The sequence below is a fragment of the Calonectris borealis genome, chromosome 2 (assembly GCF_964195595.1).
Source record: "Calonectris borealis chromosome 2, bCalBor7.hap1.2, whole genome shotgun sequence".
In the NCBI taxonomy this organism is placed as follows: domain Eukaryota; kingdom Metazoa; phylum Chordata; class Aves; order Procellariiformes; family Procellariidae; genus Calonectris; species Calonectris borealis.
This window is the reverse complement of record NC_134313.1, coordinates 153,267,150-153,379,068: the sequence shown is the minus strand read 5'-3', so window position 1 is coordinate 153,379,068 and position 111,919 is coordinate 153,267,150. Positions and strand designations below refer to the sequence as shown.

The 111,919-nt window shown below is 44.5% G+C and overlaps 1 protein-coding gene and 1 long non-coding RNA gene across 5 annotated transcripts; one reads left to right on the top strand and one right to left on the bottom strand.

Moving 5' to 3' along the window:
- Nucleotides 1–8,881: 8,881 nt before the first annotated feature.
- MKX (mohawk homeobox) lies at nt 8,882–57,432 on the top strand. Of its 3 annotated transcripts, none has more exons than XM_075143978.1 (7): nt 8,882–8,968; nt 9,488–9,734; nt 11,951–12,110; nt 18,869–19,022; nt 20,243–20,578; nt 54,655–54,688; nt 54,798–57,432. In XM_075143978.1, the coding sequence occupies exons 2-7, from the start codon at nt 9,553–9,555 to the stop codon at nt 54,982–54,984; spliced, it is 1,053 nt and encodes a 350-aa protein (XP_075000079.1). In that variant the 5' UTR covers nt 8,882–8,968; nt 9,488–9,552; the 3' UTR covers nt 54,985–57,432. The 3 variants fall into 3 exon arrangements, with proteins under 3 accessions (XP_075000079.1, XP_075000081.1, XP_075000080.1); XM_075143980.1 differs by having other exon boundaries at nt 8,904–8,968; nt 54,803–57,432; XM_075143979.1 differs by lacking the exon at nt 8,882–8,968 and adding an exon at nt 9,114–9,229 and having other exon boundaries at nt 9,493–9,734.
- A 20,861-nt stretch (nt 57,433–78,293) lies between these two features.
- LOC142079571 (uncharacterized) lies at nt 78,294–89,588 on the bottom strand. 2 transcript variants are annotated; one of them, XR_012672716.1, is made up of 5 exons: nt 89,141–89,588; nt 83,415–88,655; nt 81,802–81,911; nt 80,963–81,717; nt 78,294–80,863 (listed from the first exon to the last, which is right to left on the bottom strand). It is a non-coding gene; the product is annotated as an uncharacterized LOC142079571 (long non-coding RNA). The 2 variants fall into 2 exon arrangements; XR_012672715.1 differs by having other exon boundaries at nt 78,294–81,717.
- Between the last annotated feature and the right edge of the window lie 22,331 nt (nt 89,589–111,919).

Sequence of the window (111,919 nt, the reverse complement as noted above, 5' to 3'; positions counted from 1 at the left end):
TGATATTCAAGATTTTCAGTCTATTTTTCAGACAAAAAAGTCTGAATATATATCTAAACTTCTGGGTTTAGTCATGGGTAGATCTCAAAGCAACAAGAAAAGTATCCCTGAGGTCACAAGTCAGATAGTCACAATACAGAAGAAAAGATAATAGTTATATTCAAATAACTTGGAGAAAAAAAACCCTGCAAAGCCAATATTCACTTGACATGCTAAGGTGGATAGCTCCTCGTTCTCAAAATAACCCTTAATGCCATTGGGGAATTTCTGAAGCTTATTCATAGGGTGGATGGGGGTTATGATTAAACCTAAAGTGCTTGAAGACACCAGCAAGTGTCGTAGGACTGGTACCATGTATGTGTGTGGCTCCAATCTGTCTAAAAATCATTTTTGGTAAACACCTTCAGGATTCAAAGAAACATGGGCTCTATGAACTATATGGTTTCTGGTGCCCCTGCCAACTCCGAATAAATACGCTGTGTGTGTAGCCAAGGTCTTGGAGAATTATTTCCTGAAAACTACTTTAGAACCAGAAGGAATTAATGAAGATGTGCCAGCTATTTCCTTCGCTGGCTCGCATGCCTCAGACTCACCAATAATAAATAGTAACGGTTTGTACATGAGTTATGCTGCTACACCTCATGTTTTGCACCCTGCAGAACCATCTATTCTGTACACAAGGAGGAAAACACAGACAGAGTATGAGTTTGTTGCCTTTCCTTGGGTATTAACATTCGAGGCTGGCAATAGCTATGAAAGCCAAACTGCATTTTGAGTCTTTGGCTTTAGCCTCTGCTGAAGTAGCACTTGTGTATTTTAAAGCTATTTACAGAGCTTTAACTTCAGTTCTACCAAAAAGGAGATAACAGAGCTATCAGCAGCGGTTAAACAGATTAATATGATCTGACTTTTTAATCTGCTTGAATAAACATTTATATTTTTTATTATTATTGGAAAACTTTAAGAAATCTTCTAAGTCATTAGAGATTTGTAAATTATCAATTATGTAAAAGCTAGTGTAACTAGGGAGATGTTTTTATATGACTGCAAGCAATAAGAAAGGAGATTTTCAAACTCAGGCCAAAAACATTAATCGCAAGTCATCTTTAGAAAATCTTTCTGCAACCTTATTTTATCCTCAGACTTTCTCAGGCTTTCTCTGCGGGAAACCAACCCGCTACTGGGTGACTCTTGAGCAGAGCTGGAGATAGCGGGATCCCATGTCCCAGAGGGAGCTCTCCCCAGGAGGCTCCGGGTGCTGGTATAGCTTTTATAGAAACTGGCATTAACTTTGGGGTTTTCCTTCAAGACACAAAATCCCTTCAATTACATCCGTGTTGCCGAGGCAACATGCTCCGACACTGCCTGTCCTGTCCAGGACCCGACTTGTACTGGGGGAGCTTCTAGACATAAAATGATCGAAACCCTGACTCAACCGCACAAGGTTTTACGCCGTGCAAGCAGCCAAGAGGCTGAGGATATTTCGGAGTCTTTTTTATGCAATAACTGGAGGGCCATCAAACTGAAGCATGTTATGACTACTTCTCCCTGTTTAAAATCCTAAAAGTCAGTCTGAATCTTGTATCCTCTCTGTCTTGTCTCCAGAAAACGCCTCAGATTTGGGGTTGAAAGTGAATACGCTCTGGGCTGACGTGCTGGGAGCTGCTACCCCGTGCAGAGCTTTGTCAGTGCAAAGGAAAGAGGAAACGTTTCTGCTGGTATTATTAACATGTCAGTAGCACTGATAGATTCCAACTGAGATCAAGCCCTCTTGCATTAGCCGTGTGCCAAAAAGAGTAGGAAGCAGAGAAAGGGGAGGAAGCGTTATTATTGCCGTCTTACAGCTGCAGAAGAGAGGCACGGGGACTGTGAAATCCTTGAGGTCACACAAAACCGCATGCGGCTCAAGCGGGGTATGGAGTCAGCCCCTCGGAGCTGCCCCTTCCGTCCCCTCAGCCCACGCGCGTCTCTCCACCTTGCTGGTTTAGTTCACATTTTCGGGTGTTTGGGGATGTTCGAGAGTTGGGGCTGGTAGAGTAATTCCCAGGGGACAGGTCACAGGCAGACACCACGTGAATCACTTACACACATCCTCCTCTCTCCCTGCCCAGAAAAGGCAGACTTGAGCAAATATTCCTCATGGTTTGAACCATTCTGCAGATAATTATTTAAAATGATGGTTTGACCTCTATATCTGTAATACTGAAGAATATTGGTGGTAAAAATACCTGACTTTATGCCTTCCAGTGGTGCTAGATGGAAAAACAGGGATAAATAGTAGGGAATTCAATAACACACCGTGCAGTGTTTATTTTTGCACAGGTGGCTGACAAAAAATTAGAATTATCATTATTATTGTTATCAACTGTTCAACATTTATCCTTAACTTTTCAAAGCAGTGATTTCTGCAATGTGACCTGTAACAGTTAAGGTTAAATCCAAACAAATCCAAATTTATTTTTCAAATGTAGAGCAGACATCAGCCATCTGAGATACTACATTAAATGGAACTGAATTGTTCCCTGGCCAGTAAAGGCACTGAAGATGTGAATTTCCTGCGATAATATTAAATACAGATTTTAAAACTCAGTTAAAAGAAATATGGTTATGAAAAGAATAAAATATATATAACAGCAAAATTATCGATGTTGATTATATTGATACATTACCATATAATTAGGAGAATCAGCCTCTTCTGGGATGTTTCACCTCCTGTTTGTACAGAAAGAAGGGTTCATGTACATATGTAAGGCTTGAGTCTCTGGCTTTGCATTCCTTGGGGTTAAGCGAAACTGAGCAGCAGAGGAGAGATGGTGCAGACTGAAGCAACCCACGCAGCTTGACTCGAAGGAGAGCAGAGAACTGGAAAAACCAGGTGGGCCATAAGAGCCGTGAGTGGGGTCTTCAGTGAGGGACACACAGGAGATCCCACCTGAGTCCTAAGAGCACAAAGTGGAGAACAGCTCACGTATGCGGATGAAGCTGAATAACCAAAAGGCCTGGTCTTGAGCCACTGACTCTGTCCCAGACCAAACTGCACAGCTTCTCCTGCTAACCATGTTTCCCCCTAATTAACACCGCGTTCACACTGTTGTCATTCCCAGGAAAAGCATCCGGCCCCTCTCTGGAGCCCTTTTGCCCTCGTGGCTGGTCACAGAGCCCCGACAGAGCTTGAGTTAAGGGGCGCTGGGAAAATACGGCTCCTGCAAACACCACGGCCCTCCTCCTCCTCCCCGAGTCCACTGCACGTAGCAGCTGAAGCGCAGCAGAGGCCCTACGGAAGGTGCTTTGTTTTACATGGCCCAGGGGATGGAAATCTAAAACATGCAATAAAAAATGGGGGTGGAACAGAGCGGCAAGAAAAAATAAAGCCCCTGAGCACCAGTCAGGAGCTTGTTTTACTGACTCTTTGAGGGGGGGGGCGGCACATGGAAGTAGAAAGAACTGAGATCTAGTCCTTGGTTGCAGATCTTGTTATCGTTTTGTTTATTAATTCTTAGGACAAAACACATCAAGAAGATGCAGAACAGAACTGGGTCCTCCATCCTCCTAGATGAAGCAACAGATAGGGGGTGGGGGTTTTTTTGGTCTCTGGTTTGTCTGGGGCTTTTACTGCCATTAACCCCACTGCTTTTTCCAGAGTTTGAGGGTGTCACAAGGGACACCACCATACAGGGCCCCCTGCTTCTTAGCAGAAACAGGGGACAGCACTGCCTGCTGCAGCTCCCAAAGAGGAGCCCCTTCCCCCTGTTTGCTAGAGTGGCCTCGGTCCCCCCACGCCTGACAGCCATGTGTAAGGCCGGCTTCAAGGCACAGCTTCATGGTTAACCTCCTCCTGCAGCTGAAGCCCCCTGGCCACTTCCCCTTGCCATGCCATAACCCAGGCTCTGGGTTTCATCGCTGAGCTGAGCTAGAAGCCAGATGACAAAGTGTCACAGCACATGAGTCCGCTCTACAACCCAGCCCGTGCCCTCAGCCTACTCTTTCTAAACACAAAATAGCATTCAATCCTTCCTGTTTTGTAGAAGACAAGAACTGGACCTTTACACAAGGTTGTCTCCTGCATTTGTACAGAGTCTGGTGCAGTTCTTGTTTTCAGCTTTCTCATCAGGCGAAGTCTGGTCCACCTTTCTGCAGCATTCAGCAGCCTGCAGGCAGCAGACCAGCTCCCTTAATCAACACCTTTCCTGGACATAAATGGTAAGGAAATATCTGAGTCACGCTGAGTGCTACACTGGACCTACAGTCTATAATTTTGCCTCAGTCTAGTCTTGCTGGACCTGAAAGTGAAACCAGGGTTTGGTTAACGGTCACATCTGCCAGGGTTCAGGATGTCCTGTTGACAACCTCCCATTTCACCTTCTTGCTGTTGTTGCCCTCCTTGCTCCCCACAGTCTTTGGCCCTGCGGTTTGAAGGTATTACCTGCCGCAGCACCACCAGCATCACCAGCCACAGCACCACCAGCAAAGCTGCTTTAGCGATGGTCACACATGATGTTGGTGTCTTTGCTTCTTGCATACGTGTTTCCATTTCAGCACACCCTCTTACCAATTCCTCCAAACCAAATACCCATAAAGAAGAGAAATAAGCACACATTTTATCTTTCAGGTGCTGCTTCACTGCTGTTGAGAAATCTTCCAAAGCTCATTTCTCCACAGCTCTTTGCATGCAAAAAGGCCTGTAATTAGGTGGCAACTTCAGAGCCTATCTTTGCTTTCTAGTAGACCAACATAATTATCTCCCCCCTTAGATGTTGTATGCCCAGTATGATGACGCTGCTGCTCCCAAGGATGGAGCACTGAGCCCCCCTTGCTCTAAGCCAGGGGCTATTCTAGGCACTGGTCCTGCAAAATGTTCAAAGGGGACAGTTCTTCTTCCTTCCTTAGGATTGTATTTAACAGAACTCCATGTTACAAAATTTAACTTCACCCCTACTTTATTTCACCCCAATGCTTTGGGGGCTGCGAGGCTGAGCAGGAAAAGCCCCTGCTAAGGCTGCGGCTCTGCCAGCTCTAGCTGCCCGCAGAAGCAGAGCAAACCCCTTGAGGCACCATTTCAGCCAACTTGGTTAAGCAGGTTCATCCTTGTCTACATGTTCCTCAGGACTTTGCCCAGCGCTGTCCCAGCTGCTGCCATGGATGGCAACAGGTCTCTTCAGCCGCTCTCCCTATGAGTGTGGCTATTTTGCAGTGTAGATAACACCTCATTTTGCACAATCATAAACAATTTCTCACCTACCCAACTTCTCAGGTCCTTCGACATACATGGCTGCAGTTATTTAGCCACCCAGCATGCCATAGTGCAGAGTGTACCAGGGACGTGAGGAAATTCTTTGAATTTCAAACATACATGTTTACTGTGAAGGAATCTGCAGCTGGAGGAGGGAGCTGTGAGAATGCAACGCCAAGGAAATGTTTGCTGAAAGCATTTAAAAAATAACCAGAGCACGAAGCAAGGGACAAACGCAACATTTTGCTGGGAGTGCAAACCAGAAACGAGGACTGTATTTTGGACTGTAGACAGGGCTCTACCAAACTGGTTTTGGATTGCCCCCTGATCCTGGCAAAGGAAGGGGGAGCGGGCAGAGCGGTGCTCCAGCCTGCCCCGGCGGTGCCAGCCGGGCTCTGCGAGGCAGCTGCCCACCACAGACAGCCGGGCTGGGGCTGCAGTCCCTTGGCTGGCTGGAGCGGGGCTGGCACTGGGGAGCTCCATCGCTCGCAGCCTCGGAAGCAAATTCTCCTCTCAGCCTGACAGGGCAGTTGATTTTTTCCTGGCTCCTCCAGTGAGACAGATTAGGCCCCAGAGTACCACTTTTAGGCTCTTTCTGCACGATATCCCTTGGAAAGGTGCCTTGCTGCCACTTTCCGGCATGCCAACCCGGCCTGCTGGCTGTCTGAGGCAAGGGCTGGGAGAGGGGTGTTGCAAGGACCAGCCAGGAGCTTCTTGCAGCACCAGCCCCAGGTGCCCCAAGCCCCCTGCACTCCGGGCTCCTGCCCTGCTGTGGGATGCATGGGAGCCTTGGTGCTCCCATCAGCCGGCGCTGCACCATCCTCAGGGGAGCCGGCTGCGGGCCGCGGTATGCGGCCAGCAGCTATTGACTTACTTTTCCGTGCATGGCCGGGTACGTAACCTTAATTAAAAACATGAAGCCCACAGTTTGTATCACATTTGCGATGTTAAACAAGCTCTGGAAATAGAAACCCTGTTTTCATTTAAGCTTTTCAACTGTGATCTAAGTAATAAAATATGGAGTGGGCGGGCGTGTGTGAGATTTACATGTGATGATTTGGGAGATCTTGCTGCTTTAGAGGCTTGTAAGGCGCCGTGGTGCCAACTGCTCCTGCCGCTGCTTCGCCGCGCTTGGCAGCGCCTGCCCCGCGCAGACTTTTGGTTTTTTCCAGAGCCGCTTTCCAAATGCTGATTTCTGCCCTCAGCTCTTGTTGCTGTGATTTATTCTTGGTGCGGGTGTGGGATCTATCAGTCCCTCAGCAACCTGCTGCCCTGGCTGCCCGTGCCCTGCCCGGCCCTGGGCAGGCAGGCAGGCGGGCAGCGCGCACTCGCACCGCTCCTGGGGACCACGGATGTCCTTGAGGACAGCCACGTACCGTGCAAGTGCAGACAATCATCCCCTGAGCCAAAGTCCCAGTGGCACCGTCATCATAAGACCCGGGGGAGGATTATCTTTGCCTTCCCAGTTTCTCCTGAACCACCACGCAGGGAATGAGCGTCCATCCCACCACGGCGGGCAGGCAGGAGGGGAGGCTCTTCTGAGGGCACCTGCTCTGTACCCTGCTGGTGCATGGGCTGACCCTGCTCCAGAGACTGACTGAGCCTGCAAGGTCCACAGAAACCTGCCGTGTCCCATCTGTGCCCCCCCTCAGGAGTTGGGGGCCAGAGCCTGCGCCTGCCCTGCAGGAGGGGATCACCCCGGCCATGCCAGAGGGGCTGGGAGAGGGGAATGGGAAGACAACAGGGCAAATGCTTGCATGAGGCTGCGAACGGTTGAGATCACCTTCCCATTTCGCTGGAGTGAGCAGGAGCCCTCAGGAGCTTGTTTTTGATCAAGCCTATCACTTTCTCAGTCTCCTTTTGCTGTAATATAATTATAACAATACTTCCCAGGTCATAAACAGTTCAGCTGGGCATGGCAATGATTGGAGCCGCGTGTTTTGCAGCAAGCCCCTAATAAGCACTCACATTAGCACAGACTAACAGGAGGCATTCGTCCCACGGTGTCACCGTATGCCCCTCTCCCCCCCCTCCCCAGGCTGTTTCCGAGTGCTCTGGCCAGGGCGTGTACTGTGGGGGAGCCTCGAACAGGGCTCTGCCCAAAGGCCTGTGGAAGCGTGGGGTGCATGGGCTGTGCAGAAGTGCTCCCGCGGTCATTTACGTCCGTTTCTATCCTTTCTTTTCTCGGCCGGGGACTGGCAGCAAGTTGTTTGTGCGGTTTTTTCCCCACCCTGGGGATAGAGATTTTTCTCCCTGAACAATGGGGCATCTTCAGCGCATTGCCCTTCCCCAACCTCCCTCCTGGTTCCCTTCAGCAACCGGAGAAATTACAATCGGGTCGGTGATCCCCGACGCCACGGTGCCCCTCTTCCAGGGACCCCCTTCCCCAACGCGTGTGGCTGTGTGACGTCGCAGAGAGCGGCCGTGACGTCACGTGCCCGTGACGAAGGTGTGCAGGGAGGGGGGTAGGTCGCAGAAAGCACCCCAGGGCCGGGCAGAAACGGTGCGGCAGAGCCTGGGAGGGCGGACGCGGCGGGCGAACGGGCGGATGCCCGGGGGCAGGAGCCGCCGCCGCCGCCGTGCCCCGCCGCGGGCCGGAGCGGCCGCGCCCGCAGCAGGTACCTGCCCCCGCCGCGGCTCCGGGGCCGGGAAGGCGGCAGCCCCCAGCCCGCCTGTTCCGGCCGCTCCAGCGCCGAGGGCTGCGGAGAACCGCGCAACCCCTCCGCGGTGGCCTCTCGGGCCCGGGAGGACGGGAGAGGAGGTGGCCAGGGTGGTGGAGACGGGAAGGGATAAAGCCGGTAGCGGCTATGCAGACTCAGGTCCTTCGGGGTCACGCTTGCGGGGACAAGGTCCGGGACAGGGAGCCCACCGGGAAGCGAGGCTTGGAGGGCGTGGGGGCGCGGGGGGTGCGCGCACGGGGCGTCCGCGCCCCGCACGTCCCGCCGGGCCCGCGGGCGCAGACGGCTGCTCCCCGTTCACCCGCGGCGGTCAAATAACGTCTGAATTACATCCTTGTAAATATTGACTGTGGCCATCTTCTTCGTTTCTGCGCACAGTAACCGAAATGTTAAGCGCGGCAGGGCCGGGGCCGGGCTGGCTGCGCCGCAAGGCGGCGGGGGGTGCGGGAGGTGTGGAGCAGCGGGGCCGGGGGAGCCGGGGAGGCCGGGACACATCCGTGGGAGCGGGCGGGGGGCTCCCGCAGACTTCGCCAGCGACCGAGCATCGCTTCTCCGCGGGAGCGCGCCGACCGCGCCGAGGATGCTGAAGGGAGCGGGCTGTCTCCCGGCTTGGGCTGCGGTCTAATTTATAAGCCTCGTAAGGTGGGGGGACGACGACAAGAGGAGACGGGGAAGGGAGGTGGGGGGGATGTTTCCTGGTCCGGCTTCATTAAACGCCGGCGTTTATGAGCGGCGCAGGGCTGCGACTGCCAGCACGGTCGCCGCCGCGCCGGCTGTGCCCCGCGCCCCCGACGGGGGTCTCCCTCGCGGGCAGCGTGACGCCAGCCGGTGTCCTCAGCCGTCTTTCACGGGGGACCCCCGCCGTGCACACCGGGGACTGCCCAGCTGTGCACCGCCGTCCCCTCGGCTGCCCCTCGCCGGGCTCCTACCGCCCCTCCACGCACCGCCCCCGGACGCCGCGCTGCCCGGGCGGGGCCCGTGCCCTTGCCGGGGCTGCCGGGGTCCCCTCGCCGGCGGTGCCCCCTCCCCCCCGGGGATGGGGAGCGGCGGTCCCGACAGTGTGAGTGGCTGCGCGGCGGCTGTGCCTCCGGGCGCTGGCTCTGCGCATTTGGTGGTCGTTAAAAACAATTTGTTTCCCTCCCCGTTTGGGGAGGGGGAAGGGGAAAATCATTCCGGGGGAGGGGAGGGGAAGGGAAAGGGGAAAAAAAAGGAGAGAGAGAGAGAGCGCGCAAGCAAGAGCGAAACACCAAACCCAACAGAAAACCCGCGCTCCGAACTATTGCGACACGGAGCGAGGAGCGCGGCGGAGGCTGGCGGCGAGGTGCGAGTGGGAGCGGGCCGGGCCATGGGAGCGGGCCGGGCCGAAGGGGCCGTGGGAGCGGGCCGGGCCGCGGGAGCGGACCGGACTCGGGTGGGGGGGCCGTGGGAGCGGGCCGGGCCGTGGGAGGGGCGGGTTCCCCCCCCCCCGTGGGTGGGCAGGCGGCGCCCGGTGCCTCCGCGCTGCCCCCCCGCCGGTCGCGCCGGGCGGGTCTCGGCGGTTCGGCGCGGCTGCCCGGTGACCGCTGCCGCCTCCCCGCAGCGCAGAGCGAGCCCCCGCACCTCGGAGCCGGCGGCCAGCCCGACGGCGGCCCCCAGCCCCCCACCATGAACACCATCGTCTTCAGCAAGCTCAGCGGCCAGGTGCTTTTCGAGGAGGACGCCAAGGAGCGGGAGCGGAGCGGCCGGCCCTACGTGGGGGTGGTGGAGGGGCCGCACCACGCCGAGGTGCTGCTCCCCGACAGCCCGTCCATCAAGGAGAGCCTCAGCCTGCGCAACCGGCGGACGGGGTATGCCGTGCGCTCGTTTCCGCGCCGCGCACCGGCTCCGCGGGGCGGCCCTGCGCGCCGCTGCCGGCGCTCCCAGCGCCGCGTACCCGGTTTGGGGTTGCGAGATAGGTTTCTAGATGGGTCCTCGCCCACGGCCCCGGGTCCATACTCTCTGGGACTCTCGTTCCACAGCTACGGTGGGAAATTCCGGTAATAGGTGATGCAGGGGCGTCCGACTGGGCTGGAATGTGCCAGACAGAGCGCTCCTGTCCTGCAGTGTTTGACCTCCCCCTCTCTGCTTCCAAACAAAAACAAACCGGGGCTCGTCCTATTTCGTCGGGCGCTTCATGTAATTAAAGCCCCCAAAAGAGAGGCGCAAGGCGGAACGTGTGAAACCTTCGGGACGGGGCGGCCGCGGGGCCGACTCCCGCCGGCGGTGCCGGGGCGGCCGGTTTGCGGCCGGGGCTGAGGCGAGCGGGCACTGCGCGGCCCCCACCACTTGTTCCGCCGTCCCGGCTGGTTTGCAGCGCGCTGAGCGAGCGGACGGGAAGGAGCGCTGTGGGCGCATTCCCTGGGATGGGATTTAAAACGGACTAGGTCTCTGCCAGTCAAGGACTGGGCAGGGTGATGTTAGGATCGGTTTTGCTAAAAAGGCAGCTGAGGCTGAGCCGTCTGCGGCTGGTTTTTTTTTGTGCCGGAACAGGTGAAATAGGAGGTGATGAGAGGACGTGTTAGCTCCGGCGGGTTGTCAGCCTAACTCGAAGTGTTGAACTCGCGAGCGCGGACCAGACATTTCGGGTCAGCTTTACAAAGTAAAGACTAAGGAGCACAGTCAGGCGGCACCGAAACCGAAAAATCCCGAGGAGCTGTTTTTACTGCCGAATTTCCACCTTAACGATTGCATCAGCTCGTACTGTTTAACGGCGGTGCTGGTTGGTAGGACGTAGGTTGTGTTTCATCGAAACGTTATTAGCAGCCGATCGCGGCGGAGCTGGGTTGCCGAGGGAGCCCTGGACGAGGCAGCGCCCGCGGCCCGGCATGGCTCGGCTCGGCCCGGCGCGGCGCGGCACGGCTTGGCATGGCTCGGCTCGGCACGGAACGGAACGGCCCGGCCCGGCGCGGCACAGCTCGGCCCGGCGCGGCCCGGCACGGCACGGCCCCGTGGCGCCCCCTGCCGCCGCCGCCGTGAGCGGCCGCACCGCCCGCGCAGCGCTGTCCGCCGGGCGCGCCACCGGCCCCAGCCCGCCTCGGGGTTTTCCTTCTGATTCCCCCGGTTTTTCACTCGCTTTTTGTTTTCGACCGTTTTTTACAAACAAACACCTTTTTCTTTTTTTTTTTTTCTTTTTTTTCCGAACGGGAGCTGCGTTTGATTCCCCCCGGTTTCACCTTTTTCCCCGGCAGGCGCGGGGCTTTGGGGCTGTTTCGCGTCGCTGACGGCGGCGTTGGGGGGCGGCACGCCCGCTGCCCGAGAGCACTTCTCGCCGCCGGCTCCGAGCAGGGAAATGACCCGGGAGATTTGCGGGTATCTCTGAATATAACCGGCAAATAAATTCGGGCGGGGGGCAGGCTCGGTTGGCCCGGGGGCAGCCCGCACGCCAGCGCTGTTCCCCCGGCTGCGCCGCGCTGGGATGCGCGGCTGGGGCCGTGCGGGGCGGCTCGGGCCCCGCTGGAAAGCCCCTCTTTAAACAGGCCAAGCAGACGCCTGGCAGATGCTGAGCGTCGGGACACTCACAGCCCGCACCGGCGGAGCCCTGACCCCGCTGAAATCCCCGCGGTGGAGCCGCCCGGGCCGCAGCATCATCACGGCCAGCGCCCGGGGCGGGCGAAGCCGGCCCCGAGCCCTCCCCTCTTGGTCCGCTCCCCAGACCCTCGACCGCGGAGTTTGGGGGAGCTGCGCGCATCGCGTCTCCTGAGCAGCCGGCCCGGGGCGACCGTGGAAAGTCCCCGAGCACCCCGCGGGGACGGGGCTCGGCTCCCCGCGGGCAGGGCGCTCCCCTCCGGGCAGGGACAGACCCTGGCAGGGCGCACCCCGGGGTGGGGGCCGCCCCCCCGAGCAGGCTCCCTTCGGGCAGGGCGTCCCGCGGGCGGGTGCGCATCCCTGCGCGCCTCCCGCACCCGCAGCGGCGGCCGCGCAAGGGAGCTCGGCGCCGGGGCCGGGGCCGGGGCCGGGGGGGAGGGGGTCCGGGCAGGTGCCCACTGACCCGGCCGCGGTCCTGAGCGCCCCTTCTCCGCGGCAGGGCGCGGCAGAGCGGCGGGAAGGTGCGGCACAAGCGGCAGGCGCTGCAGGACATGGCGCGGCCGCTCAAGCAGTGGCTCTACAAGCACCGCGACAACCCCTACCCCACCAAGACCGAGAAGATCCTGCTGGCCCTCGGCTCCCAGATGACCCTGGTGCAGGTAAGGGACCCCCCTGCCCCCACCTCCGGCGGCTGCTCTGGGGCGTTTCGTGGACGGGACGGACAGGGACAGCATCAGCTAAAGACCCCTGTGTGAGCTGAGCAAGAGGCAGCACCGGGCATCAGGGGAGGCATCAGTGCAGCCAGCAAGGCCAGGGGTCCTGTGCTTATCCTTCCCTCCACCCGCCCCAGGGCTCCCCTCCAGCAGGACTCTATCCCCCAAACAGGAATTCCCACATCTGGGCTGTCCTGACTGGGGAGGTGCTAAAGGCAATCGGCAAAAGGTGTGTGCTTTCCCTTCCAGGAAAAGATGCCCCCATCCTTTAATCTCATTCATAAATACAGTGGAAATATTTTTGCTTAGTCTTTAAAAATCTTCAGGTAAAAAAAAATCAGTAATGGGAGATTTCAGCACAGAATATGAATTGTTGAGGAAGTTGTAGGGAGCTACTCTTTTCCCTTTTGAAAATGGGCTAGAAGGGAAACAGTTATATTGTTCTGATAATAATCATCACCCGTTGCACAGACATGAGTGTTACCATACACACTGTGAGCAGCGGCTCAGCATGGAGTGACTGTGCTTCACAGTCTTGCAGGAATTATCATTATAGTGTAATTAGACATGGGGAGTAATTGTTTTGCTCTCAGGTAAAACTCTCCTGAAATGACTGGCAGTTGTGTTGCACTAAGACGTATAAAGTTGGCTGTGAATGTTTATAAATCTTACTTCTTTGTTCTCTTTGCCATCTGGCACTCTATTGAAATATGTGGTTAAATGTTATCGGTTGCTGAGTGATGCTATCTCAGGTCTGGATTCTGCAAAGATTTATGCATTGTGAATAATCTAATTTCCTTACTGGGAGCTACTGCTAGGTGCATAAAATGAAACACATGTGTTTGCAGGATCGGGTCCTCAGCACTCTGCCTAACACATTATGTGTCACTTTGCAAAGGACATGAAGATATCAAAATAACCTGAAGTATTAGAAAAAGGAGGTGGTAATTCAGCATTATTATTTTGAGTACTCCTTCAAAAAAACCAGTGCTATGAACTTCAATCCTAGTAACAGCAAAATGGGAAACTTTTACACTTTAGTACCTCACTGTGAAACTATTGCACTAGAAAAAACACTATAGCTTTGACAAAAATAATATTAATGTCTTAGAAAATGCCAGTTATAACTGGAAGATATAGTTAAAACAACTTCTCTTGCTTTTAAAAAATATACATGAAAGGTTTGCTCAGACTTTTAATAATATGATTGCATAAACACTATCCATTCAATGCGGCAATTCATTAGGAGTAGTTTATTGGCCTTTTAGAATATTCCTGTATTTTTACATGAGATTTAAAACATACATCCAGAATACATGTTGGGAGACTTTCACGTTAATGACATCTTGAGGAGTTCTTCTCCTGTTCTTTTATAAATGCCTCGGAACAAACAGACAAGGCAAAAAAATCGTGGGTTTTTGCAGTATTTCTCTCATGGCAGCTTTGATAAATCCTGATGGGGATATGCTGTGTTAGCCTTTATAAAAGCATCAAGTGAGCCATGGCTACTACTCCATAGAGTTTTACGATCTACGTAAGGTGTAGAATAAAATTAAAAAGGATCTTGGAGGGCTACGTTTATCTCTGTTAGACCCCTGTGACTCTAGTGGATTTACGCTGAAGCTGAATTTGACCAGCCTTATTTCTATGAACTGTAATATTTGAAAGAGCTGTGCAAACCAGACCATCTATCTTCATTTACAGAAGCGCACCATCAAAAAGAAACCCCAGATGTTTCTTCCATCATTTGGGTGCAATGCTCTTTTAATCCAGGAATACGATAGCATCTGTATGAGAGGTAAATACGTATGTCTGGCACTAGCAGTAATTCCTGAGCCTGGAAGAAAAAACACACCCCCCACATCTACTTTTCGGATGCCCAGAAAGAACGAGACTGTAATCCAGATCAAAATTCTTGTTCTCTGAGAGTGAGAGAGAAAGCGCCAGGCTGTGATCTCAGTCACACTGGGTACATCTGAAATAGCTTCGCCGAAGGGTGTGCTCTTTCAGCTGAGTAGTATAGCCAAAAGCGGGTTCGGGACTGGGCTTTGGTATCTGCTGGAAAGCTTTGCTTCTCTCCCAGGAGGGGCACTTTGCAAAAATATCAACCAGGTCTCTTGTGATTGCTTTTCTAATCTAGTGAGACCAGACATCGTTAGAGAACCAGGAATCAGTGTGTGATGTTTTCTCCTGGTTACACGCCTTCACGTTTGCTGACCTGTCTCATATTTCCTACTCTTCTTCCATTTCTCGGTGCTGTCCCGCGGTGTTTGTTCTTGGTGGGACCGTACGCTTGCCCCCACAGCTTTCCACTCCTGTGGAGGCTGTTGTCTGCTGACAGCTGTTACCTCGTCCCAGCATCCCTCGTGTGCTGACACCTTGTCATTGGAAGCCCTAGGGAAGACAAAAGATACTGTTGAAAACCCCTTTGAGTTTCTGCCAACATGCCGTTTAGGGAATGAATGGTTGGGGATTTTTGTTTTTCACCTGACTGCTGACCTTGGAAAAGCTTTTCAGCAGCTGCCTGGAAGATGATGTTGGTCACAGTACTACTGATAATATGGCTGTAACTCTTCTCCATGTGCTTTTCTTTCATATAACGAACCTTATTCCGGTATGTACCATCTATCCAAAGGAGCTCATGGAGGGCTGTGGCATATAACCGATCCTTCTGTGAGACAAGGAGGTGAACATGCAGCCCTGTTTTCTACTGTTATTATTAGGACAGTATCTGCATGTCAAATCTTCCATTATTTTATTTTCATGTTTTGCTATCACCCCGTTGGCTGATTTTAAATTCATTTATTCTACCTCACTAGTACTTTGGCTTAATCCCCTGTTCCTGGGTGCAGTGGGACAGCAAGGGGGCTGTTCCAGCTGCGTGTCCGACAGCACTGCAGAAGGAAAGTCAAACTGTTTCAAGGAGGTAGGATTTCGCAGGAATCATAAATCATCTTGTTTCTTAATAAGTAGTAGCAAAACCTGGGGCAAATTCTGGGCTGACTGATTCCTGAGCAGGCCAACAAGGTCTTCGAGAGTCCTCAAGGCAAATGTTATTGCAGCTTTCAGTCCAACAGTCCAAAGTTTTTTACTTCCCCAACTGCCAAAGCAGGAAACCAAAAAAGCAATATAGTTTGAAAAGGCATTTTATGTTTTACTCCAATTAGATTCCAATTCAGAATCCAATAATTTGTCCTATTAATATGCTATTAATATGCTACATTTTCATTTGTATTATTACCACAGTGTGCTTGATTTATTTTATTTTAAATTTTGGTTTAGACGTTCTTGTGAAATAAAAAAGAAAAACGGCTGTATATGCCTTCCAGAAAGAAATATGAATGGCCGTATTGTTGAAGAGAAGTTTTTTGCAATACTAGGATTAATATATTGGTCATGTGCTGCTATGGATTTAATAGTATTCAGATTCATAAAGGCATATCTGGAGGAGGAGAATCGCTTGATTTCTGTTCCCTTTCCGAAACTTTGGCCACTCTTAAGCTGTGAAGCAGAACAGATTACAATAAAATTGAAGAGTCTCTTCAGAAGCAAAGCCAGAGGGTCAGTATTTCATGCAGCCGATATAAGTACCTGATGCTCTTTGGGAATGACTGAGCTGCTGTAAAATATGAATGCTGGAAAGCACATCTATTATCATTCTCCTTGGGTTTTGTCTTTTTACTTCTTGAAGAACTACATGATTGTTACTTTCCAAGAATAGTGAGTTTCATCATGTGTTCTTTCAAAATACTTAGTTCTTCAGAGGTTTCTGAGACAAAGATTTTCCCACTGGCTTGTATGTAAATCATTGGTTTGGGTTTTTTTATTATTTTTGGAGGTCACAGTAGTGTAACTTGGGGGCATCCTAAAGGATGGCTGGCTTTTGGCAGCTTTGGTTGTTTCTTTTTGTAACAGGTTAAGTAGGTGTGGTGCAAACGGGCACTTGTAGTGAGTGGGACCTACAGCAGTAGGCGTGCAACTTTTTAAAGACCGCATGGGTACACAAGGTAACATTTGAGGCTGGTTGAAATTAGTGACAAAACTGTCCTTGGCTTTAGAGGAGCCAGGAACAGCCTGCAATAACCCAGCCCGTGGCTGGAGTTCAGGGTGAGCGTGCCGTCTGGTACAGCCTGTGGCCATGCAGACTCTTCCAGTCCACACACCTGGAGGTTGTCCAGGACTGAAGAGTGGGAGAGATGTTGAATCTCTTGCTGTCTTAAAGATCAAGCTTTTCTAGCAACATACACCAGTGCCTGAGAGCAGGAAAGCACCCCGAGATACCACACTGTAGATCTAAGCTAAAAATCTCTTAAGTGGATTTGCCTTCAGCTTTAACGGGCCTTGTTGTAATTGCATTTGGGAGAAGAATTTCTGGAGTGAGAGTTTGCTGTTTTGTGCTTTAGCAGAAAGCTCCTCTTGTAAATGCTGACTTAAGGTTCTTTCATAATGATCAAATACTACTATTTCCTCCTCTCATAGCGGAAGACTTAAAATATGACTCATCTTTTCATATTGATATGCAGAAAGCAAAGCTTTGGCATGGGAAGAATGAGCCCAAAATAAACCAAGAGTACCATGCAAAAATCACTCCTGCTAAATTTAATTGCTTTTATGTATGAGTCACACTAATACTACCCTATCTTTCTTTTCTGTACGTGGCACTTCACTGATGAAATATTTCAATATGTAATGAAATGGAGCATAATTAACCTCTTTCTAGTGAGACGTTGGAAAGCTGTCAGTTTTGTAAGATGCTGCAGTAACTGCTATAATATTCAGTGGGACCCTGGCCTGATCCATCCCTATCATTACATACTGGATTTCAGAGTTATACTAAATCCTGCAGCAGCCAGGTGACTGCTGCTTCAGCTGAGCAGTCTGGAGTGAGTTTGTTAACAGCGTTAGAAAGTGGATGGATTCCAGCCCACCCTTTCTGGTTTACTATAATGATTGCTGTGTCAATATGACGACTATAAACAAGTAGCCTTGGAAGAGAATGAAAATTACTTACTTTTCTCTGCCAGCTACAGTTTCGGTCTTCTAACCTGTCATAGCAAACTACATGGTTTGTAAAGTTACGTGTTTGGTATCTGAGCGCTGATCCAGGGCTCACTGTATTTTCAGTGGAACCCTGTTTCATGTAAATGTGATTTTAAGTAAAATCAAAGCGACAGGCTTAGGGTGCCGCTGACTTCTGGTGGGACTCGGAACCAAAGTTTTGGTTTTGCTTTAGGCAGATAGTGTTTATTTTGCTCGTAATTCCCCTAGAAGAGAGTACGAATCCAGAATAATTAGCCAAATACTTTTGTGCAATTTATATAACCTTAGCTACAATAGACAGATGACAAAACTAGGGCCAAAATCCAACACTGAGGTCTACAGTTTGGCTCCTAAGTAGGTGGGGTAGCATGTATTGATAAAAGATGTGTTAACTTGCATTGCAGGTTAACATAAATTAAATGGTATGATTGTTCCCAGGTCAGAACATGGCTGCAGTAGTCTCAGCTTCCTCACAACACAAAGATGTGAGCGGGGCTGTAGACTCTCCCGACATGCTTTACATTCTCCTTTGCAAGTAATGCTACTCTGCCTCCTTCTTGCAGAGGTCGTGTCAAAATACAAGTATTCCTGCAAGGAGTAAATAGCATTTTTAAGACCTGATTTATCATTAAACAAATATTGTTAGAGTGTAGATAGCTTGCCTCTGCTCTTGCTCGTAGTAAGGTTATGGTAAGGTCGCTCTGTCAGTATCAGTATTTCCTATTTTATGTATTTTTAAGTTACAGTAGAATCAAGGCCAGCATTTTCTCAGGTACGCTTTCATGCAAAGTCACTGCAAGTACACGCATCCCATTTGGTGGTTTGATTAGCACTGCTGGCACAGAAGACTGTACTGTGCCCTTTTGCCCCCTTGGTAGCTAAAGCACCGTGAAATCCTTGCGTTTGAGCCTGACTTTGTGGTGACCCTGTATGCTAGAAGGATACTAACGTGCATCCGTTGTGCAATGTCAAACTGGAAAATGCTCTGCAGCTGAGAAGAACAAAGACAAGCCAGTCTCTTGTTCAGTAGTCCCTGTGTGAGAAATCTGCATCTTCTCTGCTTTTTAGCGTTTCCATAACAAAGAGTTCATAAAAGCTGCTGCTCTGTAGAGCAAATAGTTGATTTCTGCAGTGACTCAAAGCAGGTTATATTCTGTGTAAGACTTTCCTGATACCCACTAGCTGTCAGAGTACTGATAAGGCACGAGGGAGCATTTGGGCTTTTATATAACCAAATTCAGACTGGGTTCTTCTGTTCAACAGCCTTATTGTAGCCTACATAAATGTCAAAGGCAAATTACCTAACATTAGCTATTAGTTTTCATTTAGGGTGTTGGTAACACGGCGAAGATTCGTATTGAAAATTCAGGGCATTATCTTTAATAAAAAAGAAAGATGGATATAAAATTAATATTTTGGGACACCTTAATTAAAACCTTGTTAATAATGAGGGTTTGCTAACACTCGGGAAGGGTGGAAAGCCTGAACCTGCCTTCTTGGCTGAGGTTCCTGCTCTGCTCACTGATAGTTTCATGGGCTCCTGTTCATGTTTCCTTTGTTTGCCATTTTATTAGGGTATACATAAACCTCATCAGAACTATACAGGTTAGATTTGTTTATTTGCACCATTTTCAAGGGAAACTAATACATTCATTTGTATGCAGGTATCAAACTGGTTTGCCAATGCAAGACGTCGCCTGAAGAATACTGTCAGGCAACCAGATCTTAGCTGGGCTTTACGAATAAAACTGTACAACAAATATGTTCAAGGAAATGCTGAACGACTCAGCGTGAGCAGTGATGACTCATGCTCTGAAGGTTTGTTGGTGCTCTTTTTATCAATTTTAAACCGATTAAAATATATTTATAAAGTATCAAATACCCAAAGTTAGCTCTGATTTCTCACAGAACGCCCTCAGTGGATCCGCCTTTACTTTTTGTGAATTAGGTGCCAGTTTTGGCTCCCAACTACTATGCAGCCTTGCAAAGCAGGATTGTGTAGGTTAATCGGGGTGACAGCCTGGTGGCATGGTATTTGCCCGTTTCGTATAGCATTATTAATAGAAAGATAATTGTTAGTTCATTACATTCTACAAGCCTATTGCTTCAATCTGCATTAAAGGAAAAAATCTATTACATTTGTTGATTTAAGGAAATGAGAAATCTCTTGACTGGTACTTCCCTTGATGGAAGGGCTATAGGAATATCACATCATTAACAAGAGAATCTGATTAACTTCAGTGGGGCTTATTATATGGTAAACTGAATATTACTGTTATTTATTTCATGTATTTTACCAGCAAACATTTTCCTTAAAAGGTGCACTGAAATTCTCTTTCTTATCCAAATTAACAAATGTAGGAATTTTTTAAATAGCACCCTATATTTTTTAGTAGAACATTTGTATTAATTATGTCTGTGGGTGCTTTTTTTAGTCGGTTGTGTCATGGAGAAACATTGACAGGAACAAATGCTGCGGAACATTGTCAGAAATGTGTATGTGAATTTTTAGAAGAATATGTTTCAGTTTGTACTCAGTTTCAATTCTCTTTGTTCTAATCTCAGTTTGTACTCATATTTCTTTGGTTTGCACTTTCCTTTAAAAGATTGGTTGCAGGACAATTAAAGGAGTACAGTTGAAGCAAATACACTTAAATATGTCATATTACCCAGGAGAAGCAAATTTCAAGTTATGATAGTAAGAATTCAGCTTATTCACCCAGATTCTGAAATGTTTATGATTGATTTAGGGTACTTTTTAGTTTTTTTTCTACCTGCCTTGTGTGGCTCTTGAACAAATTAGACCCAGACACTGTTTTCTACAGTTAATTAATTTGGAATAGCTGGAACATCTGAGAACCCTGGGAACTACTGTGAGGAACATGCGAACAGAAGAAAATGAAAATCATTGTCTAAAGCTGAAGTCTAAAATTATTTGTCTAGGTTTAGTTATATTTATAGCAATTTAAAACATGTAGAAAAAGCGTCTTATTAAATATTAGGTATTCGATGCTGTATCTTTCTTCCTTTGTTTTCAGATGGAGAAAATCCTCCAAGAAACCATATGAATGAAGGGGGATATAACAAACCAGTTCATCACACTGTGATTAAAACTGAAAGTTCAGTAATAAAAACAGGAGTGAGACCAGAAACAAGTGCCAATGAGGATTACGTGTCACCCCCCAAATACAAAAGCAGCTTATTGAATCGTTACCTAAATGACTCATTGCGACATGTCATGGCTACTAATGCAGCTATGATGGAAAAAACAAGACAAAGGAATCACTCTGGTTCATTTAGTTCCAATGAATTTGAGGAGGAATTGGTGTCTCCATCATCATCAGAGACAGAAGGCAATTTTGTCTACCGGACAGGTAAGGGATTCTTTCTGCATCGTTTCTAATACAGCTGGCTTTGGTGGATGGTGTCACCTGGAATGAGTGTCACCTGATTGTGCCTTTTATGAGAGTAGATCACTCCTATCCATCCTCTCGTATGAGAGTGGATAACTCCTGTCCACCCTCTCATTCACTGGAGAAGTGCTATCAGCAGTATTGAAATGAAATGCTGTTCTTGACATCTTGAATGCTTGATGAAGCTGGTTTGCTTTTTGAATGGAGCTATGGAACTGATTTTTGAAATGACAATTACAGGCTGTTTTTGTCAGCGCTAAGACAAGCCTAAAGAAGGAGAAAACTCTTGAGCGTTCTGTTACAATAAAGGAGGACTAGAGGAGGACTAAAGTGACTCCATGGCACCAGCTGGAAGGAAGAGGAGGGATTTGAAATTTCAAGGTGGCTGTTTGTGGCTCTTACATGAGCCATATGCCCCCCAACAGAGTGCTGGTGAACACCTTCCCCTGTTGTACAGCATCTTTTCTGTCCTCGGAGTGCCTTCTCTGGTGCGCGGCCCTTTGGTGCTCATGCATCTCTTAGGAACGCATGGATTAGTTTAGACCAATTTCTGCATCACTCTCCAGACACCGTGCACTGAGCTAAGGGGCCACAGACTTGGCCATTAAATATCTTGGCTTAGTGTTTTTTGAAGGGTTACACATAATTTATTATTTTAATCTTATCTATAAAAACCTAAAAGCATGATTTATATCATCCGTTGTGTTACCAGTCAGAGGAAGGCACATGGGTCTGCCTGGTTCATGCCAGTAAATTGCTGTAAATCAGGGCAAGATCGGGACCTGCTCAGGTCCCTGTGGGGCAGGGAGTTCTGGAAGGCTCCTCTTGTGAAGCTTGTTCTGTATTTCTTCAGGGACGTAAGGCAAAGGCTGTCCCTTTATCTTTGAAAAAAATGCAGTCTTGCATCCCAAGCACTGGAGGTCTCCACCAGCGTCTCAGGGTTTGCACCCATCGCAGCAGCCCTTTGCGTTGTCCCGGGGCCTTTCTCAGGGGGTTATTCTGCCAGGGACCACTCTGCAGGCAGCATCGCTTTTGGGATGGGTGAATTTTGATAAAAAGTACTGGACGGCTTTGCCCTAAAGTTAATATAGCTTTCGATGTTGTACTTGGTTCCCCTTGGCTTCCCTGGCAGGCAGGTTGGGGTGCTCCTCGCCTTTGCAACCTCCCAAGTTTGCAGCCTTTGCCCTTTCTTTCCTGGCCCATTTCATGTGATTTTTTGTCCCTGTGGTGGGGCCACAAGGATTTCAGGAGGCTCTATGCTCTGGCAGGGGTAGGAGGACGTTGGTCCATGCAGGTTGCAGGGGATGGCCAAGGGGGGAGGAGGGGCCCTGTAGAGAAGTGGGATCTCGTGGGGAGCAAGAATAGTGCAGGCATGATGAATAAGTTTCAAAATTAACTCTCTCTGTTCATTTAGCTTGTTTTTTTTCAACATACCAAATGCATTTGGTCCCCATTATGGGCATATTGTCTGCCAAGTTTTATTTTTAAGTGAAAAGTTACTCAAGAACAGATGCAGCAGCTCAGATATGTAAACTTCTGTTTTTCTGTACTTTTATACCATAACTTAAAAATGGACACAATGACTTTTTAAAAATTGCAATAAATTTGCTACTGGATTAAGTTCTTCTTGCCAAGTTTCAAGCTGCACTGAAAAATATGGTCTTTAATGAGAAGGCTGAGACAGGCATACTGTAACTGTGTGCCTTGAGTTCACAAGCTGGGCTGGAATGACTAAAAACCAGTATATTTGTCCTTGAAGTTCATAGCTGACATTCCTGGAACTCCTCTTGCGATTGTATTTAAGTCAGTTCTTAAATATCTTTGTTAATGTTTTGAAGTGCTGTGGCCTTTGATGAGACCAGCAGCTCTCAGGATATAGTTTTATTCTTTTTACATTTCCAAAGCAGACAAGTAGTAGCCTGCTGGTAAAAAGAAAAAGATCGTGTGCACACACTATATTATTTGGTGTATCCTTCCTATATATGTGTGCACATTCAGGTACAAATAGGCTTTTTTTCAGCCACAAGATTACAGTCCCATTAATGATTTTCTGATGATGTTATAACATGCAGGAATTGAGCCCTTCATGAACAAAGCAGATATTTTTAAGTTGTCATCCATTCATGAAATCTATTTACAAATAGATGAAATTATCCAAATGATTGTTAGATAGGAAGAGATAATTAAGGACATTTTATTTTCTTCAGTCTTTTCTCTGTAATTTGAATACCTGGGATGGCAGTTCTCAGTGCAGTTGTGTAGCAGACCTGTATCCGTGTTCTCAAAAATAGCTGCAATCCATTTTGGTTAAGCAAAATACCAGGGTATGTCTGGCTGTACCACTCATGCCTTCCTGAAAGCAGCAAGTGTATTTTTAAGTGAGCCATCACCACTTACGAGGAGCTCCCCGCTGCAATTTTTTATTAAGTGAAACAGCTAATTTTTAACACAAAAGGGTTGAAGCAGAATTGTGAAGTCCCTACTTCACAGATGTTTTAGTTTATGAAGACATTTTGAGTAGTATTTCAAAAAGCACAGAGTGAAGACTGATTGACATTTTATTTTTGAGAAACGTTTGGCAAGGTTGCTGCGCTCCTAAGAGCAGGCAGTCATTGGTGTTGAAGCAAATTCTTTATTGTGCTTCCCTGGAAGAGCAACTTTCCATAGCAGATCGTGAGCAGAAAACTTACTCACCGCGTCTGGTTCATGTTATGGGCCGGACCCGGATTTCAGGTACCTCAGTGTGTCCAGATCGACTCCGCTCGCCCCGTGCCTGGGGTCAGTGTGGCCACGTGCGTCTCAACAGCCTGCGCCGAATTAACAGGGTACGAGCACAGCGTCCGATGACAAAACCAAGAAATTGCAGTTTAAAGTTTATAAGGAAAACGGGTTGTACAGTTTCCCATTTCAGTCATTAACATGCTTATAAACACGGGACCATATGCTGCTCTAGCTTCATGCAACTGGGAAATCCCGCGTCAAGATCAAGGACAGGCTGCGTAACCCACTGTCAGGAGAGCGGCCTCGCTTTATGCCCCTGCAGGATTATTGCGAGCTCGTGGGAAGCGGCTGTAGTGCTGGGGCGGGAGCAGCAAGCCCCGAGCCGGTCCCGCGCAGGTGCGGTGCCTGTGCCGCCGCCTCCCCCGGCGCTCCGTCCCGTCCCGCTCCGCTGGTGTGGCCGGGTGAGGCGGGAGCCGCCCGGGGAGAACGGAGCAGCCAGGAAAGAATGCAGCCGTACTCGGATATGTCACATATGTAAACGTTTCTGTCGTAAGCTGATATGCTTATGTATATAACGTGACATACACGAACGTGTTCGCTTAAGGCAGAAAATTTCGGTTCGGATTAATCCTAGTGCAGGTATAATATATAAATATGTGTAATTGGTCAAATACGTGTCTTAAACTGACCACTGAAAGGCTTGGTTCGGTGTTTTTGTTTAGCTAAAAATCCATGTTGGAGTACAAGTTTTCATTAACTCCTTGGCACGCTGTCATTCACAGCAGGTTCTCTGTGTGACAGGAATAACTAAAACCAGACTTGCCTATCTGTATTTGTTGTACAAACGCACGCAGAAACAACAGTCGGACTGCAACAAGCACTCCAGAAATCCATAAGGAAAAGGTCTAATAATGTTTATAGTGAGGCTGGACGTAAATCTAAAGCGGCAACGTCAGTCTTTGGTTTACAGATCGCTAAAATGCTGACTTTTTCTCTAATCACGCTGCACGGCTCTGCGAGTACCCTATCGTCAGTCACCTGCGGGGACAAAATGTTCTGCATCGTTATTGCATGAGGAAATGAAAAATCCCAACTTTCTGGGATATCGCTGTCTGGTGAGCTGCGTTTGGTGAACGAGAGCAAAAATTAAAATGAGAGAGAGAGATGAAATGGCAGGACAGGGAGTTTTCTAACTTTTTTCTGTAGGCAGATTTTCATTGATTTCACTTTATATGTTACTTAGCACAGTAGAAAAGCCAGAACAAATAGAAATAGTGAGGAAACTAAAGACTTGCAGGCCTGGAGAGGAGGGTGGCTTTTAAAAAACCTCTTGAATGACTGATTTTTAAAGATTTTGATCTCTATTTTTAGACGTTTATACTCAGGAGTGTGCTCTGTTTCTGATGTTTTCATTACTACTGCCTTTTTCTTTCCTCTCGCCTTCCTTTCTTTCTTTCATTTGGATCCTGCAAAGTTTGTGATTTATAAAGCACGATCCTGGGTCGTTTATTGCAGCACACTGAGCACCTCTGATGAGACACTCAGCACACTGCAGAATCAGGCCCACATTCATACAGAGCACTTAAATGTAAGGGTATAGCCATGCACATAAGTACTATAGAGAGACACACACAAGCTGCAGAACAGTGCTGTGATTTTGTGTGGTCCTTGCCAACTTTTCCTCACAATTTAACATTTTTAGAAATTAACATGTAATTTAAAAATGAGCTATAAAATTTAAAAGCATAATATGAACACAATGGAACCTGTTTTCAGAAACAGCTCGAGGGACCCGCAAAAACCTCTAGTACCAGTGACTTTTTCAAGTTTGATCTAAACGGTGCCGGAGACCTTGGGGATACTTTAAAATAAATGGTAACCTGGGAGAGCTGAAGGAGGTCCTTGTTGCAGATCCTAATGTCATCCAGAAGTGAAATGGAAAAGGGGAATGTCAAGTACAGTATTAAATGCACACAGCAGCATAGCTGCAATTTGAAGGTTACACAGTTAAGATCATATTTCTGCAGGAATTTTATTATTACATGACCTGATTCGTCAACACTGAAATAGCATGGAATGGAGAATTGAGGAGAGGATTGCGTTTAATTTGCTGTTCTGTTGTTTTTTCTAAAGAAAGATTAAAAGGAAACGGCTTTACTACAGGGACAGTGTCAGGTTTAATATACCAGATGTGATAGCCCAAACTTGAGAATTTTAAAGATCTTGCCGGCTCCCCGCTAGCTAAGTTGGTTGTTCACTTTTTGCATTTCTTTCAGCCTGAGCAGCAAAAAGCAAATAAGCTGGTTTTTAATTCCCTTTCGTTTCTCGGTTTCTCAGTATTTGAGTTGCAAGGGGAATGGGTCAGGATTATTTCCACATGACCCTGGAAAACAGTGCTTCATCAAAACCGGATCTTTTTTGTGGAAAGGTAGCAGTTGCAACCTCTCTCAGGTGGGGGAATGGAGGAAGAGAGCGCTGGGTGGGCTGGGGGCATCGACAGCGCTGCGGGCAGAGCACCCTCCAAAAGCCTGGGCACCCAGGGGCTGCCAGCGGGCAGGGGAGAGCTTTGCCTGGAGCCCTGCCGGGAGGGGAAGCGGCGCTCCTGGCGGTGTTAGCTTTTCTGAGCCATTTCTCTCCACTCCCTGCTTTTAATGGTCAGTTATGTGGGAAAAGAGAGTACTTGTTTTCTCACAGGTGCTGGGTGCAAACACTGTGCATCCTTGTTTTATCTGTTTGTTTTCAGATGCAAATGCCTATGAATGTGTTGGGGGTTGTTTGTTTTTTTTTAAACCCAAAATATTAAAGATTCTGGAGATTGGACTATGCGCAGGTCAGATAGGCTTCTAATAGCAGCATGTTCGTGGATATAATTCGGGTATAATTGCTGTGGAGACACCACGGAGCAGAGGAGGTGCGTGTGCACCTCTGCTGGTTTTGGTTCTGTTGATGTCATGGCAAATTTTCCATGTACTTCAGTAAAAACTAGCTCGAGTCAGTTGTTTGGCCGCAGAGGATTTTCTTCAAGTCAGCTTGCTTCAGGGCAGCACGTCTCAGAACTCCTGACAGCTTTATCATCGCAGAGAGTGAGATGTTCTTGCATGAATGATTTGAAATGGAAAAGATGACAACATCTGACCAAGAGATCAGAGAGACCAAAAAATTCAGGGGATCAGCCATGTTTCCATGGCCACAGGTTGCTGCTGCCCGTGCCGGGGGAGCAGCCCTCCTCTGTTTCTCTGAGACCATAAAAATTTCCCCAATGCAAATATTCGCAGCAGCGGCCAAAAAAGCAGCAGACCCCTGCGCTTGCCCAAGACCTCTCTCAGACACAGCAGGAAAAATGTATGGTGCTGTCACCGATCGCTAACAACCATATATTTTAATACTCCTCTTAGAGTTAGCCAATGCTCCAGGCCTCAGCAAGGGCTGTTCCCTGGCAAGCCTCGGGCCTCATTCATTTAGCGAAGGTGTGTGTTCAAAGAGAAAGAAATATTTATCCTCATTTTCCCATTGTTCAAAACGTCTTCAAAATTATGCTTGGTCTTAAAACCTGGGGCCAACCCAAATGTGAATGTTTCAGGAAATTATGTGCATGGAAAAGCACATGATCATAAATCAGACTGTTTTCCAGTTTTAGCTGTAGACTGCATGGCTAGTAATGAATATAATAGGGAAATTAGTAAAAAAATTAGCAGCTAATTTAAGGACTGTTTAAAGAGTGTGTGAAACTACAGCTTGGGAAAACTGGCTTAGTGAAATGGATGTGATTCCTTCTCCCCTTCCACTGCCTGAGCAGGATTTTCCCCAGTAGCCAAATTTCTGTGCAGATCTCTTACAGCAGAAACGTCAGGCTTCCATGCTGCCTTGCAGTACGTCAGCTGGCGTGGCTTTTGCACCGATTCAGGGGATCCTCAGCCTTGCAGACGCCAGCCGGCTGCAGCCACTGCGAGCTGTTGCATGCGTTGCAAAAGGAAGCACTACTCAAATGAGGAGGGCAAAGGGGGGGTCGCAGGGAGATAACGAGACGAGGTAACAGAGAAATGCACCAGCTCGAGCGGAGCAGCAGAAAGCCCTGGGCGCCGCAGCCCTGGTGCAGCAGCCAGGGACGGAGTGGTGCAGCATCGGGCAGCAGCATGGGTTTGCATCCCGTGGGTCGTCCCCATAGCCTGGCCGCCCTGCACTGCGTTGACGTGCATGCGGAGGGACCCTTCCACTGCAGCTTTCCCCCGATATGCTTCTGGGGGCACGAAGGAGGGTACCTCTGCTCTCTCCCCTACCTGGGAAACCCGGCAGCAAAATGTGATTATCAGCTGTTTGTGCCGAAGAGGGGATGTGGGCCAATGAACATGAAAAATATGGCATGATTTTAAACATGAAAGAGAGAAAAAGAGGAACAAAACACAGGAGTGTTTGCAAAGACAGAAATGCAGAGACGTGTGCTGTCACCTCATCAGGAGTGGCTTTGAAATCACACACTTAACTTTATATATCACTGATTGGAAAGTGCTTTCGAGTGCAAAGCAGATCGCCTCGGTGCTGGGTTGCGAGCAAGACTTGCGCAGGCTCCAACACCGAAATGTGCCCGTTCTGCTCCTCGGGGCTCACATGGGTCTCCAGCTGGCTCTGCCCCTGCACCGAGACATCTGCCTGTGGCACCTGCATGGAGAAGAAAGAGAAATTAGAGGGACAAAAACCTTCCTTTTTGCCCAGTGAATTACTTTTACATATCAAATCTATCATCTCCTTCACGAGTAACCGCTGTCTTCGGTGACGCTTACTAACACGCTGATATATGTGCAGTGCAGCAAGGGGTGACCAGGAGGGGACGGGGTGCAGGAAAGTCAGGCGCAGGCGGGACGGGGTAGTAGCAGCAGGGGGACGAGGGCTGGACTTTTCATATTCTGGGGCAGTAAATTTAAAGCAATGGTGAGCCCATAAAAGTTTCACTTCTTTCTGGAAAAACATCTGAACTGAAACTTCATACCTGGCACAGGGTTCCTGCGTGTCCCGGCCTCCTTCCGCTGCTGGGGAGAAATAATGCGACTTTGGGTAACATCCTGGTAGATTCTGTTCGTAGCGCGGGCTGTCCCCCGCGCAGTGTTACAGTGCTGCTGTTCATGTTGCTGTAGTTAAGGCTGTATCTGTGTTTCCATTAGAACCCTTTTAATCCACAAATTTATGACCCAGCTGTAAAAATTCAATCCAGACTGAAACTTGGCATGGGCAGTGTTCGTTCTCCCATCTGTGGAAGGGATTTAAGCAGGTACATCCCAGTAATAACCATCCGAGTCAGGCTTGTAAATTTGAAGCATGATGACTGCTGAATAAAACTGTGAGCTTCTCAGTAGTCCTGGAGTTTGAAATATTTTATGCTCGTGGTGAGACTAGTGGAAAGCAGCTTGTTTGTATTCAGTCATATAGCTGTAAATAAAGAAAATGTTTTGGGTTTTTCTGCGTTTACTTACATGCGCAGGCACATGCATTTTCCTTATCATGGCAATATTTTGATGTGGGTGGCAAACACTTGAAACTCTGCAGGGTCTTGCTCCAAAGCAGGGTTTGATCACTCCCAGGTAGCATAAGAAATTGTATTCACGCTGGTGTGAACAGTAGAATTTATCTATTGATCGTAATAGAAAAAATAGGGAAATAAAAAGACCAGATTCTTTTCTTCTGAGTGGGATTTTTGATTGGATTCTTCTTAAACTATCTTCAAAACTGATTCAGTATTGAACTGCAAAATTAGTTTTATTCACCATCACTTCCTCCCATTTTAGTTTTCTTTCCTAAAAAGCTACACACTGAATGTGCCTGACCAGATAGACTAGTAATCTTATCTGATCCAGCAAATCCTATTTCCTTTTGCAGGTTTGTGGTTTTTGAAAGTCATTCTGTAACTTAAAAAAACTCCTTTATGTGTTTAACTGCAATTTTTCAGGTCATTTGTCCATAATGTGAATACCAGAAACATAATGATGAAAGCAGTTTAGCAAGACCAGACTTCAGATCTTCCATGTGTATTCATAAAGAAGCTTTCGGGAGGGTTTTGGCACAATTTGGGAAGTGGATTGAAGGGATCTCTACGTGGACTAATGTTAGGCTGTGGATGAGTTTATACCCGGCCACTCGGAAAACTCCTTGACTGTATTCGGAAAATGTGGGGAACCTGTGGGTATTGTTTGTGTATGAGTTTTTTGCCATCTTGATGGAGGAAGGGGAACGCTCATAAAAACACCTGTTCCGGAAAAACGTCCCTCATCTTCATCTGTAAAGTTCAATTTCTAATTGTCCAAAACCAGAAAAGCGGAGTTGGATTCAGTTTTATTTAATCCGCTTCACTCCAAACTTACAAATTTGGGTATGAGATACAAGGCGTAGATGTGGAAATTATCAGTGATTACTAAAGACCATTTGAGGTCCTTTATGCTCTATGGCATTAAGTTGGCATCGGATAGCCACTTTAGATCTGTTAAAGGAGAAATATGTCCTAACAATCAAAGCACGCAGAAGGCTTGTATAATAAGTGAGTTTTCTGTGAGCTACAAAAAAAAAGGAGCAGGAGTTTAAAGCAGGAAAGTAAGTTGGAGAAGTAAACTGCATTGTAGAAAATCTGGAAAAAGTAAAAACAATTCAAACAGAAAAAGATCAGATAAACAGCTAGAGCTGGAACAGCTGAAAAGAAACACACAAAAATAGGTAAAGTGAAATTCCACCAAGCCATGAAATGTGTTTTCCTTAATTTTTCACAGTGGCCTTGAAACCTGATGTTGGAGACTCTATCTCTGTTCTTTCACTGATGGCCAGAAGTTGAGGTTATGATGACCAGATCGTTTGGTATGGCACTGACATTTCAAGTTAACAGGGATTGCCAAAACTCTCAGTTATGACACGAAAATATACCGCTATTTCTAGGGCCAATTTTCAGTCCCTCCCTTATGCCTCCACATTGATTTAGGCAACAGATGCATGAAAAGCAAAGCAACATTCAAAATAATCCCTTAGCTGAAGCTGGGGGAAGGCTGGCTAGTGGGCTGTAGCCAAAATTCCTTAAATGTTACAATGTTTTACATTTCTAAATGTAAAAACTTTCTTTCCAATGTGAGGTACCAGCCAAATGTCTTAGTTACGGTATCTCAGAGTAAAAACTGGCATATGGCCTTGTGGTCATTTCTGGGTATTGACAGATTTATACCATCGAAGATCAAGTTAAATGTTGTCGGTTTCTCCATCTCCTTTTTACTTTGTCAGGCTTTTTTTCTCTCAGTTACTATTTGTCAACTTAAATCCAGTTTGCTGGAAAAATGAAGGCTCTTCACGACCTCGCTCTTCAGGAGCGAATTGCCTCAAATTCTTTCTGCTAGCCAAGGTATTTTGTAATGCATTGCAAAACAGCACAGGATTGCTCTCCTTGCACTAGATGTACTTTGCGGACTAGACACTGTGGGCAGTTTTAATGAGATCTTGGTGTGCCAGAGAATTTGTCTCGGCTGTTGACTTCAGGGAGACTTTCATCCCAGGTCCCTGCTCTTCTAATTGCTCTTCCCACCCCAAGGAGTGGGGTCTGGCTTTGCCCCATTATGGGCTAAGCCGTGGGGAGCCTGGACCGGCGGCTGCTTGGGGAGCAGGTCCTGGAGCTGATGTGCAAATTACGTGGTCTGCTCCCGAGGATTTGTGACAGCATTGCACAGGAGGGGTGGTGGATTGCCCATTACACGGACACACTAAAATTCATTGTCCTACTTTTCTCCCTCTCGTGTTGTTTAGCTGGTGTAGCTGTTGGTTACTGCAGCACTAATTCATTTCCCCGGGGTCGTCTTCAAATAGGAGCTTCCTCCAGAAGGCAACAGCCTTTGTTCCTTTATCAGGGAACCCTCTGGGTGGCTGTAGCACCGTTTGTGCCGGCAGCGAAAGCAGTGTCAGTAAGAGCCCAGTGTGGCCTGTGAGACTAATGTCAGCTGGGGGAGCGTGGGTGCTGGGAGAAGCCTGAAGCCCTTCCCTGTCCACAATATCAGAATTGCAATTGTTATGGGCTTCCTAGTTATTGAACCTCGGTAGTACTGGATGTTTAGAGACACTTTTTGAAGTGGGGAGAACCCCCAAAAAGCTGTCCTGCTCTGGCCAGCTCCAGAGACTCTGGTGGTGTTTGTAAACCATACAGTCTTTCATATATATATATATATATATATACACACATGTACACACACACACACGTACACGTATTTCCTCAGCGCTCTATTACAATATCTGTGGAATTCAAGGCCTGCTGCCTTGCCCTTCTGCTGTACTTACTTCTTCAGCTCAGAGCTGTGCAGTAGTTCACCATGGCATGAACTTTGCAAAGATAGGGGAAGAGGCTCCCAATTATATTTTCCACAAATGATGAGGTATCTCCCTTTCAAATCCCATACCTCACTGAAGTGCTTACTCCAGCTTGCCTAGCAAAGCCCAAAATGCTTTCATGAAGGTCAGCAGAGAAGACGAGGCTGACCTGCCGGTATTGATCCCAGTGATCCTTTGTTTTATGCAAAGGCCTTTTTTGCTGGCTAAACCAAAGTAAAGAAATGCTTGTTTAAACATTTTAAATGAATAAAAATGGCAGGCGTCTTTATAAGCCTGTTTTCCTTTTAGTACTGTCTCCCAGCATTTCTGTTGCTGTTTTCACTCTTCGGCTGATGAGACTGTGAGTGATAATGTCTCCTGGCTAGAAGTGCACATAAGCATTACTTTGTGTTTGTTACATTTGTTGTAGATCTATATAGAGAAAAGGTCATTAATATTTCTCAGTCCTCTGTACCTCATTTAACTCATGTCCCGATTCACATCCCTGATTCTCTGCCCTGTTACTTCGAAAGGGGTTAATAATTACATCTGATGTCCGACTCAAAGTGCGTTTAACTTCACCTGATAATTGATGGACAGGCAGATGATTTAAAACCAAGCCTTTGGACGTGCTTGATATTGGACAAAGCAAAAATCTGATGCGCCAAGATCTGGTCTGGTTTTTGAGTGTTTTGGCCCCAAAGCACGCTACATGGTTTGACACACAATGTTCATGTGTTTGCAAAGCTTTCCAAACTTCATTTGGTGAACTCCAGCTGCTTTCAGTGGGATCTTTGCTCACAGATCAAAGACTCTGACCCTCGGAGAATGTAAGTGCTCATACTTGGGTACTGCTCTTCCTTCATTCCTTGCACAAAATTGGAATAATAAAGGCTTTATTCAGCCCCATGGTACTGCTGCACTTGCTGAGGTTTGAGGAGCTCTGTCATCTCTCTGCGGGTGTCGTGGCTGCTCAGAGACACCCCTTCCCTGCCCAGAGCAGTGGCAACACCCAGCCCAATGTGAGCCCACCAAAACCCTCTCCTGCCTTACGGCCACATCCTCTTTCTGTCCCACCCCAACAGCCTCCGGGCAGCAGCTCCATGCTCCCCCCGCGACCAAAAATCCTTTAACGGGCGGTGTGGGACATGGCTCTGCTGGGGCAAATGTGGCGTGAGCTGCTGGCCCCTGCCCACCCTCGCCCATCGAGAGGCTGCGTCCCACCGCACAACACCTCCTGCCTATGAAAAACCAGCCCGCGGCCCCGGCTGGGAACAGGAGGTCTCGGCAAAAAGCCAGGTCTGGGTGAGCTGGGCGAAGGGCAGCAGAGGAGGGTCGGAGCGAGGTGTCTGAAGGGGGCGAGGTGGGTTTGTGTTGCCCCTCGGGGTGCAAGGGACATGCATGCCATGGGTTATCCGGTAACAGGGCACATCTTCGTCCTTGGCGAGCTCTGCCAAGGATTTCGCTCCCTCAGCCCGCGCGTGTCTTTACAGCTGGATTATGGGTTTAGGAAAGTCAAATGCCCCGAGATCACAGATATAGGGTAACTGTTTATAGAGAGGAGGAGAGAAAAAATCAACAAATTCCTGTGATATATTGTATGTCATCTGTACGTGACACTCCGAGACCTTCAAATGCTTAAACTAAAGACCTAAATATAATTTAGTTAGTAAAAATATACCTTAGTTATAATAAAATGATAATAGTGGAACTTGGCAACAGAGCAGCTAATAAATACTACACTTCTGAAATGTGCTTGGGATCCAAGTACATACTCTTTTACTGTGTAGTTAAAGCATGTGGCAGGACATGCTAGACCAAGATTTTCTTTTTGTCTTTCCAGTGGAAAACTAAAGTTCTTTGTTTAAGTGAAGCCCGTTGGGAATTTTGCTTAAGTAAAACAAGGAGCTAAAGAATTCCATTCCCTTTTGCCAACTTTTTTCCTCCTTCAAGCCAAATTATCGATTAATGGGGCATTAAATATCAAATACTGCCTAGTTATATTCATACCCTTTTTTATTTAGGCTCCTTCAATACTTTCTCGTCATTGTTTCAAACACAGCTGAATTAAAAGGTGAGGTATTTTATCAGGAAAATACCCCCCTCTAAATCTTTTTGGCCTTATAAAAATAAAGGTCAGTAATATGAAAATCATTAAATTTGCATACTTAACCCTATTTCTGATTTTTTGAAAGAAAAAAATATCTGTACTCCTTTAAGATCTTCTTCTTCCTGAGCTTCATTCTTTGCCTTCTTCATTAGCTGTCTCCATTTCGGTACCCTATAGTTTTGCCAGCAGAGCAGCCAAGTGAATGCTTGACCATATTTTTGTCTGGCTCTAGCGAAACCGTGATCTGACAATAGAATACTTTTCTCTGGGTTTTCCTTCTTCCCCCGGGGAACCATACTTCAAGGGCAACCTGCTTGTCCAGCATATGAACATGTGGAAAATCCACTGCTATGCACTAATGATTTTCAGATGGGCAATTGTTGCTGAAAATCATCCCAAGAGCAGCAGCTTCTCCATTGTAGCACCTAACCACTTTGGGATCGCATTGCTCCTAGCTGATCTGGAATAAACCCTTTGCATTTATGTATAAGGTGGTGACATGTGCTGCATCACACATGTAGTAACAAAATTTAGGGGAAAAGGAGGTAAAAGTTACAATTGTGGTTCTTTTTTGGCCATTGCAACACGCATCAAAATCTGACACTTATTTTAGCTTGAAAACATAAATATAGGAAAAAGTCGAGCTATGCCAAAGATCCACGACAGCAAGGCAGAAGCACCCTAAATATTGTCCACAAATTAATCGCTTTCAAACTTTTGTTTTAAATATTTACAAGGAGACTTGTCACATGCTGGGAGAGAGAAGAACGAGTTTTAAATTTTAAATCATTTCTATTACTGTTCTTCTCAGAACTGCATTCTTTTTAAACAACTTTCACTTTTAATCTGTAATTAAAGCCAAAGTTTTCTTTTAATTTTAAAAGCTTGTCCTTGGACTAAAATAACATGGAACATTTTTAAACATTGATCCAAGCTGCTGTAGATACATTTTATTTAAACCACAGAGCCTGCAGTTGGATTCCTCGCTTTGCCAGACCGGCTACGAACTGTAAGTGTGGCAGTAATGACTGTGGAGTCCTGGATGCTGCACTACCAGCGAGGAGGGTTGTTTTTCTGGAGTTGTTCCTCCCTTTGGGCCCTATTCATGAATGACTTAATCTCTGTGTATGATCAAATGTCGTGCAAGTTACTGTGCACAGAAAAATCAAGGAATGCTTCTCTTCCCCGCGTTCCTTACATGGAATTGCTGCGCCTGCCCGGCAAGCAGTTGGAGAGCGGTAAGGGTGGGAAGCGAGCAGCAGCAAACACACACACAAAAAACCACCAGAAGCAATATAAAAAGAGGGAGACAAAGAAAACAGAGAAAACTTTGAAAGATTGGATGTGCAAGTTGGATTGGGCCGTGCACAGACAGCTCTAGCTTGCCCAGGCAGCAGCAGCTGGAGGGGGGAGCCGGGCTTTCGGCTGGGGGTGTTACAGGGCGATACATTCACCATGAAAAACAAAAGTCTTCCCCAGTATTTTCTCTGGAGCGTTGGCCATAAAGAAGATTTCTAGTGCATGTTTCTGTTAGCTTGTTTCGTCTTGGAAAGCAAACGTTTACTGTTTTGATGGGCAGATCTCAAGAAGTTCAGGGAATCAATGCTTCTTAGTCTTTTTATCCTCTTGACCTAATTGCTTGTGTGGTGTAATCCTGTCCTTTCACAGGATGCTAAACTACTTCACTTGAAGCCAAGACAGAGATTTTCATTAGTTGTGATATTAATTACATGATGCATGCCGTACAAGGAACTTTTTTTTGCGATGTTTTGGTATTTTCTTAGAGATCCAGCAGAATGCAGGGGGTGAAGTGGTGCATAACTGTCTCCGTATTTATACTGACCTCTTCCTTGGTCTTTTAAGTTTCAACAAAGTTTTCGCTTATGTTAGGTGCCGTTCTCGGTTAAGAGTGAAGAAAGATCTTACATTACCTGAGTTGTTTTTCTCATCACCAACACCCTGTGGCCACTGCAAGAAATTCTGTCTGTCTCTCCGTGCCCTGGTGTGGGGACAGATTGCTATAGCAGGACTCCCACGCAAAACAATCACTGGTAGCAAATGGGGAATAACTTGACTCGGGCGCTGAACTCCAGCTGTCCGTGGAAGCTGCACTTGTTTGTCCAGGGCAGTGACTGGAATAGTCATTTTGCTCTTTTTGAGACACTTTCCATCCCTTTAGTACTGACAATGGACTTAAACGATGTACCTCGCTTTTCAGGTGGGTTATGGCTGGAGTATCATTTTAGCTCTAGGAGGCAAAAGATAGAAGAAAGGATAGGGATGAAGGAAAAAGGAAAACTCACAGCCAGGAAATAAATACAGGTGGGGAAATAAAGAAAAGAAATTTTTGGAAGATTGTAAAGAGAGGAGAGTGCTGAGAGAGGACGAAGAAAGGGGAATGCAGAATTGAGGACAAGAACAAAAAGGAAGAGGAAGGGGGAGAGCGATGGAGGGGAAGGAAGAGGAAAGAAAAGAGATCAAAGGGATGAACGTAAGAAGAGAAAATACTGGGGGAGCAGATATGATGGAAATACTGGTAGGAATCTGGAGTGTAACCGGGAAGGGCTCTAGAAAGCATTAGGAAAGCATAGGAGATACTACCATTTTTCACAATTCAAAATGAGAAGTTTGACATTTCTCCCTTTCAAAGTGTTTGACAAACAAGGGTAAATAAGCATTCAAGATATGTATTTTACCACTCTTCTTGGAAGGCACCTTTGAATGTAATTACTATGTCTTGGCTTTTTCTACATTACACAGGCTAAAAGCAAATACACTTCCAGAAAAGGGTATGGCCTTGCTTAGAATACAATGCAAATTAATCCAATTGCTCACAACTCAGGGAAAAAACAGAACTTAGTCTGGGACTGGGGAATACTCTAGTTCTGGCGGCAGTGGTGGTGGTGGTGGGGGTGTCTGTCTGTGGGGGTTGTGTGGTTGTTAATATCCCAGTTTCTTGGTGCATCCGCAGTCCCTGACTAAGCTGGACACAAAAGTATAGAAGAGTTTTCATACTTTGGCCTAATCATACCCAACCCAGACTTGGGCGAATCCCACCAAGACCTGTTTTGAAAACTGTAACTAGTTTTCAGGCTACTGTAAGACAGTTTGGCCAAATGTGGAGGCTGCTCTGACCCACCGTTCCTGAAAGTTTGAACTCCTCCCAGGTCTGCTCCTTTCTGTAAATCTTGCGGTTCAGATCTCCTGTTTGTAAATTTTTCAATTTAAGTTGAAAAACTTGTCTGCCTGTAAGTTGCAGGCAGACAATCTTCTTAATCGGTTGCATAGTTGGCTGAGGGCAACGTCTTTGTGCTCCTCTGAGATGAGCATCAGTCAGTAGCATAGAAAGGACATCACCCAGGACGGACCGATAGCCTGATCCTGCATGGCGAATCATGCATTCCTATATAGTTCATGATATATATGAACCTAAAATATGTCATGCCAGATCAGATTATACATATAATTTTCAAGTTCAACGAAAGGTTTTGTTTCTTTTTCCCCCATCATTTTTTAAAGAAACAGAATTTATCTGAATTAAAAACATGATTGGTGATGACGAGTGGGTGGTTCTGTTTACCCTGCCACATTATATAGTACCACTTTTACTCCTTGTTTGGATAGCAGTCACAAGACCCAGATATCAAGCTGTGAAAGTATTTTTCTTGCAGCAGCCTTTCTTTTTTTGGCAGGCAGTGGCTTTGGAGATGCCTCACGTTTTGTCATGTGATTGGACTGCTGATGAGGTTTCTGTGCTGCCTCATTTTCCTGGATTCCATCTGAATTAACTCTTCTTTGGGTCGCGATCGTTAGCACACTTCTGACTGAGTGAGGTTTTGCATCATAGTGTAATGAGCTCCTAATACTTGATCTCTGTAAGAAAACAGCCCGTAAAGAAGGAATTTGCTGCATTTGTTCCACGTGACAGAAATCTGTTTTCTGTACCTCCAGCTGTCCACATCGAAAACACATTCCTTCTTCATAGTAATATTCCTTCCTGAAACAAAGGAAAATGAGGGGAAATGACCAGTATATAATCGTTCCATCTAAAAACATTCAGCTTAGTCTTGTAAACACATAAACTAGTTCTTTGTAAACAAATGTCTTAATTTTCTTTAAACTGAATATTTAGATGTCAAAGATAGAGACGCTGGATATGTCAAACACATATGGTTCCTATTGCATCAGAGGCTTTCTTAATTTTGGTATTCTAATTGAAAAGACATTTTTGAAAGCATGCTAACTTTACAGAAACTGATCTATCTGACCCTCTGTCTGGTCTAGGTTTTATTCTTCCATCTATCACCATACTCTGGAAACATCCTCCACTTCAAATGTACAGTAGTAATGATATTCCTCATGGACTCTGAATTGCCCTCGATGCTTCCAGTTCTTGACATGGAAGCACTGTTTGAGGTAGTTGATGTTGGGGAGCTGACAGGGGCTTAAAGGGGAGAGAATTAGGAAGAGGGAAGGAATGGGAGTAGGGACTATAATTTATTTGTAAGTTTTTACCTTATTCCTGGATAATTTATAACACAAAATGCCTTAGGCTAAGTAATATCTTTTAACTGGACAAAATTTCTATCCACATCAGAGAAATACTGCAGGTCTGCTTTAAAATATAAGCTATTTTATGAATGTCATGAAACAACTACTGCTTCAGATAAGGCAAAATTTCAGTTTGGCATCCAATATGTATTCATTTTCCTCCTACAAAAAATAGGCAGAAAACTATTAAGTTTACATCTGAAATAGGTACACTTGAAATAGAAAACACATTTGTATTTCAGGCACTGCGTTAGGTTTTCTGCTAGTGTGGGCTTTAACTGCAGGTGCATGCTCTGCAGAGAGCTGAGCAGTATACATTGGCTTGCAGGTTGCGATGGGGTGGGATGTCTTGTGGAGCTGAGTTAGAGCCCCCTCTCCAGCAGCACCCTGAGCCCTTTGCAGTGGGTGCTGGGCTCTGACCTGCTGCAGTGAGTGCACCAGATGTGCCACTGGCTTTGGTCTCAGTTCTGTATAAAACCACCTTTCCCAGGCATGCAGAATATTTAACAATAAATTGCCTTTTTTTATCCACCAACATGTACAATATAAAGTCCACAAAGGTCATAGAGGTCAATTTATTTATTAAATGGAAAGGCTTGGGTCCAAAAAACATTATGAATCATTTTGGTGTTTTAAGTTCAGGATGCAGAGTAAATTATTCCAAAAATAATGGTAGCCAAATGTCATTCCCTCCAAACGTTTGTGTAATATCTATTTATCTGTGGGCAGATGACTGCTATGTATAATCAGAGGCAGACTTTTGTCAAATTGAGACTAAGTAAACACAGCTGAACACAAGTAAGTTGGACTACAACTTTTTTGAGTTTTGCCAGCGCTGTTATGACCTTGAAAATGAGCGTTTCTTCAGAGCAATCTGCTTTCAATACGGGAGAATTTTTAGTCTTTCAAATTAACAAGTGTTGATTGGAAATTTGTTCTGTTTAATATTTTTTTTGTCCAAATAAATGAAAAGTGTGTATTTGCCCAAAGGAGGGCATCCTTTCTGCTGCTTAAAAAGTAGGAACGTGTTGTAAAGGAATGTGTCTTGCACATATCTATGAGAACAAGAACAAAAGTTAGAGAAAGAGCTGTAAACTCATCTGAAGCTTCATTATCTAATCAGAGAAAATTTTGTACTGTTTCCTTGAAATATAAATGCTTTTTTTTTAAAATGTGCTGTGTAAGTAAACATAGTGTGTAGGCAGTAGATTTCGTATTACTACATATCTAGATACTGTTTTCATCATCCTTGAAAAAGTAGTACTTCCATTTATAAATTTTGCCCATTTTTCTAAAACTTAGTGTCCTACTAAACATTTTCTTCAGATCCTGTTTTTCTCTGAGACGCAAAAAGAAACGAGTCTGATTTTATTGACAAACAAGAGTACAATTTAAACGTTAGTTTTAATATGCGAATCTTGTGCTTTTACATTACAAATCATTTGAACAGAAAACATTTTGCTCTCTTGATTTTAAAGACCACTGCACTTGGAGTCTCGAGGAGGCTTTGGACAGAAGTCAAATAGGCGTCTTGCTCAAAAATTTGTCTTTCAGTAATTACAGCAAGTGAGTTTCATCCATGGCCAATATCTCTGTTTCAAGGCACTTCTTTCAAAGAGATTTTTTTCATTTTAAGTGCTGTATACAAACCAGCACCAAATGCAGGGGTAAGACACATGTGCACAACATTGTGGGCACAGGAAACTTTCTCAAAGTCCCTGTGCCCCGTATCTGCAATTCGTACTTCCCAATCTGCCTTTTTTTGGGGGCAGCAATTACCATTTTCAAATTTCTAACAAATTCTTACAGCAACAATAGTTTAATTGCAGCAGCCAAGCATACACAGCACGTTGTACTTGACGGGTTGCTACAGCACGGCTTTGACTTTGCAAGCCAAGTACCATCCCAGCAGGTCGTCTTGGATGTTTTTTGAAGCAACTGCTGCAGAAGTCTCGTCTTGCTTCAGTTTTCTCTTCCCCTTTCATAGTAGCAAAAGTAAAATGAGGATGCAGCTGGACATGGGGAGAAGGTGAAAAAGGAAGAAGATGGTAGAAAAGAGGACGGCATGACTGAGAAGCTATTTTAATTGAGAATTGCAAAGAGTGGATATGCCTATTCATCGCTATATGTTCCTATACTTTGTTCTCTGTACCAAAATGCATATTTCAGAAACAAAGCAGGAGATGCTGCTCCCAGACCTGGCTGAGCAATGCGGCTTCTTAACATTAACCAAAATCATCTGGAAAAGGCCTTGATGCCAGGGTTTTTAGACACTTTGTTGTTTCCTCTGGGCAGCTCCTCCTTGGGGACTGAGGGTACAGACACTCACAGTGTCAGTATCCTGGTTCTTATTCTGGGATTTCTGCTTCACCACAAAGGCTAATGAGGCTTGTAAAACTAAAACCAAAACCAGAATGTGCCAGGTGTCATCTGAGCCCGTGGAGTGGCCCTCTGGGTGTTTGGAGGGTGCAAAGCAGGTACTGATTGCAAAGCTTAGGACCATGGGGCAGGACTTGCCTTGAGTTATAACAGCTTGCGGCAGCCGGCTGTGTCGGAGTTGCGAGAGGAAGGGGGGAACCTCGCTGCGGACAGGGGCTCTGGGTCAACAGCCTTCAGGGTGTGTTGAGCAGCCCTCAAGATGCTCCTACCTGAGATGGTGGTTGCCTAGGAAGTGCTGTCAGGAGAAGATACGCTTGACCTTGAGTTGCGGTTGGAGTCGGTGGTGTATGCCGGTGCTAGCTGAGTCCTGCCTGGGGGTGAGCCACTCTCTCAGCAGTGCTCCGAGGGGCTGGGTTTGCCAGCGCCTTGCTACTTTGTTCATCTGGAGTAAAACAGTCGGTGGCAGCCAACTAGGTAGGTTGTGTGAGTGCTTTGTGTGCCCTGATGAATCTGTACCCTCAAATACAACGTTTGCTGGGGCGCACGGTCTGTTTGCCCACTGTTGCAGAAGGAGGGTGGTGAGGAAGGCAGGCGTTGTCCACACGTGGGATTTGCTGCGTCTGCTTTGCAGACCCTTTGCAGGTCTCCATAAACTTCGCAAACTGTGATGTATAGGCTATTGCTCTATGGGAAAGCTTTGGCTCACGGGCAAAAGTAAAAAGCAAAAACTCTTGCAAAATGAAAGAAAAAGCTTTTATTGTTTTAAAAGTGGAAACAGAAGTACTACTAATAATAGCAGTGAGTTAATTAGAGAACATGCACCATTTCAGTTCACAGAGCTTAGAGCCTTTGTGTTGTAGCTGCCTGGCTTGCGTGGCTGCTCAGAGTCTTCCTCTCGTCCTCCGTCCAAAGGCTCAAAGCCTAGAGTTGGACTGTGTGGAGGGATCAAAGGATCTCAGTTTTTTTCACCAGAGTTATTCCCTAAAAAATATGAATGTTATTTATGTCTGGAACGATGACTTCCTGTCTCATTGCTTTTCTCTATAGAAGTGGAAATTCAGGATCTTAATTCTTAAAAGGCAGATGAGGATGCAAGGCTATCTATACAAATACATGATTGTTGCAGACGCCGCCTACCCTTAGGAAAGCATCTAAGCAGGTCACGGAAGACACATAAGCAAATTACAGAGTGTGAGTTACTCTGAGATAATGTTAATTTGGTTGCTCCTTGAGCAAAAAGTCCACAGTGATTTCCAACTGCATCTGTGTGAGGAATTGCATTCTATGAATGCAGATATTTTCTCTATTTTTATGCATATATATGTAGCCCAGTTTCCCCTGATTGCAAACCCTGCTGGGTGAAGGGGTTTTTCTGATTTATGGTAACAGGAGGGAAGACTGGTTATTTATACATGCTGATAAAGCTTCTGAGTTGTTTTTGATCTACAGATCTTTCAGATTATTCAAAATTCATATTTTTTGAAGTATGTCAGTTGATTTAACCATAAATACCATATGGCTTTACCATAAATATGTATGTGTGTTTTAAGTCTGATGTAGCAAACTGTTGTAGGAGAGAATTCCCTAACAGAAATCTCCTGACTTCCAGGAAAACATGTATGAGCTAACCTAAAACAAATATATAGTAAATATGACATTATTGCCTTCTCAACCTGTCTTACATATTTTTGAAGCACCCTATCTCTGTGCCAACCTGACATTTTTAAACAAACAGTATTCACCCTATTTGGGGGAAAAAAGTTACACTTTAGCTAATGTCGTCTTTGATCTTGGAGGCTGATAGCCAGCAATTCAGTTAGGTTTTAGAGGAGGCTATTGGCTTTAACTGCTGTTAGATCACGTCCGGTATTGTGACTCGGGATACACTGGTCAAGATAATCAGTGCCTTTTTGGGAGAAATATGTTTAATAGTTTTGGATAATACATTTTTCCCCTGTGGTAATAATACATTGTGCTTCAATAATTTTTCATTTTATTAGTACAAAGGCATGGATTACTTTTTATCACTCATTATTTAGAAAATATGTCACAATTATTACTACTACTGTTCTGGTGTAGTTGCTATCTAGGTATAGTTTCCAGGGGCCAGTGTAGCTTTTTCAGGTGAGAGCTGTTTGCAATGATCTCAGAGAATCGGCATCTTCACTCAGAGAAACAGCCTGGGCATATTGCCCGGGGTTCGGATACTCTCTATTTGAAAGCAAATCTGTTTGGCTTGAAATATTGTGGCTTAGGGTCCTCTACAGCTCAGCAATTGCGTCTTTGCGAACTGCTCTTCCTGGGATGAATGGCAGAGGGTTTGAATATGCCTCGTTGTTATGCAGCGTGTCCCTACAGCTAGAGGAGCCGAACGGAACACTAATAATCTCTGCAGCGTCATGGAGTGAGTTTTACAGAGGCCTCAAAATTCATGCAATTGTGCAATACCAAGACCTGCGAGCAGCGTATCAAGGTCAGGATGAGCTAGTAAGCCCTGTCTCTCCACAGCAATCTTTGCTGTGACGTAGGTCCATTAACGCGGCATAGCATTGCTGTCACGGCTCAGGCAGGGTGCTATGCCACGCGGATGCACGATGCCCCGCGACGTGGTGCACATTTACTCAAGCGTGCCTCGTGTCTGAGGCCCCGAGTGCTGAGAAGTCTGAATTCGGTCCCGTGTTGTTATCAGTCGATGATGCTTCCCTGCTGGTTTCTTGAAAATCACTGTCTCCAAAAGCAGCAGTGTGTGTTGAATAACAAACCCCTTCACATTCAGACTCTTCAGGTTTAGGAATGGAGCCAACATTCTTGAAGAATGATTTAGTGGCCAATAAACATCTGTAAAGTCTGTAAGACTGTCAGAAGCAGTAACATTGAAAGTAAAGATCGTATCAGTAGCAATTCCCCTGTCCTGACAAGGCATTCAGTGCAAATATTTGTTCAGTCATCCTTGCTCTCATTCCCGTTATCACAGACAGTTTCACATGTTTTGCCAAAAGAGCAATTCCATCTTCTTCCACAAAGCTGTTCACATCCAAGGCCTTTGCAATGTTAAATACCGGCCTACTACTGTTTCAGGACCTCCCACACATGTTCCGTTGGAGTGGGGGAGCCTCATCTGTCTTACGCAAAGACTCCGCTGTGAAGGGCTCTTACAACTTTCAATTAGTGAGCATCTGCAGTGTAAGGTTTTGCTGCTCCTTGAGGGTTCAAGCTCAGTCTGGCTGATTTATTACACCGCGCCAATCTCCATGATAGTCAGGATAGTCTTTGAGCTCTTCTAAGTACAATTCTCCTGCAGTCACTGAAATTGCAGTGCACTAGGACTCAAACCATTTGTAAATACAAGATGATGTTTGGAGAAGAAGGAGGTGTTTCTGCTTCTTCAAAACTTCTTGGCAAATGGGTACAACTTCCTGAATAATTCTGAGCACACAATTCTTTTGCTCCAAGAGCCTTCCCCCTTTTGCCTGGTTTGCTGCGCTGCCTCTCACTTGCTTGGTGAATAGCAAAGCTGAAAACACAACCCTTCTTGAGATACCTCCCAGTTTACTAGAATCTCTGAGGGCCTGTTCAGAAGGTGTCTGGGAATATTTAGGTTTGGGAAGAAATCCTGTAATGGAAATAATAACAGTGCAGGTTGTGGTAAGCAGGAACATGAGGACTGCAGTAGCTTCACAAGGGAAAGCAAAGGGAGCAGAACTAAAAACTTGACTCAAAAAAAATGCAGTCAAACTCTAAAATAGTTTTTGTGCAATTGAAGGTGAGAATAATCCATGGGCAACTATTCCCCCTGCGGTTCACTCAGCAATGTTTCTTTCTGCTGGTTATTCTGCATACGGTCAGGGAGGTGTGTGACTACAGCGTTCTGTGTAGGTTCCTGTAATTCCTCAGGATGCTGAATAACGGGGTTCCCATCACATCTAGCTAGATGGGGAAAGAGATGCTTTTCTGATGTATGTGAGCTAACCCAGTTTGAAAGAAGCCTCAAAACCCAGCTCATCTCCTCGCTGGGTGCTCGTTGCTGCTTCTCTACCAGCAAAGCACTAACATGAATGCAGCTAAGCATCTCTGAGGACAGGATAATTAATTTCATGATGTGCTGTTCGTGCCATTTGATACGTTCCATCTGGTCCTTCACAAACTTCAATAAAGTTGTTTTCATAAGATGTCTGTAGGATTTCACAAATAGGGAACTGAGGCACTGAACAATTACAATTTGAAGTCATTTTAGGTACCTAAGACCTTGTGGATGCTCATGATTTCATGGCTCTTTATACATTCGAAGCACAGCTCTCGTTGACTTCATTTGCACCTGTGGGTGCTCAGCACTGCTGAAGATGAGAGCCCAGGCTCTCGAGTCAGAGTCCAGAGACTGGGGAATGTACTGTGGCATCTGTGAAAAGGTTGGTTAAAACAGCTCGTCCAGCCCCCGCACAAACCTGTAGCGGAAGCAGAGAGACTGTCAATCACTCACGTGATTTACTTGGCATTGTTAAATCCATCTGACTATCTTTTATCTTCTTGTGTTTCCCTCCCTCAACAGCCTTGCAGCTGCTGTGCCGTGGTGCTGAGGTGTGTGGGGAATGGTCTCTCCTACTGCTCCGGGTTCAGCCCCGCAGCAGGTCCGTCCTGCGCCCTCGGAGAGGCGGTGACCACAGAAAATGCCATGTGTGATTGTTCTGCTGTATCGCACAGTACGCTTAGTGGGAAGGCAGACTGCTTAGGCATTCCCATTTTTATGCACATATTATATAGAAGCAGATACAGATACACATATATATATGAATATATCTTTATCTCCTTATAGATAAAATAGTTTTTAAAATTTCACATACGATCCCTTCATTGGTAGGATCTGTTGTGCAACAGTTGTCTGGGGTTACCATGAAGCTCTTTTTCAGCCTACCGCCATTTTTATGGCTGTTTGACTGTTGGAGCCCTGTATGTGCTTATGCACTTCCTTACAGCAGCTTGGATTTTTATGCTTATGATTGCACAGAGCACAATAAGTTTGGGACATAACTTAGGTACCTGGGGTTTAGTATTTGGACATAAATATTGTGCACATCCTAGTACCCCGTGCAGTGGATGGAAGTAGCTATGTTTAAAAAGATGGTATTCGTCAGTCTCTTCTTTATCTTACAGGCGAATGAAAGAAACAGTGAATTTCCTCTCCCTGACAGACTTATCCATTCTTTACTCCATGCTGCTGGCTAAACACACCCTGGAAATCAGTTCTGGCATTCACTTAGAAGTTCCTCCACTTGCCTGAAAATACAGCACCTTGTAATTTAAATTGCCTTTGTGCAGCATATGCCATGTCTGAGCCCACTTGGCTCCCAGGGGCAGGAGAGGAGCTGGCTCCTGCGAGCGGGGCCGCGGGAACGGGGGGCACGCTTCTGCGAATTCTGCAGGAGGCTTCTGAAAATATCCTGTGTGCACGCATTCATATCATAACGTTACACCGCATATGTAGGGTCTGCTCCCAAACCCACAGCCAACTAGCATAACAAAATCAGATTTTACTGCTGTAGTGTCAGCCTAGGGTTGAAATATGGCTTTGAAACCCTCCCTTTCACCCCGCTTTTTTAATGAAAAACAATCGGGCTGGAGTGTAATAGTGCTTACCCTGGCTGCATTTGACTTTAGCTTTTTACTTTTAAAGCCTTATTTTAGGCTTTAAGAACTCCCAATTAAACTTTTTAGATCCAAAGTGAAAGCCTGAACGTGCCTGCCTGCACAACAGTGAGATTCCTGGGTGGGAAAAGGATATTTTTATATTAAAAATAAAGAAAATGAACACAGTGGTATGTTTTCTCCCTTCATACTCCTTACTCTTCTTTTTCCTAATGAATCTTCATTTGCCATTTTCTCATTTCCTTTTTCTTAACATCTCCCATGCCCTTTGCTTTATTTCTTTTTTTTCTTCCTCTTCTCCTTTCTCCTCTTTTCTTTATTTCACCCTCCCCCTTCCCTACCGCCTAACTTGGTTTTCACTGTTCACCCATAACGGTTTGCAATAGGAGGGCTAACTGCTTCATCCTTCCAGTCAGCACAGCATGTGCTGTAAATCCCTTTCTAAATAACACCAAAAAAAATGAAGCCTAGGTCAGATATTTGTTTATCCATTATGAAATGCATGTGGGAGACTATCACCAAGGAATCTGACAATATTACACTATTAATTACATGCCAACTCAATGAGGAAAGATTTTATTTCAGTCAGCTTTGCAGCAAACTTGAAAAGAACATAATACCATATAACCGTCAGTTCGTTAACAACTCGCCTCCAACACTACACAGCCCCGACTCCCATTATAAGCTCTACTAAAGTCTGGCTAAGAAAACAAGTCTCACACAGTGCCCTGCATCTCACCAAGGAGAACACACTGTCACTGGTCATGGGAAATTTAGAGCCAGCCGTGACAGCCCGAACAATGAAGTGATTTACACCAGGTTGTATCTAGTGTGCTAACTCATAAATTCTTACATGCAGGTGCATAGCCCAAGACAGTAAGGCCATTTGCACCATGCCTACCATTATGTGGGGCTTTCAGTGCACCTATTAATGCAAATGTTAATATAGACCTGCAAAGTCAATTCTCTTTTATGGTTTATAAAATACACCTATCCCGGTCTCTGTGGGCATGTACACTCATTTTATAAAAATCACATGTATTAAAATGTAACTAGATGCCTACTCCCACTTCAGCAGGCTCCAGGCTGCACAGGGGAAAAAAGTCTTCAAGTTCCCAGGTATTCAGGAAAAAAACTTGAGTGGTATCAGTCTCTCATAGTTAAAGCTTATAGCTGATGTTTTGGTGCAAGAAGCAATTTTCAGAGAAAGATTTCCCTGAAAAGGCTTGGTCTGAGGCATGATGGCAAAGGAGTGTTTCCAACATTGGCAAGACCCAACCTATAGGTCTTAACAGAAGAGGTCAGACCAGGGCTAAAGCTGTTCCTGGAAAAAAACACTGGGAGAACAGGGAAAAGTATTCACTGTAGCTGTCACTGTGAACATAAATTGTCATTATGCACTTTGTTCATCTGAAAGGACGTAACAGCTGATGACAGGTCAGTTGTTATACTTGGTGTCACTGTGAAGCCAAAGGAGTGAGGTAACAGGGTTGTGGGGGTGACCATTACAAGCTGCTCCATAACCTCCTCCTGGAAGAAAGAGAGGGCAGTGGTAAATGAAAGCTTTGCTGAAAAGGAGTTTTCTCTAGAGCCTGGGCCCAAAGCTCGTTCCTGCAAGTTTCTGTCAGCTTTCCTCCTCCCACCCAACAAAAAGACATGGTAATAAATCTTTGTCAGTAGAAATCCAGTACCCCCCTGAGATCGGACCAGATGTGGTTGGTATCACACGCACGCCCAGGTCGCAGTGCCTCGCTGTGTCTGCAGCCGCAGGTCGTCTGAAACTCGAACAGGGACTTTCGTCTCTCCACCAAAAGGCTTTGCTGCACGAGCACTGCCAGCCCCGACCGGGCAGTTTGACGTGGACCTGCCTAGTCCAGGACCTGCTCCGGGCAGGAGTGGCTTCACAAGGGACAACTGAGCAGATCCCATGTGGAGGTGGTCCGGGGTGTGCAGGAGGTCACCCAGGCAAGTTTGGGGAACGTTTCTATAGAAGACTCTGTGCTTTGGACACTTCCAGCACGAACCTTACTGTCTGTGCTTCTCCATAATTCATCCTTAATAGGTCTGATGTCCCTGAGGAAACCTGGAAGGATGGTGCAAAAGCAAAAGGGTTTTAAGAGTTGCTGTGCTGGATTGGATGAGTCCTGTCTATGTCTAGAAAGCCTTTGGTTGTGTGGGTCTCTGGCTGAGCGGTATCCACGTTCAGAAACTCATTTGCCTGTCCACATCAGGCTCAAAATGGGAGCACTGCAAGTGTAAGCATGGGAAGGCCAGCTTCTCCAACTCAAGCTAGAGGAGCTGAGGTTTGCTGTGCTTGGGTTTTTCAAAAGGTGCTACAGTCTTTGCACCAAGAGTAAATGACATTTCTTGCAAGAGGAGGGGGCCTGGCCTGGTGCTCTGGGCTACAACTTCCCCTCCCTTGCACTGCTGAGCAGCCTGTGCTAAGCCACCTTCCCTCCCCAGATGTGGGTAAACGTTAGTGATGTTGTGTGATTCATGGTTTAGTTTGGGATCCTTCGGGAGGAAAGGAGCTGTGTCAATGCAGAAGAGTACAGGAATATTAACTCCAGTTAACCCAATTTTGGTCGGAGAACCAGAGATCTGAAAGTCATATGTGCCCTGAAATTGCAGTTTGGAAAATATTAGAGTCAAGGTGGGGGCGGGGGGTGACCTACAGAAATACCTCATCTCACCACTAATTTACTCACACATGTAAACTTCATTTTTCATTCAGCTGCCCCAATTTATTTCCTGTTCCTCCCTCTTTTTCCTCCTTTTGCTTGTTTTGAAAATGCTGGTCAACACATGTTAAGCCAGAGTCTCCAAAACCAACAAAAGAAAGTTCAGGAGAGGCAGAGAGAGAAACAGATGAATAACATTGCCAATTTTAAAATGAAGATAAGTTATACGGGACCTTTTACTGAACCAGAAGTATTTTATAGTGTTCACCATTTGGGGCCAGCAGTTCTTTTTTCCCCACCGTTTTGAGCTAGAGTAGAAGCTGTGTAATTCGTCAGGAATCTGTACATGTTTAAGTAGCTTCAAGAAATATGACAGTCATGTGGGACTGACCTACTGTGTCTTGACTTCCATGTCCTTTTTCCCCCCCGCCACCTAATGTTCTGTACCCTTTGCTCTCTGTCTCATTCCCTCATTCACACCTCCTTTCCCCTGTTGGTTTCAAGCCATCTTTGCCTTGCCAGTGTTACCTGAAAACACAAAGCAGGGGTTTAAGCCAGTTGTTGTGGTTGGGCTTGAACTGTACATAACACACCAAGCAGGGGAGCAACGTGGATGCTTCTTGGTCCTACGTAAGGGATCGGTCTTTCCTTTGCTGTTCCCGGCAGGGCCTTCAGGTGAAGTCAGTTCATCACCACACACGTGTGATATTCTTAGGTCAGAATTCTTAGATCCAAAGAATAAAATGTAACTGTAATTAACATTATTTAGTATCCCCTTGAAGTCATCCAAGTGTATAAAAGTTATTAGTCTGGACTCGGCGAACAGTAGGGTCTGAATTGTTCTGAAATATTTGAATGTGCCACAAGCACCACATAGCCAGAGAGCCTTTGTATGTTGTAAATTGAAGTAGGCATATGTACTACGGCATTTACGCTCTGGCTTTCTTCTCTAATACTAGATGCAGTATGTAAAAGGGCACTGTGTATGTACTTAGATGTATATCTTCTTGTGTATTATTGGTATATTATTTTGACAACAGTCAGGTGTAATGGCAATGTACTGGAGGTAAGTGATGCTATTGTCCAGTTTAAGGATGGTTTGCCTGCAAGAACCCTGGGGTTTATTTTCTTTGGGTGGGCCTTTCTGATAGCAGAAGAACAAAAGAAAACATTTTAAATATAGGAGAAATCCTGGAAAATTCTTCTCTTAAATGCTTTTGAAATGGTCAAAGTATTGCCTAGGCATGTTGTCTTTGGACTTCTGAGACTCATTTCCATCTCTGCAAAAATGGGACTGCAGACTACCTTGCAAGAGAGCTGTCAGGATCAGCCAGTGAATATTTATGAAGAAATTCCGTGGTGAAAAAAAAAATAATGTATGCTACATATATTATTAATAATTATGTGAGTCCTGAAAAATACCATACTGTATCACAAAGCTAGTATTGTCCAGTGACTACACTCTTGGCACCGCGTGCTACAGTAAACTGTATACTGAAAACTCATACTAATGGAAAGGTATACAGGATTCCATTGGTAAGTGATTTATAGTGACTTCCTATTATAAACAAGAGGGAACAAATATCCTGCCTTGCTGGTTTCTTTGGGTGGATGGTGAGAGCAGAATGAGACATTCCTGGCCAGGCAAAAGCTGATTCTCTGGATGCTTGCAACTGGGAGCAGAATGAAGCACCAGAAGGTGAGGTATAAATGACAATCCCTAATTATAAATGATTGAGTTTCCATTTTCATAGTGCTTAAAACTTTCCAGTTGTAGAGCAGATGACCACTGTTTTAAGTGATTTCCAAACTTGTAACAAAAAGATGTTTCTGATGTTTAATATTAAATAGACTTACTACAGGATCTCAATATATGCAGAAAGCCTACCAACATCCTTTCACAAGAAGCACATAGCTTTCTGAGACAGAACAAGCCACCTTCAGCAGCAGCTTCATTTTGGGTTTCAATTAATAAATATGCTATTGAGCACAACTGTAGTTTGTTTAGGAAAGTTATTTGTGCTGCCGGTGGTATGCTGTTGATAAACTTCAGTGTAGACCCTATCAAATAAGTCTTGGGAACAGTATGGAATATAATAATGCATCAGCATTGGCTTTCTCTGGAGTCACTTCACACATTGATCTAAGCTTGACAAGTCTGTAGGGGTTGAAATTTGTGTGACAGCCTGCCTTGATCCAACTAGTGAGAGGACCACACTTTTTCAGAAGAAACCTGAGGTGGCTGCCACCTAAGGCGTCTTAGATTAAAGTTAACCACAGCTCTTGGAGAGGGCAGCTGTGGTGCATCCTAGGTACCTTGTATGAAGTGCTGCCTCTCATGTAGTGAGAGGGGGCTCATGGGTGAAGTGCGAGGTCTGCCCATCAGCACTTGCTCTGGGGTGAGTCCTTAGCTGAGGCTACTCAGTGAGATTGAGTATGCTGCATCATTTTTCCATTTCTTCCGTCACCATTTCCAGAGATGTTACCCAGTCCCAGTGCCATTTCCTCATTGCCTCAGAAAAGAAAACTAGGAACATGTTGTGCGATGGTCAAGAAACCAAACCGTTTCTGTATTGAGAATGCTGTTCTTCAATTATATTCATGAAACAGTCTCACCAAAATGTTGCTTTTACAGTTGAAATATACTTTGCAATTGCTGTCCAGATATGTCAAATATCAAAAGCTTTAATTATCAAAAGCTTTAATTAGTAGTTGGAGGTAGAGCAGGTAGATTGCAAAAGATGAAGAAAAAGCAAGATGTCGGGCAAGGTTCACCTTTTTTTAAAAAAAAAATTTGATAAAATCTATGTTCCCTCTTCTGTCAGTGAAGAGCCAGACATGGCCAGGTTGCAATTCTTCCAGGCTGAGCTAGGCAGTTAAGGCTGTAGTTACACCACCAGTTTAATCTCCAAAGGAGAGATACGGTCCTCCCCTCATCCAGCTCCCAGCATATCCACATGGATGATAATGCTGCCCAAAGGGAAACAGTGGGAGGAGGTGGCCATAGAAGAGGGCTTCGCAGTCTGGTTTTGCAGCAGCACTCAGGGATGTTGGACTGCAGTGTTAGATGGGTGGGCTGAAACCACTTCTTGGAGGACATCTCTGTTGTTTGTGAATGGAGACTGGACAACTAGCCTGGATAAAGATACATGACTTAGATGGCAGGTTCATGGCAAGTGAGGTGAACCCTACTCTTCCTTTTGAGTTGGATCGAGTTGGTTTGACCGGCAAGATGTCAAGGAGAGCATGGGGAATGGTCTTTGTCTCTCTCAGTGTGGTTATCCCCATCCAAAAAATGGTGGTAATACTTATTTCCTTCACTAAGGGCTGTTCAGACAGATGTGAGCTGCCTGGATGCTCTGGTAGTGCAAACTGGGATATGCTGTCAGAGGTTTGGTACAGCAGAAAAGGATTTTTGGCAAGAAAAAGGGGGCCTGTGCTTTGAAATGATGGATTTTCAGACTTCATTGTACTAACATGCTTTTACAGCAGTTATTAGCAAGAGCTTTGCAAATTATCAATGATGGTTTTATTGTAACCCAGTTTCGAGTTTCTTTGACATAAATTATTTGTTTGAAAAATGTCCTAGTTTCGGCCTAAATCTGAACGGAATAAAAAAAGACTTGTAATTCAGGAAAAATCTTCAGCAAAGTTAAAGAATGGGTAGCTCTTTGCTCCTGGATTTTATTTTTTAGCTTTGCTACTGCTTTTATATACCATGGGCAAGCCGCTTTCTTTTAGAGCTGGCTAAACACCAGTAAAAAATATTTGCAAATACTCCTTCAAATAAACGCTGGAATTGGAATGTGTGTCACCATTCACACCTACTTTCCTCAGAAGTTTGTACAAGCAATTTTTTTGTTCATAGGAAATATTTTCCAACAGCAAAAGAAGCTGACAGATGCTTGAGAGAGGTGTATTTATATCCAGGTTTGCTCTGGCAGCGACGTTCTCTATTACTTGCCATTTCCATTTCTATACCTACTGACCTATTCAGTCCTAAACCTCCTCTTTAAAATTGTCTCTATTAAAAAAAAATGAAGCAGGGCTGAAAAATATTTTGTAGCCAAGTACAGCATGAAGAAGGAGACTTTTGGTGTCATTCAGTACCTCTCTTTGGATCAAATGTTTCTTTTTTCCTTGGTTCCCTCTCCTCTGCATAGGTTAAACTTCCCCCTCTTGAATCCCATTCAAGCATTGATCTAGGAGAGCCTGAGATACTGATTTAAGATGTGCTCTTTTGGAACAAAATGTAAACCTTGGTCACTTGTGGACATTTATTTATAAATCTGTTTTGCAAAAGGATGGAGGCCTGTTAAATCAAACAGCTTGGCAAACATCTGAGCTCTGAAATTACAGCTGGTTTCCTGTATTTCTTCTGGTGAGACTGTGGTCTTCAGTGGTCACCTCTATGTGTTGGGGAGTGCGGTTGGGCTGAATTGTTCAACGCCGGTTGGCTGAATGAGAAAACAGGCTGCGGGTCGGTGGTGGGCAAAGTCGCTTGTAAATGGAGAGCTACCAAGGGTTGCAACGTGCTTTCGGACCTATTCCACTGGAAGCTCAGTTTAAAGAAGAGATCAACTTTTAATTAATAATCTGATAGAAATCTAGCAATAAGGTTGATTTTTAGTTGGGAATCCAGCCTCATAAAGAAGCACATTACTTTATGAGATTTATGCTGTGTTTAGGGGGCTCTTTGGGTCTTGTAGCCGTTAATGCTCGTGCCGTTGCTGTTTCTTTTGTTTGACTGGTTCTCCATAGGTATTGCAGTTAGGCGTTGGCTTCTCACTCCTCTATAATGTGTTTCTGTGTCAGGATAGCAAGCCCACTGAATAAAGCTTATACATTTCTGCTTGGTAAATATTTCTGGCTTCTCTGCGACGTTGGGACTTAATGAATGAACAAATGTGACTCTTGATGGGAAAGTGTAGCTTATGCCTGTGATGCAATTTCATCTTTGAAGGCTGTTAACCAGGTGTGCTTGTTACTTGTACCCTTCTCAGCCTGCCTCTGTGACTGAGTCGCAGCCTGGGCAAGGGGCGCATTAAAAACCACACATCATGTGTGCATGGGTGAAAGTCCTATTTTTAGTGCATACAAGAAGGCATTCACTGAAGGGCAATGAAGCTGATTTTTATTTTTAGGTTTTGCAATTCCTTATGTCCTTAGGATTTATGTTTTGAAAAACTAGCTCTATCATCTTGCAAAACGTAGGTGAACCTCCAAGACCAGCTTTATTCTCACTATTACCAAGATAACCTTTTCCCAGACATAGGTTGGTGTGGGATGCGCTGGGCAGGGTTCAGCACCAGTTCTGCCAGTCTCACCAGGTTCTGATGAGGGTCAGTGAGGTTCTGCCTCACCAAAGCCTATTTCTGTAAGGTCATGTCTCAGGAACCTCCCCACAGCAGTTTTTTTGACATGTGCCCTGCTCCAAGCTCAGTGTAGATTTCTCCAGGCAGACGCTTGCATGAAGCTGGCCCTTTATATGTGTCAAAATAAAGATTTTATTTGGAAATCTGGTATCAATTTTTGAATCAATCTTGGGTTATTTTTCCATATGCCTATTCCATGAACTTGCTTGTTTTAAAATCTATTAAGAGAAAATAGACATCTTTTTTTTTTTCCGTTTTCAGAAACTCTGGAGAATGGACCAAATAAGTGTGAAAGGTGAGTAAGGGACTTCACAGTTTTCCAAAATTATTATTATTATGGTTTTCCTGACATCACGTAGCTATGTAAGCTGTACATGTAAATATTTGTTATTGCTTGAATCTAGCGCAGCTAACAGAAAAGGAACCAGCAAAGATGAAACATACTGGAAGGAGATCAACGCAGCTATGGCCCTAACGAACCTTGCCCAAGGGAAGGATAAACTGCAGGGAACTACCAGCTGCATCATTCAGAAATCATCACATATATCAGAAGTAAAGACTGTTAAAGTGCCATTAGTTCAGCAGTTTTGAGAGATGGGTCCTTTTTCTTTTTCCCGTCAAACGGACATTTTCCTCACAGGATTAGTTTTCAGCAAAATCAGATTCACAAATATGAGGCAAATGTGGAAAATAGGTCCCTTTTACAGTATGGTCAGTTTAAAAAAATAATGTTCCTTCTGACTCAGACGTTTTCATTGTATTAAATGAAATGTTCAATTGCTTCTATAAAAGGCATGTAAATTATAAAAAAACCTGTTTTTATCAAAACATTAACTTATTTTATGTTAATCAAAGTGCGCATAAGATGTTTGCATTGCTATTACAGTAAGTGCCTTGCTTTCAAAAAATAAGCTATAACGTGGGCATAGTACAACAGTATTATGCCTCAAAATGACAATGCCATAATGCTTAAACTTTGTATATTATTCCAAATGGGCTTAAGCAGCCTAGGGCTAAACACATTACTGCTGAAGGCCCTGGAGAATTGTGCTTATTTGACTTGTACAAATTGACGAGTCTTAATGAAATTGTTACATCATTTTCTCTCTTTTTAATCAACAGTGTTATAAAAATTGTACAGTATGTTTTGTCAAAGTGACAATGAGGTTGTTATGCATGTTTCTTACCTGTATATGCAGTATATTAAAATACCAAAATCATTCCTTTGAAAAGTGCAATACTCTAGAACACACAAATTTAGGAGATAAGTTAATTGTTCAGATTATTTTGAACTTACACCTATGCTCCCAGCTATGTGGCTCATTAAAGATTTCTAGTTGAGAAGGTTCTAGCCAGACTAGCTGTAAATTCGAGTTGAATTTCTATAATTTTAAAGCTTTGCTGGTGTCTTAACTGAAGTTTTGATAGAAGTAAAATTGATTTCTTCTTGTACAAAACTAAATCTATAGCTCCATTTATTATTTGCAATGGAGCTCAAAAAAGTTTCCGTGGTGGAAATTACTACTTTAATGTGGTTCAAACATTTTAATTTTGCATGCACTGCATAAATGAGGACAGTTGATTGACAGTTCACATTTCAGTGAGAAAAAGCTATAATATAAACTATCAAAGCCCAAACGAGAAATACAAATGGGAAATGAAACAGTGACAAATCTTAGCATTTAAGGTGGGAGGGTTTTAAGCAGATACTAAACCATGTATTAAATGTCATGTCTCTAAACTTGACTGCTATTGAGTGTAATAACTAGCATAAAACCAGATTTATTTTTAAGTTTTATTGGGAGGTGCACAAGTTATTCTTAAGTCATATAACAATAGTCTAATGAGGTTTACAGTGCTTGAATAAACTGTGGCAAAGCCAAAAATGATTTATACTGAATCAGTTACAGAAAACTGGAAAAGAGCTGATTGTTGCTAGGATTTGGATTTTTTCCTGTGGGTATCCTGTCAGGTTTTTTCCTACTTATCTTTTTCTTCGTTTCTCTTTTTGGTGAGCCATCAATGAACAAGACCAGACTTTAGTCCTGCTCCCACTGAGTTTAACGGCAGAACTCCCACTTCAATGGAAGCAGGGCTGTGCTAATGTTGAAACTAACTTGCAAGTAGAGGCTGTTCCAGTTGCACTAAAATAGTCAAGATACATTGCAAATATCAGCCTTGGTGTGACTTCTTAGGAAACTTCTTGATGTAACATAACATGTTGTTGGGTTTATTTAGTGTACAATGAAAATGATTTGATATGAAAATATTTTGTACATATATATTTTTACTTTGTTTTCTAAATTGCTGATTTGCATTGACTTAAAGTGCCAAGCAAGAAATGTACGTCATGACTGTATGAACAGTTGAAGTATATGTTTTACTGACTTGCATCATTATGTGTCTAAGATTCCATGACATTAAATTTTGATACTTTACTGGATTTTGACATAATAATGTGAGTTTATAACTAATAGCGGAGAGTTAATACTTCACTTTTGTTCATACTATTATAAGTTATTCTGGTATTAAATATTTTGTGACAATAAATTGATGGTTTTGACAAACTTTTCTGTTAGAAATATTCACAGTGTTTTTGTCTGTATAAACAACAACAAAATTTGTCATGTAAAAAAGGTACTTTTGGGGACTTCTCTGGAGTAAAACTGGAGAAGACAAGCCATTGTATAAACAACTTGTTCATCATTCTTTTTTTAAATGATCAAAGCACAAAGAATAATCTGTAAAACACATGAAGTGGGTTTTAAATTTAAGAAATACTTGGCATAATTTCTTGTTACCATTCCTTTAATTTATTTTTTTTCTACTGCTGCTTTAGAGTTTTCTGAAAACACAAATTCTAATGAATTGTGTGTGTGTCTTTTTTTAAATAACAAAAGTCATGATCAGTGCTGAGCCAACAGCTAATGAAGACTCAATAATTATTTATGATATTGGAAAAACAAACATTATTACTATTGCTCTTCTTTGTTTCAACATATGTAACCATTTTAGTAAAATAAATAACTGCAAACAACATCTTGATGCTTTGAATTAAATATTCATTTATCTGTCCTTAGTCATTTGCATTTCTGGTTTCTTGTTATAGTCAGGGTTTCTCTATACTGGGATACAACCATGTGGTAGGCAAAGACAAAACAGGAATGCTAGTCTTTTGATTAATACACCTTGCAGTGCACAGTTTTGTGAAGTAGTTTAGCACATCCCTGATGAAAATGACTGTTCAGCAAGTTTAGGCTAATGACTGCTAATGACAACATGGCACCATGCTTATAAATCCTCCACATTGGAGGAACGCAGGGGGAAGCCATAGCTAATCACTGTCCTGAGTCACTGGAGAAGGTCCATGAGATGAGAAAGACTTTGGTCATTTAGGGTTTTTTATGAGGACAGGCTACATTTGTCTACAGTACCATGTATGGGTACACTCTGGCTGTGGAGCCTTGGTGGAGAAGGAGATGCAATCAGCCCATCTAGAAGTTCAGTGCTCATAGTAATGAGAGCCCAGTGCAACTGGTCTCCTAACTTTTGTGCCTCAGCAAAGTTCCTCCAGTTGCATGGGAGGGGTGATAACTAAGGTTTTGGTGGGCACTTGGCACTTCCAGGTTTTTATGTGTGATACACGTATATACGTATACTGCTGTAACATCTGTGGCCATCCAGCATGTCAGTGGAGATTTGTATATTCAGTTGATATGCGAGTTCCTGAGGGAGTATGTACAGCCTGACTTTTGCTGTTGGGAATGGGTAGAAACATCCACGTCCTAATGATGCTGAGCTGCTTGGAATCTACTTTGTACCCGAGTCTGACATGAAGAAACCAACTCATTCTTCTCCCACCTACTAGTGTCACATCATTTGCAAGAGCTGAGCACTCTCAACCTCTTATAAACCATTGAGAGTAAGGGGAGCCAATTTTGCCAGGTTGCTCAGTGGTTAGAATATACATTGGGATCAGGACTACTGTCTCCTCTTCCAGCATCATACAACAGCTACAGCCACTGAGCTATAGTTCTCACTTTGTGGCCTCATGTTCTCGGTTGGTGGCCTAATGTATAAATTAAATGGCCAGGTGAAGCAGTTCCACCAAGGAGACTGAGAGCAAGTCCTGGGACAGTACATAGGCCACTTTGAGGACATTTGATAACTTGGTGGCTTAAGTTTTAACTTGAAGTTTGGCAAAGGATGGCAGCTAGACTTGGATGCCCACGTGCAACCACTGCCCTATGGGTTAGAAGGAGGAGATGGGGAAGGGAGGTTGATAGCACCTCTATACTGTGCCAGGAAGAATGGATTTAGCTTAGGCTAGGGGGGAGGCTATGTGGGCTTAAAGCTGTTTCTTCATTATCACTTCATTCAGTTAGTTTTTCATTATGTGCCCTGGCTTTGATGAATGATGTTTTTATCCACCTAAATTACCCATCAGTGGAGATCCACAACACCAAATGTGAGATGCTATTACAGGAAGCAACCTTGATTATAAAAATGAGTGGAATCTCTGATAATCATGAGCTTCCGGAACTCACCATACTCTTAATGCCTGGAAAGTCCTCCTTTGCACCCCCTGTGACGTACCCAGCAGTGGCAGAGAATGTGGGAATCCTTCTGCATCAGTCAAAAGGGGACCTGCACCGGGGAAAGGAATTTGTGGCTGCCCTGGGGATGCTCTGGAGTAACAAGGAACTGCCTCTCCCTGCTTCGCCACAGTGACTGAATACTGGTGTGAGGAATCACTCGGGGCCAGTCAGGGCTGTTGGGGAGTATGCCGGTGGGGCACACCACACCCTGCCCATCAAGGCACTGCCAGGCAGCAGGGCTGCAGCCAGCAAGCTCAGACCCTCCTTCAGGAATCCTTCCGGAGGTTTTCAGGCTCAGTGATGCCTCTGTTTCTTTTGGTCTTGAGGAAGCCCTGGGCCATATTCCCCTGCATGGCTTCCAAGGACTGGAGGAGATGGGTTTATCTGCTGGTAAGTCCCCTGTGTGGGGTGGAAGATGCGAGTAAGCGTGACTAGTCATCCAACGTCCCAAAGCTGCCACAAAGCTCCTGTAAGTTGAGCTCCACCAAGGCTATACAAGTCTTATTCCAATTTCCACGTTCAGAAGAGCACTGAGGATCTCAGAGCAGCCCTGGCAGAGCCAGGATCCCGGTGCTGCCAGGAGAGAAAAGCAGTTACAACAGCAAAGCTTGTCACTACTCCTTGGGCTGGGTACTGCATCAGATGCCAGCTTGTTATGTGGCAAAGGGAAGGGTGCAGCTGTCATCTATCAGGGCTGACTTTCTCATACATACCAACGTGTTTTGCTGAGAAATCTTACGTTCTGCTAGGAAGCTTTCAACTCAAGTTGTACTTCCACTCAGTCCTTAGTGTGACTACTCTTTCTTAAACCCTGGCCTGTTACTTGCAGGAAAATGGAGGCCGGACTTGGCACCGACTGAGGACACCAGACCCTCCAGTACTCCACAAGCAGCTCTAAAGTCCAGTGGGCACCAATTCAGTGGTCACAATGACAGCTTCAAGCATGACAGACCCCTGTTTTATTCCTGTGTTACTACGAACAATCTGTGAGACTCTTGGAGAATGAGAAAGAACCTCAAAGGGATCCAGGCTCCTAACCTAACAAATCCAAGCATTTCTGAAAGTCCGAGGGCCAAGGCATGTTTCCATGGCCAAGCACAGACAGTTGCATGTCTGCTCTGAGCCAGCTGGACAGAAACGTGGTCTAGTTCAGAAACTGGGTAACCAAGTTTGCCATCAAGCCTGAGCTGCTACATGAAGGTCCCCAGCAGAGCATGGACTGGACTCAGCATGGTGCGAATATGTCTGCGCAGCTTTTGGACCATTGCTTGTTCTATGCCTTCACTTGTCCACAGCAATGTCCTCAAATTTCTCTGTGCTTTGGTGCAGCATTTCAAAGAGGACAATAATACTGCTCTGCATGGCTGAGCTGTTGTGTGTAGGACACTGATAGTTGGGAACTGCTCTGGTGCAATACCTACCTAGCCTAGTTAGCCAGGGCAGGAAAGTCAGATGAAGCATGGCACAAAGGGCTGAATTGCCCGAAAGCACTGTTTTGACACACTGCAAGGGAGGCAACAGGAATCCAGCCTGGATGGGAGTTCATGTTGTACGAGCTGGTTTGCCAGCATCTGGGTGTGCTCGATCCCCATTAGCAGCAGAATTGAGACCCAGACCCACGGCTTTCACAGTGCTGGGTTGCTGAGCCAGTGTTTAGGTTTGGGCCCCATCTTGAAACTCCTCTTTTTTAACAAGAAGGGAGGAGGTTGGCTAAAATACAAGTACCTTGTGAAAAAAAGGAGAAGAAAAAAAAGAAGTGGAAAAGAGACATGAATGCCTAATGCAACAGAAAAAAAAATCCCGAACCTCCTTAATGTTGCTGTTATGTCAGCTTGGGTTATTGGCAGTGGAAGTGGTTATTGGCAGCGGAAGTTAGACCTGGCTCAAGGCTAATATAACTCGCGCACCTGACTTTTTAAAAGGAGCTGAGATCTGGTTTCTTTATGGATGGGCTTTTTTTCATTCGTGGTGTTGGTCCCTTCTTCAGATTTCCTTAGCTTTCCTTTCAGCCAGTTTTGGACTTGATTCTCCTTCTATCTTTCTTCCTGCCTGAAAAGTCTCCTGTTACATGCAGACAGCAATGGGATCCTTCATGCCAAAGCTCATTCTTCTGGCTTTGCAGTTTCTAGGGCCATATGGGTGAAGGATGTATGATTCAACAAGCTGGTGTTCACTGACAAAGTCTGGTATCTCCCTTCTCCCAGCCCAGAGCCACTGAACATATGCAGTCTCAGGAGTGTGCAATAGAGGCTCTTCAACCAACAAGCTCCACCATCTATCACTTCACTCCTAACTACTACTGCTTTTGGCTATCTTAACTCCCAAAAGGACTGTCAATTTAACCATAACTACCTAAGAACTGCCAAGTCTCATTTTATGAGCTGCTGTTGAGAGTTTAGCTATTTAAGGCTGATTTTAAACAATTTTTATTGGTACTTCGTGGCATGTGCCTGATTTACAGTGCTGTAAATAACCACAAATTAGGGACATTTCTTTCTTTACGGTAAAGGCACATTATCTTGAGCATAAGAAAGATAGTTTGTTGGTGAAGAACTGGAATGCAGGATCTTTTCTCTAACAGGCTTCCTGCGTAAGCCCCGGCAAACCTCATCCAGGGTTTGGTCAATGCAGAGGGGCTGGCTCTCTCCCCTGGGGAAATGCTCTAAAAACCGGGGAATGTGGGATGAGGATCACATCTACAAGATGTCCCTCACTGCTTATCCTCCTGCTATGAGGCTCTGAAGGTAGGAGAGAGGAGTGCTCTTTTGTAAGTGGCACACTCAGTTTGATGCACTTAAGGAACTGTAGGTATCTGATGTTAACCATAATTGAAAATTGCATCTCGGGCACATGTCCCAGAGCAGCCATCACCTTCTGCAGCACTTCCATCTCTTCACTGACTGCAGCAGGAGAATAAGCTACTAACTGAGACCAGATGCCCAAACCTGACACAGCTAAAGTCAGGGAAGACAAACCCACACTCTCAGGAAACAAACCATTGGGTCCCACACCATGAAGAGACCTGGTGGGATCAGGGTACCTCTACCTACCTTCCTCTGCAACATCAACTGAGGAGCACACTGAAGCACCTAAAAAACCTCATCCTAGGAAGGGGGAAATGTCTCTCTCCAGCTTAAAAAAGACCTCTTGCAGTCCAGGAATTTGTGGATGTAGAAGTTCAGGTGTAAGATAAAATGTTTCACTGGGGACCATCCCTGTGACTTGGGGATGTTCAGCAAAGCTGTCCGGTCTTCCTCATACTAACTGGTGTGAGGATGAGAATCTTCACTCTAAGGAGTTTTATTCTCCTTTTTCACACCCTTTTGAGAAACTGTCTGCCAGACCTGAAAACCGTGAACTATGCTCATCACATTCGGAAGAAATCCAGAAGACATGCAGCAAAAGACATCCCTGCTGTGTGCTGGTGTGGTGGAAGAGGACAGCAGACACATAGACACCACATTGGGGACTTCAGTGCCTTCACTGCACTGCGCAGATGGGTTCCTCTTCAACGGTACATGTCCCATTCATGTTTGCGGACTTCACATACAGAGAAAAAAGAAGCCAGCCTTCTATTCACAGGGAGGAGTGAGGGTGTATAACTGAAATCCATGGCTAAACGCTTTGGGCAGCAGTTAAAATGTGAATCTAACTTTGGGGATCTTGTGAAATGGCCACAAAATATGTGGCCAGATTTTAAAATGTTCCAAGTACTCAACAGCAGCCAGTGTAGTCGCGAAAAGTGGTCAGCAGCATTTCAGTCAGATCTTTGCAAATTAAATGCCAGGTCAGCAAAATGGAAACAGGACAACTGCATTTAATTTCTTTGGATTTCTTCTAAGAAAGCTTGGAGATGATCAAACCCCCAGATTTCTTTCTTTTTTTACATGAAAAAGCCTAGTTTTCCAGATTAATTTTTTTTTGTCTTGAAATTTAAGATAATTATAGCAAAAAAGGTTGAAAACAAAGCCAAACTAGAAATCATTGAAATTATCAAAATATTGAGGTTACCGAATTATGTTTACTGACTTTTAAAAAATGTTCTTGTTTATATATTTACACTTTCCAACCCAGTTTAAAACCAGAAAGTTTTAACATCTCAAAAATTTCCACAGGATGGAAAAATACATCCCCCCAGAGCTGCATAAAAGAATTTTTAAGTCTCAGTGTTTTGAAAATAAGAGCAGTTTTGCACGATGATCTGTGGATATAAAAGTCTATATCTCAGTACTTCATTTTGAGAGTATTAGTTTTCATGCTGAATCACTTCAGCAAACACAATGCTGTAGGTCACCTTTGTATCAGTATCTTCAAAAAAATAAGGTTTTACGGAAAACTGTGAGACTTTTGTTGCTCTCTGGGATGATGAAAAGAATTTGCATTTGCCCAGAAAATGAAGACAGTGGGCATAGCATTTGCTAGTACTCCTCATGCTTGGAGACCAGACACCCAGTGTGGTAATGGAAGAACCTGTGTGATGCTAGTTCATGCCTGTTGATTACAAATAATGGAGAAGGCAAAAGAAAGCAGAGGTGTCAGACTGGAGATGGCATCCCCATCACTAAAAGAGACTGCAATAGCAATAATAAATTCATTTCTCAGATGGCATTGAGCAGTGTAATGGCAACCAGAAAACTCAAAGTGGTCCAAGATTTGCTGCAACACTTCACTGGCAGTGAAGCCACATGCAATTAATGTGACAAAAAACCAAACAGCCAGCAGTGACCCTCCACATTTCAAGATGTACAGCAAAGAAAATCTTAGTCATTTCTAGTCCTTTAAACCCCTGACTACACCTCTGAAGCTGACTTCTGCTGAGAAGGGTGCCTGTAGGTGGGCAGCAGAAAGGTCTTCTTGAAACCAGCTTACCCAGGCTGGCTTAACTTCATCAGGCCATGCCCAGGGCCAAATTGGAAGGGACTCCAGCTGGAAAGTCTGGTGCTTTTGTCACTTTGAAGTGCGTGAAGTGTTACACAGTTACAAGTTATGTTTACCTACCCTCTCTCACCTTTTAAATAAAAGCTTTCCTTTATGGTCTTAGTTCCTAGAAATACACATTTCTGTTACTGCTATCTCAAACAAGGCTACTTGCAATAAAAGTCTTTACTGTGAAAACAACTATATATGCATCTTTATATAATGCAGTCAATATCTAACATCTTCTAAGAAGCATCAATCAGATTCCCTTTCAGGAACAAAAATGCAAGAAGGTTGTAATCTTTTTTCCAATTTCCTAACGGGCAGCTGAGGTGGGAACTCTATACCCAATTTATAACATAAAATATTCCCTGTATCTGTTTCACAAGGACATGTACCAGCATGAGAGTGGGATTTGGTGGAACCTGGATTTACAACTGGAAATTAAATACAGGCATGTGGAAACATTATTATGTAAACTAATACTTAGCTACTTCTTGCTGCATTCCCTCAACAGCAACAAAATGGTAGCATGGAAACAAAATGCCAAGTGTAATTTTTTAAAGCTGTTCTATGAGAATGAAAAGAAAAACAGTCCCATGTAGAACCGTGAGGACTCGTTACTTTTTCGTCTGTGAAGTCTTAAATGTCACAGCCCCTGGGCTGAATTCTCCTTTCATCAAAACCAATGGAGCTTTGATATTGGTTTCCACTTGAGCATGAAAGGTCCCAGAGACTCAGCTTTTCACCTCTTACTGAGAATCCTGGTAACATACTTCGACGTCTTGCTTTCAGTAGTTTGTTTTGGTGGCTCCCATTGTTTAGGTAGGAAGTACACTTAGAGAAGCTGTAGCTCAGAGACACACTGAGCAGCGAGCCCTCGGGTGCTGGTGATTCAGCATCGTTCTAGCCTGAGGCATTGCTGCACCAACCCAGGCAGGAGGGCAGATCACAGGCAAAGTGCCTGAAGATGCAGCCAAGTCCCCTTCATCTGTGTTTCACCTACTTCTCCAGTCCCTGCAGATCAACCACGAAACCACCAGAACAAAGGCTTGAGGCTCACCTGCACCCAGATCCTGCCCACCCCCTCTTTGCAATGCCTGTAGTGGGGCAGTAAGAGACGCAGCTGCTCTTGATCCAGTAGGGCAGGATAAGTAGCCCCATATCTGGCTGTTTGCACTGTACAAGGGTGTCCACTGCGCCTCCAAAACATGTGCCACTCATCCACATAAGGGACAAACCGGGGAAGTCCAGACGGTTGGCTGACATCTCGGGGAACCGCAGGAACAGCCAGCCAAGCTGTGCGTAAGCACCTAGAGGACAGCAAGGTGCTAGAAGTAACAGTCAGCATGGAATTCTCATAAACAAATCGCACAAGCCAATTCGATTTCCTCCTGAGACAGTACAGCAAACTGTGTGGATGGAAGATTCGCAGTAGATCAGACAGCTACCGGGACTCTAGTTAGGCTTTTGGCAACGTCTTACATGACATTCTCATAAATAAGCAGAGGAAATATCACGGAGCTGAAATTACCATTGAGAATGTATAAAACAAGTTGAAAACTCATACTCAGAGAAGTTACCAGGGACTCATTGTCAAAATGGAAGTATGCATCAAGGACTTCCACAGAGGTCTGTCCTTGGCTGTTTGTGTTCAGTATTTTCATCAATAGCTTGGCTAAAGGAATAAAGCAGAGGTTCCCCAGCTGTGGGATATGTGCTATTAGTTTTATACAACCAGTTCCTAGGGGGCATATAGCCCAGAAGAGGCCTCTGGCTGCTGCTGCCAGGGCATGTTCCCTCTGCCTCTGCTGTTCTTCATGGTGGTCTTGAGCAGAAAAAAGTGGAGCTGTTGCAATCCAGAATCTTGTTACATTTTTTGTTGTCAACTTGGTGCTCCTTGCAAATACATGAGAGGCCAAGGTTAGAATTCAAAATTACCTTGATACATTGGAGAAATGGCCTGAAAAATTACACAATTAGTCAACTGTATCACAAGGACCTGCGAACAAAAGTGATGAACTGCATAGAGCATGGGGAGCTAGCTAGGAGTTCTGCAGGAGAAGATGACGGCTGATCACAAGGTAAAGACGATCCAAAACCAACCTGCTATTATGAAAAAAGAAATGACACACTGGGTTGTGTATTTAGGTATTGGACCATATGACATGTAAGTGAATGTCTTGTGCTCTGCTGAGCTCTGTTGAGGCTGCACTTAAAGGAGATAAACATGATCTGGAAGGAAAGACCGATTGATCTAGGGTTATTAGGTGTAGAGAAGATAATAATCTTCAGGTATATGTGGCCAGCAGACAGACAAAGGACATAGTCTGCTCTTTGTACTGTAGTACAGTTAAGTAATAATGGGTTTTAATTGCAGCAAAGGAGTTGGTGAGTGAGTTACTGGGTAGAACATGCCAACAGAAGAAGAGGGATCAGATGGGGAAGCACGGGAGTACGTTGCCTGTGCGGGTGGTAGACTTTCCGTCACTGAAGATTTTTTAAGAACAAGTTAGAGACATATTAATCAGGAATTAAATAGGTGTAATTGATCCTACTTTGGGGCAGGATGGCCTCTCGAGGTTGCCTCCCCACCCTTATTTTCCATTTCAGCAGTCTGCCTTATAAACATGGCATGGAGGTCTGTTGCTCAATAGATGGTTAAAAGAGTGAATAGCAGCTGGTTTATTCCTCTGTTTTTGGGAGGTGTGTTTACATTCCAGGCGTAAGAGTGGAGAGGAAGGACAGCGAGTTCTGATCCCACCAGCCAGCCAGCAGAGAAGACCGGGCAGCCATCCATCGGAGGCTGTTTAACTTTCCCAGCCTTTCAGAGCCTAACATAAAGGACAAAGGTGGCTCCCAGATGGAAGACAACAGACTTGAAAAACATGGAAGCTGACAGAGAGGGATGTACATTTAACATGAAAGTTAAAATTGCCAGAAGAAGAAAGCAAGGAAATTTCTAGTTAGGTGCAATGGAACGACTCCTGAAGAATCTCTGTGCTCTGTAAGTGCTTTTGGCCTCCATAGAAAATACTTGGGCAGAAACCCTCCAGAAGGTATGTTTGTTTTAAGCAGAATTTGGAGTTCCTGCACTGAGCTTTCTGAAGGCTGCGTTGCAGGATTAGCCTATATTCCCTCCACTCAATGTCATGGGAGACTGAACGTTTTCACTGTGTTCTGGAGCCTGACACAGGCAGGCAGACAGACCACAAAGAAAAACACGGGAACAGATCCTATAAGCTGCTTCAAATAACACTTGCTCCAGAGCCTCTGGTGATCGCTGAGAAATTCTAGTTTCACAGAAGATGCCAACAGGGGAAGAAATTATTTCACAGTTTGCCTCAAGCTTCAAAAGGGGCTGCTGAACATGTTAACCGACACCCTTTTTGACAGACTGGTTTGTGGTCAACGCCACTAACTAACAGGAAAACAAATGCCTGTAGTCCGAGCGGGGAATCGCACTCTGCACCACAAAGCCAAGGAAATTGCTGCCGGAGAATCCCCAGAGCCGCTCTGCGAGAGTGCACAGGCCGGCAGGATGTGTAAAAAAACATCAGGAATGTTCCTTATGTGACAAGATGGATCATTCAGAAGGAAGGCTCTGCTGGGTATGAAAAGACTTGGTATATTGACTCAAAGGGACACTTTGAATATGTTTCTAGCTATGAGCAGCTCACTTCAGAAAGAAACTAGTGGATAGGGAAATGGGGAGGCGGGAGTAGGAGGCCAAGCGAAGTCAAGCTATGTACAAAGATGGAGACTGAGCCAGAAATAGAAAGGGGGAAAGTAAATCAGAATTTAAGAGACTTGCATATATTCATTACGATAAGATATATTTTGTTTTTGCAAGCACCAGCAATTCCATTAGCCAAAGAGATACACAATCACTTTTGATACAAAAGAGACAAGAATTTTATTACCATTGTATCAGATCCAGTGACTATAGCAAATTCAATCCCCTTCCTTTGCCAATTACATGATTCACAAGGTGTTCGCTGCAAAGACTGACAATCCAACTGTTTGTGTGTGCCGAACGAGCTATTCTTGATGCGAAGGACTCACATAAGTGGTCAGAAATGTCCAGGAGGGTGATGAAACCTGAAACGGATCCAAGTGCAGCATGATAGAAATAGGCTTTGGCTCTCAAGGTAGGAAAGAGGAATATCGCAGATACTGCTAATGCAAGCTGGTTATTAAACTAAACTACCGATCACTGGAGGATGGAAACCAGTCAGATGTCCTAGATCTGAAAGTTCTGACCGACATGGGACATCACCTGTTAGCGACAGAACATGGACTTCTCCCTCTTCCTCCACCTGGTGCCAGGGATTAAAGAGACCCTGATTGTGACTTGCCAATATTTCAGGGAGACTGCAAGTCTAGTTCTTTATTTAGGCCAACATCCATTTTCTTGTATTAAGATTCTGCTCCTTTAACAAGAGTTGCAAAAACTGACTTTTGAAAACATACTTACTTACGGAAATGGCAGAAATGTCTCATGAGATCCTCGCAGGAGTAACGCATAATACCGATACTGTTGTCTGTCTCTTGGCACCAGCTTTTTATCAAATGGCTTTTCACAGGAGAATATAGTATTAACTCCATAGTCAGAATGAAAGACAGTGAAACGTCAAGAATCTATAATCAGTCTTCTAAGAAATTACAGTCTGGACATTTGTAATGGCAAGTTTTTTCTCTGTTTCTTAGAATTGCTGGACCACCTATTTTTCAAATTACCAGCAAAAGCATCACAGCAGTGGATGTTCCAGTTCCTGTCAATCGTTATTAATTATTTAATTACTTTCTTAGAACTACTGAATTAAAGTGCAGACTTCATTCCTTGGTTAATTACAGGTCTGAATTGACTCTGCCTTTTAGACCAAGGGAAAATGTAAAGCATCGCAATATATTTATCTGCAACTTTTCTTCCTCTCCCCTTGCACTCCCCAATACATGTTTGCCACCTTGTAGAGGAAGCTTTTCCAGGGACGGATTGACTTTTACAGAGCCTGGCTCAATAGGGCACAGGACTAAATGATGACTTCTTTGTGGCAATGTTTACTACTAAAGAAGAAAAAGCTACTAAATTAGAATAATCTCATAGGATTTAAGCACACTTTGATCTTGATTTACCAAGGCGCTGACTGTGCCGTACATTTCCATTGAGTGGAATCTGTATTTTATGATGACGGGGGGAAAAAACTTCAAAGCAAAAAAGCTATGAACACGTGGATAACAAGATTTGTATTTTGAGTGCTGCTGAGTATTTGTGTAGACAGTGCTTTTGAGATAACACTGGAGCTGCACAGCGGGCCTGAAAACATAAAACCCAGCAGTGAATGGAGCCTTGAAACACGAATCCAAACCCACAACCAGCATTCACGATCCAGCCGAGAGAGGCTTTTTATTTACTTTTCTGTGCCATTGAGTGCCACAATTCATTTACTCCCGATATATAAATACATACACACACGACATTAAGTAATATCCTGCTGATCTGAAATGCTCCCCAGCCTCACACCCTCCCCACCGGCAATCCCCCTCCCAGCCAGCTTTCTTCCGCTCTGCAACGGCGCAGCTCTGGGGTACGTAACTGAGAAATCTCTGCTTCAGACAAGGGAGAAAGCTTCATGAATCACCAAACAACACTTCTCAGGTGGGAAAAGCACATTCTTTGTTCCTCTACGTGGAATTAGAAAAATATGTGTAGAAGTAAAGCCCTGAAAGCCCCAGGAGAGCAATTGCTCTCTTTCTCTTTCTTTTTTGGTTTTGTTGAGCTTGTGAGTTTGGGGGTGGTTTAATTAAGGGTCTTAAAGTTCTTTAACACTAACATTCAAATGCTTCATATTTTCCCCCCAAACTCGCAGAGTTTCTGTCCTCCTCCTCTCTCTCTTGTGTCACTTTTATTCTGCAATAAAACAATTGAATCACACGCTGGTACATAAATATTGGCAGATTTTTAGGTTTGCTGGTTTTTTTACTCAGCCTATTGGGCAAACAGCCTAGGAAGGCTAAGTTATTTGCCAGAGTTTGAATTTCTGGCAAACAGTGCAGATCCAGTACAAATCTCAAATCATATTTCAGGAATGTCGTGCTTCTACCGCACCTTTCCAACTCTTCTCTCTGTGCACTAATGACTATTATGGGGAAATGCGTTCCAGAAATGTGAAAATCAATGTAGTGGGAAATGTACCAAAACCACCTTTCCACTTATACAATCTCAGTTGTCCAAGAAACACAATTAATTAGTGTTATTGAGCTGTTTAGCTCCCCAATAAAAGCTTTTTGAGTGATTATATGAAGAACCATTGGTACTGGAGACTTCATACTGAAGTAATTAATGGAAGTTGATTATATTCTGACAAGTTAAACACAGGTTTGTTTGATATTACACACACATGGAAAACACATGCGCTATTGAGCTCAGTACCTAGGAGTTTAGATTAATGGTGTTGATGAATTATGTGGAGATTATATACTTTGCAGACACATAATGGACCTGATTTTGAAAAGCAGGCTCTCATTTTGCTCCTGCAATTTTAAGGGTGTGAATAATTGCAGGTGATTTTCTAGCAGCTAGACATCTCGCTGCCTGGCTGAATTCCTTCGGGCAGAGGTCATGCCTGGTTTTGTGCGAGGCACCAGAAGGCACCGGGAGAGCATGTGCAGGCAGCGGAGAACAAACCTACACTAGTGCTGCGTGCTGGGACCACAGTGACCAGCAAGGACAACTGGTTTCATGCACGGTTGGGGCAGCTGAGTTGGGACTTTCAAGAAATACCTTCCCTTTCTAAGTTCAGGGACGTGTTGTGAACTTGAGGCTCAAGCGCAAAAGAGGAAGGAGGAAGCTGTCACTAGGCTTTCTCCTGCCACTAGGCAGAGGCGGGCGACAGACGCAACACTTAGCCCTGAGACCAGCTGCTGAAGTAGTCTCTGTGGGACATTACTCAGGTTCAGCCTAATATCTGAGCCTACCACTCAGCATCTTTCTCTTGAGGCTCTATCTGAAGGTAACTGAATGTCATCGGGATGAGGACAGAGGTAGTAACTGATGTCAGGGTTTAATGGCTGCAGGAGATAGATGGGAGGTAGAAGGTCAGGTTCAAATGAGTGGCTTGATTCAGGCAGGGAAAGGACTCAGATTTTAGTCTTAGCTGCACTAGTCTGCCACATAGAGCAGCCTGTGCAGAATGGTCAAGGCCAGATCTGATGCCTTCCCATGGTGTTTACCGGCAGGAACACGTAGGGGTGCCCCTGGGATGCCACAGCCAGTATGACAGGGCATTTACGAGTGCTTAGAGCATCACCTGGGCACGCTCCCACGGGCTTTTCCTAGGAGCATGCCCAGAAGGAGCTGGGACTGCAAACACCCCAATCCCAAGCTACAAAGGCAAGATGACTGCAAGATGTGGGGAGCAGCCTGGCTTTTACAGCACTCCCAGGACTGGCTTCCAGGACAATGAGCGAGCCGAGAGGTGGATGAGCACGTCTTCATGAGAACAGATCCTGCTGAGCCCCCACGGGCGTGATTCAGTTCGAGACACCAAATCTTGGAGTCAAAATGCAGGTTTCCATGTGAGCCAGGCACTTAAACTCCCACCGACATGATGGAGATCTCATCAAAACTGCCGGCGGAGCGTGCAGAGGGATTCTGCCCTGCCTGAAGCATGATGTCCTTGCTGAGCTGCCTACGCCTCCCCTCTACCTCAGACACCTGTGTACATCTACCTTCAGAAAACCCCATTTAGGTGTCTGTCGCCAAGTGGAACCGTGCCCTTAGAGACATGTAAAGCTACAGCACAGCGGCAGCAGGATCTCTGTTTCCAGCACCACTGTGATCGCAGCCACATGCTGGCTGCTCTGCCCAGCCCTCTCCTGTCCCCTGGATGGGGACAGCGCCCTGTGGCAGCAAATTGCCAACACTGTCCAGCTTGAACTGACAAGGAGAAGCCCTGAAAGCCCGGCTGTGCTGAGCAGCCCTCTGAGGACTGCTGGCTGCAGAAGCAGGAGATAATATTAACACCCAGAGCAGTGCAGGAAGGAGCAGTCAGCCTTCCTCCTGGGACTTGCACACCTTCCTCAAAGTTTTGGTGTGTTCAGAGCTAGAAAGTGTTTTCAGCTCAGCCATTTCAGGTTACCCTGGCTGTGAAATGAGTTAAGAAGATGCATCATACTCCATACTCAGTGGTGGCTCCCAGAGACTATCTTTAGGCTACATCTTGAGGTATGTTACTTAGAGAGAGAAGAGGAAAGACATGCAGACTTGTTCTGGCTTGGATCTTAAAGGCATGTGAGGAACAAATCTGAGGCATCAGCATGTGCCTATGTAGGTACAGTAAGTGGAAAGTTAAAGAGGGCCACACAGCTCATCTCTTCTGTGTTTGCAGTCTCTGAATCCAGCACTTGGCGCTCTGTCTGTGCATCATTAAATGTTGACGACTACCATGGTCTATAAACAAATATAGAGCATGCATCAATCGTTACAAAAATGAGATCACAAACGTGAACCTCAAAAGAGGGTGTGGCCCCCAGCTAGTCAAGCTCCAGGTCCACCTGAGACGGCTTGTGTTGGTGTGTACTCCAAGCAATGAGACAAGCTGCGTGGCTGGCACCCCACCACTGGTGGCTGTCCAGTCTTCAGTAGAGATTTCAGCATCCTCTCCATCTTGCCTGAACCTGGGGAGTCCCAGGGTATGGGCGCAATAGGGTAGGCAGGGCACAGAGGGGCAGCAAGGGTTGGAGGGGAGTCAGTGAGAGGTGACCATTGACAATGCCCAGAGATGTTGAAATGTCTTGCGGTACGTGGTACCTACTCTATGGATGCCCTGGACAGCACAGATGTGACAAAGGAACGGAGCCCCAGAGCACCACGGCCAAGGACAAGTTACTCCGGCTTTGTCCCTCCACACGGAAGCAGAAGACCTAACACAACAGCACCGGCGTGGGTGCTGGACCAGTTTATTTGGCTGTATAAATACCTAACCCTTTCCTAAGACTGCTGCTGCTTTGATTGCTCACCTAGCTGCAACCCTACAAGAAAGACAGAATTAGGGCCTAATTCTGCAATTATTTGCTGCCTCCAGGAAAGAGCAATCATTGTGGGAAAGGACTTTCAACTCTCCCCCCACGCTGGCTGTCTGCTGGAGGCAGTGGATAATCCCGGAAGCAAGCCCCAAATCTTGCTGTGCCGGCGGACAGGAAGCAGTCCTTTCCGAGGAAGGGGAAAGACCTGGCTTCAGCCACTGCTTCTTAATTAGCTGCTGCAGGTGGAGAGCTGTGCAAGTCCCTCATATTGCTTTTATAACTATCACATCTTTATGTGGCTGAACTGTTTTTTTCCACTGTAACTTGGCCATTTTTGGAAGAGAAATATTTTGGGTCACATTATCAATTTTCCCCCCATGGAAAGCTTATAAAAATTAATCTATAAGCAAATTGATGTGAGGAAAAAAGTTAGCAGAAATGTTTTCAAATGGACAACCTTCAAAGGATTTGAGCTCATTCCATTTGAATTACAAAGTCAGAGCTTTGGTCCAGCCACTCTTTGGTTCCCTACCTCTCTTCCCCACCCATGCTGCTTTGCATCACACTTGAACAGGTCCCCACTGAGTACTTTTTTCCTAATGATTGAATTTAGCATTGGCAGAAGTACCTTGATAGACTGTTCCTGAGGTTGAAGACTCCATTTGCTGTCCACAGCAGGCACAAGAAGCCGCTGAGCTGCCTTTCTGACGGCGACGTGCTAATCTGTCTCAGAGGGGCAGAGGAGGGTACTCCTTCCCCCAGACCTACACATTACTGTGACTTTCTGTTAATGGTCCCAAGATAGTTCTCAGCTGGGGCAGCGGTTTGTCTGCAGACATCAATCATCTAACTGGACTAGGCTAAGGCCACCATGAAGATACCTGACTTTGTAGCAATCTTGTGCCCTTTTAGTTAGTGCTAAAGCAAATTAGTGACACTGAGGCTAAATGGCTGATAACAACCTACAAAAACACAACCCTGCCTTTTCTTTAAAGTGAGACGCCAATTGCACAGTCGGGCGAGCACTGAGATTGTCCTCAGAGGAGTCAAGGAGGAATGCAACAGCCACCATCTCTTTGGGATATACACAAGAAACAAAAGCTTTCAAGATGCTTTGTGGAACCAGAAAAACAAAGTGGCCTGCAGGCAGAGACATGCATTCCTGCATAAATAATATGAAGACATTATCTCTACTTACAGGTTTCTCATATCTCACTGGTTATTGTTTTTGTGTGCTTATGGAAAGAAGGCAGAGCAGATCAGAGAAGCCAAGGACACGGCCTAAACAAACATTAGGATTATGGCTCCAAGAACAGAGGCAGGGTGGGGGAGGAGAGAGACTTTTGGCTAAGCTGATTAAAAGACAATTGTAACATGAAAAAACAGCTCCCAATTCCTCCTGTGTCTGGGGACACCGCACATTGCACATTCCTTGTAGACAGAGGACCATAGTAAAGAAGCCTGACTGTATTATCACCTTCATCTCCTAATCAACACAGCCCACAGCACTCTGAATTTTGGTGAGTGACCTGGAGTGCGAAGCATCACTGTGCATGTCAGGAGCAAGAGCCAGGCTCCAGGAGGAGAAACTGAGGAGCTGTATGTGCACAGGCTCAAGAGAGATAGGGTAATGGAGATGCCACCAAAATCAACCATGGTGGAAGCAAATCTGAAAGCCAAGTGGGAAGCATGGGGCTCACAGGTTACATCTGATCTGCAGCTGCATCCTGCGGAGTCTGCAGGCAACCAAAGTCCTTGCTCTACCTCCATCCCTCCTCCATCTCACCCTCTGCGGCGCTCCTGCCTCCTCCTCTCCCCATTGCTCCTCTCCCCCTCCACCCTCAACTCCTCTTGACTCTGCGGTGCCAAGAGGCAGAAAGACAGAGCTGTCCCATGTCAGCCATGTGGCTGTCAGTGTTACCTGTGTTGCCGGTGTGGTGCTGGGAAAGCACTGGGACAACCCTCAGCACATTTCAGCTCATTCAAGCCCTCCCTGGCAAAAGGCCTCCCTTGATCTACAGCCAGCAGCTTGAGGCATCGTTAAAGGAGAAAGCATCAGATAAAGAAGAAAGAAGCATCCAGAAGTCTCTCGATAATGTGGGAGAGATGACTTGTAGATGGAGACAAAATTGCTTTTGGAGCAACAGCTAGAGTGTCTAGCCAGACTGGGAAGCCCCATAGCTGGAAGCAAAGACCTGTCTGCTCTGAACGAGGAGGATTTCCATGGAGCCAGGGAGACTCAAAGGTGTCTTGACAACCCAAAACCTGCTAATAGACGTGAGCAGCAGCAAGAAATGACAGATCTCAGAAACTGTATTGAGAAAGCAATGAAAGGGGCGGAGGTCAGAGCAGACCTCACTCAGCCACCTGGCTGCACAAGTGGGTTAGCCAAATGACCTCAGTAAAACTATTTTCTACTCCATTTGTAACCCTCAGAGGCCAATCAGGGAGAGGAGAGATTGTCCAGTTCAAATAACGCAAAACTTGATTTCTTTGAGGGAAAACTCCTTGACAGGCTTCTTGGCTCTGTTCAGCATCTCACCCAAGCGAGTGGCTAGGAAGAGAAATAGGAGAGGTTTCCAGCAGCCAGCCCGCGCACGCCAGCTCTGTCCGTGCTACAGAGCAGCCCACGACAGACAACCGCGTGCTCCAAGTTTGCAGGAGCTGTTGAGATGTGGCGCGCAGGCAGCCATCAGGCAGAAAGAGCCAGATCAGAGAATTAGCAGCAAGGGGAAAGCTGAATCCTCTGGCCTGGCTGAGGACCAGACGAGACCTGTTCTTGGCATAATCTGGTGCAAACAAGGACTCCCAGGATAAATGGGCAGTGGAACAACTTATACACATTTAGCTGGACTTCAACTCGCAGGGCCAGATCAGCAAAAGGAAATCAGACACCCCAAGGGCTTGGGGAATTTGCCCCACCATTTGAGTTTTTCCCTGCGGCAGCCAACCAGGAAAGGAAGCAGCTGCTAGCAAGAAAGATGGACATTAATTGCCATGAGTCCCGTAAGCACAGATATGTCAAATGGAAAAGGTGACTTTAGTCTGGTCCGTGGCATTTTTGAACAATTAGAAAAAGTGATAGATTTGGTTTGTAAAACAAGAGAAGTTGGCAATAATGCAAAAACTAAAGAAAGCAGTTGAGTTAAGTGCTGGTACAGTGAAAATGTTCGCTATAAAATGTCAACTTGTTATAATAGGAGGCTGGGCCAGAACAAAACATCACAAGAGCCTAGTAAAAAGCCTCTTTCCCAGTCGGAGAGTTGCAAGGACACCACATTATGTCAGTGAAGCCCAGAGGTACACAAATAAGGCCCCAGGTTTTTGTTTAGATCTTCACAGTTGAACAACAGAAGGAGGAGACTGGCTTGTAAATCATCTGCTAGTATCTGTGAAATGCATGGAAAAAGTGGACACTGCCTCAAGGATAACCATTAATAGAGCAGACAGGCTAAAAACAGTAAGGAGTAGACTGTCCAAAACTGAACCAACTAATTGGTCTCAAATGGAGACAGTGACAGGGAAACGTGCATTCGTCCAACAGTTAGGAAAGTTAGGTTTGCAAATTGGACATCTGGAATTTGAGCTAGATTTCTGGATAGCCGAGATAGTGGATGAGCTAATAAACAGTTTGGATTTCATTATGCCTAATAGCTGAGTAAGTGCCAGGAAACCATGTCTTACAGACCCTGCCTGTGAAAATTCTTTATAAATATGTGGCACAGGTGAGCAAAATGATTTGTAGACAACTGGTTTGCAGAGAACAGGGATCGGCACCGTTATAAGTGACATGCCATGGGAGCTTTCCAGCCAAAGAAATCACGTCCCAGAGGCTAAAACCTGTTTTGAGACCTAGGATCTCAAAGGGATTTTAGCTGCTCAAGTGTTGGTATATTGGAAGCAGGAATCTGATCCTCTTCGGTGTGCTAGACATTTCTGACGAGGAGCAAATAAAAGGGGGGAAAAAGGGAATGAGGACCAGAAAGCAAGACAAAGTAAACAGATGTAGTAAATACACAGAAGAAAATTAGCAGGGAAAGAAGAGTGGAGATAAATGCAGGGAGCTTGGTATTTGGTGCTGAGGATGGCTTACAAACCTTTGCTGCTGAAGTTCCTGGAGTGGTTCCTGGAGTGGTCCTCCCTCTTGTTGCCAAGCAGGACAGGACCAAAATATAGGAAGGTGGCCACGGAGCAGCCACTTCACTGCTTAACTGAAGCCAAGTGCAGGAGATATGCTGGGCAGCTGGGAATTTCAGGAAGGCGAGACTGAGCCCTCACATCACCTTGGGCTTCACTGGTTGTTGAGAGGAAGGAGGGCAGCCCCACGTCCTATTCAAGGCTGCAAGGACCACCACAGTCTAGTTTTCCTCTCTGGGTTTGACAAACAGCTGTGGACCTCGGTAGAAAGATCTGCTTCACAGTGGCAGAATGAAGACCTCAGTGGCCACTGAATATGTCTGCTTACCCCCTGCCATGGGGCAAGGGGTTATACCTCAAGCACAGCCCTGCAGAGACCCTGCAGAGTCAAACTCTTTTAAGCGTCTCCACATGACGCTGGTGCATCTGTCTCGTGGATGTCCCAGCTCACCCTGGGAGCGGTGATGTGCCCTGAGGGAGCCATCTCCTCTGGCTCCTCCATGGGGCAGGTCTGCTGCACACATCAAAAGCCATGGCCCCTACCGTGCGTTTGCAGATGGTCTGAGACAAGCTTAAGTCTGCCAGGCTGCAATAAAACTCCAAAGAAAGAGAGTATTTCCTAATAAAAAAGCAGCTTGCTTTGGGCAGATGGGGAGTGAAGGAGGAATTTCCGCTGACACAATGACAGTGGAGCTGTCCAGACACAGCTGCTCCTCCTGGGCGTGCAGGATCGGGGAAGACTTCGTTTCCTAACAAGAGGTTTGCTTCTAAGCTTGCAGATACTGCACAACACCAGCTAGCTTGGGTGAGCTCGTGACAGAAAACCATTGCAATGGTCACCAGAACACAATTTAGCATTTGTGGAGTTACAAAGGCTCTTCTGACCATTCACAGTTTTCTTCTCTGGATTTTAAAGTGCCTTCCATACAGGAAACAGATGCTAACAGATACTGAACTTATAGTTCAGAGACAGTATTGCTACAACAACATAAAGGATTTGAAAGTGTCCTGATTGCAGTAGAAGTTTCAGGTCTCTGAGTTGTTTTATTGTATTACTGAAGCACACCTTGGGGTAAAAGTTTTATTTATATATCTTTACTATTGCTTGGATGGGAATAAAATCATTGTGGAAGAGCAAAATGAAAATACTCTGACAAGAGGGCGTTGCATAATTATGTAATAATTTATTATTTAACAATAACTACTTAAAATATGATTACAATAGATACCATTTTTCTTTTTGTCTAGAACATACTCTCTGGACTACCACTATTGATGACATTGGTGACAACGACATAAAGGTGTTTTTATGGATTAAATGTAGCTGCTGCCTTTCAGCTGGAAGGAGTTAAGTCCTTTTGTGGATCTCAACGTCAACAGCCTCCATATGAAACACGGGCATTGCTATACATGCGTATATGGAAAGACAAGTCTCTATTGGTCTTCCTTTGTGAGACTTGGGTGTCAGAAGTAGGGACAGAATGGAACAGAAGAGCAAGAAATTAAGAATCTTGAGCCAACATGCTTGGTGAAAAGCTCCAAAAAAAAAAAAGAAATTCTTTGGCCAGGTGTCCTACAAAACATACAAGGAACTGAGCAGAATGCAACTCTCTGCTGTTCAATTCCTCCTGTGTGGAGGAGAAAAAACTTTGGATGATCACTGTGAATAAAGAGGCTAGCCTCAAAACCATATTATTCAATGAGCAATTTCTCCCTCTAACAGAACCTACCTACTGGACTATGAGTTGTGAGGTCAAAAAGGTAATAATTTTATTTTTTCTTAAACCTTCTGAAAGCATCATTGATATACATGAACTTTGCATGTAAGTATTCAGCAGACTTATTTATAACATTGTCTTCGCCTCTTCATCTACATAACTCAATGTCAGATTCCCTCAAACCAATTAATCTCCATTACAAAATCAACTGGTTGCTGATAGAACTACCACTCACTTTTTTCCCATCAAAAAGAACTGTCAAGCCCTGTTTTCTGTACCACTACCAGGCAAGGCAGGAACCTGTCCTTTTACAAAATGAGGTGACATGCATATGTCTGCTAGTAGTAACTATGTTATCTAGAAATTCTTTCAAGCCATTGAAATTCTTTCAACAATATCTTTTAGCTATGTTTTATTCACAGCTTCATCTCCATTCTCCTGTAACAAAACACCAAAGGTTAGGGTGGCTTAAAAAAAAACAAATACAAAGTTACATATTACCATTGCGCCTTTGAGAACTATGGTTGTGTGCTATAAGATGTGGCAAGCTCGTACTAAAGCAAAAGGACTCTTTCTCCATGGCATATTCATTATTCTCCCCTACTGAGTAATTCTATCACCTGCTCTCTACGGATTCTTTATGCTTCAACAGAGATGCAATTTCTGGCCAGAGCAGCTTTGATATACAGTCTTAGCTTCCATGGATGTGTAATGATTTACACCTGTGCAAAGTAGATGTAAACTCACTTTGCACTCACTTTACATAGGTGCAAATGACTGCACAAGGTGAGAAGCAGTGGAGAATCAAGCCCATAATGACTGCAAAGTGCTTAGCAGGCTATGATGGAAACCAACAGAGGCACATGGGATACAGCGATCAGGAGGCAAGCGAACATCAGCAGCAGTTTGGGAGTCCATTCTCCCTCATTGTGCGAGCAGCACCTATTATTAGCAATGGAAGTCATGCGTGTGTGCCCAGAGGATAATAAATCAGCTGCTGTGTGAATGCTGCAGGCCTGCCTGCTCCAGCTCCTCTGGCACTGCAGCAGGGTCAGGCTGCAGCAGGAAACCTGTCTTGCCACCCGGGCTGGAAGATGCCGGGTGGCTGTGTGGTGGTGACACCAGTGTACATGGAGAATCAGGCTAACCCTAGGGGCTCTGGCTTGGTTTAGGGCATGTTTCTTGTTGTGAGTCAAACAGGCTATCCAAAAACCTGGCTCGATCATTGCTGAAATAGTACAGGTGCTCCTAGCCCTTTTTGTTATATTGCCTCCTAAAACTGCCCGAGAGCTGGGGAGCGCAAGAGCTTTCAAAGGAAACTTTACTTTTTATGAGCTGTTGGATAAGACAGAGTAGATAGATCTAAAATAAATCTGCTGCCCTTTGTCAGAGCTCTCCGACCGTAAGGTTAAAGGCAGTAATTATCACGATGGGCTATTTGGGGGAGGTTGGAGGAGAAGGGAGAGAAATTTTTTCATGCTGACTTTTTAGCCTGAAGATTAGGGTTTATATAACAACTTTGCTTGGTAGTCTGAAAAAGACCTTCTGAAATGTGTTCCTTTTAGTCTTACACCTGCCAGCTTTCTTCACTCTTCTTTCCCTAGCCTACTAATAGCGATGGTAAATGCATCCAGAGAAATACAGTTGCTATAAAGTACTGAAGTTTCTGTGTAGCGTGACACAAAATTACTGAATCTGAAATAAAGTATGTGTGTCATTTTTCCAAGGGACTTTTAAAATGTGCCTCTGGATATATGTGAAAATATAAAATACTGCTCACAAAAAATTAAAGCAGAAAGCATACGTTCATGAAGGAAAACTGCTTCATTTGTTACAGCTATCTTTTCAAGGCGAAGCCGTCACACCCTGTGCGTGGCAGGCTGGAAATCTACGTGTCCCCACTGATTTTGCTGTGTTTGCAGTACCTGGTGTGGGAGAGGGCTGGCCATCAGTGCAGAAGTGTTTTCTCATGGCTACAAAGTTCTGCAGAGCCGGCGCTGAAGTCAAGCCCAACATTCATTCACATCCCGTGACAGTCAGCCTAAGTCTGATTCACAAGCAAGATGATGACAGCTAGGACAAGGGATAATTTTTAGTTGTAAAACAAGCAATTTTGAGCACGTGATTGTGGCAAATAATCCAAACAGTTTCTTATTTAATGAAAGCACTTACCAATGACAGAATCAAAGATGTGGTGTCAAGGGAGGATGGGTGAAGCCTGGTACTGACCCGTTGCGGGCCCCTATGGGCTGGGAAAATCAGACTCTAGAAAGGGAGGACTGTCTCAATACTTACATTAACAAGAGAGTGAAAGAAGTCTTTATTTTCAGAACAGGCTTTGAGCAAAGGACTTTTACCCTCTATTCCTGTTTTCCTAGTAAGTTATGAAAGGTTTATTTACCTCACATCAGGTACCCCCAGTGGCTTCCTCTGTAATGGGCTTTTAGATGTCTTTTCAGCATGAGCTAGAATTAACAGAAAGAACACCTTCTCTGTAGGTAGAGCAGGAGTGTAAGGGCTGTCCTGGGACCTCCTTCCCTTGAGTGACAGCAGTGCCAGGCGGCGCTGCCTGGGCTGGCTTTCCAATCGTGTAGCACATGGGGCCAAGAGCGAGCCCCTGCCCTGGTACCGGGCTCCTTGAGCTGCTAGCAGGATCCCACCGTGCCACCCCTCCCACACACTGCAGCCAAAGTCTTAGATACGCTGCAATGGAGGGAGGACCGAGGGCAGCAGGCTCAGTTTCCCTGTGACTGTTCCGTTGTGCTATAGGATGTGGCTGGTACCTGCGGTATGGTGCAAAGCCACCACTTGAGGGTAAAGCAGCTGCTCAGAGGGGAGCTGCGAAGAGCTGAAGTCTCTTCAGCCACTCTTCTTGCCTCATCTTCTTTGCCTGCAGTCCCAGATGCACACCACAAGCACGTGGTTCTCTGTAATATAGGAACAACTGTGAAACTTCTGTACCTGTTGTGCCTGGAGGCAGCTGAAATAGGATGTGGGCTTCTTCACCATACTTGGCACTTGTGGTAGGATCCCTCCATCATCTTCTTAGTGGCAGCTGGCCTCTGGTACTTGCTGTAGTGTCCTACTAATCATGGTCAGTGGTATGCACACTCTTCAGCTTCTGTAGAGGACAATGAAATACTGACAGATCCTTGTAGATTTATTAATTTATCTCACAGGTCTACTCAAATGTCATAAATTATAAAGGCAGGCTTACAGCAGTCTGGTATCAGCAGCATCTTCTACTGCTGCTGCCATGAAACCATTTTCTTCTTCTTCTACCCAGCTGCTGTGAAATCCATTTGATATTTGCTAAAGGTGTATTTAAGGTACTAAAATACACTTCCTTTTAAGTGTTTGGGTATTTTTCCACTGGAACACTTGCCTAGAGCTGTGGTGGATTCTTTACTACTTTATGTTTTTAAAGTCTAAAGCCAAAGAAGATTTAAATAGCTAAGTCTAAAACAGATTACCTTGAAAACAGCCCCGTATTAAGAGGTGACCCTCATAGTGCCTAAGTCCCCGCTTCAGCCCCCCTTATTTTTTTGGTACCATCTTAGGCCAGCAGTCCTACCTTATACCTAAAACTACTTGGGACCCAGGGCTTGAGGTTTTTCTCTTCGTAAGTCCCCAGAGGATTCAGTTTGCTCTCAGAGCATATGTACATCCTAGACCATGCTTTAGTAGAAAATTGTGGAAAGTCCTTTCCTTAAAATGACCCCTGATGTTCTTACCTAGCCCAGTGGCTAGAGCATTTTGCTGGGGACTAGAGGAAAATGTCGTCACTGGCTGGAGGGGATTAGACCCAGTCTCCTGCAAGCACGCAGGGCTATCTAGCAGTGTTGCATGGTCACCCTGCTGGGAGGGTTGCTCTGCTCCTCTTGCTGAAAGCAAAATACCTTCCTCTTGTGAGAGGAAGGTATGGATGGGGGTCTGGGAAGGAGAGATGGAGAAAGAGAAGAGGGAATGGGAGCAGGCGACAGGGAGCAGCTCTGGGAGAAGGAGGGTCGGGTCCTGTCCCTGGCAGCTCCTTGCAAGGGAAGGGGGGGAAGCCCATCTGCCCTCCTTCCAGCGAGGTGTCCCAACCAGTGCCAGCAGCCTGCTCCCTCCCTGCGGGACAACAAATGCCACAGAGAGGATGTGCCAGCTGCAGAGCCCCGTGCAGTTTCTCGTGCCTGGGCTATCTGACAGCCTCTTCTGAGCTCCCCACACCAGTGGGAAGCTGCTCACTAAGACTGCCTTCTGCAGTGCAATGTCGTTATTTACTTTATCATCCATGCGTTTGTGTACATTCCTCACATTTTAACTATGGAAGCAGAACAAATTGAGCATGTTAACCTTCCTTCCCTCCCTCCTGTCATCCAGTTTGCTTCTACAGGTTTTTTTCGCCACTCTTGAAGGCTGCTGTAGCATGTTAACAGATCAGTCTTCAAGTGTTTCCATTTACATATTTTTTCCCCCAGTTACAGACTTAGCAATCTATAGGGGAAGCATCCAGCATGCCCTTAAAGCACAGTATAGCAGAGAGCATTGCTTCTGTGACCAACTCCTGTGTAAGAACAGATCTGCTTAGTCTGGAGTCATCAACACTGATTGCACCCAGCACACACATGCTACCACATACCTTTGCTTTCTATGCCTGCAAAAATCAGGGGATGCCTGTCTAAGATTTTGTATTGCTCTGTCATGCCTCCTGCCCTCCTTCGCTCTGCTCTGGAGAGGCACTGAGCACGAACAAACGGCCTTTTCTTTCTTGATGGGTTCCTTGTGTTTGTGTGCCAATGCCACGTTTTCAGATTACAACTTCTGAAATGCCTTCATAAGCCTGAAACTGAGCAGATCAAATGGAGACCATTAAACTCTACTGTGTGCATTAGCCAAAAGGACACCTCTTTTTCACCAGTCTCTTCTCTGTTTTAAAATATTTTTTTACGAAGTAGTGCATACAAGCGTGTGTGGGTGCAAATGCAAGTACAAATGCAAGTGCAAATGCTGAGACGTCAACACATCAGGTCCTCAGCTTGGCTGCCCATCCATCTGGTTGCACTTGCACTGCCTGGTTCTGGTCCTGCCTGTGGCTCAGGCAGGTTTGAAAATGCTGCCCTTCTTTTTTTTTTTTAACCAAAACCACTGCTAAAGTCCAGCAATCACTGACATCCAGTGGCGGCCGAGGATAATTGCAAATGTTTATTTTCCGAGAGTCTTGTTTGTTAGCTGGGGAAACCCAAGTCCTCCTTTTGAGGACTCCTACAAAAGCAGGACAAGTCAATTGAAACACAACATTGTTTTTGTTAGACGGGAGAGGGCAGATACCCGAGAAATGGTATTGAAAAGCATCTCTGTGTTCCCTGCACGAAGGGGCTCCGAGTCTGACTGTGCTGCTCTATGGTTTGGGAGTAGCCTCAACTGGCAAATTGAGTTCTGCCTTTTGGAAACTGCCGTGAGACCAGACCTGAAGTTTCCTGCCCCAAGCAGTTTGGAGTGGGATAAAATTAAGACTTGAGCAACAGTGACCCCACTATATTGGTCTAATGAAAACACTGTGCCGCAGGGTGAGCCCTTCAGCCCCCCCAGCAAGGCTCAAATAGCAATTAAATCCTCTGGTGGGTGATCCTGCCTGAAGAAAACAACATCAAAGTTCCAGTTTTGGCTTAATTCCATTCAGCACAGATAATTAACAATTTCTTTATGGTTGGAGAGGGGTGGGAGGGCATTATGTACCTTTTTTATCCCAGTGCAAATACTACTTGTTCCTAAATGCTTCTATAGTCTTATCTTCCTTCTGTGTGAAACTGTATGGGCAACTGCTGAGAGAGTTACCTTGTTTTCTTTTTCTTTTTCCCCCCATGCAGAGACTGTCTCTAGTGTCTGACTGCATTTAGGGAATGCTTAGGAATAATTGTAAGGAAAAAGAGTTAGATCCCCATAGAAAGCATGGAGATAAAGTTTCTGGATGGCACAGCCTGTCCTAATTACTACAGGAAATGTCACTTTATCAGTGAAAGCATAATTATGAAACTGAAGCTCTTTTCAGGACATCTTTGATTTTTTTTTTCCCTTTTTTGGGGGGCAGGGGAATAAAACCAAAAGAAAAAAGTCGTCTAACTTTTATTTTGATTTCTGAAATTCTTTCAAGAGTATTGGAGCAGGAGGTGAATTTTGACAAGCATAAAATACTTCCAGTGCAGCAAACTTTAATGGTTCCTGACACCACCATAATTCAAACCTTGGGCCTTTGTAAACAGTTTGCACAGAATGCCCTGTAAGCAATCTGAGCTCATTGCAAAGGCTCCAGCACTTTCTGAATGCGAGACTTTATCTGTCTCTTCCCCTTCAGCCCCCGGTCCTTTCTGTATTGTTTCCATTCCTTCTGATACCCCTTGCAGAGACAATACTCCTTCCTCCAACTTGTTTGCCAGTCACCATGGGCCCCTTCTCATTGACGTGTATTAATTACAGTGGTATCTCTTGAAGCTTTGGCCGTAACACCACCCCGTCACAGGGCATTAGGCGTATAAAAGATGCTCTCTGCTGCAAGGGGTTCAGAGGTGAAGGCTGTACCCAACAAAAAGGGGACTCACAGCTCATGCTAAGGTCTGGCTGCGATTCGAAGCCCCTTTCACTCGGGTGTCCTGCTCTACATGAGGTGCTGCCCTTAGCAGCAGAGAAAGCTGAAAGAGGAGAAGCAGCAGCACATCTTAAAGTGGCAGATTTAAGCGTAATGAAAAGGAGGAATTTCACTTCCCTTGATTTTCACAGATTTTGTTTCCTGCTTTCTGCCCATGTGGGTAGGGATAGTTTTCTGTTTCGCACGCTGAACAGAAGAGTTATGGAGAAAGGATTGACAACCCCTCCCTTGCAACGCACGAGACCACCCTCCCTGGATCATCTTGGCTGACAGTGCTGGGATGCGAGCAAGGGCTCTCATCTTCCCCTGCTCTGCCTCGCCGACAGCGAGAGCATTTCACGCTTGTGGGGAGCATTTGGAGACGATGACAATGCACCAGGACCTGCTCAAGAAGCTGAAGGAGCTGGGTGTGCTCTGAGGCTGATACAGGTCTCCATGCAGCATCACTAATGAAGGATTGCTCTGCCCGCAACTGGGGAGAAAGCCAGAGTGTCTTTTCTGATACTGAAATAAAGCAGCCCCCTTTTAGACCAGTCAGGAAAGTAATTGTTCATTCCTCAGATCGAGCAGCACATATGCAATCTCTTTGTTAAGCAGCTTTCTAAATTTTTGCTCCTTGGCTCTTGCAGTCGCAGCCTGTGTGATTGCCAGCCCTGAACGCCGGCCAGGAAACCCCACTCCCAACCCAGAAGGGGCTAACACAGCGCACGGCACTTACAACGCAGACAGAGCTATAAATGGGCCGCTGGTTACAGCCACTGGAGAAGCAGGGGGGAAAAAGTCCATGCTTCCCAAATACAGCTTCTAAAATTCAGTACAGGTCCTCCGGTTATAGAGCATGCAGGAACCTTAATTGTAAGAGAAGACCAGTGTGTGGAAGAGGAAGGGGAGCCTTGGTGGCTACCGCTGGCAAAGGTAGAGGCAAGATGGATGAGCTGTAGAACACTTTTTCTTACAAAATAACTATCAGCTGCAACGTCAGCATGCTTTAGGTAAACATGCCCAGGCAGAAAGCCCAGCAGTGAGAAAGAACAGGGTAACTAGTTCAGATAGAAGGGAATTAAATTTGTGGCAAGCTAAAACCAAAGCCAGATCTTTTTGCGGTATTGAAATAACTTTGCTACTGCCTTGAACATCAGCCTTCAGAGTGGAGGGACTGGAGCGTGCTGTGGGGGAGACTGGTTAACAGATGTCTTAGAGGTACCTGTCCCTCTTCTACATGGTCAGATCTGCAAGGTGGTAGTCTGTTTCTAAGACCTGGAAGTGTTGTTTAGGTAACCAAAATCTGGTTCCTACCTAACTTACATCTTGCAAAGGTATCATCTATCTGTGCAGTTTTGCTATAAAACACCACCATGCCAGCAAAATAGCATTTTATACTGGTTTGTACAGGCAGAAGGGCTTCATGGACTTAGGCTGAGAAGAAGTGAGGGGTAAGAAGTCCTTCTCCCATATCATTATCAGTTTGTTGAGAGTCTTGGACTGGAGGCAGGCAAACCGCATTGCTCAATTCATTTCCATTAGAAAATCAATGTGCTTCCACATTCCTGGACAGCAAATGACAGGAGGCATTGGCTCATAAGGAGCTAGTCTGCAATTTTACCATGACTGGCTGAAGGACTTGGAAAGAAGAAGTGTTTTTCCGCACGTGAGTCTGGAAGCTCGTCCAGCCAACAGCTGGGGTTCACACCTTTCTTTCTGTACCTCTGTTTCTTGGTTCCTCCAAGGGTGGGTATTATCTGCCTGCTCGATAACTTTAAGGCTGGAGAAAGCCTTGGCTGAGCTGAGGGGATCTGCCTGAAAGTAAATCATAATATCAGGATTAAGAAACAGGCAACCTTTGTTGCTGGTGCTGTACTGTGATTGCAAGACTGATCTCGTCGTCGTGTGCTGAGCATCCCAGGCCAGTGGCTAAGGTATCAGGCTGCTAGGCGTCACATTCAGGACCAGCAGAAGGGGCCGGAGATAACTTTTCTGCATTATTCTTCTTCCTAACATAACATATGACTGGTTCCTATCTTCTGTGACCACAAAAATTCCTGCTCAGGTTCCCAGCCTGTATTACTTTGGGGACATTTAAAAATATCTTCCTCAGAATGAAACAATGGTTATTTCACCTTTTTATGTAGAATCAGAAAAAGTGAGCCTGCAAGATCCCTGATCCAGAACACCATTTTTGAGGCTGTTTAACTTCTCCGGGGAAGACATGCGTTCAAGTCCCTCTTCTTTCTCAAATGAAGGGTTTTGAAGTCTTTGCCTCCTTCTACTGAGCAAGAGAAGAGCTGCTTGCTGGCTAGCGACTGTTGTGAACGGATGCACAGACAGACACGCAGCTTGCAGCTCAGTGGTTGGATTTTAATCTTTACTCTGGTTAGTCCTTACACAAAGCAGCTCTAATGACAGATGATGAACATGTGAGTGAGCAAACCCCAGCACTTCTGGCAGCCGGGTCCTTGTTTGGGATTTGCCGTGCAGACGAGCAACTTGAACTTTCCCCCTCCATGTGTTAAACAAGTATTATGCCCTGCTGGGCTCTTCTGAAGTACAGCTGCCTCTCTCTGACCAGAAGTTTTGTCATGGCTCTGAGAAGGTATCCCATGCAGTCAGTATTTTCCTCTTGCTTTGTCCCGGCACTGCTGGTCCGGATGAGCGGTGTTAGCACATCAGGACTCGGTAGCGGAGAACATTCCATTCCTGCTGTCCTCGTCAGGACCACAAAACCAGAATGATAATTAAAAAAATTGCTTTGGCTCAGACCCAAAGTTTCAATAGTTCTTGAATTTTCAGCAAACCAGGAACCCTGCCTCTGCTTGAATGGGTCATCCTGTTTCCCTACATGTTTTTTTAAAAAAGCACCATTAATTCACCCACAGATCCGTGCACCCTTCACAGCATAGGGGATGGTACCTCTCCTGCGCCAGCCTCCAGAGCAGAAGCCGGGAGCTTATACGGGGAGGGGAGGTGGGATTTTACATCCCTGTGTAACTCAGAACAGGGTTTCCGACCAAAGCAGGTCTGTGCACAGTGCACCCTAGCCACGTGCAGTAGGATCAGGGGGGTAGAGCACTTCCAGTGTCCCTGCCCTGTATTTGACATATATCGTTACACATCTGTTGGAGAAGGAAGAAGAAGTTGGGTTCGCCATTCCCAGGCTCTTGGGTTGTTGTTTGGTGGGACGAAGCAGCATACCAGCTGGCACACCTCTGATGTCCTCAGTTCCCTCTGGATGACATTTACCTTGGAAAGGTAAAAAAATTATTTCATCACTTCCAAAATTTTCACTTCATATTGCTAATTCTTTTGGGTTGACAAAAACTGCTGTGTTGCTGTTTCTCTCTTTTTTTTCCTTCTTTTTTGGCAAATAAATGAGGTGTGGGAAATCCCTCAGCCTACTGTTTATGAGTCTACACACAAGGATGGGGTAAGATTGGGAGGACAAGCAGTGGGAAAGACCATCTCCACTGACACACCTTAATGGAGAGTGTGCATACATGTGACTGAAGGCAGGATTTCTGTTTTGTTATTTTCTTTCTGACTCTACTCAGTGCCTTATATTAAGCTGTGCTTGGGAGGAGGGAAAGAAAGCAAAAAGATCCTCCGTCTAAGATTTGGGGTTGAGAGGCAGCTTGGGGGTTCTGCGGGCTTGAGCACCGTGGGATGACGGAGGCTGCCTTCAAGAGGTCTTGGTGGCTTTGCACGCTCAACTTCTTCAGCATACTAACCTGTGTCCACTGGCTAGTCTTTACGAAGCATTTAATTCTGTAGTTTTAGAGCTGTTGAAAAAGCAAAGGGAAGATTTATAACAACATTTGCTAACTCTAGGCCAACTGGTTTGGCACAGGAAAGAACTATGTTTTTCAGAACAGCTTTTCAACATTCCACTGTTAGCTAAAATGTATGAAAATTACAGTTTTGAAATGACCAGATGTTTTTGCCGAGAAAGAAATAGATGACCTGAAAGGGGAAGATGAGGCCTGAACTCGGGCTTCTAAGCTACAACTGTCAACTTTTCAGCTAATGGATGACCTACTACCATCTAAAACGACTAAATTTGTGTGATTAATGCTGCTAAATTGCAGCCACAGTATATTTATAATTTTCTCCGTCAGCTTGATACCATTTGTGCAGCATCGCTATAAAAGGTGAAGGAGAGAAAAGACGATTAATCTGGTGTCCTTGTACAGAACAATATGGCATAGCTCTCCTCAAAGCAGCAGCTTTCAAGTGAAATAAACTAATGGTTTCATCTGTTTCATTTCCAGCTCTATTTTTTTTAAATCAAGAGCAGCAGATCCTTTCTGTGTTGTCTGCTTTTCTAGACAGAAACTGAGACTAGAAACTTCCTTGCTTTCAGCTTCAAATTGCTCACTACAACATGACCATCGAGTACTTTATTCATGTGACTTATCAAGAGCACAGGGATCTTATTTTGGCCACCCATAATAGTCTAATTGGACTGGCCTGTGTTAAAAATCTGCGCTGGCTTGATGGGATGCTTCAAATGTTTTTCTTATTGCTCTGTTGAGCAGTTACCAGTCAAATGAGATTAAGAACAGAGAGAAGGACTCTGGAGAGAGATGTGATGGTGTTGGGTTGCAATCCTCCTCCTCTACTTTACAGCCATTGTTTAAGGTGTCCCAAAAAAGTCCCGTAATAGAAAAGCTCTTTTCTCCTCTTCTCTTTCAAAGCAGACATCTGTTAAGGGGGGAATTAAATGAAACTGAAGATGGTGCAGCAAACATTGAAACTATAATTATTGCTGTGCAACGTCATTCTCCATAAAAAGGAGCCCCTTCCTTTGCAAGGCCCAGCTGGCTGCCTCCATGCCCAGTTACCAGGGGTTCTTCTGTGGCCACCATTGCACTACAGGTGAGAGTAGGAGCACCCTGGAGCTCCCTTACCACCCCCCTGAGAGGTCCTGATCCCACAAGGCGCAGCTCACCCCGCTCCAGACAACAGCAGGAGAAGCCAGGGGCAGTCAGCACTTGGGGATGAAGTCCAGAAAGCCGCTGCTTCTGCTCCTGAAAAAGTATCATCAGCTGGTTCTGCTCCTCTTCCAAGAGAGCTGACAAAAAAGCTATTTAAAAATCTGTTTAAAATTACGTATTCTCTGCTTTAGGGTTTGCTAAGCTCATTATAGAAGTGGAATGAAATTCCACAGCACGTTTAACATTTTTATTGTCCTTATTTTCTGAGCTTTTCCAACCTAATAGGGAATGACTGATCCCACTGGTGATCCGAGGGGGACGAGGTGTAGGAGTCGCAGCAGCCTGAGCACCATAGCAATACTGTGACTACCAGTTTGGCTACTTCATTGTGCAGGCTGATCCAAGCAGGGATTAAGAGGATTTCGTTTTCCATTTTTTAAGTTGACTGGGCTGGGACGAAAGCCTTTTACTGCATTTCTGAACAAGTCAGGGTATTTAGAAAAGCAGTAAAAATGGACTGCACCAGAGTTGGACTTTGAGCAATATAAAATCATTTACCATAGGAGATTGACTGTATGAAACCACCCAACTTCCCCCTCTTTGATCCTTTAGTGGTCACTGATGACCTCCTGTCTTTCTCTGTTCCTTACAGTCTTCTGCAGGGAGCCACCCGGCCGCTGCCTGGCAAGTAATGGGAAAAACACAGCCCTGGAACATCTGATTGCCAGGATGTGTTAAAGTCTGAGGGGTATGTGGTGGCTCAGATCAAATACGAATCAAACATAAGCCACAGCTTAAATTTAAGTTGACCTTCACCTTCTGACAGGTTTGAAAATGATTGATTGTTTTTCATTTGCTCCCCCCCACCCGCCTCTCCCTACAGATTCCTAATTAAGGGCAGAAGCAAAGGGAACAACTAATTGTTATCACCAGTTTGGATTTCCAGACTAAGAAACTTCAATTCAGGGAAATGTTGTCCAAATGTTATGCTAAACTGACCCACGGCCAGGAATTTTCAACACTGCACTCATTGCTAATCTATATGCATCAAATCATGCACATTTTTCCCTTTTAGCACCTACCACTTGTGCCTGAAGACTGTTCAGCTCTTGACAAAAGCTTCTGCCACAAAGGTGGTATTTGCCTTTTCCACTAGCAAAGGGAGTGCAGGCAGGGAGGGAGTAAGCCTCACGTTTAATGACTGATACCTCACTTTGGGTTACTGACTTGTAGTGCCTGCCACCGCAGCCAGCTGGAGACTTTGTTGACATTTTTGCAAAACCAAGGCCTCAGTAGCTCAAAAGGTATTAGCTTTGTGACCCTTTGAAGGCTACCACTACCTTATTTAGATAACTTCACCCATACACCTGCTGTTTGATATGTACTTGTTACATGCAATTAAAGCAATGTAACTACGAAGCTCTTAATTGGGCACAGTTTTACAGAAACTGAGTAACAAGGCTGTACAAATGGCTGGCAATGACGAACACCCTTTTTGCTAAGCAGGCACTCAACTGGGCAGATCGCAAAAGGAAAATGAACCCCTTGATTTGGATCAAGCGAAACAGTGTCCAATTTGTGATTAAACATCTACTGCAACTCCTGGCAATTTACATGGTAGCATGGGCACATGTGGAAGAGAAGGTTCATCAACTGGCTCCCAGAAGGGAGGAGAAGGTGCGTTTGTCTTCTTTTCCTCCCTTCCCCCGTCTGTAGCCCAGCAGTCATCTCAGCTGGCTTATGTTATAGAAGACCCAACTGCAAATCTTGCCTGTCTGATTTGGAGGGCTCCAGAGGGTTACCCCAACTTTTAGCTTCTCTCACAAGGAATACCAGACATCTATACCAAGCAATTATTTTATACAGTTTCCCTTTAGGTCATCTTGCAGCAGGCTGTTTCTCCTGCCTGTGGCCCACCCTGGGAATCACTCCAGTCCTAGCACGTGGGGACTCTCAACAGGCCAACACACTGAAGCAGTATTTCTGCTTTAGGCATTAGCAGCAACAACCTGGGCCAATAAATCTTCTATCCTTTACAGATGCAAAATAGTCCAGAAAAACCTGTACAAAATCTTATCTCAAAGTAGGTCACCACTAGGTTGATGATCAGATGTATTAAAGACCATTTTTGTGCTTAACTGTATCCATCAAAAATCTACCAGATTAAAAAAATTGAAAGTTCTTTTTAATATATAAATGGGAAAGGTGTCAGAAAGACAACAGATACTGCCAGCAATCACATGTAATAATTTGGAAGCACATTACACCTCTAAATGAAGCATGTCTATTAGTATTCACACACATAAGAGTGTCTGAGTTTATAATTAAAGATCATAAATCATTATGTAGCCGAAGTAATAAAGTACATGCAAACTACTAACCTAGAGACAGCATGACTATACCAGTCCTAATGTGCAAAATTTTGGAAACAAAGACTGAAAACTGGCTATTCACAAGTAGCAGAAATTTATTCTACTGGCTGAGATCAAGCACAGAGCTGAATCCCATATGTGTGTTTTGTGTGTATCCACACACACAAACATTTATACAGATATACATGCATGTGTACACATGTACAAATCCTAAGACCACCAAAGACATTTTTTAATTTTGACATTTTCTAAAGCTAATTTAGATTTTTCTCTAACTGATGTAATTAATAAGAAACAAAGCAGTTTAAATCATTATCAGAATAATCCATTGTCATTCAATATTTTGAATACTATCCATAGATTTAAAAAACATTTAGCAAATTATGACTGAAACACATAAACTCAGCCTATTGTTCAGTACATCTGGAAGCTAACATTTAGTAATACTGATATCGTACAAATGAATTACAAAGGAAGACTTAGTGTAGTCAGATTACTTCGTGTGAATGAGATTATATTTATAAAAACATATACATATAATATACATATTGTCAAAAGACTATATACAAATAAATATCAATAAATTGTGTCAAAATCTAAATTTTTTTCATATATTCTTTGGAACAATCCATACAAACTTCAGCTGTGAGCTTGATCTCAGCCAAGAGAAGAGATTTGTTGATACTCTAGGGTAGCTGGTTCTTATATCCAAACTTCTGCAAAGTAATAAATCACACCTGACAATTACTACTCATTTGCTGTATTTAAAAATTACTTTGTTCAAAAATCCAATTAAGCTTGTGAAGCGATAACAACAGGACCTTGTCATTAGTTCAGATTACAATTTTCGTGGAGGGCATTTCTATTTGGGTGTTTTGGGGAATCGCTGTTTTTTAATTGTATGCATGATAAGTAAAATCGACCAGATCCACAACTGACTGTGATTCTCCTGAAGACAGAAGAGCTTCCTCTTCTTCCACCAGGCAGTGGAAGGTCCAGGATATTTCTGGGCAGACAGTGTAAAGTTATTTATAATCTTAGAGGTAATTCCCTAATGTGTAATGGTTGAGTTCTGTAAAACATGCAATAATTATCTCAATATTAATTTTAATCCTTTAGAATATTTTTAAAATACATATATGTGTGTTTGCTGGTTTCTGGTTCCCTTGTTTTGTATTTGAAGTACTCAGCTGAAATTTTGAGGAGAAAGTTTCGTTCCCATCACCTACTGTGTTCTTTTTTTCTAACCAAAGGACAAAATTGCCACCCCTCCCAAATCACTGAAGGTTTGACTTCTAGGCCACAGTCTCGCAAGCAGTGTCTTTGCTGTCAATCACTTTCTTTTGGGTCTCTGTGTTGTTTTGGTTCCGGTTGTAGGCGAGGGGACAGTAATAAATCAGAGGCTCGCCTGGTGCTGTCCAAGGTAACGGCGTCCTCCCGCCGCTCGGCCGCACCCAGGGCTGTTCCAGGACACGGGTGTGTGCTACACCGCTAACACAGCGGGGCAGAACATTGCTTCATCAGCAAAACCTCCCGTGTTTCTGGGACTTCAGTATCAAAGTCATGACTGGAACCTATTCCTCAGTTCCAAAGGCAAGACGATATGCATAGATCAAAGTACCGCCTTCTGAACCGCTCTGAATCGTAACGGGCCCCCTCAAAAAAACCCAGACCAAACAAAGGTTAATATCTGGGGTTGAAAAACTTACGCAATTTTGGCCATTGTCTAATCACAGTAAGTTAAAATGCATTCTACGCTATTTTAAATGTCTTTAAACTTCCCAGAAACATACCTTTTTGCTGCCTCAAATCTGGCAGGTTTGAAAGCAAAGTCAAAATTACAGGGACACAAAAGTTGCATTTTTAACAGAGACTGCATGCAGCCACAGAGATCTATTTGGCAGGGAAGGAGAAAAATAAATCTGTGTGTATGCTCGCATACACCTTCACTGTTTCAGGCAACGTATAATAATTTCCCTTGTGAATAGCTATAAAGTTATTGTAGCATTAAAGCTGGATAGACCTACAGTAATGGTATTTCCTGACATTTCCAAATGTTAAAAGGTCAACAAAAACAGTACGTATGGAAACAATCTCTTGTCATTACATTCTATAGCATGAATTAAATAAACATTTCCTCTTTTTTCTCCCTTCTCCTGTCATTCAATGTAAAAATCTAAACTACGACACCAAAACAGCATGAAACCAGTAAGAGATTTAATTAAAGAAGAATTCAATAAAAGCAATCTATTCTGTTTCAGGCAGATCCACTTTTTCTTCACTTACTGAGGAGTTAATGAAGTTCCAGCAGTAAACACCGACACAAACGTGAAATCTGTCCAGAGAAAGTCTTCCTCAAAAGGAAGTTTCTAGTAGCAAAAGCCATCCCTCCCTAACCAGTACACAGACTGGTGTCCCCAAGGCAGTAATGTTTACTGCCTTTGCTTTACACATTGTGCAAGAACACAGCAGTAAGTTCAGCCACTGCCTTGTACACACCGACAAGCCCATCAACAATAACTTTTCAATCGCTTTTAAAATCAGGCGAGGATCCAGCTGCTCCTAACATCAGCCTTAATCTGTACAGGTCACACATTAATAGACAGCTCAGCACTGGGATGCTCAGTGTAGCTGGGCACTGCCCACAAGCAATATCACAGCCTGCTTATCTGGCCAGGAGACAAATGCAGCTATTTTTGCAGCATGGATCTGAGACTCCAGCTCTGCACAGTGGCTGCCCTTTCTTAATACCTTCTTGTATTGCTGACAGCATGGGTTACATTTTCAGTGTATTAAGCGGTAAACGCTATTTCATGTAAAATCCTGGTGGGCACAGTGATGATCTGCCAGAGCACAACTGGGCTAAAACAGCAAACGTGTGACTTATCTGACCCAATACTGTGGTCCTCAGTCATCTGGCAGGCTGGAACAAGGAGAACAACTAACGTGACAGATTCAGTGAAGAGTTGTCAATAAAGTTTGAACCAGACTGTTGGCAGCAATGCTCACCACAAAAGCCATGGCACTACGAAGTTCCCTCAAGCTGGGTGAAAAACAGTACCCTTCTGCCTGATGAGACTGAAGGACTTTGGACAGAAGACGACCACTGCAGGTGCAAGAGGAGTGGAGCTAGAGAGAATGAGGGACTGAACTGGTGTAACACCCTGGAAACCCTGCTATGTTCAGAAGCGTATAGACATAACGTGGCAGCCTGTGTGAAGAACTACACTAACAAGAAAGGGTGAGGGAGAACATATTTTTATGAAAGCTCCTCAGCTTGGGCAACTGATATCGCTATTGCTTGTGTTCACTGAAGTTCAGGGTGGAAGAGCCAGCCTTCCTCTGGGTCAACCACAGAAGCCACTTAGCTCCTTTATGGACCCACGTAGAGAAACCCACCCCCATCACTTCCCTGTTGTTTTGGACTTCCATCACTAACCTTTAATACTCTGTTCTGGTTGTCCCTACCTCAGTTTTCCATCTTTCACTCTTGATTGACCTTGATGCATCTGAAAATGATGACAATATTCAGGAAAACACATCAGGAACACTTGCATTAAGTGCAGGTACTCAGTCCCATGGATGAGGCCACCAATAGAATTCAGAGTAGTGATTTGTGCTGAGAACAGTGGGGCAAGGGCCCCAGGACCATCAATCCCATGTTGCAATGACATCTGACAATAACAACCACCCGGAGGGATGTAATTGCCTGACAAAGACAAAGAGAGGCAATAGCAAACTGAACCTCTGGTCAGAGAATCACTGCTACGAGAGCCCTAAAAAGTAGGTCTGAGGGAGAAGGCAGTTCTGACAAAGTCAGTGAGTGAGATAGACTTGGAGATGTCTTCTGCTGCCAATTCCTGAAAGAGTTTCCTGTGTTTTCTCTGTATTTAAATAAATAAATAAATCGGGCTGCACCAAGGATGCTCCTCACTCCCTCACCTATTACTTTCTTCTGCAGGGAATAACCTGGTAGAGCCCAAGTCAAAAGAGAGATTTCTAAAAGGGCACTACCATCTCTGCGCTGTCCAAAGTGTGCGCCCCTCAGGCAGTACAACCCTCCCACCGATAAGTTATACTCCCAAAATGATATCCAGCTGTGTCTGTTGAGGAATACCACAAGTGTTGTTGCTCAGCTTTGATTCTGTTGGGAGGCCAGTTTACTATAGGCACCTCAGAGCTTTGGGTGCAGCTCACCAACCACGTCTGGAGAACAGCCTATTCAATACTGGAATTTTACTTTGATCTCATGTTTTGTGTGGGTGTGACAATAATTCCTCTTGTGGCTCTCTGCTTTCACCATTAGTGCTGCTTCTCTAGTCCCACATCTGAAATAGGGCCTGCAAACTGTACTCCTCCTAAACAGAAGTTATTTGCCACGCTGGCTTTTGCACTTTGTGGCCTTGTAGACATCCGATAAGTTATCTTCAAATTTTTTTCCATACACAGAAATGCACAAACCCATGCAGTGGTTGCATTGTGCAGTGTTACCTCTCTCACTCTCTCTGTCCTAGGGTAAATTTTTCCTCTGGAGGACAAATGACCCTTGCAAACATCTGGAATAAGGTACTCTTACTGCTTAGATTCATTACTTTCAGCTGCACAGTAGCATACACCTCATCTATGTGTGGAGGATGACACTTCCCCACCTTTCACCAGACACATAGCCTCACATACGTTATGGAAAAAGGCAAGAGTCTGGTAATGTAACAGTGCAGAGCATAAACTGCTAGTTAGATCTTCAAACACACCCAATATTCCTCGGTTTAGAGGAAGACGCATGAGGCTCTGAGGACAGATTAGGGTCAACTACAGGAAGTTCCATCCCAAACGTTCTTTCCAGGACCTGGACCCAGAATGAATACGGTAGGAAAAGCCTCCCTAATAAGTCAAACTCTTTCTTCTTTCACTAAATAAAACAAACATTTTTCTAACCTGTATTGTTTCTGGCTCTGCTCACCACTCAGCCCCTTACTACAGCTTACTTCAAAATTCCTTACTGGGTGTTTGGCAGAGCGAGTATGATCTATAGCGTGACCTTGCAATTCGGTGCACCGCCGTCATTCTGTGTAATGCACTGTGAAGTATAGCTTTTATTGGAAATGAAACTGCATAAATAAACACTCTTACTTTAATGTGAAGTAAAACATTTTGCATTACAAATGAGCAGATTCAGGTTGGGAGAAATTAGTTACTAGAGAGCCAAAAATCAAGCAGCGATGTGCCTATATTATTTTGATCCTTTCAAAATGTAGCCAGTGTCTAATAATTCTGTTTCAGTTTTGTAGTCATTCATTAGCGGGAAGATTGGTTTGCATACTATAGAGAGCTGAATGGGATTAAACCCTCCTCTGGAGCTCTCTTCGTCCACGTGAGCTCCAACCCTCTGCTCCACCACAATGACTATAAACAGTCACTGGTTGCATGAAGTAAGGAAAAAGCACAGTGAATCCAGTTTTGCAAACCCAATAAATATGAGTTGGGCTTTAGTTATCTAAGTGGAATCTCTTTGTCTCTACCATAGTGGAATCTCTTTGTCTCTACCATTACTTTTCTTACATATACTGGCTGACAGCTTGTTGAAAAATCATCTAGCTAATGCATGCACTCTAACACATGCTTTAATTTTGTGCTTTTTCAGTCCGTTATTAATTGAGCCATCACTATTTGTTCAGAATTCAAGGCTGACTACCTCCAGTGCTCTTAAAAATCAAAATTGATAGGCATCAGCCTTGCATACCATACAGCACGAGAGGTGACAGTAACAATTTCATGTCTGGAAGGAGACGCCCCAACCAGGATACAGACAGTTAGCTAATATTATTCCAATGTGCCATTTTGAGAGAGGATAAACCTGTCCTATGTAAGGGACATACATGGCTATGTATCAGGATAATATCCAAGCTATGCTTGGATTATTAGGCTAACTCTGGCAGTATCTTTGCTGGTTGGGTTGGTTTTTTGGTACTCACAGTCATTCAGTCAAATACTTGTGCCAGAACTTTCACCCACAGAAAACGCGCTCCTCCCTTCTGAGCACCTCGGTGCTTTGCTTAACAGGTTGCAGTGTCACAACTGACACCCCTCGGAGAGCCAGCACCGGCCACTCAACCTGCTCTCTGCAGCAGGCCAGCCCCAGGGAGGTTGTTTGCTCCAGAAGGTATACCCCAAAACAAAAATAAGAGAGAACATAATGAAAAACACAGAGCCGCAGGATAGCAAATACAGCTGCTTTTTCCTTCCTCCATTACTTCAAGGCCATCCCTGCAATATGGATTTCATTAATGGCTCAGAGACAACACTGCAGAATTACAAGTTCAAGATGTTATTGGAAAAGCCACCCCATGACTTTTTTTATGGTGTTTTTTTTATATATATCATCTTTAAAACCAACTTTAAAAAAGTGATTATTTAGTGTGTTGTAACACTGCCAGCGATTGGGCTGGAAGTGAGTATATTCATATGCACATAACCAAAAGCAAAGACTTTCTCTGCAGCTTTCCCCAAAATAGAAGAAAAAAGGCAAAAGTATGATAGTAAGCTGGGTTTGAGCAGCAGAGTACAGGTCTTGAATCTGCTCAACTGAAAGGTCTCTGGATCAGGGTCAGTCACTTCATCTGTGCTTATACACAGATTGATGGAGCCCCAATCCTCTATTCACAGTTTTCTACTAAATCACACATACGATTATTTCACAGTGCCATCATATTTGAGAGTCAGCTACTATAACAATAAAGCATAATGCTGTCAGCCAGCCTGATGTTAGTGAACTATTAAAACACAACCTTTTCATTGAGAAATATATGGATTTTACCTTAAAGAAAGTTTTCAACTTGGCCAATTATCAAAGTTTCAAGTATATAAAGCAATTACATGAAACCAGAGTGGAAACAAGGCATTGCAGTTCTGAAACAAGCTATGAGACACTAATCAGTACTTGAGGCTGCAGTACAGCCAGCCTCACCGCTGACCTTGCAGCCCAAATAACTTGCTGCACCCATCACAGCTGAGGCTGGCTGTGGTGGCAGAGGTGGGGCTCCAGCATGGCACCAGCGCCAGGCTCAACCTCTCCCTTTGATCATACAGCCGGAACTATCACTGTGCCCCACTGCGCACCCAGTGCTCCAGGACAATCAGATCTCCACAATTCAAACAGGTGTTTTTTGCCATGGCTGGCAAAAGAAAATAATTTTACAAAGCCTCAATTTGCTAGTCACGACGGAAACTCCCCAGTGTGTAGCAGGATACCATGTCCTCAGCCGGGCACAGTCTGCCTCAGCCCAGCTGCCCTCAACCTCGCTGAAGCTACCCAGCTTCTCTCATCGAGCATGCAGGAAAGCACAATGGGGCTGGCTGGTACCTAACAGGCCCCTAAAGAGCTGTTCATAAAGCAACGCTACTGGACACATCACTTGAAATGGAGAACAACAAGAAATGTTTCGAATTATGTATTGCACTGTTGCAGTTCGGAAAAAAATGATATCCCATGTTTCACCTGCTGAGACAGGAGAGGACCTGCCCGATAAATGCAGGCTGTCCAATCTCTTGCATTGCATCTAGAAAGCTACAAAAGACAACTAAGAGGCCTCTACTCTAGAGTATATTTATATACAAATACTCTAGACTTCGTATGCTCTCTATATACATGCTATAATAGGTTTCCTTGGTCATTTATGATGAGCTGTCCTCAGCTGTCCTGGTACTGCCTATTAAAGAAAACACTGAATATTTAAAGTCTGCTTAGGTCTTCTCACACACCACTGGTGTAAGAATATTAAACTCATCTCTTCAGTCTTGTATTATATACTCTTTGCCAGATTATTTTTTAATTGTTTGTGTGTGTGTGCACAAATCCCAAAGCATATGTGGATTCCTGTCCCATGCCAATCTGGGCACATGCCTCTTTTACATGCTCATTTAAAAATGTGAGTCTTGTCATTTCAATCTGCTACAGTAATTTAGCTCTAATGTGGAACTGGTGCCAGGGTTTTGAAGGGTTATTTTTCCTCTCCGTGAACAAACTGCTATACTGGAGTGGTTACATTCCTACTTAATGGCATCAAGCCACTTAAAAGAGTTAACCTTCTCTATGCAAATGTAAGCAATTTTCTGGTAATACCATTCTACTTAAAGTAAAATAGAAAATCAACTGCTGCTGTTACAGAAATAGGCAGGTACTCGGAACCATGGCATGATGGTAGAGTGCTCTTCAGCGCGCATCTATATCACAGAAAAATGCTGGGCATAAGCTCTGAAATAACCAGATTGCTCTGGATATGTTTGCAAGTAAAATGAGCTTTACTGTTAGCTCCATGTAATTGCCTCTCACAGCATTCCCCATTTTTTTCCCTTTGCATGGTATTACAGAGAGCAACACGGGAATCCAGCACTATCCACCACGGCTAAAAGAGCATCTGGAGCAGTCTCGGAGACAGGTAGACAGTTCTGAGGCCAAAGTGGAGGCCCAAAGCACACCAGAGGGTAAGAAATGTGCTGGCAACTGGGTGCCATGTCTGGAAACCTAAATTCTGAGATGTACAACTTCATCTTGCAGATGCTGAGCTGAGTGGCCAGAGCAGTTGTCTTCAATTATGGTGAGAGCCAAAGGGTAGAGAGAAACAAAGAGGGTAACGAGAACTAGATGCTGTTCTGCCAGCTCCTGAAAGATTATATGTTTATTGATTTAGTTAGTTACCAAATCACCAAGCTTTTTCAAGAGAAATCTAGACTTTGTATATGTCTGTGTGCAATACAAGTGCACAAACTAATCTGCATCCAAGATGGTAGTTAGCTACAGCGGGTGGCAACGATACTGATGTTTATTATTTATAATACCCTCTTGGTCAAAATCCAGGAATCTGGCATATGTGCTGAGGCATTCTGAATTTCCCCAAAATTATCATCACGAGTAATTCAGATTATTATCTGCAGAGCACCCAAGTATGTCCTTTGTAGCACACACTGTCCTTGTCTTAAATGCTAATATTCCAGTTCTAAATGTCACTGTCAGGAGAGAGGACATCTGGGCAGGGGAGGTTTAGGGTCAGAAGTGACAAGATTTATGGCAGAAAGATCATATTTCTGCTCAGTAGACATTGGCACCTCTTCAGGAAATATTGATTAGATGGTGAAAAGCTTAGCTTTCTTCTTTGTGGAACAATTCACTCTAGCTGGGCTCTTCACACTGAAATATATTGTATATGAAGCAAATGACAGGCAGAGAACGTTGACTCAGACTCAGAGGAGACTGTTAACTCACTCACGTCCTCACCATCTCCCGCTTTCAGCATTGCCTTAAGCCATGCAAAATGTCCCTTTGAGGCACAGGCAGTGCAGCTGCAAATAAAAAATCAGACCCGTTTTAGCTCTGGCCCTGCGAGTCTCCACATCTGATGCCATTCACAGCTCCCCTTTCTGCACTGCCTCAGGTTTAAGCGTAACTTAGTCCCAAGACTCTGCCTCTCCCCGTTGGTAGTCTTCTGTCACAGGACATCATCCCTCCCTCCCTCCTGTCCATCACTTGCTTTGGGTCTCAGCTACCCACCCAGAGCTGCTCTGCCACCACCTTTCTCGGTGCAGTAACACCAGAAGGTCACCTGCTGCTCAAGGCATACTGAAGAGTCAGACCAAAACAAAGTTGTAGGATTTATCTTACTTGCAAGAGCAAGTTCCACCGCTGGCACTCAAGCATCTTGTGATTAATTGTTTTTCCCTTTACTGTATCAGGTCTGATTTAAGTTGTAGATGTTAATAGTTGACACTGCCCGTTTCACTTATACTCTAAGCCACCTTGAAAAACTCTGGGTGGCATTTAATAACAAAGTAAGTATGTGCAATAAAATAAATGCATTGTATACACTAGCAGGATCCCAAATAAAGCATGAATAAGGAGCAGCATAACACCTTTGGAGAGAACAAATCTGAACCAGCCAGACTATGAGTTCTTGGCTTTTCAGCATGTAAGAAATCAGTGATTTTATTTGTCATAACTTACAACAGGTTTTGAATGTTTTTCTCTTTCCCTGACTAAAAGAATAAATCAGAGAAATTAATGGTGTCATATGCAAATGGAGACACTACCAGTTCAAAACAGTCAGAATACAGCTTAAGGCCTGGCTTTCTGAAATTTTAAACTTTTAAATATGAACAAAAAGGACTGGTACGATTAATTCTGCTACCAGTTCCAGCAAAAAGTGGACATAATAAATTACAGCAAAAAGAAATCTATGGAGCTTATACCCGGAGATCCATCAAATGCTGTAAGCAGCAGCGCTGCAAACCGTGCCCATAAGATCACACCCTTCTGGTGGATTAAGGGTCTTTTGTTAAGCCTTCAAAGTTTCACAACATGCTGTTCTGAAGTCCACAGCCTTTTGAATCAATGGTTTGTGAAAATAATTCACCAACACACACAATAGTTCAAACGCTATGGTATATAACACAGAGTACGGGCTTGCATCAGTCATATTCTTGGTGTTCAGGACACTGTGGGTTTAATATAAATCGTTTACCAAAGCGAACATTATCTGGAAAGAAAAGAGGTTGCATAGATTTAAGTTTTTTTTCCAGATCAATGAATGCCTTACGTTTGAAGGTTACTACTACCACCAAATTGTTCACATCCGCAGGGCTACATTATAAAAATGACACCACTGGAGTTCAAGACATAGTAAGAAAAAGCAACAGGCAAACTCCTAGCCAACAAGGTATTTTAGCTTTGTTAAGACAGACCTTGGTAAACCACATTTCACATTTTCCTCAACCAATTTCTACTCCTGATCAAATACGCAGATGATAAAAAACACAACAGATTGTTCAAAAGATGGCTGTCAAAGATTCTTACTTTTCTGCAAATATAAATATAGCCTGTGATTTGGCAAACAAACACAGCTTTTTTTATGTTTATGGTTAATTTTTCTAACTCCGACCATGATGAAAACTTTGAACAACCAATACATAATTTATACCTGCTTAATGTAAGGACTATTTGCTAGAACTAGAACTGTTAACTACGAACAGTATTTATTTCTCCCTCTAGCTATTTACAATCTGATAACCTGGTTTAGAATAGTTAGCTTACAGATTTATAAGAGTCATACGTGGTCAAACAAAGAACACGCCTTTTAAAATATATATTTGAAGTATTGTCCCAAAATAATAAGTTATGTTTATTTACCTAAAATCTGTCTCACACATGCAAAGTATCAAGAGTCATTTGAAACTTAAAGATCATAATAAAGTTCTGAACAAGAAAAATAAAGGCTATGAACGTACGCTTACAACCACTCTATAATTATCAACAAGGCTTTCTTTATAAAACTCTTGTTTCTCTTAGTTGCTGCTTTAGTTAAATCCACACAGGACTACAGAAAGGGAAACATCTCAGTTCCTGTATAAAATACAATCTTTTCCCTCGATGGTAAGAGGAAAATCATGATGCATAAGAATTCTTTAATATATTTGCCTTTAGAGTTTATTGACTTTACTTCTAGTGGTATTTTACCATGTAGGAATAACATTTAGTTACCAAAACTGAATCCTTGCTGACTTAAAAACCCATCCATTCAACTACATTTTTGAACGAGTTGTATTAATTTAAGCAGCATGAAGCTAGCTGGGCAGAGAGAGCTAGGTCAACCAGCTATATTTTAAAGGTTTTCTTTTTTAAAAAAAAAAATCAAGCCTAAAAATGTGTACCATAAATCAGGATTCAGCAACTGAAAGGTGGAGCAAACATCCCTCTGGGATAATAAATCAAGTTAGTACTTGAATTTGTATCATCTTAGAACATCTTTCAAATTTATTTATTAGGTAGCTGAATGATTTTATCTTATCCATGTGTAGCCATCTAGTTCTGCCTGTAACAAGCTGTTCCAGACTGCATCTCTCTGAGCAGTAGCCTGGAAAGAGGCTACCATTGATGAATATGGTTTTGATTTTGGAAAAGTGAGCTGTCTGTCTTTATCATGGATTAAGGTATCATTCGAAGGTACACAGTACGCCCGGCTCGGAGCGGGCCAAGGTAGTCTCCATCCCCGCCAGCCCTCCAGCCAGGCTCTCCATCTGGTTCTCATAACGCTCCCCAGCTACATTTCATCTCGCAAGCTGAAGAGACGACGCTAGATTAAAAGCAGGCCCAGCAGCGATAGGTTTCAGAAGTCGGGGCAGGTATTCTAATTATGTAACACATGTAGTCATTTCTGGTACATAAATTGGCTTCTTACTGGTACGTATTTTATTGGTACCGATTTCTCCAAGAACGGGCACTTTAAGGTAAACGGCATCAGCCTGTACCAACACACTGGGGTAAGGAAAACTTCGTAAAGTTTGTGTTTTGCCTCTTTAGTCCACTCTTAACTACCTTAAGACACTAGAGGACCAGTAAATAGCAAGTTGCCTGAAGCCTTGCAGCCGTAAAGACGTCATTCCCTGGGCAGGAGATGCTGCAAGAGGACTCACATTTTCTGAACTCTCCCTCGTCACTGCATTTTCAACACCACAGCCTCCTCCTTGCACAAAATTCTCCCCGGCACAGATGCTCAAGCTCACGCGAAGGCCCCCAGAGTTCAGTGGGATTCAGGAGCTGTAAGCTTCCTAACTGGCAGATCCTATTGTAGCACTGGGGACAATTATACCAAAAAATCTGATTTTTGCCATAGGTATGGCAAAAAAATCTGATTTTTGCCATTCAGCATGCAAAGCCATATAGCAAGCATTACACTTGCTCAGTGATATCCTTCCGACTATTGGTTGAAGTTACTCCCATTGTTTTCTGAAATAAAAATGATTTATTTAGGCCCACGTTCAGGAAAGCATTCAAGTATAAGTTTAAATAAAATAAACTAGAAGTAGAATAAAATAAATGGTCTAAAGTACACTGAAATATCTGGCATGGAAATTTTCTGAACCCTTTTTAGTAGGTTTCTGACATAGTTAAAACAGAGCGGAATTAATGAACACAGAGCAGAATTAATGAACATCCTAATGCAAGAAATCACATCATTTCTCCAGTAAATAAAAGGTAAATAGCCTGAGTTGAAAACTGACAATTTTAAAACACAACCCCTCCAAAATCAAAACAGAGTCAGTTTGCTAGAAGTGGTGCAAGTCAGGGGGGACTGTGTAAGCTATTTGTCTACCCTAATGAACGAAGCATCAACCCTTTGTGTCTCCAGCAGATAATTGGGCTTATCAAGCAAAACACTGAATTTCTATTGATTTTGCTGTAACGCAAGCCAGCACCTAGTGCTAGCGTCATGTCAGGATCTTGCCACAGGAAGAGTTATATTTGTACCAAGTGCCAGCTCTGGCATATAGCACTGCAGGCCAAGCTACTCAAAAGCTATTGATCAGCTCCACGACTTCTTTTTTCCCCCAGCCTGTGAACACCCAGTGAACTAGCAAACTGTTTGTTTTGACACACAGCAGACTTGAAAACTCCCCCAGTTACCTCCACCTAGTAGGGAGATTTTAGCAGATTTCTTGGATTTCTCACCCTTACTTAAACCAGTGTGTCAATAAACAGAATACCTTCATGCTTGGTATGAATCTCATATTTCTCCTGAGCTGTCCTGGAAGCCTGAACTTCCACCTGTCCGACATGAAAGAAGCATTTCACAGAATTTACTGGTTAGTGGAATTTACCCTACAGGATGCCTTTTTTTTTTTCTTATCCCGCAGGAGGGTAAGGCTCCAAGACTCTTGAAAAAGTTCAGCAGGGGACAGCATTATACAACCTCTGTGCACATTGTAGCCCTATATTTAAGAACACATTTAGTTACAACTTATTTCCATGGCCTGTTTTCTTTTTCAGCAGCCTGTGTGAATTCTTTCAGGATGACACTAAATCATTCAGCTGCACCCATTGTGTTGGATTCAATACAGAGTGGACCAAAGAACGTATAGGCTGAATGCCTCTCTGTCTCTTAGGAATTACATGCTTGCTAGAAGTAAATTATGGTGTATTATAATACAAAAATATTGTCACGAGTTATTTGTGGCTAAACACCAAAACAAAGTAATATGTGGCAACATCTGATACCCAACTGACTTGGGTCAGTTACTAACCAAAATTATTGCCATTAACTTGTCCCATAACAAAACTTTGCACAAAAGAAAAACAAAAGCACTTTATGTGGCCATGGAAAGCCCCCTCCTTAGGCTAACACTCAGCTGGATGTTGGGCCATCCCTCTCAGCCTCATCCACTCCACTTCAACTGAATAAACCGAGCACTTTGCTTTGCACTTGGTCCTCCCCATCCAGGCTCCAGATCTGTGTCGATCTGTTCCTGCGCTCAGTGCCACAAGCCAACTTTGCACACCCAGTGTTCCCCAAACGCTCTGAACTGCTCTCATTTACTTTTCCTTTTCATTTCACCCAATTTGTTACCCCAAGCCCCCTGGAGCCATCCTGACCAGAGACTCTGGATGCTATCACAATACAAATAATTTGAGGTGAAAAAGGCTCCATTCTGAAAATGGAAGAAAGTGGACTCTTGGAAAGAACGTGAACCTTTCTAGAATAAATAAAACATTTAAATGTTATTCAAATAACTTGCTTTCACCTCTCTTTTTATTTCTTTAATGTTAATTGGAAAGAAAGAAAGAAGTCACCAGGACACACATTCCAGGAGTCTCCTTGGTATAAATCAGGCAGCACACAGGCTGCACACCAGTAACAATGAAATGACCCCTTAAAATACTGCATTTCTTGCCAAGCATAACTTCTTCGAAGACTTTAAACTTCACCACTGGCCAAAATTTGAGAGCTGAAAGTCCTTCTTTTCCGTGTTGAGGTTGGGGCATGATTCAGAGAAAGGAAAAGGGGCTAAATCAACCCTTCTCAGCTGCTGTTTTCAGTAGAAAAACAGGTCAATAGTTAAGAAAGAGATGCTCTCAGCCTCTAAACCCCCAAATTCTCCTCCAGGATTAAAACTATCAGACTCCTGTCATCAGTAATTTGGGTGCATCCCTTTCCCAGCATACCTGTGGACACACTTGCTGTGTTTGGCCCATTCACTTCCAGACAAGATCCAGCCCTGGGGTCCTCAGCAAGCCAGAGTCTGCATTAGAGGACAGAGGAGCAGTGTCGGAACCGGCTCGCAATGGACTCCATTTGGGCTGTATTGTAACAGTCCATCAACACACAGAAATCAGAATCACAGAAGCTGAACTGTTTAATTTAAAAACGAATGGAAGGCAAATACCACAGAGTCTTACTCCTTCCACTCTTCAAGTTTACAGTTTTGTTACTGTGACTCCTGAGCCCTTGATGGACTGGATACTAATGGGCCACAGGAAACAAAAACAGATGACTAACATCAGCCGGTAAGTGTAAGCACCAGGGCAAGCCAAAAATAGGCTGCTTTTATCTCCTCCCATGTTGTCCAGCTATTCAGAATAAGCACAAACACTGAGAAAATGATTCATAATTTGCACTTAAACAGAATCTTCTATTAGAGGGTATCACAGCAGTTTACGACTGTTAAATATTTGGTACTAACGGGATAAGTGTCTGACACTCATCTGCAGAGAAAAATGCGTCAAAGAATAGGAGACAGTCAAATTGCAAGATGTGTTGCACATGCCATTGTGGGTGTCACTGAAAAATATGGAGAACATTTAGAAGGAAAAGTGAAAATAGCTGAAATATAAAATTCTTCATGTCATAAGACTTCAGAAAATAGTTCCTCTGAAATGTTTTTCCTTCCACTGCTTTCTGTTAGGCAAAAAAAAAAAAAAAAAAAATCCCCTCTCTCCACAATCCCCCTCTTCGAAAGAAAATGAGTGTTTGATTCAACTGAAACAGTTCAGTGTCATGAAACATTTTTTTGAGGAGACAAAATCCCAATTGTTTTTCTACCTCTTCTGCTCACAGAACTCAAGTTGCTTTGGGCAGAGATTAACAAAATAACTGCACAAAGTGAAACACTTTAAAAAAAAAAAATCCAAAAAAGGCCAAACAACCCTGTCACTCTCCCTGCATCCTGCACACTCAACCCCTGTGAATGCAAAAGCGTCATTTGATACTAACTCTCTTGCGGAGTTTGCCTCTTAGCATCTGTGCCTGTATGTGGGAAAAAAAAAATAAAATCAAATCACCACTGTCCCAAACAACAGAAAACTGTTTAGCACATAAAGTACAGTTCCCAAGTGATCTATATTGGGACAATTATAAGGGATGTGTACCGAGCAAATAGAGATAAAGCCTATGAAGACCGACTGCCTGTTTTGTAGGGCTCCCAGCAGATACCCTTTCACATCAGTCTCCCAGTCCAGCTCACAAAATAAGCTGCTGCCATCTTATGGAAGAGACCTTGAAAAGCGTTTGGTCCAAAACCAGTTCTGTTCTTCCTCCCTTGCTGCTTTTCTTCATCTCACTTAGTTTACTCTGCGATTAATAGCTTTTTTTTTTTTTTTTTTTAAATCATTTCCTTGCTTTGCAAAGATCTGCCTATTGTGGTGAGTTATTCTGAGTGGAATTTACTTTCTCACCTCTGAGTTCACAGTAATTTTTAGAGCATCCAGGAAGCGAGACAGCGTAGTGTACTGAGAGAGGGAACACACCAGCCAGGCTGTTAATCCTGACACTGCCTCAGACAGAGGGTTCTTGTACCACACAACAAAAACCAGCTGGAGCCATTCAGCCACTTCAGGACAAAGTCATCATTTTTGCCCAGTCTGAAGGCAGTCATTCTGTGTGATCCATCTCTGGCCTTCTCTACGTGGCCAGCTTGAACCAGTTTAACTGAAGGTGTGATTTTTAACATGCTTACTAAGATAAATGAAAATATGCCAGCTTAAGCCTGAAGCCAGCATGTACACAAGGGTTCAATTTCTCCATTTGTAAGGCACAAAGAGCTGCATTTGCAGAATGTCAGGGAGCTTTGCTGAGAGATTTTGTCTTTGATCTGAAAAGTAAATCCCTCCACAAGCTTCCATGTTATTGCATGACAGAAATGCAAGATTTCAGACAAGGACTGCCTGTGAGAGGAGAGCGGCCAGCAAGGCTAAGACACTGTGTTTGTGTGAATGTAGGACTCCCCCAAGCTCACAACTCTTGTTGTAACCTAGGACACAATATTCAACTTGAACATTTAAACCAAAAACATTTTTGGAAGGAGCGTGATCAGCACAAGAATCAGGATAAATGCATGAGAGAAGCCCAGTGTCCTCCTCTCCTCCCACAGCAGCTAACTGACCTGCTACCAGCAAGGCTGAGCTCCCCATGAAACAGTTTCCAATCCACTGATAATTAGGGAGAACGTTAAAGAATTCTTACTGAGAATAAACATCTCTTAGAACCTAGATTTTTAAGTTATATTAGCTAGATTTAGGTAACTTGCATCCAAGAATCCTACAAGAGCTGAGGAGATGTCTAGTCATTTGATAGCTATGTCTAATAAATACTGAATTCCACTGAAATTCCACAAAGTAGAGACGTTATGGTGCTGTATCAGTATCCAAAAAGGCAAGTAGGAAGATCTGGAACTATACAGACATTAGTCCCAGACAATGCAGTAGAAAGATGATACAGTATGCCATTAGTAAAGAATGAAAGTGTATTTTAATCACTGTGCAGCTAGGAGGCATGAACCAGAGAGCAGAACTACACCAGGGACTGAAAAGATTGCTAAGGGATTTTATAGCCTCCAGAGCTGCATGTAACTGCACAAAACGGGTTCAGTAAGAGACAAATGGTAACATGAGACAAGTCAAGAGCAAGTCTTTAATGAGATTGGCCAGAGGGTGGAATAGCTGGCAGAATTAAGCATTTTTAAACACCGTTTATGGGAAACGGGTCTCATCAGGAAAATCTGCTTTCCTTCTTTGGGGCAAACACAAAGTAAGTGGTAAGGAAAATGACACAGTTTTTTCAGAGTTTGACACACCATGATCGATATTCTAAAGAAAACACCCACACTACATGGTATCCGTAAGCTCCATGCTCAATGGATTAAACTGACATTACTAACAAGGTAAATGTCAGCCAGAAACCTCAGACATTAGTGCAGGCACAACACTGCAGGCACTCCATTTTCATCAAGAGTTTGTAAAAATTGTAAGTCACTGCTAGTAACGGTCAAAAAAAAACCAACAACAAACTTTGACAGACTATTGAGAAGAAGAGCAAAGAAACCCTACACAGACATCATGATCATTCAGTAAGATGAGTCCATTGAAAGAGCCCATACATCCAGCACGTTCTCCCTACACGGTTCTTTCCAAGAGCAAAACCGTAACCGAAATCTGCTCTAATCCAGAGGAAGCATAACTGCGTCCTCTCTCTGACCCAAAGCCAGAGCGCTCGAGCAACAGCACACAGCCAGCCTTGGGAACACAAACTAATGGCTCCTGGGTCAGGCCATAATCCCTATTTCCCCATACTTCCACTGAGCCTAAATGAAGCTTATATATAGCGCCATTTTTTATCAGAAAGCTACGACTACTGTACTAGGGGGAAAGAACTGGTTGGGGCCAAGGACACTAGGTGGGAACTCAGGCATGTTAGTACAAGCTGTGGTTTTACACAAATAATTGTGCCTGAATACTTAAGGGGAGTTTGCCACCTAAATGCTTCTACAGAAATCAAGACCCATCTTGCAGTGACTCAGCAAGCCTAACTCAAAGCACTGCGGGGGGCTAATGACTGCAGAGAGCTCACACACTATGGTAATGGAGAGCTGCAGGTGCCCAAGACAAATATACTGTCTTCCTTCTCTCCTATCAGCTTGCAAAATCTCATTTAGCAGCATTCCTTAGTTATGCCTCCAAATATCTTATTATAACATTCACGTTGGTCTTTAAATAAAAATTCCAGCACTTTCATGGCCCCTTATTAACTGAAAGATATAAAATTTCAGTAAGGAAAGAGATTGTAGTTTCAAGGGTCCACATAGTCTCTAATCACAGCATAAAAGAAAGATTTTTTTTCAACATATATTTAAGATATGAAAAACACATTGCCTTTTGTCTTTTTTTTTCTTTCCTTTTTCTTTTACTTTTTTACTTTCTTAACAGGCTCCTCCAAACAGCTTCATTTAAAATGGTCTTTCTGTAACGCCTGGTGTTTTCTTTGGCAAATTTGGAGAGCTGAGTTTTGGGATAAAGTAAATTGCACCGAAAGACCAAAATGGGATTAGGAGATTTGACAGAACTTCATAAAAAAATCAGTTCTGCACAGGCAAAGGGAAAATTTTT

Coding starts and splice junctions, on each gene's coding strand:
- MKX (XM_075143978.1), top strand. CDS start 9,553: ATGAACACCATCGTCTTCAGCAAGCTCAGCGGCCAGGTGCTTTTCGAG. Junction 9,735..11,950: donor CTGCGCAACCGGCGGACGGG/GTATGCCGTGCG, acceptor TCTCCGCGGCAG/GGCGCGGCAGAGCGGCGGGA. Junction 19,023..20,242: donor TGATGACTCATGCTCTGAAG/GTTTGTTGGTGC, acceptor CTTTGTTTTCAG/ATGGAGAAAATCCTCCAAGA.